We start from the raw sequence: 144,179 nt of genomic DNA, 5'->3' as shown, positions 1-144,179 counted from the left end.
AGAAACAGGATTTGCTGGTAGGACTCTGTAATGTCACAAGAGAATTCCCAATGAAGCTAAATTATACAAGCTATATTACATGTGTTAAAATGAATGTAACTAAAACTTCCCCAAGTGAATATTTTCGAGACCAATCATTATATTAGATGCAATTTAAAAAAATTCCTTTCCTACTTGTCATACAGTACTTATATAGATAAATTATTATTTATCAAATCCCATAAGTAACCCAGGTGAACAGGCAAAAAAACCCCACCTCATTTGCAATTATTACTGCAAACACAATTGCTGAGTTGCACTCCTTATTATCTGCAGAGTCATATTATTAATTATTAATAATTATTTGGATAAGTACCAAATATCCATGATAACTTTGCAAGTTACGAGAGCTTACTGAATTTTAGCATGCTTAATTATGCATTTGAAAATACATACTGAAGTTTGATTGTTATTTGCTATTCATTATTTTTTCCATTAAAAAAAAATCAGTTAATTCCATGGCCTGATCCAAAGCATACTGACGTCTACGAGAAGTCCATTGACTTCTGTGGATTTTTGGATGAGCCCCCCCAGACCTAGAAACGAGGTGATGTGACTTACATGATGCACCATCAACACAAATGAAAAATAGTAAGTAATGAAAGAGAACAGATCGGGAACAAGGTTTGTCATCGAGTAATTCCATTAACCAAAATGTGGGCTAAATTCATAGGGTATTATTTATACTGAATAGTCTGACCATTCTGGCCCTTCTGTAAGTATACTTAGAAAAAAAAATAAGCCAAAAGGCAAAGCCATCTATATATTGTAGGAAGACTTCACTAGAGAAGTGGGGTTAAAGGAGGGATTTGAAAATGACATTAGTAGACTGGAGGAGAGACTGTCTCAATGATAGGTGGCATGGAAGAAGATTGAAAGACAAAAGTGGGAGAAGGAGACCAACGGAGCATTTGTGTGAGTATAAGATACCAGAATGGGTGTGGGATGAAATGAGAGCAGAATGCAGCAATTCCAACAATCTAACTGAAGCTCCTTGAAACTAACACACGGCTCTAAACTCACTGTGAGACATTCTGCACTTAACCTCTCTGTGCCTCAGTGCTCTCCCTGTAAAATATAGATAAAGACGTCCTTTTTCTTGTCTACTTAGACTATTGGGTAGGGTGTGTCTCTTACTATGTATATTTACTGCAACTAGAGAAATGGAGCCCTTATCTCCACTGGGACCTTTAGGTGTTACGGTTAAGTAAATAATCATCACCATAAAGTTGCTACTGAAGGTACATCTACACTGCACACCACTTGCAGAGGCCTATACAGTGTGAGTAGCTACATGTCGCAGTGAAAAACAAATTGTGTCCACACTGAGATGTGTCAGCAGCTCTGGGTCCTGGTTCGATGGGAAGATCAGTCTGCCTCTCAGACTCAGACTCAGTCTCTCTGCTGTGCCCCTTCCCTTGCAAATACCTTCCCAAACAAGAGTGAGGGTTACTCACAGTTCCTTCACTGCAGGCCCACCTCAGTCATCTCTAGGCACAGCAATAGTCTCTTCCCTGGCTCCAGTGAAGCCATTAACCACCTCTGAAATACCCTGCTTGATCAAAGCTCTCAGCAGCAGCTTCTGGCTTCCTAGAAGCAGCTCCTGGTATGGACAGAGTTTCACACCAGCAATCTCACTCCTCTCCCAAAATGGAGCCAACCGCCTCTTCTCCCTGCACTCCCTGGAAGAAGACGTCTCTCAATCTTTCCTCAAGTCATCATGGGAGTTGTGGTCTCTAAGGCTAGCTTGAAGCACACAGGATCTTCCCAACTGGAACACTCACAATACATTTCAGGGGCCCCTCCTTTTGTTGCTAAATGAGAGAATATATTTAGAAACTTCTACATTGTAACTCACTACCTGCCACCTTCAGATATATGGACAGCTTTGAGAAAACAGCAAGCTAAAACTTTTTTTGTCACTTTCTTAAAGATCCTGTTACTAAGAATCACAAAATGTTGCTCATTTCCATTACCTCAGTTAAGGTCTTGCCAAATTGTTTTCTATCTGTAGTTATGGACTATTTGTAGTGTATGTAAAAATAAAAACTTAGGAACCTAAAAAAAGATTAAGGGGCCTGACTTTAGCCTCTATTGTTTAAAAAAAAAATCTTGACCTTAAGGTGTTCATAACCCATGCATAGCTATAACAAGAAAATTGGTTTTTACCTGTTCAAACACCTATCAATAAAAATGCATCAAAACAATCAAAGGGCAGGTGCAATGAAGCATAAAGTACACTTACTACTGATAATGAAAAAGCACTAAACACAGAGTCATGATTTAATATAGGAAGATGATCAATATTTGAAGAAAGGGCCAGACTCTGTAACTCAGAAGTAACCATGCTCAAGTGAAGGGAATTATAATGCTATAAAACAGATATCAATGAGACTGAAATATGGCCCCCAAATTTGTATAGTACAATGAAACTCTTTAAAGTTGACATTCTGGCATCTTTTTTTACTCCCAAGTGACAGTATTTTCACATCTCTTTAACTTGGAAAAGAACATGAGAGGAATATTCTTTATCTCCCTTCTGTTTAGTCTTAAGGCTCATCCTTAAGCTCGTTGCATTCTGGTAAGGAATTTAACTTACAAGTATATCATATAGCCTGACAAGATACGTAACTTATAATAATGCGGAATCCTGACAGATCCATTCCATATATCTTGAACCTAATCATAATATTTGGACATTTAGCAGGATATAAAATTAACAGGAGCAAACTCAATAAGCCAGACTGCCACAAATTACTCAAAATCCCATTTGAGATATTAGATTTTTTATGGAATTACAAAAAGTTAGTGGTTGTGGAGAATGCAATATATGTAAGATATTTGGGTTTTAGTAAAGCATTTGACACTGTATCTCACAAAATCTAAATTAAAAATTAATTAAAATTGGCTTGGACAGTGACGTTGACACATAGTCTCACTATCAATTAATGATTATGAATCCTTAATGTGCCAAATTGTGAGATGGTATCTAGTGGAGATGCTAAAGGAATACATTAGAGCTTGTTTTATTTAACATCTTCAATAATGATTGGAAAAGGGAAGAAATAACATGTTAATGACATGTCATTTATAAGGCAAGGTCCTCAGCTAGTATAAATCTTCACTGACCCACTTATATAAGAGGGGCTATGTCTGTCCATTAACAGCCGGAAAAGACCATTATGATAATCTAGTCTGACCTCCTGTGTAACACAGGCCATAGAATTTCACCCACAGATTCCTGCATTAAGCTCATAACTTCTGATTGAGCTAGAAAATCTCTTTGGAAAGACATTTACGTGATGCTATTCTGGGAGGAAAATAGTAAGGACAGAGAAATCAAACAACTGGAACTAGAGGAATTAGAAATATGGGCAAAAAATAGCAAAATAAGATTAAATTTAGAAAAAATTAAAGTTAATATATCAGGAGAAAAACAATCTGAAACAGACATTGAGCAATATTTTCAAACCTAGTTGTTTAACATTAGTCTCCTAATTCCATTTAGGAGGTGCCTGATTTTCAGAAGTTGTTCCCATTGACTTCATCTAGTTATGTCTCTTTCTGCCTCCCCCTTTCTCCTCCCCTCCCCCCAGGAATTAATATCAATGTTCTATTCAAGAAAATGTCCCTTAGTCTCACCAGATAGCAACATTAGCTCTTCTTCTTCCTGGTTAGAATAGAAATTGCCATAATTAACTTAACTAAAAGAACAATGTTTCTATCTAGAAGACTTCCTTTTATGATCCCTCCCCATATATTTTACCTTTTGGAAACTGAAGCTGTATTATATCTTTTTAGATATCTATATTTATTTGACAACCAATTTGGAATGCAGAAATGTGTCACTATTCTAAGGGTACGTCTTCACTTACATCCGGGTCCGGATGTAAGCAATCGGTTTTCTGAGTTCGATTTATCGCGTCTGGTTAAGACGCGATAAATCAATCCCGGATCGATCCCGGAAGTGCCCCGGATAGATCCCGGAAGTGCTCGCCGTCGACGCTGGTACTCCAGCTCGGCGAGCGGAGTACGCAGCATCGACGGGGGAGCCTTCCTGCCGCGTCTGGACCGCGGTAACTTCGGACTAAGGTACTTCGAATTCAGCTACGTTATTAACATAGCTGAATTTGCGTACCTTAGTCCGAAGTGGGGGGGTTAGTGTAGACCAGGCCTAAGAGTTAAAAAGCAAGTATATTTTATTTTAAGACCAGATCATTCTGTATAGGTAAGAAGAATAAAGATTGATTATTTTGCTAGACTTATGTATTCATGCTGGTTGGAATGTCGGACTTGCTCTAATGTTTGTGTCTGGCCAGTAAAGGGGTTATATATCACTCATAGCTAACAAGATTCTACTTTATCTCAAGCAGAAGAGACTATTTGCCATGCCACATATTAACAATAATGACCAGGATGCCCATTGTTTAAAGGTTTGTAATTAAGACAAAGTGCATACAAATATACTGCAATCAGAACTAATAGCAGGATAAACAACATTCCAAAGGACCGTCTCATTCTCTACAATATATATAGATAGAGATAGAAACAGAGACAGAGATAGAGATAGAGACAGAAATATATATCACCTGGGAAACTATTAAATATATTGTATTATTTAAATTGTACCTACCTGAAACATTGGAAAACTTGGTGCAAGAGAGAACAGACTTCATTTTATTTTTCAATTCTATTTCTAAAATATTATTAATTAATGCACTGAAGGACACCATTAAAAGTCACAGTGTACTCAGGGAAATGCATATCCTTGAAGTCTTCAATGTCCAACAAAGCTATCTTCTTTAGGGCTTTAGACCGCAGGATAATGAACATATTTCCATTGATGCTCAAAAACTTAAAGACAGACTTACTTTGAAATAGAGTCTGCTTATTTATCTTTGACCATTTATATAAACAACAAGAAAAAATTTTCACCTTCAGAAAGATTTTCTTACTCTTAAACTGGAAACTCCTATTCTGCTATTGACAGAAAACAATGGGTTTATATGAAGGCATGCTGCTAAAGCCAGACACTGCTTTGATACCAGCTGAACCCAGAACAAAGAAATTCTGGGAGGAATATTTCCCAGAGAACCCTGGGAATTGTTGGCTGAGAAGCACTGCATGCCAAGAAAGGGGGCAGGGAAATAAAAGAGCTCTCTGCTATGCAGTGAGAGTGCAGTTATGGATGAAGCAATACCTGCAGTGGTTCTTCCCCCGACAGAGCTGGGAAAGGGGCCAGGGTGTGATAGAGGGCTCAGGGGAGAACCTGGGAAGGAACAGACTTGGCATCTCCACAAAAGGAAGGAGACAAAAGATGGGCAGAAGTTTTGGGTCTCTCAATAGGACCCATGGGATGGGGGAAGTCTTTGTGGCATAGGCAGACACAACAAGGTCTGGTTAGGAACTGCAGAAAACAACCTAGAGAGGCTATGAGAAGAAGACTGAGAAAGGGCTGGGGAAGAGTCCTAGACACAGACAGCAGAAATGGATGAAGAAATGATCAGGTCATTGAAACAGAGCTTGCAGAAAACCTAGGCTAAGCATCTGCTTCCCTTTAGGGCCCCAAAGTCAGAACCCTCCAGAAATAGGAAGGGGAGAAGACCCCTTCTCCCAGTCCTCACTAAGGTCAAGTGTCAGAAACCTTAGGACAGGGGTCTCAAAGTTCCGGCCCGTGGGCCATCTGCGGCCCAAAAACCTCCCCACTGCGGCCCACGGAGGAAAGACCCATGCTGCTGGCTCTGTCTGCTGCAGGCGCCACCCCCAGCAGCTCCCATTGGCTGGGGGAGAGGGACAGAGATACCATCACTAGTCGCCAGGCAGAGTCAGCCATGGAGGAAGCATCATTAGTTGCTGGGCAGAGTCAGCCATGGAGGCAGTGTCACTTTTTTCCACAATGAACATAAACAAGTCAAAATACCGAACACAACTATCTGATGCACACCTTGCTGCAATCCTGAACGTTTCAACTGCTCCTTAATGCTGAGAGCTGTGCAGCTCTCCAGTGCTGCCACCTACAGGTGCTCTATCACCACTTCCAAAGGGAATTGAGAAGCAGGGCTGGAATATAGGAATGGAGCCTTCAGCTCTCTGGAGGTGCAAGTGGATTACAATATCAGTACAAACACCATGCGGAGTGAGGCTCCTCAGTGGTTCCCTTAACCTGTTGTGATTTGAACCTACAAAATAACACAAGACAACTTATCTGAGGTCTCCAACACGAACTTCAAACTGTACTCTAAGAACAATGATGGCGGTGTCTGCTTTGCATAATATTACAGCTAATGATACCCATACCTGTGTAATCAAAAATAACATCGCTAAAGCTATGGGGACATCAAAGTGACAGTTTCCAGCATTGAGAAGATGGTCCACTTACAGCTATTGAACATGAATATTGCATCAAACTCTTTATTGGCTCTTACCCTTTACTGGATGTTTCTACCTTTCAGGTACCTGATGTCTTGTTATGCTTAATCTCCATAAAGAAATGTGCAGAGGAGTTGGACATGAAGGACAAATACCACAGCTGTGGGAAAATTTCAATCTTACTTTCCCTATTGAACTGAGAACTGTCACAATAGCCATGTACAGGCCATAGGGTATATAGTGGGATTCATATGAAGCTGCTGCTGCTTAGTGTGTGCTTTGCTGCTGTTACTGGGTTGGTTTGTTCATAGACATGGATAAGATTAAAAAAATCAGAGATGATGGAATGTTGATTTTTTCTTGCATCTGAGAGGAGACAAATTCCACATGGGTACCTGAATGGATTAATTGGGAAGGAAGAAGATCTAACCAGAGGTGCAGTATATATTTGCTTACCAGGATAACTTAGTGATCAAAACTTTGGTATCTGTCTATGAAGGCTCTATCCATGATTGCAACTGAAAAAAGGATTTGCCACACTGGATCAGATCATTTGTCCCTTGAGTTCAGAATATTAGAATAATATGTAAATACCATATTGTCTTTCTTAAAATAACTTGTAAGATTTGATTATCCATGCTTCTCTTTAGAATTCTGTGTCAGTAAAACAGTGGTTAAAGGTGATAAAAGCCTTGTTGGAACCATAGTTTGTTTGGGCTTTTTGTTTAACTCTCTTATTTTACCTCAGAAGGAATGGAGTCTGAGCAGCCCTAATTTAGCCAGCTGGCTAACTTACACTACCATAGCAATTGAGAGGGAAATTGATTCACAGCTGGGCTAAAAACTCAGGCAATAGTTGTAACTGATAGTCCCTTTACAGGGTTAAATGTGCTAATAAAGTTTGACTGCAATATTTAGTAAAGTGCTAAGAGTGTACCGAAGTCCTTCCACAGTGACTCCAGAAAGACTTTGAGGTAGGCTGTTAGAGAATTTAGATGCTACCTAAATATAATCAATGACAAAACTCCCATTGACTGCAGTGGGGACAGGATTTTACCCTGGGACTGGTATAGCCTGAGCAATTCTTCTTGCACACATATATACCTAAAGGCACAATCTAGTTCTCACTGTAAATAACATACATTAATTGTTATTACATCCCAACAGGCTATCTAGAGTGCCTAGAAAATATTATTATTATTAATAATAAATAATAAATATTTGACTATTGTCCTTATGTAATAGCCTCACATTTCCTATGTTTCATTTGCATTTGTGCAAAACTCTGTGGTATTTATTTGAATCAACATTAGCTCATAATAATATTTTTATTATTTTGAAAAAAGGAACATAACTAAAATCATCCCAATCAATATGAAATGTCATGCTGTTTCCTTACAATTTATGTGGTTTCTGAATTTCAAAAGACTTTCTAGATTATAGTAAAAATAGAAATCAATCTATTTGTTTCTTTAGGTAGCATAATTGTTCAGAATATGTTTAGTGTGGTAGATTTAGAGAAAACAGTGAACATAATTACACTGTAGTAGTTCACCTATAAATGATCAAGTGCAGCATACCAGAACATATGAAGCTCCAACTCCAGATAATATTTTATAGAGAAAATAGACTCTGAATTATTTTAATTCTGGGCCAGAACAGGGAGCTGTCAATTATAACTAAAATAATTTAACAAGAATGGTTTGCATAAACTTTGGGAGCAGAGATCAGAGTTCTTCTGAGCTACTAGATTACATGTTATTCTTGTATGTGGGGAAAAAAAATAACTAAACTCAGCTCCATGAATTGTGTTCAGATTAGTATGAAAAGCAAAGTGTTAAATAATCTATTGTCAGACTTGTGATTTATACTAATATCTTTCAAGTTTTTACTATTTGTAGCAAAAATAGCAATGAGGTGGTGACAGTGCTATGTCATGTTCCCTGCTGCGCTGGTTGCATTACCAGTAAGACCGCCATGAATATTCTATTTCTGGAAATGACCTTTCAGTATAATGATGATTTACTGCTGATTATTTTTACAAATTATTGATAATTTAAGTCAAGGCTATTTGCATTACTTCTGCACCTCTCTGAATTACACAAGAAAATTGATTCAAAATAGTTACTGAGATTAAGGACTATTTGTTTTTTTTAAGCATTACGCTATATAAATATTACCATGGTAAATACACAAGTGGAAGTGCACTGGGTCTTTGTGCTGTGCTGTGCTGTGTGTGTGTGTTCCTGAAGGCTACTCACTCTACCATTATATTCACAATCTCTTATATGGGGAGAAAGACATGGAGAAATTTTACCAAACAGTAAGGAAATGATCTTTATCCTTAAGAGGACAGTTGTTCCTTTGCTTTTTTCCCCCTTGTTTGAAGAAGTTAAATTTATAAGAACTATACTTTATTTAAACTCTGTGGGACAGATATCCAACCGGTGAGAGAACTCACAACTTCAGTGGAGTTGTACTTTTCCATGTCAGTTGCAAATTTGGTCCTGAAGCATTTAGAAAGTATTATTTTTGAGGGCATCTGGGGTCTAGTTGATCCCCCCTCACAAGTTAGAGAGCTCTCTGGCCTGCTTTAACTTACATTAGCTGGTAACAACCCTCTGAGGGGTTGTTAAGCAACCAGAAGTAGCCACAGTTTCTCTAGTTCCCTGCTGCCAGTCCCAGCCAGGGACTTCACTGAAGCAGGTAATTGAAAATCCCTCTGGCATGGGAATTACAATCTTCCCTGTTAGGACAGCCTTCTGTTCCTCTTATGCCATAAGACCAGATCCTCAGCTAGCGTAACTTGGTGTTTCCCCCACTGACTTCAGTGATTCCACCAGCTGAACATCTGACCCTAGCAGTGGTACAAAAGTTGCAGAGCAGGGGTCAGGACCTCACTTAGTCTTTTTATTTGAAATGTTCAGCACATAAGAGCTGAAGTATCGACACTGGTGCCCTAGAGGAGAAATATGGCAATTGAGGTTTTGTAGACTTTCTGCAGAACCCCTCAGTGCTGGCCAACAATATTTTGGGGCTGCCACTTTTTTCCATGCCGCCCCCCCCCCCCCCCCCCCCCGAAGATAATGTCAGTCAGGATACTACAGTTATAAATTCTGTTGTCCTAAAAATCACCAACACACTTAATCAAATATCATTGAAGCACTACTATCTTTGTTTACTCTTTGTTCTAATGATTTTAATGTCTTGGCACCTTTATCTGAAGTATTTTTAAGTCTGTCATTTTTTTTAAAGTGCAAATTGCCATTATATGCTATGTGCCAGTTTCATAGAATCATAGAAGACGATTAGGGTTGGAAGAGACCTCAGGAGGTCTTCTATGCTCAAAGCAGGACCAACCCTAACTAAATCATCCCAGCCAGTGCTTGGTCAAGCCTGACCTTAAAAACCTCTATGGAAGGAGATTCCACCACCTCCCTAGGTAACCCATTCCAGTGCTTCACCACCCTCCTAGTGAAATAGTTTTTCATAATATCCAATCTAGACCTCTCCCACTGCAACTTGAGACCATTGCTTCTTGTTCTGTCATCTGCCACAAGTGAGAACAGCCTAGCTCCATCCTCTTTGGAACCCACATTCAGGTAGTTAAAGTCTGCTATCAAATCCCCCCTCACTCTTCCCTTCTGCAGACTAAATAAGCCCAGTTTCCTCAGCTTCTCCTCATAAGTCATGTGCCCCAGCCCCCTGATAATTTTTGTTGCCCTCTGCTGGACTCTCTCCAATTTGTCCACATCCTTTCTGTAGTGGGGGCCCCAAAACTGGATGCAATTCTCCAGATGTGGCCTCACCAATACCGAATAGAGAGGAATAATCACTTCCCTCTATCTGCTGGTAAGGCTCCTCCTAATGCAGTCCAATATGCCGTTAGCCTTCTTGGCAACAAGAGCACACTGTTGACTCATATCTAGCTTCTCATCCACTGTAATCCCCAGGTCCTTTTCTGCAGAACTGCTGCTTAGCCAGTCAGTCCCCAGCCTGTAGCAGTGCATGGGATTCTTCCATCCTTAGTCCAGGACTCTGCACTTGTCCTTGTTGAACCACATCAGATTTCTTTTGGCCCAATCCTCCAATTTGTCTAGGTCACCCTGGACCCTATCCCTACCCTCCAGTGTATCTACCTCTCCCCCCAGCTTAGTGTCATCTGCAAAGTTGCTGAGGGTGCAGTCCATCCCATCATCCAGATCATTAATGAAGATGTTGAACAAAACCAGCCCCAGGACCAACCCCTGGGGCACTCCACTTGATACCAGCTGCCAATTAGACATCGAGCTGTTGATCACTACCCGTTGAGCCCGACAATCTAGCCAGTTTTCTATCCACCTTTATACTCCAATTCATCCGTTCCATACTTTTTTAACTTGCTAGCAAGAATACTGTGGGAGACCATATCAAAAGCTTTGCTAAAGTCAAGATATATCACGTCAAGATATATTACATCCACCGCTTTCTCCATATCCATGTTTCCTCTTTCTTTCTACACCCAAAAATTACATACACAAAGTGTACTCGGATATTTTTCATTATATATCAAGTGTAAGTCACAGCTGGAGGCAGGATACTGGACTTGACAGGCCAGCCATCTGAGCCTGTATGGAAATCTTAGTTTCCTTCGTTTTTTTAAATGGTAAGCAAGTTGTCATTTTAAAAACTGAATCAAAAAATGTCATTTCCCTCAGAGCAAAGTTGAAATGCCTTGATGCAGCTTCAAGCAGGATCTTTGGCATAGGTAACATCAAAAGAGATTTAACATAAAAGCCATAGATCCATTTTTTTTCTTGTTTCCTGTGAATATTGACAGGAGATTTGTCTTCCCTTCTAAGTTGTGAAAAAGAAGGACAGCTACTTATTATAAGAAAAAAAGACTGATGCAACATTTCTCCCTATTTTCTTAAAAGATCACATTACAGCCTGGGGTGGCATTATAATGAGGTAAGTTACAGTCATGGGAATGAAGTCTCATCTCCTACTAGTAAATCTCAGAGGGATAAATCTCTCTCATTCAACACTATTACTCATCATCTACAGTTCTAGAAAGATTTCCAATGTGTCCCACATCAAAACAATTTTTCACTTACTTTAGAAAAAAATTACATCTTGCCCAGTATGGTGTTGCATTCATTACAGGCAAAATTCTTCTTTGGTGCAGAGCAGACACAGAGCTGCCTGTGTACCCCCTGCACACCACAGAAATGGTCTCCTTAGGGGCAGAGACCAGCACAGAAGGCAACATTGGGATTGAGCCCGGGCAGGAAGCATGAAATCCATGTTTACACAGATCCATTGGCACTAACATCTTGAACTGGTGTAGAAAGGCTGCAGCAGCTATTCTATCTGATGAGTAGTGAGCAGGAGATGATTTTACCTCTGTGTCCAGTGTTGGTGATACACATATATGTTATACTTGGACCCAGCGGAGAAGGAGATTTAAACACAACTGTCTGGTGTGGTGACTTTGGTTTCTGTTTTGCAGAACAATAAAACAAAAACAAGGTAGGTGAGTACAGGTGAAGGTGAGTACAGATCACTCAATCCTTTAAAGAGACAGGATATTACATCCCTCCACTCTACTTTAAAATACTTTCCAAACACATATATACACATACATTAGCCATGTAAAAATTAATGTAACACACTATATAAGCTAATTAAAAGTTGCAGGTGGACTACCTGAGATTCTTAAATTGCTAGAGATTATTTTGCCCTGAAATAGCAACTCACTAGATAAACAATTTGTAAGTTTAGGTGCACCACTGGTTTTCACACTCTCTTGGAATAATGAGGTGATGGGGGTACAGCATTGTCCTGAACAACAGGAACAGTTAATGGTAAAGAATCAATTGGATCTGGTACCAAAGTTTCTTCCAACAAGTCATCAGAATTAGGAGTGGTAACTGAAAGAGGTTTGATTGGAGGAACAGAAAGTCCTATTGGAACATCCCCAGACTCTGGTACTTGTTGAGGCTGAAATGGTCCAAATGTCACTTCTGTAAAGTACCGTCAGATACTTTTACCATGGGGGGTCCTGTGCATTTTACAAGTTCTCCAGGTATCTGTTTCACTCCGCCACTGTAGTTGTGAGTCCACACAGTCTCCTAATTGAATAAAATGATGACAAGTCTCATGTCATTAATCAATTAGTATAGTTTGGGATTTATTTCCACATGAGGTAACATCAGAATGTAGCAGGTCCAGACAGGTACACTAACATCACTTTAAAAAAAGGTCACTTCTGGGTAGTAGCATGTCGTGTGTTCCTCTAAACGAGCAAGAAATTGTCCAATTTCTGCTGATCACTCAAAATGGATTTATTGGCTCTTAAGGTATACTTAAGTGTTTGTAAACGCATTCCACTAGTCCATCTGTAGCAGGATGGTATGGAACAAAACTTATGTGTTCAATTTCATTTGAACCTAGGAACCTCTGAAATTCTTCAGAACAGAATTGAAGTCCATTGTCACTGACCAACTGTCAGTAGACCAAATTGGCTAAACAAGGTAAGAAGATGTCCAATGGTCTTAGGAGAAGTAGAAGTCAGTCTGAAAACTTCTGGCCATTTCAAATGGGCGTCAACTATGACCAAAACCATATAACGTTCTAAAGGCCTGGCAAAGTCCACATGACTGTGTGTCAAAGGAGTCTGAGGCCATGTAACAGGGTTCCCACTCACCATTAGTGCACCTCCTTCTGTCTAGGTCTGGGAAAGTAGCTCTCACAGCATCATGTGCCCCATGTTCATTCTGCAATAGTTTCTCTTCTGGTAACTTGGTCTTCTGGCCAGGTCACCATTTAGTCCACCGCTTCCAGGGTTATGAGGTCCAATAGGACTACTGTCCAAATGCCTTCTCTGGACAGTGTCCAGCCTCAGTTCAGGGCACTGTGTCATTATACCAGTGGCTGGCAGGAGAACCCAGGCCTCCCGCTGCACCGGGTTCCAGTCCAGGGACCCCATATCCAGCAATCCAGGTCTTCTTGGTCCCCATCCCAGTTGCTGTTTCCCTGGGCTCCTTCCTATCCAACCTCTCCAGTTTCCCTTCCCTGTTTCTGGGTTTACCAAAGGAGTGTACTCTACTCCCTGTGGACTACTTCACCCTCCCTGCTTCCTGCACTTGTTGGAGAAGCAGATTCTGTGGATTCATTACATGTGGGGGAAGTGATGAAAGAGGCTAGTGAGTGAGCCTTGACTCCAGCCCCCTAACATGCCCAGTGATGTAGTTATGTCAGCATGTTGGTGAGCATGTGCTGTGTGAAGTATAGACCTGTCACATTTTTACTCCATTATAGGAACAGGAAGGAGTCTGTGAGGGAAACTGTGACTCATCAAGTCGCAATCACTCTCCTAGACTACTGCAAGAGCAGGAGCACAACTTGCTGTCACTCACTATGGACTAGATGGCAAGCTGAAGATCTAGCCCTCTATTAGTACCTTTATTTATTCCACTGAGAACATGTGAATTAACAAAATTATAGCATAACCTATTATGAACTTTGTGAACCACATCCCTTTAGATCTTCTACTGCTATTTACCCGTGAGAGAAGAATGCTTTCAACAAGCCAGATAGGGAACTTCAGTAAAACAAACAAATCTTTTCCAGCCATATTCTAGTCTTGTCTGAACTATTTACAGATAGTATTTACATACACAATTTGCAATGATAGGACCCAATTTTGCTCTTGAAATGATTATGACATCACTATGGCTGTTGTTATTGTTCTTTTCCTTCCCCTAATTTCTGTCCATAGCTTATGAACTCCTCAGAATAGGACCATCCTTCTTGAATGTTTGAAAAGTGCCTAACAGATAGCCCTTGATCCAACAGCCATTAAAATTAGTGAATCACTCCCAGTGACTTCAGTGGTCTCTGGGTAAGGTTCTTTGTGAGTACTATTGTAAATCAATAATATTAGTAGCTCTAGGTTTCCTCTCTAGACTCTCTCAGTTCAGCTGCAAGTTTATTAGTCTCTTTCTATTTCTTCAAATAAATATTTCCAAGTTTCAAAGCTCTCTCTGGGCCTTTTCACAATTTAAATCTCTGCTAACTACTGGAACAGAGAAATATCAAGGGAAAATCCACTGCAAAAAAATGAAGATGAACACATTCATTTAAGAAATATAATGAATGGGGTAATTTGTCATATGAACACTCCATCTCTTCACCATTAATGAGACATATTTTTTGACTTAATGCATGAGTAACTTTTGTTCAAGTAAACAAGTCTATTTTTCTCTTGTGTTTTGTATTTGTGTTAACGTGGAGAGATTTTTAAAAATCATTGTGATTTGCTAGTTTTGACTGGTCACAAGTCCTTACTCAGAAAAAGTCCATTGACTTCATAGAGATTAATATCTAATAGCAAAATATATCACAAAATATTAAAGGTTGGATTATGTCTTGCACCGGGGAGATGCAGAATACATTGTCCCAGTAGAATCTCTGGGAGAATAAAGTTGTCCATTGATGCTGGTAGGAGTCTTTCATTTGAAAAACGTTATACCTGCATCAGAGAGACTTTATATGCCAAATGGCCAAAAGCTTCTGACATAAATCACATTGTGTCCATTTTCCCCTCCCCATCAACCAGTCGTCAATTTCACAATTTCATATATATATTTCTGTTAAAAAACAAAGTAATGTACACAATAATTGAGAGATAGCTCCCTGCTCACTTTGTCAGGTGTGTGGGAGCTGATGCACGTTCTATGCACAAGGGGGCAGAGTTAAGGTAGTGTATGCAACCTTAAATTTGGCATTAGCTGATTTTTAAATCTTTCATGTGCAAAGTTAATACTCCTTTAATGTATTTTGTATAGTATAACAATGAACATTGGGATTTATACTTTTCTCTGTGTATGCACATGCAACAATTTCCACTGGCAATAAGAATGTCAATCACGGGGAAAAGAAGTTACCCTAAAAAAATAAAGCAAAACATATTTTGTCTTGTATCATTTGACCATTACAGCACATCTGTTTCTACAGGGAGACAGAATGGGTGGATAGCATATCCTGCTGTACTACACTAAAATATGCAGATGATGGCAGATAAGACATGCCCAGATGTGACAATTATCTTTGTCCATTTCACCTTACCCTGTATGTGACACTGTTAATGAGATTTTTGAAAAAATGATTTAGCTGTATCTGGCCCAATTTTTTTTAAAAATCCCGTTTAAACTTTAAAATGTCCCAGTACAATTTTCATGTGGATCATTCTGATCAGATGTAATGCTTGGGGCAATAGATATTTTAGTGATTGTAACTCTATTTAACAATGAAAAGCATTTTTCCAACGTTTAGTTCAATCTAATCTATCTAGTTTACATGAATACTGAATATACCAGTTGACATTGGGTTTGAGGGTGCAATCCAGATCAGTGAAGGGTTTAGTCACCACCTGTCCTGTAACCCTGGGTGTCTCAAAGGCTTTGCTACTATAACTCCCTGCCTGGCATGTTCACTGTAAGCATGCAGGTCACCCCCTGAATGTCTGTGTATAACTGCAGCCCTGGTCCAGCAACTCTGACCCCAGCAGCCTGTCAGCAATACACCAGTCACACTCTCTGGTCTCTGCAAGTCTTGGTTACTACTTGCAGGCTGATCTCAACATGCTCCCAGTCCCAATTTCCCCCCAAAATCTATACTCTGTAATGTCCAGCCCTCTCCTGGAAAGTTCGGAGAAATAATATTTGTTTGTTCCTCTAAAGTCACAAAAGCACATCAAAGCTTACTTACTTAACTTGGTAAATGCACCCTTCCATTTAAACACAGCACCAAGTTGGTTTATATTAATAGTAAAAGAGGTTTATTAACAAAAGAAGACAGCATTTTAAGTGAATTCAATTATAAGAGATAAAGTTAGAAAAAGTACTAGCAAATAAAAGTGAAAACATGCATCTAAAAGTCTAAAACTTAATTTAGCAAGATACAGGCTTTATTCAATATGGTTTCTGTGATCAATCTTCCTCATTCCCAGCCACATCTGACTTTCTGTCAGTCAGGACCTTCCACAGAAGAACAAGATGCTGGCTTCCCTTGTCTTCCTGTGTGAAAGATCTTGATCTAAGCAGGTTTCTCACCTGTATTTAGTTTCCAGAGACTTCAACCCTCCTTTGGTTGAAGGATCCATCTTTCTCAGCTTGCAAGAGCTCTGTTCCCTTGTGTTTAATGATGGGTGCCGAAGATGGCTTCTGTTTTTGCTCATAAGTTCCAGAGTTCAATAACTTTGTTTAAAAAGGCAGGATGACCTCATGCTGTTCTTCCCATCCTATGGGCTTCCCATTCCGCTGATTCCACCATGCTTAATTTACATAGCAGACACGTGTCACCTGTCTGGGAGGGAACCTGTTTCTCCCTGTTTAGCTACAGACTTTAAAGCATAATATCAGTGAGTATTCATAACTCCTCTTATAGTGTTAATACATATGTTTTACAATGATATTAATCACTAGTATGTCAAGTGTCTTAAGCATGTCAGGCCTGAAAAGGGCCTCTGTGTCACACCAGTCCAGTACAATGCAAATGCTAAAATATCTTTTCCCCTGCTCAGATATGGAGCTGTAAGAGCTACACACATTCCCTAGTGGAGCAGTGTTTTCTGATACTAGTGGCTAAATCCTTTCTGCTGGGATGGGCTACAGTCTGCCTAGCTATCTGACTTTCAGGGAACAGTCACCTTGTTCCACCTGCAGAAGGCTGGCTTTCCACAAGAAGATGGGTAACTGACTCAAGGGGCTGCAAGAGAGAGAGAGAGGAGCCATGTCAGCACAGAGAATCTTCTATCCCCTGCTCATTTGCCCTATTGTAGTTATCTGCCATTTTGCCTCTGAAATGTTAGAGGGAATAGAGTGCAAAAGTGCCCGCAGTTAGTATTGGTCTCCTCCCCCCCCCACCCCCACTCCCACCAATTCTTCTTTTATGTTCTCTCTCCACAACTGTGTCTTTGTAGCCTTGCCATGCCAAAGGGGCTATTACTTTCCATCTTGGTTACCTGGGAGAAATTGCTGAGTCTTAAACTAACTCTGTATATTGTTGTGGGAGCCAGGAATGAAAGGTCCCACCTGTACTTTGAAGGTTATTGGGGCTTGATTCTACTCCCACTGAGATCAATGGAAGTTTAACCATCAACTTAAATGGGAAACAATTATGGGCACTTAGTGGAGATAGCAGGAGGACTTAGGGAAAGGTCTCTGTCCTATCTATGTGTCCCAGAAGCAGAGAGTACAAGAGAAAAACAGCTTTGTGGAGGAGGAAGGACTAACTGTGTTGCATGAGATTAGTCCATTGTATGTTTGTGATTTCTGTATCCACGCCAGTTGAAGGTTACTGTTTTCATGTTGAACTTTTACAAGAGGTTGTTGTTTTTATTATTTATAAGATGCCATAGGTGTTTTACAGATCAAAGAAAAGACAAGTTACTGCCACGAGGAATTTACAGTATCATTCAAACAGAACACAGCAAGTGATGAGAATGAACAAGGGTGGATGATGTGGGCAAAGACAAGGGCTGTGTGCACATACTGCTAATTCCTTTATTATTCACTATGAACTATAATATGATTTGTCTATGTAAAACTTCTGCCAGGTGTTGTCAGCAGCATGCTCTGGCTCTGACCTGGATTTTCTACACAGTTGTGGGCAAGGAGCTCAATCTCCCCACTTTTAGAGGGAGGATAACAGTTACAATTGTCTACCTCACAGGGCTATTGGGAGGATTAACTAATGTCTGTAAAGTGATTGGTAGACTTAAAGGGCATAGGGTAGTAAAACAAGGACCAGGGGTCTCTCTTAAATCTAAAGAACACCACTAGCTTGAGTCCCCTTCTGGAATTTCTGGGATCACTAAATACCTTTGCTGGATGCCCTCAGTAAGAAATGCTTCCCCACCCACAAGCACTGAGTCTGTATGTGAAACAGGAAAATATCCTACAGGCAAATGTCCCTTCACCATGTCACTTCCTCTTCCCAATCCACTAAGTCCCACTCACGGTTTGGAGTCAGTGGGTAGCATAGTCCCAGAGTTCTAAAGGGCATTCAGGCAGGCCTGTCTCCTGTCCTTTGTGAAGTACTGCCTGGTCCTGTCCTGAGGCTCCAGCACTTAACTCATCTATAGTGATTTCTGTGACTGCATGGGAGAGGCTGCATCAGAGCTTATTCAGCTCTCCTGTTGTCCTCTTCAGCAAAGGGCCTTTTCTATGATGCATCCCACCAAGGAATCACCTTGACATCATCTCCCATGAAAGAGCCCTCCTAATAACACAAGCTCCTCAATGGAGGGGAACCAATAGCATATAGGATTCTTTAACACAACCCTTGCCACAAGATGGGAATCCTTTTCTCCTGCTAGTTCAGTTCCACTACCCAACCAATTCTGCATTTGTGTAAAGTTATGGTGGCTCTCAAAGTGTCAGTAGAGGAATTCTGGGTAGAAAGCTCATACAGGTGAAGCTCTCTCTGTAGCCATACTTCCCCCAGTTCATTAACAGATGGGGGTAGAGACCTCCTTCTCCTCTGGAATCTCTGTCTATCTGCTGTTTAGGATAAATAGCTTATGCAGATGAAGTATCTCTGAAGCCATCCTTCTCCCTGTTTGCCAATAGATGGAAGCAGATTGTGCCTTACTTTCTAGAGCTTCAGGCCACAGGGTTTACTTCTATATAATGATGTATCATAGGGTTATATGTTTGTAAAGTTGATATAGTAAGAAATGAGGGAAGAAAACTGACTAAGAAATTAGAAATAGATGCTAGAGTTGGAAAGTTAACTGCAAGAAGGGAATGTTGAGGCCAGATTATGTTGATTTCAATTAACTTGAACCAGGGATGAATTTGACCAAGAAATTTCTGGAAGACCCAAGACTGTAACCCAGATCTAGTGTTTCCACATGTGGTACATGATTTACAAAACCCATCTTTTCTCTCAATGCCACGAACCTAGATCTGTTTGCAAAGCACCCCTGACTCCATCTATACTATGACAACATGATTCTCTTTTTGTAGCTGGAGGCTTCCAATGGGCTGAGCAGAAACACCAATATGTTCATTCTAACCCTCAGAGAACATTACCCCTGTACAAAAGAGATCAATCATTGAGTGCACTAATGATATTTTTTCTAGGTTCTCTTTTTTGTTCCAGGTGTGTACATATTTACCACCCAGTTGGACTGCAGCTATGGGATCCTGTTAAATAGATCCTTTTCCCTGGCTCAGTTTCCAGGTGTGTCCACTACCATCTATTACTTTAATGTATTGTTTATTTAGTGCAATGTTGCATATTGTTGATAAGCCTGAATTTCTTGTTGTTTAATAAATATATTCACCAAAGTGTCATCCTCTGATTCTGTAACAGACCACAATACATTTGACTGACTGTTCTTTTTGAGTAGCATCAATCAGGTTTCTTACTCTGTTTTCAGCGAGCATGCAGTATTTTTGAGTGTGTGTCTCTAGTTGTGGGTTCAAACCATTTTATGTATTTGACACTCAGTATTACATTATGACCAAGAAATTAGAGTCATCATCTACATTCAAATATGTGTTCTCAGTATAGTGGCCCAGAAATATCTATAGGTGATTAAATATTCTCATACTCCATAATTACTATAATCAAAGTCCAGTGGGAAAATGAATTGCAACTGGCTATGAGACGAGAAGTGGGAATAAGCTTGATTTACAATGTTAAAAACACAGACTTCATCACTCCTCAGGGTTTTCTAGAACAAGATTCTGAATGTATTAGCTATCATTGAAACCTTGAGGTTTTATACCCTGAGTTTGCATCTCTTTTTTAAGATTATTCATTTAAAGGACATTTAACAAAGCATTGCTTTCCAAATTGTATCATTACAAATGATTATAATCATAATAATAATTATTATATGTATACTATTATATCAGTACATGCTCAGATCTTCACAATACTGCTCAGAGCTCCTTGCACAGCTGAAGCACTTACAGATTCCACCTGATACCACATGCATCCGAAGAAGTGGGTATTCACCCACGAAAGCTCATGCTCCTATACGTCTGTTAGTCTATAAAGTGCCACAGGACTCTTTGCTGCTTTCACCTGATGCTAGGTGATTCCAGACCTGACAGATAATAGATACAGCTTTCCTATTTTCAGACCTAATCTTTTCAGGATGAAGCAGCATCCCCAGTTACCTCCGTATATTAATCATTTTAATAATATATAGCAAATTGCTGCTATATAATCCATTTTGAAAATACTGTTGGTGGACATTTTAGCCTGCAGTGTCAACTAGGTTTTCTGTGGTATTTGTGTGGGCCTGCCCTAGATACAGCTACACAGGCATGTGCCCCCTGTCTTTCAAAGCCCCAGAAACTGCTCAGTGTAGAGAGCTTGCATAGCTACTATCCACTACTGCTACTGCTCAGCACACTACAACAATACACATTACTGTGGCTCAGTGTTAATATGCTCCTTAAAGGCCCAGCTGAGTGGAGTATGTTTGCGGCTCCCAGCAGCAAACATAATCCTGCCTGGATTACAGGGGAGGGGGTGGATCTCCTTGGTCTGTGGGGAGAGGAGGCTGTGGGAGAATTTGGAGGGAATCACAAAATCAAAACATTAATGTAGAATCCTGATCTCCCTTGTCATTAGGACCAAGCAGCAGGCAGGCAGGACAGACTGCTGCTGGGGGAGTAGTGGGGAGGGGGCGTGGGGAAGAGATACTTGTGCTGTGCAGAGCCAGGAAGTGAGGTGGGGCCTGATGTCAGGGTGTCCCCCATTCCCTGCCAGTGTACCATTTTCCTCTGAACTAGGGTGGGGGGACAGAGGGACACCAGTTGTCTGTGCACCAGCTTCTGCTTCAGGAGTGGTTGCTTCCAGCTGCTGTCTGAACTTAGAGACAGCATGCCGACACATTCAATCTCCCCCAACACACACACACAGTTTCTCTCTCTCTCTCTCTCACGCACACACACACACACACTTCTGTGGGCTTCTTGTGTTAGTGCTCAGCAATGGTCATATTACTGAGTGCTACTTTAAAAAGTGATTCAAAATGTGTTATTTTTTTGGGCACACACAGCGATTATAAGGTTCATAGCATGGTGCAAAAAAACAATGACAGGCTCAGCACACTACAGCAACACGCATTACTGTCACTCAATTTTAGTATGCTCCTTGAAGGCATCCCTCCAGCTGAATAGCCCCCTGTTGGGCTCCTCTTATAGCCTTGTATTCATAATGCACAGCACAATAGTGAACAGATGTGCAGGATCTATGCTTTCTGACAGATGGCTGGGTTGCAGGTTACCAGGGCAGTTGAAAAGTGGCTGGCAATCTAATAGGATGCCCATGGAATGATGGGATTGAGAAACCTTCATCGTGTGATGCTGTATCTGCCCCAGGAGGCATTGCAAACCCTTCCCAAAGCACTCTGCAGCCAGTTGCACAGTGGAATAGCTACCCACAATGCACTGTTTTGGGTCGATGTAAGAGTTGCTATTAAGGATGCATTCCACCGACACAAGGGGCATAGTGTGGACATGCAACAGTGGTTTAATTACAGCAGTGACGGTATGTCAGTGTAACTTGCATCTGTTGCCCAATCTTTAGATTATGTATTAATAATATTGATTGCTTAAGAATCCCCAGTTATCACTTTGAGGGTTGATAGATTCTTGCCCCAAGATTAGGCCCAGTATTGTTCAAATTATTATATAGTTGTGAACCCCGACATGCACAGTTAGAACACACACACACACACAAACACGGAACTCTTTTATAATTTATAGTCACAAACACCCCAACTCAGTAAGATAGATAGAGATACTACAGAATGTACATTTGCACATCCATATACTCACACCATCTCCTGTAGAACAACCTGAAATGTTAGCCATCATCTTCCTCATCACCATCACCTTTCTTAATATCACCAGTGGCCATCATTCTGGCACCTCCCCAGGACTACATCTCTCTCTCCTACTGCCCCAAGGCTGCGATGCCACTTTAATATTATGTTACGCTGACACCGTTATGTTTGATGCATATTCAGTAGAGGATTTTTCCCCTTTTCCTTATTTGTATTTCCTCATCTTTCTAATGTTGGAGTGTCTTTTTTCTATAGGTTAATATATTAATGATTTCAACTTGTTATCATATACATCAATTTGTTACCACGGCCCTTTTGCGGTTAGGTATCATATTTGTTATTTCTGTCCTAACCAGTTATTTTGGTTCTTTCCAAGTTCCAAGTTGTGATGTACTTGTTAAGTTTAAAAGGGTATGAACTTAGGAAAGCCCCTATGCCAACTTGCTTCAACACATTCTTTATGTATCTATGGTAAAGGTCGCAACCATATATGGACTTTATGCTTTACCTCATCAACACTTAGGTAGGTGAAAGGTCTCAAACATATGTATGTTAACTGTGCCCTAGCTCAACATACAGGATATGGCCTGTAGGTCCCTTGAATTACAGCCAAAATATACTCTAATATAAACCTATAAACCTATTATAATAAAACAAATAATCAACCCCATAAGAAAATAAGTAACTTATAAGAAAAGATATATAGGCAAGCAAGCAGGCTAGCCTTAGATGTATTTTATGTACCTGTTATGTACATCAGTTCATTGCCAGGACACTTATGTGGTTGACTCATGTATATATGATCAGAACTTACCCATAAACTCTATTTTCAGCTCCCCAAATACTTTGGGTTTTCCATTGGGCCGTTTATCTACACAAAGTTTATCTGTTTAAAGTTCATAGGCCTCAAGCCTTATCATAGTATCATAGAAGATTAGGGTTGGAAGAGACCTCAGAAGTCATCTAGTCCAAACCCAACTAAATCATCCCAGCCAGAGCTTTGTTAAGCTGGGCCTTAAAAACCTCAAGAAAGGAGATTCCACCATCTCCCTAGCTAACACATTCCAGTTCTTCACCACCCTCCTAGTGAAATAGTTTTTCCTAATATCCAACCTAGACCTCCGCCACTGCAACTTGAGACCATTGCTTCTTGTTCTGTCATCTGCCACCAGTGAGAACAGCCTAGCTCCATCCTCTTTGGAACCCCCCTTCAGGTAGTTGAAGGCTGCTATCAAATCCCCCCTCACTCTTCTCTTCTGCAGACTAAATAACCCCAGTTCTCTCAGCCTCTTCTCTACAGCCCCCTAATCATTTTCATTGCCCTTAACTGGACTCCCTCCAATTTGTCCACATCCTCTCTGTAGTGGGGGCCCCAAAACTGGATGCAGTTCTCCAGATGTGGCCTCACCAGTGCCGAATAGAGGGGAATAATCACTTCCCTTGATCTGCTGGCAATGCTCCTACTAATGCAGCCTAATATGATATTAGCCTTCTTGGCAACAAGGACACACTTCTGACTCATATCCAGCTTCTCATCCACTGTAATCCCCAGGTCCTTTTCTGCAGAACTTCTGCTTAGCCAGTCGGTCCCCAGCCATGTAGCTGTGCATGGAATTCTTCCATCCTAAGTGCAGGACTGTGCACTTATCCTTGTTGAACCTCATCAGATTTCTTTTGGCCCAATCCTCCAATTTGTCTAGGTCACTCTGGACCCTATCCCTACCCTCCAGCGTATCTACCACTCCCCCCAGCTTAGTGTCATCAGTGAACTTGCTGAGGGTGCAATCCATCCCATCATCCAGATCATTAATGAAGATGGTGAACAAAACCGGCCCCAGGACAGACCCCTGGGGCACTCCGCTTGATACTGGCTGCCAACTAGACATGGAGCCATTGATCACTATCCATTGAGCCCGACAATCTAAGCCTTATGCTAACTTGCTGAAGCTAATGTTTTACAGGATACAGGCCTCTAGGTTTCTTGCATTACTGCTGAATATAATGCAAAGATGTGAATATAATAAAGGCAAACTAGCCCATTGGTATACACATTGACAAAACTTTGTGGGATAGAAAACACCTAAAAGCCATTAATAATTCTGAGGAACTCAAAACTTTGATGATAAGGGCTATATAGGTAGACACATAGCTATTAAGGGTGAAACTGCTTGCTCTGATGTAATTATGCCTCCCACAGAATGAACGTCTCTTTTTGCAACAAGGAAAGAAAAGACCCCTCCATATAGACTCAAAAATGAATTTTTGGAGAGAAAGAGAAACATTTCTCAACACCCTGTTTATTTAAAGCAGGAAGCTGTTACTGTTTTTGATATATCAGAAAATGTAGGGATGCTCTCAAAAGGTCCAAACCTTGTGAGGGCTGCTGAGTGTCTTCATTTCCCATTGACTTCAAAGGGAGCTGAAGTCCCTCAGTTTCTTGCTGACTCCCCAGCTTTTAAATGCCTAATCCTAATCTCATTGAAGTCAGTGGGAATTTGCTACTGGCTTCCTGGGGAACAGAACTGGAATCTTCACTTTCATGGAGAGATTTACAAAGTTCTTTAGATGATTTAATTTGCATGCTTGTGACTGGCAAAATTCCCCAACTGCTAGAAAAAATACATCCAAATATTAATCCCCCCACAAGAAGATGACATCATATTAGATTTTTTTACTGCCTATACTGCAATTGCACTTGAATGACAGAATTAATGTCTGATAACATTAAAAGTGTAAACTAAGTTTCTATCAGACACTGGAAAACACTGATTCCAGGAAATAATGAAAACCTCAATGTTCTTGAGTTTTCAAATGCAAATGCTCTTAAAAATACTGTTGCTCAACAAACAATTCAGCCTAAATTATTGTATAATGTACTGTTGTAATAGACAGTGTAAACCCATTCAAGTCAATAGAGTTCTACCAGAAATTAATTTGACCTATTGCCTGCATGGTTCCAATTTTCTAAAATTTGTATTGTTTGACAGTCTTTTCATAACATGACTTCTAACAAGACTGTATTTCTTGCCTTAAGGCTGAAAGTAGGTTGAACAGTTTAATCTTTTGAAGAACACACCTTGTGCAATAGGTGACTGCTCTTTTTTTTTCATGGCACTTCTTTTTTTTAATATTCTTAATTTATACATTTTCTGATAAGCAGGTATTTTTATTAATTAGAAATATTTTGAATACTGTATAATAAAACCTTCCTTACATTTGCTGTATTTGAAATGTTGCTGGAAGTAGCTATTTTAGTCAGTTGAAAGACTCTCATTGACTCCAACAGGCTTTGGATCAGACCCTAGTTGTGTAGGTGTTAGGACCACTGGATCTGAGTAAACAGGGAGATGTTCCCATCCCTGGCCTGTCCTCATTGTGGCCTTCTACACTGTCCTATGCAAATACTGCTGCAGAAATTGTTTACACATGGCATGGTGCGCATAGCACATTGCACCATTGCACAGCTGCTCCACTCATGACCCTTTTGCAGGGGTTCATTCATGCAAAGCAACTGGTGTTGGCTCCCCAAACCACCAATAATTTCATCCATTTAAAATAACATTTGAGGAATAATTCAATGGACAAAATCTTCAAAAATATAGGTCCAACCCATACAAGATTATCATTGGCTTCCATGGGAGCAGGATTCTGCCTTCTAGTTTTATTATTATCACGGAAAAACAAATTCTGTTTTCAAAAAAGTTACATTATTGTAAATTAACCAGGTTAAGAAATGCCACTTTTTAACCCCCTCCAACTCTCCCCCCCTCCTAAATCACTGGAATTGAGTTTTTCCCCAAAGAGACCCTCCAACTCCTCTATGTTTATGCAAATTTTAATAACATTCTGCACTTCTCTAGTATGTCCTAGCTGAGGATCTCAAAGTACTTTACAAGCAGTAATTGAGTCTCACACATACCTTAAAAAAGTAGGGAAGTGTTATTATATCCATTTCTAGATATGGAAACTGAAGAACAGATAGGTTCAGTCATTGCCCAAATTCATACTGTGAGTGAGTGGTTGTGACATTTTGGGGATCATCCAGACCAGTAAGGTGCTCTCTCACCACCTGCCTTATAACTTTGGATGCCTTAATGCGATGCTGCTATGGCCCAGAGCCTTAACACCAGTTGCCAGTCTGCAAGCATAAAGGTCTCACTCTGACTTCCACCAGCCTAGTTATTTCTTTCAAGGTGCCTTTACCATCGTTTCCTTTCCCAAGTCTCCCCAAATCTCTCTACTCTGAGTTCTTAACTACCAGACACTCAAACTTTTCCTCTTTGGTTCATCACCCCAGAAGGAGTGAAACCTGTCCCAGTTATCAGTTCACTTTGGGACACACACTCACAGTTTTCACAGAGACCTATTAGTAAACAACAAACAAATAAACAAGAGGTTTATTTAACATGAAAAACACAGATTCAAAGATGAAATAGTAAGGGAAAGCAAATACACATCAGTTATACAGAAAATAAAAATAAAGCTGCAATCTCAGGTTTTACACTTATACATTCGATAAAAATCCCTTTAGTCACATAAATTACCCATTGCCTTCAGTTTGCCAGTGGGCCATCTGTCATAAAGGGGACAGCACCCCATCTAAATGCTGGCTCTCAGTTTATGGAGACCATTCACTTCAAATCCCTTTCCTTTTAACAAGATTTGCATATTTTTTTTTTCATTTTTGTTTTTCTCTCTCTCGGACTATGGTGATTCATGGTGGGGGAAATTCCATTCTTTCTTAGTTTTCCAAGACTGAGATTTTCTTTTCAGTTTCACGTTTCAGTTGTTTTAATATTTTCCCATTAACTTTAAAAGAACCATCACTTGTCTTTTCCTGGGTTGTACAATGCAAGGTTTTTGGAGCTAGTCTCGTCTGGTTGGGGAGGCAGCAGCCCCTCCCTGCCTGGCTACCTACCTCCCTGTTATGAGGTGGAGCTGAATATTGCAGCACAAATTATGAGCAATTTATATCTACACAAATACATAAATTCATAACCAGTCTGTGTGCCTATCTCATGATGACCAGCAAGTTCCGAACATCACAAGCTTTCATAAAAGACTTTACTTGATACACATTATAGTACAATAACATTGTATACAATCAGTTGATTGACTTATTTATTCATTGGGGTTCAGACTCCCATTCTTCCTGGGGGTGTCTGGACCCTAATTACCACAGTGGTAGATGTAGGTCTAGGACCATCATTCCTGACGCCCAATCCTGAGCTTTATCCACTAGATCATATTCCCATTAAGTACATGGAGACAAATTCAGCAAAGCTTATACAGGAAGCAATAAACTACATTCGCATTTGCTGGCTAACCTCAGTATGTCTGGGAAATGTTCTGACTTCTGCCTCTCATCGGGGCAGCTTTAAATACTATCAAAGCTCCATAGATGTTTCCCCACTGGAAGTCTCTCTTAGGCAAACCAATTCATCAGTACTGGAATGAACCAGCTACCCTAGTTGCAAAACTGCACTACTGGTGGAGAAGAACCGGGAGCTGCTCAATGACACAGGACACAGAGTACTCATCTGAACCCCATGCTAACCCCATTCTATGAGTTGATGCAGAGAGTGGGATGGGTGGGAACATAGTCACTTCATAACCAGGTTCTTTTGCCAGTGTTTCTACCAGCAATAAACTTAAAATATTAGTTTATTAAAAAGATGTGGCTATTGTAATTGTGATAAATGGTTTGAATGAACTAGGGTAACTCTACTTATACTGGGAAAGGATTTTTGTTTCCCATTTCATTTACTAAGCAAGAGATCCTAACACCAAAATAAACTGTGCTTAGGTTAATTAAAGCCCATGATTCAGAGTTATTTAGCTGAAATAAAGTGTATTATCATTACAGGTATAAATGACAGGTCAGTTGTTTGCTTAGAACTACAGTTGCCATTCTGTAGCCTCTGAAAATAGAGAAAGTGGAAAGAAATAATCCTGTACCATTGAGCTCAATCCTGCAATCATTTTCACAGATGTGTGATTTTATTCATGGAAGTAGCCTCATTGAACTCATGTCAGTAAAGCTGAGCACATACCTATATGTTTGTAGGGTTGGACAACTGTTTGTAGGTGCAAATTATTAAAAACATAAAAATTCTCCACTTCTGATGGGTCTTTCCTCTTGATTTCCTCTACCAAATGGATTGTACATAATGATACTAAACACCAATTTACAGAAGGTTAAGAAAGAAGCTCTTGTTTCATTTGTGTGCTCTTTTTGCTTTTTCTAATAGATTCTAGGGGTCATAGGTTCTATGAACGCTTCACCTTTCTTTTGCCCAGCACAGCTATGACCCTGCTCCTGCAAACTTGATTTTAACTTTACTCACTTCAGTAGTCCCACTGACTTCAACTCAGTAAAATGGTGCAAAAGGGAGTAATTTCAACAAGACTACAAATATGAGTGAAGATAAACATGTGCATAAGTGTTTTCAGGATCAAGACCCAAAGGCTTTTTATTTACTAGCTTATAGAACTACTTACCACATGAAAGACACAGCTTGCTTCAGTAAGTTCCTTTTTATGAGCAGGTGAGAAAGTGCCTATCACTCAATGAAACAGTATGTGGAATGTATTAATTTACTGTAATCAAAGTTTTCATTCTTTTAAAACGGAAATAAAAAGTTTTAAACGCAATTTCCTTTTTAAAAAGAAATCTTTGACAAGGGACTTTTGCCTTTTGTGATATTTGTAGTACATGCTGAAATAAAACACATGCCAGAATGCAGTTATTGTGCTGCTGCAATCGACAATGGCACATTAGCTGCCCTAAATGAGAGGCAATATTATTCTGAGGGCTACAATGTATGAGAGGCAATATTTAGATAGATTAGAAACTTCACAATTCATTTAGCTAGCTGATATTTATGGTTAGATTTCACTAATTAGGACAAGGCTAACATTCCCATGACCAGTTTTTTTGTTTACTTACTTTTCTGATCCCTTCCAGTTGCCAGATAAGGGAGAAAGCAAGTAGAAAACATATTATCTGGGACAACCTGCTTTTATGGTTATTGAAAATAAAAATATGTAGCTACATCTGATCTGTGGGGATTTGTTCAAATCCCAAAACAACCACATATTATCAAAATCTGAATCAATGATGGTAAAGGTAGAATGAGTCTGAAATAGGATCCTCCTTTCTTACCCTTATTTTCCTGTCCTAGACATGCATTTCTGGTTTAGCAGGAAGGGAGTCTGAGGTTCAGACTCATCCAAGCCTTTTGTTTTCTAAAGCTGCCTATTAACCTTCCCTTACAGACAGTTCTACAGCTACCTCTAGATTACTAGGGCACTCCAAGGGTCCCAAAGTTTGGAATGTCTATATGGCCATTAAACAACCCTGCAGCCTGAGCCCCAGCAGCCCAAATCAGCTGGCACCAGCCAGCCACAGGGTGTCTAATTGCGTGTAGGCACACCCTCTAATTACAGTCTCTTTTGTGATTCCTGAAAGTATTATCTGGTCCTGAGAGGAGCTGAGTACCCACAACTTAACTGATGCCCCAAACTGTTAAGAGGAGCATAGGGTTTAACCATACTGTTCACATGCAGCTCTTTGAAACTTGATAGATTTGTCTCATGAGATTTAGCTGACAGAGAATGGAAGGGTTAAAATAGGACCAGAGGCAATTATTCTGCTGAGGGAGGAAAGGACACATTCCATGGTTAGATATAAAGTGCAAGAAGTTTTGAACAAGGAGGGAGCCATAATTACTGGAAATAAAACAGATTTGGTGGTCAAGGAGGCACTTTGTGCACATAGTGTTAAGAATTTTCAGTCACCCTGTATAGGCTCCCAAAACTGCTAGGTTTGTAGCCTATAGGTCAGAAGTAAAAAAGTGAAACAAAAGCTGAAATTCAAAGCATAATTTCCTGTGTCTGTTTTCAGGTAAATAGTCAATTTGTGAGGAGCAAAAAAATGAGGGCATGAAGAAAAATGAGGGGGGGTCTTATTGACAAAGTTTCTTTCATTTGTTGTTGTTGTTAAATAATGAACAGAGAGCCTTGATAAACATGCCAAGATTCTTAGAGCCAGAAACATTCTATCAGGTTATTCCATGAGACCTCAGGTGCTCCTAGGCTCTGGGATATGCAATAAGCTCCACCCACTCTCAATTTTCAAATCGCATAATCAGTAACATGGACACGGTCAGTAGAAGTTGAGTATTTGCAGGGAATCAGGCCTCACCTATACAGCTGTTCTACAGTGGGGAATAGCTCTGATTCAGCAGTGGGTGGCTAGAAAATGGAGTAACTGCACTTGTGCTGACCACTACATATAATCCAATTAGCTCAATTGGTGCAATCCTCAGCTTGCCCTGTACTGAGGAATCAGGATGTGTGCAGCATGGGCAGTGAGTATCAAAGGCCAGGGCAGGCTAAGCCTCCCCTGACCCAGGCTGTGACACCGCCTATGTTCCATCCTGCCTCCCCCTCTACCCTGACTGCCAAAATGAGGTATTTTAAGTGAACACGAGGCCTCAGGTGGAGTTGTGTGTTTTTGCAGGGCAAAGAAGAATTTGTCTTTGGAAAACATAAATTGATCTGAAGCTGAATTCAGGTTCTTCTGAGAACTCTAGTCATTTCACCTGTACTTAGATACCAGTAGCATTAACCATCTTACCTTACCCTATGGTAACACCAACAGTACACACTAATGGAAACAAAAAATTAATAATAGTGTAGTTACATAATACATAGGCCAGATCACACTGTAACCTATGTGAATACTGTACACAGTAACAAATCAGCACAGTTGCCAACTTTCACACAGTAAATAAGGACCCCGACTTTCACAATAAGCCAAAAATCAAGCTAATCCCATTTCAAAACAAGGCCAAAAAAAACCAGTCTCTAAGAACCCCGACACTATGTGACTAGAGCCCCCACAGTGTGCAGTCTGGGACTGTGGTGGGCCCACTGTGCATCCCTGACACTCTTCCCCACTTGCCCCTGGCTGTTTGCTCCCCGTTGCCCCTGCTTGCCTGGAGCCAATCAAAAAAAAAAAAAAAACGCAACAAACTGCAAGCCAAAAACTAGCTAACAAGCAACTCATAAGCCAATTAACCCAAAAACAAGCCCAATTCCTGCAGGGTTTTTTATAGGTTTGACATGTCTGCAAATCAGCTAGTAATGAGAGAGTGAAGAGAGTTCACCCTAGTTCTGATCTTTTCCAGCATCATCCAATTCCACATATCTATGCCGCATAAACTCGTCCAATGTTACCCTAAGACTTTCAGGGATGGAAAAATTCTCCCAGTCATCTTGGCTACTCCATGTACACAAAATATCAGTACAAATTATTTAAGCAGGAGTGCTTGCAGACCAGATTTAGCCCTGGCTTCATGAAAAATCTTACTCTGCTGAATAGGATACACATTTCTATTTCTATCTATTTAGGTTTTTATATTGTGCTCATCCCTCTAGTAACTGCTAACAGTTGATCTTGGCTCTGGTGATGCTTTAGTTTCAGCAAGTCATAATTCAGCCTCAGTCACACTGATATTGTAAGGGCTATTCACATGTCTTGTTCACCACCAGTCATATAACTTTCTCAGAGTACTGGATAGTTTCACAGGGGCAGCACCAGTTACCTATATACAAGATAGTAAAAGAGAGCAGTATGTAAAGAATATACACTTGCATACAATGAGTAATTGGGAGATGGTACTGATATTCAAGAAATGGAAAGTTTACTACAGGTATAGTCAGAATAATCATATGCTGCTTCCTGAACCTGGGAACTCTGCAAGGGTAAAGTAGAGTGCAGGAGAGCTCTCCAAGCTCTCATTAAGTGAACACCAAGTGAGACAATTTTGGATTCCTATGCCAGTACCCTATCAAAGAAACTTTTAAATTGTACTGTAGTAACAATGAAATATAATTATTTCTTCCAGCTGATTTGGCTATTGTTTTCAGCTTTGTAAAAAGGCCCACTTAAAGCACCATCCATTTGTGTGTGACTGTGCATGTATATATTTGTGGCTGGGAATTTATTCTGTTAGCACATAAATATAATAAAGTCATATCGCTTGCACCTAAGCAACCCCTAATTTTCTCTGATCAGTTCCTCTTTAGCTGTCAAGATGAAGTCTAATATAGAATTCCCCCTAGGGGCTGGCAGTGGTTCCCAGGGTGTTGGAACATTGGGTAATGAATAGTGTTAGTCACAAATATATGTAAAAAAAATAGGAAAATTTAAAGGAATCTTTGCTCTTGTATGTATCCCTGCTGATGCAGGATTCCAGAATTTAGCTAAACAAGCTTCAGGGTTGTGTAACCCATGAAAGCTGACTGGTGTTTCTTACTCTGTACAACTTCAGTCTATGTAAATAGCCGGTGAAACAGAGTGTCATAGGGAATTGCTAACTTCAGATGCCCCCCAAGACAAGCTAACAAGCAAAAACCCAAGGGCACAAAAACAGATCAGTAAAATAAAACCAATTAGGGAGACCAGACAGCAAATGTGAAAAATTGGGACGGGGGTGAGGGGTAATAGGAACCTATATAAGAAAAAGACCCAAAAATCGGGACTGTCACTATAAATCGGGACATCTGGTCACCCTAAAACCAATGGATGGAGGCAGTGGGATTAATAGCAGAGACTAATCATAGAAGCAGACAGAAGTTTTAGTAGGGTAAAATGTATTAGTTTAAGTTAGTTATTGTGATTTATGCATAAAAATGTTTTAGCTGGAGGTTTAGAATGGATAGGTGCATAGATAAGGTAAATGAATCTGTGCAAAGTTGCGGAAGAGGGTATAAAAGATAGTAATTGACAATAAGAGCATGGAAAAGAACAGGGGAAGAACATAGCAGAGAGCAGAGATTTGAAAAAAAGTAGCCCTGTACCTAGGAGAGGTAACTTGATCAATAACTTTTCTTGCCTTACCTGTTTCAGCATGTATATGCACTTTATAGGTAATAATTGCATTGTTTTGATTTAAAACATACAAAATAAAGGCTACACGAATCTGTTTAAGCCTAAATTGGAGTGGATCTAACAAATTCTCCAAGGGCAGGGGAGAATTGCCAGAGCATATAATGTTCCACACATATCCACTCTCGCTTTCTTAGTGGAACAGAGAAAATAATATTATCCCTATTTTATAGATTGTGCAGTACTGCAAAGAGAGATTAAGGCACAAATCCACAAAGGTATTTAGGAACTGGGTTTCAATGACTTTCCAAAAGTCACACAATAAGTCTGTGGCAGAGTTGAGTTCTCATATAAAGTTTTCATTGAACAATTATAACTACCACATTAATAAAAGTCAACCCTATTCACAGATACTCTGTGAGCAGAAATAAGGGCTTTATATTTGTCAGTTAAATGTTCACTATGCATACAGCAAGCTTTATTAATGCTAGATTCAGACAGTAGGCACAGCATGAGCATCATCATTGCAAGCTGTTCCTCGGATGTGCCTTATCTCACAAATGTCCATCTCCAAGTTGCCTCAGTATTATTTTCCCAATAGAATGGAACATGACAAATAATCTCTATATTATAATGGTTCAGGATAAAAGAATATCGGGAAGCAAAATGAGGAAAGTATAAAACCCCTACCTTTAAATTATGTAAAAAGATGGGCACCCAAAGTTTAGCTGAAAAGTGATAAACAGTGGGAGGTGGCAAAATTTGAAGATGATACAAAACTACTCAAGATAGTTAAGTCCAAAGCAGACTGCGAAGAGCTACAAAGGGATCTCACAAAACTGGGTGACTGGGCAACAAAATGGCAGATTAAATTCAATGTTGATAAATGCAAAGTAATGCACACTGGAAAACATAATCCCAACTATACATATAAAATGATGGGGTCTAAATTAGCTGCTACCACTCAAGAAAGAGATCTTGGAACATTGTGGATGAAAACATCCACTCAATGTGCAGTGGCAGTCAATAAAGCTAACAGAATGTTGGGAATCGTTAAGAAAGGGATAGATAATAAAACAGAAAATATCACATTGCCTCTATATAAATTCATGGTACGCCCACATCTTGAATACTGTGTGTAGATGTGGTTGTCCCATCTCAAAAAAGATATATTGGAATTGGAAAGGTTCAGAAAAGGGCAAGGGCAAGGGCTAGAGGTCTATAAAATCATGACTGGTGTGGAGAAAGTAAATAAGGAAGTGTTATTTACTCCTTCTCATAACACAAGAGCTAGGGGTCACCAAATGAAATTAATAGGCAGCAGGTTTAAAACAAAGAAAAGGAAGTATTTCTTCACACAACGCACAGTCAACCTGTGGAACTCTTTGCCAGAGAATTTTGTGAAGGCAAGTCTATAACAGAGTTCAAAAAAGAACTAGATAAGTTCATGGGGGATAGATCCATCAGTGGCTATTAGGGATGGTGTCCCTAGCCTCTGTTTGCCAGAAGCTGGGAATGGGTGATAGGGGATGGATCACTTGATGATTGCCTGTTCTGTTCATTCCCTCTGGGTCACCTGGCATTGGCCACTGTCGGAAAACAGGATACTGGGCTAGATGGACCTTTGGTCTGATGCAGTTTGGCCATTTTTATGTTCTTATGTACATCTTTTCTGACATTTTAAAAATGCTTTTGGTGGTGAATGTCAATAATAAAGGTAGAGCAGAGAAAAACTGACTTTCTATTGTATGGAAAATTCCGGTATTTCAACACTTATTTTTGTCCCAAAATGGAATGAAAAGCTGAAATTTTCCATGGAACAGAAATTCTAAGTGTCATAATTAAATGTTTCAATAGAAACTAAACATTTTGACCTTCCCAAGATTGAATGGTTCATTTAGGTTTGTTGAAATAAGAACATATAACAAACATACTGGGTCAGAACCTAGTCCATCTAGCCCAGTATCCAGGTGCTTCAGACATGAAATGAAATGACATGAAATGCTTCATTCTGAGTCATTTCAAAATTCAATTGCAGTATCCTATTGCCTTATTGGAATTGTAGTTCAGGAACTTGTTACCCTAATGGACCTGGCTCCCTGGGCAGGCTAAATCTCCCATAATGCACCACCCAGCTCCATTAGAGGAAATCAGTGCATTGGTTTAGGGAAGGTATAGTCTTCAAGAAGAGCACAGAAGAGAATCAGGGCTGGAATATAAGGCACTACACTATAGGGAAAAGCAGCTTAATGTTTTGCTGAACTCATTTCAAATGAAATGTTTCAGGTCAGTTAAAAAAAATCAGAATAATCTGACTTGGGTTGAACTGACCTGAAAGGAAATCTTTCATTTTGATTGTTATGATGGAAAATCAAAAATTTTGTGTAAAATCCAAATGTAGAACAATTATGATTTTGTAGAAACTGCACTTTGTATTGGAAAACTCCTGATCGGCTCTAATTAAGAGCTCATCTAAATACCTTATGTGGTGATAAGGATGTGAGATAAGGGCAAACTTTGCATTTCCTGGTTCTTGTTAACTTGTGTCTCAACAGTGGTTTTATTCAGAATAGTTTTGTATTTAATGATATATAATCTGATTCTCTGCAATGGCAGCCCCTATTGTTTGACTATTGTACAAGTGGTAGTTATGTGCAAATAGCAGATAATAACATTGGATAAAACAGGCAGGTAGTGTTTTCTTGCTTTGAATCTTTAATGCTGGCTCTTTTTGAGGAAAAAAATCAACCAAGCATTTTAACTGTTTATCTAGTATATGAGAACAAGTTAGAAACAAGCAACAGAGGGTCCTGTGGCACCTTTAAGACTAACAGAAGTATTGGGAGCATAAGCTTTCGTGGGTAAGAACCTCACTTCTTCAGATGCAAGTCAGACTTGCAGAAGAAGTGAGGTTCTTACCCACGAAAGCTTATGCTCCCAATACTTCTGTTAGTCTTAAAGGTGCCACAGGACCCTCTGTTGCTTTTTACAGATTCAGACTGACACGGCTACCCCTCTAAAGTTAGAAACAGATAGTTGTACTGTATGAAATAATCTGGAACATCTGCCATCAGAATAAGTAAATTGACATTCCAGTTCATGTAGCTCAATGCCACATACTACTATCTATTCATTTGGCTACCAATTCAGAAAAACACCTAAGCATGTGCTTAAGTCCATCTCTAGCCAGGATATCACATAAGCAAATGCTTAAGGGTTGTCACGAATGCAGATATATTCCTGAATTGGTACTTTGGTTGGTATTCTGTGAAAGATGATAATGCTTGAAGGGCCTGATCCGAAGAGGATTGATTCCAATGAGAGTCCTTTCATTGATGTCACTGGGCTTTGAATTAGATCTTTGGAGAAGGTTTCAGTCAGAAGTTTGAATTACAATAATTGAACCAAGATAAAACTGAAGGAAAAAATAATTTTTAGCCATTTGATAGAATGAGATTAAACCTGTAACATCCCTAGTTGACATGTCTTGAAAAATGCTTGCAAAAATGGAAGGAGGAAATAGTTTATTTGTCAGAGTTTCAGCTTATCTGCTTAGATAATTGTATGGCCCTCATCACATGAGTACCTAAGCCCCTATGAAATTTTACACCAAAGAGTTCTAAGGAAGCCATATATACATAGCCAGTTGTTTATGCTTAGGGAAAATCTCCGTAAATTGTGCCTGGGAGTTTAAATAGACTTTGGGACAGACTTTTAAATACACTATGGCCCCTTTCTACTACTCTGGCAATGCAAAGAGGACTTGAAGTGGGCAGAAATTGTCTCCTTAACTCTCCTTGAATATTCATTTGAATTTGAAAATAAATCTCAACTCAGCCGCATTTGTGAACCTTTCAGATTTGCTTTTCACACACCTCCAAATAGCTGACCTTTACTGGCATGAATAGGTACAAAGCGCAAGGGTTCAGTTCAAATGCTTGAATACTCACAAAAATCATTCAATGCAGAGACCATAAGAAATACCATGAGACCTATGTCACTAAGCAAAAGAGTACACACTTCAAAAGTGCTCATATCAGATATTAACAATGCACTCTTCATACAGAAAACAAATTCACAAAGAAATTACAAATGTCCAGTATCGAATACATTTATGAACTTAGTAAACCACCCTGAACATTCTGCAAACAGAAAGTGTCAAACGGGACTAATAAATTATTCTGTGAATTGTTTGCTCAGCTCATAAGGATGGACTGTGACTGTGGCATTCTACAGCTGCCAAAAAAGGAAATAGGCTTTCCTAAGGAAAAAGGGATTTGCTTTCATGACTGAAGAGGCTTCGCCATCAGTTTCATGGTGATTTGCTCTCTTTTTTCTTTTTAATTAAATCATCTTATCCACACTTTTGATGAAATATTCTTTTGAGAAGGATTTTGATACTTTGCCAGATGTAGCCTATATAAAGATCTTCACTGATAACAGTAACACCAACCATTTAGTTACTTAGCAACACAGATTTATGTTCTTACTAATCATCCTGGAGCACTTTTAACTGCTTGTGAAACACATAGCACAGTGATAAAAAGTCAGTGATCTTTAAACATTTTTGACTATTATTCACTACTGCAAGAGGATTAACATCTGTTATTAAATTTAATTGATTAAACATCCTGTTGTAAAATTATCCACATATTTCAAAAATTAATTAATTTGAGCAGCCTCTGTAACAATTCACAAGTGCTGTGTTGTATGTTCAATTTCCTTTTCTTTCTGTTTCAAAATGGGAAAGGGTCCAACACAGGCTTTACTGCATGTTCAATAAAAGGATAAATAATGATATTCGGGATCCTAGAAAGAACAGGCCACAGGCCATCTTCTTGCTCCTAAGACAACCAATCTCATTAACTGTCATACAGAACTTTGTTTTCAGTTTTTTTAATACAGTATTTCTCTTTCTTGTTGTATAATGAAAAAGATTCCATTTTCTGTTTAAACTGTTTCCATTATTTTCCCTACAAATATTTAAAAATCAGCTAGCATCATATGATCTGAAATTAAAATGGTTGGATGAAGGGATGGAGCTGTGGTCCAAATTTATGTCTCAGTTTAGCTACCACTAGTATATGGTCCATACCCACATCTGCCCAGTTCCTGCTACTTGTATGTACATCTTCTAAAGTTCTTTTCCATTTGCACTAAATTGTGAGATGATCAGTTTGGTTCTCTACTCTGTGATCTGGTGACCTCCAAGTTATCTTATGAATAGTGTGGTAAGGGAAGATAGTTTGTCCATTCAGATTCATAGATTCCAAGGCCAGAAGAAGCCATTGTGGTAATGTAGTCTGACCTCCTGCATAGCACAGGGCATAAATAATGCTTAGAGCATATCTTTTAGAAAAACATCCAGTCTTGATTTTAAAATTATCAGTGATGAAGAATCCACCATGACACTTGTTAAATTGTTCCAATGGTTAATTACTCTTACAGTTAACAATTTACATCTTAATTTTACAGTCTTAATTTGTCTAGCTTCAACTTCCAGCATTTGGATTGTGTTATATTTTTCTGCTAGATTGAAGAGTCCATTATTAGATATTTGTTCCCCATGCTGGTACTTACAGATTGTAGTGAAGTCATCCCTTAACCTTCTATTAGTTAGGTTATATAGTTTGAGCCCCTGAAGTTTATCACTATAAAGCATATTTGCTAATCCTTTAATTATTCTTATGGCTCTTCTCTGAACCTTCTCCAATTTAACAACATCCTTCTTGAATTGTGGGCACCAAAATTGTGTACAATATGTCAGCAACAGTCAAAACAGTGCCAAATATAGAGGTAAAATAATCGGTGTACTCCTACTTGTGATTCCCCTGTTTATGCCTCCCAGGACTGGATTAATCCTTTTGGCTACAGCATCACACTGGAACCTCATGTTCAGCTGATTATCCACCATGACCCCCAAGTCTTTTTAAGAGTTGCTACTTCCCAGAATAGAGTCCCCCATCCTGTAAGTATAGCCTACGTTCTTTGTTCTCAGATGTATACATTTACATTTAGCCATATTAAAATGCATTTTGTTTGCTTGGGGTAAGTTTACCAAATGATCTAGATCAATCTGAATCAGTGACCTATTCTCTTCATTATTTACTACTCCCCTAATTTGTATGCCATCCACAAACTTTATCAGTGATGATTTTATGTTTTCTTCCAGGTCATTGATAAAAATGTTAAAATAGTGTAGGGTTAAGAACCAATCCCTGTGGTACCTCACTGGAAACAGACTGACTCGATGACGTTTCCCCATTTACAGTTACATTTTGAGATCTTTCTGTTAGGTAATTTTTTCATCCATTTAATGAGTGCCATATTAATTTTTTATCTAGTTTTTTAATCAAAATATCATGCAGTACCAAGTCAAATGTCTTATAAAAGTGTAAATATAATCCTTCAACACTATTACCTTTATCAAGCAAATTTGTAATCTCATCATAAAAAGATATCAAGTTAGTTTGACAGGATCTATTTTACATAAACCCATGTTGATTTGCATTAATTACATTATCCTCCTTTAGTTCTTTGTTAATCAAGTCCCATATCAGCCAATCCATTATTTTGCCTGGGATCTATGTGAGGCTGACAGGCCTATAAGTAGAATAATCCTGTTCACCATTTTTTTAAAAATTAGCACAACATTAGCTTTCTTCCAGACTTCTGGAACTTGCTTAGTGTTCCGAGATTCATTGAAAATCAAGGTCTTCAGACAGCTCTTTTAAAACTATTTCATGTAAATTATCTGGACCTGCTGATTTTAAAATGTCTACTTTTAGTAGCTTCTGTTTAACATCCTCCAGAGATACTAGTGGACTGGAAAGAGTATTATCACCATATGATGAGACTACATCATCAGTTTTTCCCCAAATATAGAACAAATATTTATTGAACTCTTCTGCCTTTTCTGCATCATTATTAATAATTATTAATATTATTAGCCATTGCCATCTAACAATAGACCAAACCATTGTCAGGATTCTTTTTGTACTTAACATATTTTTAAAAATTCCTTATGGTCTGTTGACTATAGATGTCTCCTTGTGTCCCTTGGCTTCCCTTATCAATTTTCTACAATCCTAACTTCTGATTTATATTCATTACTATCAACTCCCCCTTGCTTCCATTTGTTGTATACATTTTTAAAAAACATTTTTTACAGCTGCCCTCACTTCCCCTGTAAACGAGGTTATTTTTTTAATCAGTGTGGCCTTCTTCCTCAATTGTGGGATTGTGTCTTTTTGGTCATCTGGTAAGGTATTCTTAAGTGATTCCCAATTATCATTTACATTTTCTGATTAAATTCTTCCTCCCAGCTGATTTGTCTCATAATTGTTTTCAGCTTTTTTTTCTTTTTCTTTTTCTTTTTTTTGCCATTGGCCTTATTAAAGCTTTAAATATATACATTACTGGTCTAGATTTTATTCTGCTTGCACATTACAAATATGATCAAGTCATGATCAATTGTACCTAAGCGACCATTAACTTTTAGTTCTGTCACCAGTTCCTCTTTATCTGTTAGAAAAAATATCTAATATAGAATTCCCCATGTTTGCTGCAACACTTTTTGAGTTAGGTTATCATCTATAATTAGGAATTCCAATGATGTTTTAGTACTGACACCATGAAACCTCCAGCATATGTCACTCAACCTGAAGTTCCCCATGGTCACACAGGTTTTTTTCCCCTATATATCATAGATAGGTGTGTAAGGAGGAGGTCACCCTGTTCTCTAGAGTGATTTGGTGGTCTGTAGTAGACATCAACTAATACCCCTGTTAGAACATTGATCCATAAGCATTCAAGATCATTTTATTCTGAGTTATCAGTGACTCAGAAACAGGTAATGCTATTTTTGACTTAGAGTGCCACTTACCCTCCCCTTTTGCCCACTCAGTCATTCATAAATAAGTTATAACTATTTCTTTTAACATTCCGATGGCACAAATCATCCCACCAGGTTTCAGTAATACCAACTACGTCAAATTTATGCTCATAAATGAGCAATTCCAATTCCTCTTGTTTGTTACCCAGGGTCCTAGGTATAGGTAATTCAGTAATTTCTTCTCTTCATGTTGCTTCGTTTCTTGATTTATTTTGTTTTCAACATCTCAATTTGGTGTAATTGAGTGCTCATATCTTCCTTCTTTTTGCCTTCCCCTTTTGCTATTAGTTAAATCCCCTTTCTCACTACGTGAGCCAGCCTGTCCCCAAGCAGATTGGTCCATCTTCTGCTGAGGTGGAAACCATCCAAACTATACAGACACCTCTCCCCATAGAAGGTGGAGTAATGTACCACAAAACTAAAGCCCTCCACCCTACAACACTTATGTATCCAGTGATTCACTTTCAGAATCTTCTACTTTATGTGCTCATGGAAAGGATCTTGGAGAAGATTGCTTCAACATTCTTCATCTTCAGCATGCTTCTAATTTCCCTGAAGGCCAACTACTAACTGTGGGTATGTTGACAGAACAGTTAGCCCTGGTCTACACTACAGGGTTAGGTCAAATTTAGCCGTGTTAGGTTGATTTAAAAATGACCACGTCCACACAACCAACCCCGTTCCGGCGACCTAAAGGGCTCTTAAAATTGACTTCTGTACTCCTCCCTGGCGAGGGGAGTAGCGCTAAAATTGTCCCTGCTGGGTCAAATTTGGGGTAGTGCGGACGAAAATTGATGGTATTGGCCTCCGGGAGCTATCCCAGAGTGCTCCATTGTGACCGCTCTGGACAGCACTTTGAACTCCGATGCACTAGCAAGATACACAGGAAAAGCCCTGGGAACTTTTGAATTTCATTTCCTGTTTGGTCAGCGTGGCGAGCTCAGCAGCACAGGTGACCATGCAGTCCCCCTAGAATTGCAAATGAGCTCCAGCATGGACCAAAAGGGAGACACTGGATCTGATTGCTGTATGGGGAGAAGAATCTGTGCAGGCAGAACTCCGATCCAAAAGAAGAAATGCAAATATAATTGCCAAAATCTCACAGGGCATGTTGGACAGAGGCTACACCAGGGACACAGCAGTGCCACGTGAAAGTTAAGGAGCTCAGGCAAGCCTACCAAAAGACAAATGAGCCAAATGGTCGCTCCCAGTCAGAGCCTCACACATGCCACTTCTATGAACAGCTGCATGGCATTCTAGGTGGGGACCCTACCACTATCCCACCACTGTCCGTGGACACCTGCAAGGGGGGAGTCTCAAAGAACACGGAGGAGGATTTTGTGGATAAGGAAGAGGAGGAGGAGGAGAATGTGCAGCAGGCAAGCGGTGAATCTGTTCTCCCCAGCAGCCAGGAACTTTTCATCACCCTGGAGCCAATACCCTCCCAAGGCGGGATCCCCGACCCTGAAGCCAGAGAAGGCACCTCTGGTGACTGCACATTTGTGACTACAGTACCAGGTTTAAAAGCAATAGTGTTCATGGTCACCTGGTTGAAATAGGGGAATTTTTGTAAGGGAACTGTAAAAGGACCCCGTTCATGCTGGGCTGTTTGCATTTGGCTAAAAGGGATCGTCCCGGAGAATAGCCATGTGGCAGGGGGATGAGGGAAGGGATCATCCCAGAGAATAGCCATGCGATGGGATGGGGGTAGGTGTGTGTTGAACATCTACCCGAATACTGCAGCCCCTCCTTTTAAATGTGAAACCCAACCCATTGCTTGCTCTGGGAAAGGGGGGCGCTGCAGTTTGAAAACATTCCCACATGTTATGAAGGTGTAAGAAGCCAACCCAATTTTACCCTCCCTTTTTATCTCCCCGCAGGTGCAAATGTTTCTACGCTCCTCCTATCATCTCCATCTCTGCGGTTATCACAGATTAAAAGGTGAAAAAACCACACTTGCGATGACATGTTTTCTGAGCTGATGCAGTCCTCCCACACTGATAGGGCACAGCTCAATGCATGGAGGCATTCAGTGGCAGAGGCCAGGAAAGAATTGAGTGAGCACGAAGAGTGGAGGCAGGACGCAATGCTGAGGCTAATGGGGGAGCAAACGGATATGCTGAAGCATCTGTTGGGGGAGCAAATGGACATGATGAAGCATGTGTTGGAGCTGCAGGAAAGCCAACAAGAGCACAGACCACCACTGCATCCACTGTATAACCACCAACCCTCCTCCCCATGTTCCCTGGCCTCCTCACCCAGACGCCCAAGAACGTGGGGGGGAGGCTCCAGGCACCCAGCCACTCCACTCCAGAGGATGGCCCAAGCAACAGAAGGCTGTCATTCAAGCAGTTTGATTTGCAGTGTGGCTACAATAAACAACGTGGCCTTGTCTTTCCCTCCTCCCCCACTCCACCCGGTCTACCTTGTCCGTTATCTAATTTTTTTTTAATTATTAAAGAAAGAATGCATGGTTTCAAAACAATAGCTACTTTATTTTGAATTGGGGAGGGTGGTTGGCTTACAGGGAATTAAAATCAACAAAGGGGATGGGTTTGCATCAAGGAGAAACACACACAATTGTCACACCGAAGCCTGGCCACTCATGAAACTGGTTTTCAAAGCCTCTCTGATGTGCAGTACAGCTAGCTGTGCTCTTCTAATCGCCCTGGTGTCTGGCTGCTCATAATCAGATGTCAGGCAATTTGCCTCAACCTCCCACCCCGCCATAAACGTCTCCTACTTACTCTCACAGATATTATGGAGCACACAACAAGCAGCAATAACAATGGGAATGTTGGTTGCGCTGAGGTCTAACCGAGTCAGTAAACAGCGCCAGCGCACTTTTAAACTTCCAAATGGCTTCTCTAAGGCCCGATTGTGATAACTTTACTCATGCTGCATAATACCTTACTCTGGGGAGCTGCAAAGTGAGACCTATGTTCCAATCCAGGGGATGGGTGGGGGGTGTCCAGGAATTGTAGCTGGCCATTTTCCTCTACCAGTTACATGCATGGGTCAGCATGAAGCTGCACAAAGTACAGTGCCACAGTTTGAGCATCCATTGGAACTATAAGTCTCTACCACTCCAGATGGCCTTTTTACGTGTGTAGTGAGGCAGAGAGAAGTGGGGAAAAGAAGTGGGCAAAGCTTGGACAGGCATTACATTTTGCTTCTGGAACTGGAAAATCATCTTCCAGGTCTGAATGTCCCTGAACTCAAGGAATGTTTGGATCCAAGGTTCTCTTTTAGGCCTTCTTTTACATGTGTGTGTGTATTGTTGTTCTATCTTGTAATTTTCTGTTTTAACTTACATTTTAATATTATTTAAAAGTAGTGAAGATTTTCAAATCTCCTGTCCATCATAAATAATACTGAATACAATAAAATTGCAGAGATCTTGTAATGTTTTAATTTAAAATATCTCAGGATAATTAATTGGGGATCAAAGGAAGTAATAATAATGGATCACCTATTGTAGGTTTGGTTATAAAGTTAATCCTGAACTTTTATTACTTAATCATCAGTTTCTCTCTTTCACATAATTTAGGGCTATATAAAAATGACAACTGAACTATGTTGCTTCCCTCTCGAAGCGAGGCATCAAGAAGCTGGGAGGTTGTGTGGCCATTCCGCAGTCCATTCCACAGAAGCCGGGAGTGGGTATGTGTACACAGGCAGGTGGAATGAAGCAGATCTGACCATAGATCTTTGAACTGCATAGATTTAATGATCACAAGTCCTGGATGCGGTTGCTATTATAGGCTATTGGCTGTCACATAGGATGCAAAGTGACTAGTTTGGATTGGGCACAGAGGATTGCATTCCCACCCCAACAAAACCTGCATACCTATTTTTTAAAATTTTAATCAGCAAGGCATTGTCTACACTGCAAAGAAATACCTGCAGCACCAAATCTCAGAGTCAGGTCAATTAGCTTGGGCTCAAGGGGTTTGGGCTGCAGGGCTAAAAATAGAAGTGTAGATATTCCCATTTGGGCTGAAGCCCAGGCTCTGAGACCCTTGCCAATTGCCGGGTTTCAAAGCCCAGGGCCAGCCGGAGTGGGAATGTTCACAATGCTATATTTAGCCCCGCAGCCCAAAACTTGCAAGCCCAAATCAATTGACCTGGGCTCTGAGACTTGGCGCCACAAGTTTTTCTTTACAGTGTAGATATATCCTAAGGCACTTCAGCCCTTAGGCTTATCAGTCTTGCATCTTGATAGAGGTGAATAAATTTGTAGAGGAAAATACCAATATTGTATTACCTTGTTTCAAGAGTCCAGAAACTATTCATTCTTCTCCCTTTAAACAGCTTAAGGATAGTTTCCTAAATAAGGCCCGATTGTGATACCTTTACTCATGCTGCATAGTACCTTACTTTGAGACTGGTCCCATTAAAACCAATCAATGAAACCACAGTCTAGCCCAGGGATCGGCAACCTTTGGCATGTGGCTCGCCAGGGTAAGCACCCTAGTGGTCCGGGCTGGTTTGTTTACCTGCCGCGTCCACAGGTTCGGCTGATCGCGGCTCCCGCTGGCCGCCGTTCACCGCTCCAGGCCAATGGGGGTGGCAGGAAGCGGCAGACAGCACATCCCTCGTCCCACGCCACTTCCTGGAGCCCCCATTGGCCTGGAGCGGTGAACTGCGACCAGTGGGAGCCGTGATCACCCGAACCTGCAGGCACGGCAGGTAAACAAACCGGCCCAGCCTGGCGGGCCGCATGCCAAAGGTTGCCGATCCCTGGTCTAGCCCTAAATAACTCCTGCTTACAGACAATTAGCAATCTGTCTCATGCAGGGTGATCACTGTTATATAATTGTGTATTTTCTATGCTGAAATTGTTTGAAACTTACTGTAGGCTTTTTCATATATACTTAAGATATAAGCAACATTCAAATAGGTCTCTTTAGCAATAGAAAGATGGCAAAAGCCGAGCATTCATTAGATTATAGAAGGACACTGGGAGTTTGGTGGTGGGATATGCTGAAAAGTTCCACATAATTATATGATGTTTCTTTATTTAATTGCTGTGATTATACACTCTGTTAGATTGCTATATTATTGTGAGTAAATTAGGTGTCCCTTACTTATTTTTAGCAGTATGTATGAAATGTTTTGTTCTTTCTTCATGTAGCAAGTTCCACTGTAATTGAAGTTTCCAAATTTAAATTTATCTGAAGCAGAATGGAAGAGCTGAATTGGTTCAGTTACAGGAAGAAACAACCTGACACTCCCTGGGGATATACATGCATATGAGCTTCTGGTTGGGTCAAAATACCAGGAGAAGCACTATTTGTGCATTTTTCTCACCCTATAATAAATAGGAATAGGTAGCTGTTATATGTCATTTTTCATCAGTAGATCACAAAGTTATTTAACAAAGAGGTAGGTCAATATCATTATTCTTATCTTACAGATGGGTAAACTGAGGCACAAAGAGGGCTATGACTTGCCCAAACTTTCCAGCAGATCAGTGTTAGAGATGAAAATTGAACTCTAGTCCCCAGTGTCCTAGGCTATATTGTCTCCCTAGAACCAGGAGGCTTGAAATGTCATGGGAAAAGCTTGTTCCTATGAGAATTTGAGCCCCTTGCTCAATTCAATGAACTAGATTTTTAAAGATATTTTGGCACTTAACAGAAAAGATAGGCCCCTAGTGAGTTTTTCAAAAGTGTCTGGGAGCCTAACTTCCACTGAAACCAAAGGAAGATAGGTTCCTAGGCATTTTTGAAAATCCCACTAGACACTTATCTGAATCTTACAGTGCCTAAATACCTTTAAAAATCTAAACCCAAAAGCCTAATCCTGCTGAGCACCTCCATGATAAGCTCCTTCAACTCTCATTGCTGTAATGTTGCTAAGCCCCAGCTGCACTACAATTGCATGTCATGAGCCAGCCCAGCTAGGACCAGCTACTGACCTGCTCCCTGACTAACTTTGCTGCTAGGCAACCAATGAGCCCAATGCACTGCCTTGGAACTGACAGAGTGGCCACAGCCCCTGATTGGCTGCTAGTTTAGCAGTCCTGCTTAGAAGCCTGACCCTCACAGCAGATCAGTGGCTGCTGGATGCATACCACACACACAGCTGTACTTGCCTGGTTTCCAATTGTTGTTCAAGCTCTTGTTCCAACTCTGTTCCTGCTTTTGTTAACTAACATACACTGGCTAGTGTTTGTTTGTGTATATAATATACTGATAATAACTACCTGCAATATACATGTAAGGAGACCCTCTCCCCGACATCTAGTGATGAACTGGTGGGGGGGAGACTTCAGAAACTGACCTTGTTTGCATAAACATACCTACTCTGCCTAGGAGCGCAGCATGATGAAGCTAATTTGTTCTAATGATCACTTTTGGCTGGTGTTGGATTGCAAGTCACTTTGGTGTAAGGGTGATGAAAGGTTGTTGTCCTTGTTGTGTGAATGGGGCAGTAGAACTCTGCTTGGCATGCTCTAATTGAGGACAGTCACCCTCAACTGAACTGAACTTGCTAAGCAGGGGTTAGGAGTGCTGTAGTGGGGTGGTTACCCTGCTCCGGTCATGAAGGGCTTAAAACAGTCCTGGGAGAGGGCTGTGGCAGGGAAAGCAGCGAATAGGCTGATTGGGGAAGCAGCCATAGCTGGGCTCTGCCCCAATCAGGCCAAAGCTGTCTCTATATAAGAGGCTGGGAGCCAGGAGCTCAGCAGTCTCTCTTTAGCTGTAGAGGGAGACGGACCTGGCTGTAGGGACCTGAGTGGAGCAGTGCTGGGGCAAGGCAGAGGAGCTGGGGAAACTCCAGCCTGGAAAGCCCCAGGCTGTGGCCTAGCAGAAGGCCAATGGGTATGGGGGGGTTGCAGAGGGCAGTCCATGGGTAGGTAGAGGCAGCAGGTCCAAACCCCCCTTGCCTATGATGAGTGGCTTTTATACTGCAGTCTGCCCCAGTGAGCAGGGGCTAGTTGGTGACTGGCAGTAGCCCACGACTGAGGCAAGGTGGGGATAGAGGGTTGGGGATTCCCTGGGGAGGGGAGACCCTGAGAGTGAGAGGTTTCTTCCAGGGGGCAGCACCCCAGATAATGGGACACGGGGGCCAAGCGGCAGCGGGACACTGGCCTGCAGAAGGCGCTCCAGAGGCTGGATGAGCTAATTCCCAGAGACAACCAGCAGGAGGCACCGCAGGGGTGAGTCCCGCATCGCTACAGGTGCCAAATCCCTGTGGAGAGGAGAGTGGGTGGGGACAGGTACTTGTACCTGGTGGTGTGGTCTCTGCCTAAAGAGTCCTGGACACCATTTGACCCTTCCCTGCTCCACTGTTTAATGACAGAGCTGATTAGACTCAACTGGGAATCTTGTTTTGTTATGGATCACTGAGCTGAAATAACTGATAACCAGGTTTAAGTACCAATCCAGGTTTAAGTGCTGTGGGGCAGTGTCTCCTGGGAAAGGGACTGACCAGTCTGCCCTAATAGTGAAACGCTCACACTAACTGTTGAAATCACTGAGAGCTCTGTTAAGTTGGAGGACCTCAAGACGTCACAGATGTTAGTACAGCACTTTGGGATGAAAGGCACTATTATAAATGTAAGGTCATATCAATCACAAGGAGCAATGGCTGTCAGGAACTGAAATGCAAAAGACAAATAGCAACACTCAAGTCCTGCAAGATTTAAAAAATGGGAGGAGAGAAAGCAAATGAAGTGAACTAGAAGAAACAGTATGGTACTATATCAGTTATATGTGATTCAGTTAATATTCCATAAGCATGGAGTGATTAAGTGGGCTTGGATGTTTTCCTAAGTTATTCATTTGACCCTATTAAACAATAATCCATTGAGCCAGCCAAGGTCTGTCCAATGACAGATTATTACTGGCTTGGCATTTTGGGGTTTTGTCTATCATGAAAATTTGAAGATGGAACAGAATCCAGAGCATTTTTAATGAATAAGAAATGAATAAAGTTCTTGATATTCCAGTGCCATACAAGTTCTGTAGTCAATATTACATACCAAAAACTACATAAAAAAAGTAAAGTTTGTGAAGTCAAGCATCTACAAGTAGGGAAATGGAAGAAGTAAAGTTGCCCGGGAATCCTGGAAGCCAGACCACAGCTGGACATTCCACCAGGTGGCAAGGTGGGGACCCAGCTAGACAACACATTGGGAAACACGTTGGCAGATAGGAGGGCCACCAAGTCAGGCAGCTGCAAACCATGTGTGCAGCTGGGGAGCCAGGCAGCTGTGGAGCCGGGAAGCTGCAAGCTGGACAGCTTGGGAGCCAGCTGCCCAGGTAGCCAGAGCAGCCTGCCCATCACATGAGCAGCTGGGAAGGCAGCAAGCCAGCATCCAGGAAGCCAGGCAGCCAGGGGATCCTGCCCACCTGCCCTGTAGGCATCTGGAGAGCCAGTAAGCTAGGCAGTCTGAGGAGACAGGCAGCCCCTCACATCCCTGAGGGTCAAATGGGGAGGTGGAATGTTGGCAAACTGAGCAGCCTGGGGAGTCGAGCATCCAGGCAGCCTGTAAGACTGAGAACCTGGGCAGCTAGAAAGCCAGCAAGCCAGGCAGGTTGGTGAGCTGTCACCCCAGGGCAGCAGGCAACACACCTGCCAGAAATCTAGCAAGATGGATAGCCAGCGGGTGCCAGCAAGACAGGCATCCCAAAGAGCAGGGCAACCTATCCATTCATCAGGCAGGCAGACAGGAAGCTGGCCCAGCAAGGCAGCCTGACAGACTGGTTTCCATCAAAAGTTTTAATGTAATTGGCATGTTCACACAGAACATTTTGATCCCATTGAATCAGCATTTTTCCAACAGAAAATGATTCTGCCAGAAAATGTTCAACCAGCTCTAGTTTTATCCTGTTTATTCTGTCCTCATTGTTTGATATTTGACCCTGTCCCTTATTTACTGCACACTATTCAAACTCTGTTCTGAATGCAGAATTATTAATTTTTTACCTCCTGGGCTTTTCTATGGCGCTCATCCTGTTGCTCTGAGTGCTTAAGAAATATTTAATGAATTTATCTTCACAACACTCTTGTGAAGCTGGTTGTATATTTTACAGACACAGAACTGAGGCACAAAGAATTTAATTTTCAAAGCTTCCACTAATTTTTGGTAACTAACTTGAAACATCCAGGGCCTAATTTTTTTATATATATAAATTAATACTTATACCACTTTTCAAAGCACAGCTCTCATTGACTTTAGTTGCAGCTCAGCTCTGTTGCAAATCAGACCTGAGGTGTCTCAAGTTGGGTACAAAGGTGTTATGCTCATACAAAGCACACGGGATCTTTATAGAGGAAGGCAAATACGCAACATTTATTGAAAATACAACAGTTAGCATACGCTTTTCAGTCACACACAAAAACACACACACACAGAGTCCTGCCAGTGATGTTTATAGTTACCAATCTGTTGTAGCTCTGTAATGGCCAGTTAGATTGAGCAGGAGTGTGGAGCTGGGCTCTTGTTGGTCGTGATCTGATGCTCTGAGGCTTTGTAGGACTGAACCCAGAGTTCCATGGCAAGACACCCCAGCTTTATAGGTGTAAATTCCCATTTGAGTCCATGCATTTTGCAATGTCATCCTGTAATCATTAGTCCTTAAGTGGTGTTATCATTCGATGGTTATTGTCGTTATCTCCTATTTGTTGTCTTGCCTTCGGGGGTGCCTGCCTCACCTCTGAGGTCGTCAGTGCTGCTGCTGCTAACATGTTTAGTACAGGATACAATAGATGTTTTCTAATTGTCTCCTGGTCTTTCCAAGTCTCACTTTTTCTTGACCATCTGGACATTTGTGATGGCTTTGACACCTTATCTTTTCCTGATGCATGTATTTCTCATTCACCCAAACAATCTCTTACAGAAACCTTCAAAGGTATACAGACAGCAGTATTGTATATTTAGCAGAATACACTGTAAATCAACCCTTGCTAAATCTTATAACTAAAACAATTCACACTGGGGCTTCAGGCCCTCAACATTCCTCTAATCTCCTTAACATAGATTCAATACAAGATCCTTTCTCTTACTTACTAAAACCTTAAAACAAAGAAATGTATATTTAACTAGAGTGCCTAATTTGTAATACATATAGGAAACCATAGTAGACATTATAACTTATCCTAAAACAAAAAGGTGACCATAATCAGTCATAAGGATTGTTCTGGTCTGTCATTCCGTTCTGCTATTCAAAAAGGGTGGCTGACAGGATGAAATCAAATCATACATTAATTCTTATGGGACATTATAAAATCCTGCTCCTACAAAGGAAATGAGAAACACACAGTTAGTGGCCACCTATGAAAAGTATCATTTTAATGAATTTCAGCATCACACAGGAACTCTGTGGCAGAGGCAGGGATAGAATCCACTTCTCCAGAGCAGCATTCAACTAACTAAACCATAAGACCTTTCTTGCTTGTCCTGCAACCCCCTGCCTTTTTCACCACCCACCTTACAAAATCTGCAACAATGAGATAGAGCCCTACAGGTAGCAGCCTCATTAACTGCACAGCCCTAATTTATTTCCTGAGCACCATCCATCCTGTGTACTGATGAGAACCATCTATCCAAAGTAGTCATACAATGATGGTTGCATGTGCTTAAATTTACTACCATGAGAAATTTTCCACACATGTGAAAGTCTTTGCAGGAATGAAGTCTGATTGAGACAGTGATCCTGCAAAAGTAGGAAGCGATCATGTAATTAAAGACTATATCATGATGAGAGCTGGTCAGGAATTTCACAGGGTTTTTTTGGGTCAGAAAATGATGATTCATCAAAACAACAACTTTTTTGTGGAAAAGGGTTGTTTTAGATTAATTTCCTATAATGGATAAAATTTTCAGTGTTTCTGTTCAAAATGACTCTTAACATTTAAATGTATATAGAAAAGTAAAGAAATAAATCAAAACACAACAATTTTAATTATTAAAACAAGGTTTGATTGACCTGATCTGAAATTTTGAGAGTTTTCAGTTTATAATTTATTTTTGAGATTGAGTTTTCATCCCCATTTGGGATGTGAAAAAAATTGAAAATCTTTAAAATTCTCACAGGATAAGGTCCATTTCCTGCCCAACTCCTAGTCATACTGCATACCTCAAACGGGAGCCAAATCATAGTGGCACGGGCAACCTTAATTCTGGCATTTCTTAACTTTTGTGTGCTTGACTTTGTGTGTCTGTGTGTGTGTGTGTAATTTCAACGACTTTTAAAAAAATATATACTGGAAAAACAGAAGTTGCATCCTGTGGAACCATACTGCCTGGATTGACATGGCTCATCTGTAGGATTAGAACATTCACATCCACAGACCTCTGCTACAGAGTAGCTGATACGAATAGTAGGTTATCATGCTCTGTGTGAGCTATCCGCCAGAAGGAGATGAAGCACACATTTTGCAGTGGTTTTACAGCTATTTACAGCAAAGGAATGCAGAAACTCAGGAATCCTGTGCTATACAAGCTATAGAGACTATTCTGCCTCTGCCCTGCACCAAGCTGAGTCCTTCTGCCCATGGCCCTTCAGCCTGTCCTTGTTTCAGTCTCTGTAACTTCTGAGTTCCTCATGCCAATGCCTGTCCCTACTACTACAACTCAACGTTCCAGCCCTAGTCCCTGTGTCCTCGCTGCCACTCTCCATTGCTGGCTCCTCATCCCATTCTCCATCCCCAGGCATGGCACATCCTTCCTCAGCTCACCTGCAAAACCCTTACTCAGTTTATATTAGGGCTTGTCTACACTACAATTTATGTCGGCATAATTTACATTGCTCAGGGGTGTGAGTAAGCCACCTCCCTGAGTGATGTAAGTTATACCAACCTAAGTGTCAGTGTGGACAGCAACATAGCTACCGCCTCTTGGGGAGGTGATTTTATTATGCCAATGGGAAAGCGTCTTCACCAGATGCACTACAGCATCACAGTGGTAGCTCTTCTAGTGTAGACTAACCCTTAAAGAACTACTTCTGTGGTGCTGCCTACAGTGAATCAAACTGACGTGTATATAAATTGCCTATTGTTGCCATTCCTCTAAACTCTGTCTAGGTATCAATTTGTCCTTAGATTGAGAGCTCATTCAGAGAAGGGACTGCTCCTTCTTGAATGACTGGAACGGGTATTACCATAAACAAATATTTTCAAGAGCTGAATGCTCTTAAATCGTATTGAAGTTGAAGGCATTCAGCACTTCCTAGAAGGTGTTCAGACCCTAGCAGAATCCATCTCTTTTATTTTTAAGGAGTATCTCAGAAGTGGATTATATCAGAAGACCTCTGCTGTCATTTGCCATGGAAATAATCTGTTGCCTCCTTAGTTTTCTGTTGGAAAAAGTCATTGTTTCTCCTAGAAAAAGTTTTCTTTAAAGAAAAGATCACTTTTAAAATGTAACGTTTTAATTAAAGCTTTTTTTATTGTGCTATTAGATACTGTACCACCTAAAATCCTTTTTCATATCACATTAAGTGTTCATTACAATACATAAAATCAATTTAAAAATGAAGACTCTGATCCTGCAAAGACTTGTGTGTGTTTAACGTCACACTTTGTGAGTAGTTCCACTTAACGTCAATGGAACTAGTCTCCATGTATAAAGTTAAGCATGTATGTATATCAGTCTTGTAGAACTGGAGATATAGTTTTTTGTTTTTTGTTTGTTTTTAAGAGGCTTTGACTCTCCAGGATCCTGAAGCCTCTCTATTGTTAGGATTCTACTGGCTTTAGCTCAATCCATTCTCAATTTTGTCGTGAACTGCTTGAAACTGACATAGCTTGAGGTGCAGAAATATTCATAAAAGCCAGCAGTTCTACAAAAAAGCATTTTGTTTTTCTCTCAGCTCACTTTGAAGATGTTGCATCAAATCTGCCCTCATTTACAGTGATTTAAACCTAAATTAACTTAATTGAAGACATTGGAGCTACTCTGGATTTTCAAGATGGTGATGAAGGGCAGAATTTGGCCCTCTGTTTTATTAGTCTAATCAAATTGATTCCTCTGTGCACTGTAACCAAAATAAACATGTCAGAAACTATCAACATATTCTCTGTGTTTTTCATACCTATATTTACTGCAGTGCAATTTAACTGCTTTTTAAGCATACACAAAAATATTGCTGTCATTTTCTGAATGTCAGTTAATAAAAATCATTCTTGAGAAGTGCCTGCATTTCTTCAAGCACAAATTCAAAATGCCTGTTCTCAAATGACTGTTGTGCTTGAGTAGTTACGGGGATCAGAAAACCTCATTTCTGTGATAAACCAAAATCACGTTTTTCTGTTAGAGCATGACTCTGATTTCATAGAAGGCATTAGACTAGGAGACAACTCATCTTGCTAGAAGAAGGAGAATAGCAGACATTCTAAAAGAAAAAAGACTATTGATTTGTTTTCCAGTAGTTTTATACATAATTGATATGGGGCACCAGAAATCAGCCATCATTAGACAGTTATATACAAATATACTTGTCTTGAAGAGCTCAATGGGAATTTACATTAAAGTAACAGGTGAATACAAATAATTACACACAATTTACATGTTTTTTGTTACTTTAACTTTTTGTCAGATTATCATAACAAAATAATGATTCAAGATGTCTTCCACTCTATCATTTCAAACTATGAATATTTCTATGTTTGTGTTCATAAAAGACAAGAGAAACAGATTCCACAATCCCTTCTTCAAAAATAGGAGTTAACACCCAAAGCTTCTTCAGGTCAGAACTCCCTGAATTGCTGGCAAAGAGTGGGTTTACTAATAAACTAACTGGGACATAGATTCTGATACACTTAGTCCAGTTTAAGTCAGTGGCATCTTTTGTGGAGTAAGATATTACTCCAGAATCTGGATGTGATGCTGGTTGACTAAATATGACTATATCATCGATATTACCACTGTTATACAATTGCGACAAATTTTGTACAAAATAGATCATGTAAGGTGTCAATGGAAACAATGATTTTTTAAGTATGATTATCTTGTTTATATGCATGTATCTTTTTTGTATCTGAAGTTATAAATATTGACTATGTACTGGCATCATACATATGTGTTATATTCCTGGGTAACCCCCACCAGGTAAAATGTATATGAAGGCCAGGCACCGTTGGACACTTAGTTCTCACAATGGGCCAGAGAAGAAACTCATTCCTCCCAGATAGCTCTTCCAGTGGACACCTCAGCAAGAATATGGGCAATGTCTGCCCCTGTGAGTCATCAAAGCACGTAAGGCATATGATATGCTCATGTGACCCCGGACTCCATCTTAGGCTAGTAACTTTCCACAAACAGAGACAGCAAATTTCCAGGCACATGGCAAAGGATATAAAAGACCACCGAGATATCTTCATTTAGCCTCTTTCCTGCCCTGATTCTCTGGACTGTGGATTTACAACTAGAAAGAGCATTTTGAACTATGGACAGAGGACCTTCCAATCTTTTGTAAGTTAAAAGAGAGCCTTTACAAGCCAGCAGTCTATTGCATCACTGCTACAAACCTGATATAAGGCCTTTGCAATTATTTCTATATATATGATCTCTTAACCATTATTAGAGGGGTAGCCGTGTTAGTCTGGATCTGTAAAAGCAGCAAAGAGTCCTGTGGCACCTTATAGACTAACAGACTTATTGGAGCATGAGCTTTCGTGGGTGAATACGTCCGATGAAGTGGGTATTTACTCATGAAAGCTCATGCTAGGACACTTTGTGATACCTTTGAAAATGAAGCTCGCTAGAATGGAGTCTTGGAAGATGCAGAAATGGATATAATTAAATTTCAGTGTAGTCAGCCCAAGGCTTTATTGGTCCCAGCATGAAATAAGTTGTGTGAGAGCCTCTAAAGACTTCCACAAACAGCTTAGTGTGTGAAAGAACATACACTGGCAACTAGAGAAGGGAAGCTCAGAGTATTTCAGGCCTGATCTAGTGACCATTGAAATGAATAGAAAGTCTCCCATTGGATTAAATAGGAGACAATGAGGACATTTACCAGAGTGATATTGCCTTAAAAATTGATTAGTGCATTCGTTTAAGGAGATGCTTTAGGTCATCAATCAATTTGTCAAGATGTGTGGGACGGGTTAATCTGAGCCAATAAGTGGTGGTAAGAAGTGGTCAAAGAGGGAAGTGCTGATAGTGTACAGCAGGGGTAGGCAACCTATGGCACGGTGCCAAAGGTGGCACACGAGCTGATTTTCAGCAGCACTCACACTGCCTAGGTCCTGGCCACCGATTCGGGGAGCTCTGCATTTTAATTTAATTTTAAATGAAGCTTCTTAAACATTTTAAAAAACGTATTTACTTTACATACAACAATAGTTTAGTTATATATTATAGACTTATAGAAAGACCTTCTAAAAACGTTAAAATGTGTTACTGGCATGCAAAACCTTAAATCAGAGTGAATAAATGAAGACTCGGCACACCACTTCCGAAAGGTTGCCGACCCCTGGTATATAGCCTACCACATATTCAAGGCTTGTGCAACCACACGTTTGCAAATAACTAGGATCATCCCTGAATTTCAAATGCTTTTGACAATTATGGGTTCAAAATATAGCTAGAGAACTGAAGACTACATGATAAAAATCAAATATGACATCATTTGATTAAACATAAAAAGATGTTTACTGTAAACATCAGCCAACAGTATAAATACATAAACTTAGATAATGCCATGTTAGTGATTTAAATCTTGGGAGACATGAAGATAAATGACCTCCAAAGTCAAAGCTATACAAAGAAGAGAACATTTCAACTGGAAAAGGTAAAGAATTGCCCCGAGGAGACCTCTCAATCAAGATCTAAGTGGGAATTCAAAAGAAACAATGACACTGCAATAAGTTGCTGAATTGGCCTTGTCAACACTGGCTCTCCACTTGTAAGGTAACTCCCTTCCTTTCTCTTCATGTTCCAGTATATTTATGCCTATATCTGTAATTTTCACTCCATGCATCTGAAGAAGTGGGGTTTTTACCGACAAAAGCTTATGCCCAAATAAAACTGTTAGTCTTTAAGGTGCCACCGGACTCCTCATTGTTTTTGCAATAAGTTGGTAAAAGTCCAGAACATGAAGACCTGGTGAAGAGTGGGAATCTGGGGGGAAGGTGGACAATCATAGTGAGTACAAAGGCGAGACAAGAGGGAATATAGAGGGGAAATCTAATGAATATCTTAGATATCTGTATACTAATGCAAGAAGTATGGTGAATAAATAGGAAGAACTAGAGATAGTAGTGAATAATCATAATTATGACATAATTGGTAACACAGAGACTGGGTGGGATAATTCACATGATTGGAATATTAGTATAGAGGTGTCCAACTTGTTCAGGAAGGACAGGCAGGGAAAAATGGAGGAAGTGTTGACTTGCATATCAAATATGTACACATTTGTGCTGAGGTTGAGATAGAAGTGGGCGGCAGACGGGTAAAAAAATCCCAAAGGTGATGTCATGCTAGGGGTTTACTGTAGACCACCTAGCCAGGAAGAAGAGGTGGAAAAGGCTTTTTTTTTAAACAGCTAACAAAATTATCCAAAGCATAGGACTTGGTGGTGATGGGGGAAATTCAACTACCCATAAAAAATGAGGAGTCCTTGTGGCACCTTAGAGACTAACAAATTTATTTGGGCATAAGCTTTCATGGGCTAGAACCTGATGAACAAGCCCCTGATGGCATGGCTGATGTGATTAGGTCCTATGATGATGTCACTTGAATAGATATGTGGGCAGAGTTGGCATTTGTTGCAAGGATAGGTTCCTGGGTCAGTGTTTTTGTTCAGGGGCTCGTTCACCTGCACATCTACCAATGTGATATATGCCATCATGTGCCAGCAATGTCCCTTTGCCATGTATATTGGCTAAACTGGACAGTCTCTACGCAAAAGAATTAATGGACACAAATCTGACATCAGGAATCATAACATTCAAAAACCAGTAGCAGAACATTTTAACCTATCTGGTCATTCAATGACAGACCTGCGGGTGGCAATTTTGCAACAAAAAAGCTTCAAAAACAGACTCCAACGAGAAACTGCTGAGCTTGAATTGATATGCAAATTAGATACAATCAATTTAGGCTTAAATAGAGACTGGGAATGGCTGAGCCATTACACACATTGAATCTATCTCTCCATGTAAGTACTCTCACACTTCTTATCAAACTGTCTGTATTGGGCTATCTTGATTATCACTTCAAAAGCTTTTTTTCTCTTACTTAATTGGCCTCTCAGAGTTGGTAAGACAACTCCCACCTGTTCATGCTCTCTGTATGTGTGTATATATATCTCCTCAATATATGTTCCATTCTATGCATCCGAAGAAGTGGGCTGTAGCCCACGAAAGCTTATGCTCAAATAAATTTTAGTCTCTAAGGTGCCACAAGTGCTCCTGTTCTTTTTGCAGATACAGACTAACATGGCTGCTACTCTGAAATTAGTCTCTAAGGTGCCACAAGGACTCCTCGCTGTTTTTGCTAATACAGACTAACACGGCTACCACTCTGAAACCTGTCAACTACCCAGACATCTGTTGGAAAATAATACAATAGGCACAAATTATCCAACAAGTTATTGGAATGCATTGGAAACCATTTTTTTTTTTTATTTCAGAAGGTGGAGAAAGCTACTAGGGGACAGTTTATTTTAGATTTGATTCTAACAAATGGGGAGAAACTGGTGGGAATTTGAAGCTGGAAGGCAGGTTGTGTGAAAGTGATCATGAAATGAGGAGTTTATGATTCTAAAGAATGGTAGAAGGGAAAACAGCAGAACAGCAGACAATGGATTTCAAGAAGGCAGACTTTAGCGAACGCAGAGAATTAGTAGGGGAAAAAAGAGTTCAGGAGAGTGAGTTCAGGAGAGTTGGCAGTTTTTCAAAGAAATATCATTAAGGGCATAAAAAGAAATTATACCATTATGTCAGAAAGATAGGCAATATGAAAAGAGGACAGGAGAGACCCCAGAGGACAGGAAAAGGACAAATATGATGCCTATCTATAAAAAGGGGAATAAGGAGAACCCAGGGAACTGTAGACCAGTCAGCTTAACTTTAGTACCCAGCTTGTCCCTAGCTTAACCAGGAGATCTTCAATGACCTGAAACTCAAAAAAAGAATTATACAAAAAGAGGAAACTAAGTTAAATTATAAAGAATAAATATAGGAAAATACCATAAGCATGTAGGGACAAAATTAGAAAGCCAAGGCACAAAACAAGATTAAACTAGTTAGAGACATAAAGGACAACAAGACAACATTTTACAAATACATGATAAGCAAGAACATGACCAAGGACAGAGTAGGTCCATTACTCAATGAAGCAGGAAACCCCATAGCAGAAACTGAAGAAATGACAGAAGTGTCAAATGCCTTTTTTGTTTCAGTTTCCCGCCCCCCCAAATTAACAGTGATTGGATGACTAACATAGTGAACATCAGTGTAAATGGGGTAGGATTTGAAGTTAAAATTAGGAAAGAACAAGCTAAGAATTACTTAGACAAGTTAGATGTCTTCAAGTCAGCAGGGCCTGACAAAATACAGCGTAGAATACTTAAGAAACTGGCTGAAGAGATCTCTGAGCCATTAGCTATTATCTTTGAGAACTCGTGAAGGACAGGAGAGATCCCAGAGGACAGGAAAAGAGCAAATATAATATCTATCTATAAAAGGGGAAGAAGGACAACCCAGGGAATTGTAGACCCGTCAGCTTAATTTCACTACCCAGAAAGATAATGCAGGAAACAATGAAACAACCATTTTGTAAGCACCTAGAAGATAAGGTGGTAAGTAACAGTCGACATGGATTTGTTAAGAACAAATCATGTCAAACCAACCTAATATCCTTCCTTGACAGGGCAACAAGTCTTGTGAATAGGAGGAAAGTATTAGATGTGATATATCTTGACTTTAGTAAGGCTTTTGATACTTCGCATAACCTTCTCATAAGCAAACTAGGGAATTATAGCATAAGCGAATCTACTATAAATTGGGTGGAACAACTGATTGGAAAATTATACCTAGAGTATAGTTATCAGTGATTTATGGTCAAGCTGGAATGGCATATAGAGTGGGGTCCCACAGGGATCTGTCCTGGGTCTAGTTCTATTCAAAAATCTTCATAAATGATTTGGATAATGGCATAGAGAGTACACTTATAAAGTTTTTGGACAATACCAAGCTGGGAGGGGTTGCAAGTGTTTTGGAGGACAGTATTAGAACTCAAAATAGTCTTGAGAAACTGGAGAAATGTTCTGAGAGAAACATGATGAAATTCAATAAGGACAAATGCAAAGTACTGCACTTAGGAAGAACAAATATCAACTGGGAAATGACTGCCTAGGAAGGAGTACTGCAGAAAAGGATCTGGAGGTTATAGTGGATCACAAACTAAATGTGTGTCAACAAAGTGATATTGTAGCAAAAATAGCAAACATCATTCTGGGATGATTATTAGCACCAGAGGTGAAAGTAAGCCGGTACGGTCCAGTACGGCGTACCGGCAAGAGCTGGTACGCTGTGCGAGACTGGACCGGCTTCTCCGGCGGTGATTTAAAGGGCCCAGGGTTCCAGTCACTGCGGGGAGCTCCAGGCCCTTAAAATCACCGCCGGAGCTCCGGCAGCCGGGCTCAGGTGGAGATTTATAGGTCCTGGAGCTCCAGCTCCTGCGGGGAAACCTGGGCTCCTTAAAGCGCCGCCCAAGCCCCGCTGCCGGAGCTCCGGCAGTGCTTTAAAGGGCCCGGGTTCCTCGCAGCGGCTGGAGCCCTGGGCCCTTTAAAATATGGCCAGAGCCCTGCCGCCGCTACCCCAGCCCTAGCCCTAGCCCTGCCTCCCAGGGGTAGTGGCAGCAGGGCTCCCGCGGTGATTTAAAGGGCCCGGAGCTCCATGGCAGCCAGAGCCCCAGTCCCTTTAATTCGCCCCTGAGCTCCCAGCCGTCTCTGCAGCTGGTAGCTCTGGGGTAATTTAAAGGCCCTGGGACTCCCAGCCACAGATGGAGCCCCAGGGCCTTTAAATCTTGAAAGGCCCCGCCTCTTCTGGTTGAGGCCACAACCCGTTCAGGACTCCGGCATGTACCAGTAAGTCCTTTAAGTTACTTTCAGCCCTGATTAGCACGAGTGTTGTAAGCATGACACAATAAGTGATTCTTTCACTCTACTCAGCACTGGTAAAGCCTCAACTGGAATACTGTGTCCAATTTTGGGCACCACACTTCAGGAAAGATGTGGACTAATTGGAAAAATTCCAGACCTAAGAAAACATGACCTATGACAGAAGATTGAAAAAAACTGGGTTTGTTTAGTCTGGAGAAGAGAAGACTGAGTCTTCAAGTACATAAAAGGCAATGTAACAGAGTCCTTGGTGGTCACTCCCCCTGCGGGGTGGCGGAACCTGATCATACCCAGTTAGATACTCTGGGTGGTCACAACCCAGGCTCCACATTCCCACTATTTGCAGGGGGTGGGATTTGACCCTTTTTGGACCTCCTTAAGTCTCAGCAGCTGGAGGATCAAAATGAAAGCCAGAACCACCCACACATTCAGGGATATTCTTTCCCTGTGGGCCCAGCAAAGGGGACGTAGGTAGCAAGTCTATGGTGCTGCCAATGATCCACTTCCAGTGCAGTGGGTTTAGGGACATCACTCTGGCTGGGTCTCTGAGACAGGCTCAGCCTGTCTCTTACCCTGGGAATTCACTGTACTCTCCTCAAGGTTGGAGTGAAGGTTTTCTGCCTAGCAGTTCCCTCCACAGCTTCAGGAGTTACTCCAAAGTGGACTGCTTAAGGCAATCCCACTCCTCCTCCTGCCCTCCCTCCCCCAATGATTGCATCTTCCTCCCTTTTAAATGCCTCCACCCTATCATGCATGATTGACAGTGCCAGAGGGGTGGGGCTAGCCCTGCACCCCATCACAGGTTGTAATAAAGCGGAGAGTGATAAATTGTTCTCCTTATCCACTAAGGACAAGACAAGAGGTAATGGGCTTAAATTGTAGCAAAGGAAATTTAGGTTAGATATTAGGGAAAACTTCCTAACTGGAAGGGTAGTTTAGAAATGGAACAAATTATTTAGGGGGATTGTGGAATCTCCGTCACTGGAGGTTTTTAAGAACAGTTCAGGGGACTGGACTAGATGACCTATTGAGGTCCTTTCCAGTCCTACTTTTCTATGATTCTGTGAAATACAAATCCCTATGAAAATTAATTAAGGTGATTACTGATGTAAAAGGTATTTGACTAATGATTGTATTATAAATGGTCTACTTTCCAATAGCATAAGATAATCCTGTAGGCACATTTTTTCACAAGCTCAAGGTGCTCAGTGGAAGACCAGAGGAAGAGGAGCAACAGCAAAGGTAACTTTAGCCTTTCTTATGTTCCCCTGATCATGGTGCCAGCCTTGCTCTGGACCAGTCCCTAGAATATAAGTAAAATCTGCTCTAATTTGCATCCATCTGCCTGCACCCCTAAGGAGCAGTACCAGCACCCGGGGATTACTGGGGCATAGAATCACTTTAACAACACTCTTTTACGTTCAGGAATGCCCCCTATTATGGGGGCTGAACCCGAGCAAGCCCTCTGTTACAAAATTCCAAGACCAGGCAGCTTTCTGGGTGCTTTGTACTGCCAGAGAAAACTGGGATGAAAAAAAGAGAGAGAGAGATCACAGTGTGATGCGTTGGGTCACAGAAACCCCCTTGGGACTGCCAACTGATGTGCTGAGACTACCTCTGAGCCCATTTTCCCTGTCACCTTGGGACTTCAGAACCTTGCCCAGTTTGAGCCAGACATGCTAGCCTGCTACCCAGGTCTGAACCATGTCCCACAAAAGCTGCAGGCTTAACTGAAAACACTTAAGAAGTGTTCCTGGCTCCAACACTCAGATGCTCAGCTTCCAATGGGGACCAAACCCCAAATAAATCCGTTTGACCCTGTATAAAGCTTATACCGGGTAAATGCATAAATTGTTCACCCTCTATGACACTGATAAAGAGATATGCACAGCTATTTGCCTCCCCCCCCAGGTATTAATACATACTCTGGGTTAATTAATAAGTAAAATGTGATTTTATTAAATACAAAAAGTAGGATTTAAGTGATTCCAAGTAATAACAGATAGAACAAAGTGAATTACCAAGCAAAATAAAATAAAACATACAAGTCTAAACCTAATACAGTAAGAAAGTGATTACAGATGAAACCTCACCCTCAGAGATGTTTCAGTAAGCTTCTTTTACAGACTAGCCTCCTTCTAGTCTGGGTCCAGCAATCACTCACACCCCTGTGGTTACTGTCCTTTGTTCCTTTCAAGTATCCTTTGGGGGTGGAGAGGCTATCTCTTGAGCCAGCTGAAGGCAAAATGGAGGGGTCTCCCAGGGGTTTAAATAGATGTTCTCTTGTGGGTGGACACCCCTCCCTCCCCTTGTGTAGAATCCAGCTACAAAATGGAGTTTTGGAGTCACATGGGCAAGTCACATGTCCATGCATGACTCAGAACTTACAGGTAGTAGCCATTGTTCACATGCTACCTTGAACATCCTCAGGTAGACTTCTTATGTGGATTGGAGTCTTCCAAGATCCATTGTCAATTAAGTATTTCTTGATTGAGCACTTAACTTGCAAATTCCTTTCTAAAAAAGCTAAACAAATGCCTTACTAAGGCTACTTAAAATCAAAGAAGTACACAGCCAATATTCATAACTTCGAAAAATGATACATGCATACAAATAGGATGAATATATTCAGTAGATCATAACCTTTGCATAGATATGTTACATGGAATATGTAGCATAAAACATATTCCAGTTATGTCATATTTACATTCATATGCATATTTCCATAAAGCATTATGGAGCAACATCACACACAGTAAAAGGTGAATGAAAAGACACAAAAAAGAATTATATATATATATATATATATATTTATTTATTTCTTAACAAAAATTGATTAGATGATATCTCTGGGGTCATGCAATTTTCAGGAAATAATATAGTACAAGATAAAACCATTGTCTGATGCTAAAACAGTTTAAGGCTTGTTATATAACGGAAAACAAAATGAAACTGAGAAAGTTTCTAGTCAGTAATATGTATTACAAAATGTGTACAAAAGTTTGTATTTACTCAGTAGCACAAATATTAAGTTAATGATGTTAATGTTTTAAAAACAAACAATTCTTCCAGTTTACATTGTATCTCAATGAACAGTACTGAATGGCAAAATTTACGCAAAACCACAAAAGACACCATATGACTGTATATCTCCATCTAACACCATGGTGAGAGAAAGAACTGGAATTCAATTAGATGCCTTCTGAAGCACTCTCCAATGATAAATCAAGCATTTCTTATTAATTCATAGTCAGCAGCATAATACAGTTAGAAAAAAGTTTTATGCATGACTTGAATGAGCAAAGGGCAATCCTAGCTACCTGTGGAAAGGGTTTCCTGAAGATTTTCCTTGTCACTACACGTTGCGAGCAAGGTCCAAGGCCCACAGTGGAAGCGTTCACAGGAGAACTATTGCCAGAACTGATTTCCAGGCTTGATTACCTACTAATCATCCAGACTGTGCATAAAACCTTCTTCTAGAGACCAGAAAAACTGACTTCATGCAATTTCCCAAAGCCTCCCCACTCCACAGAGAAAATCATAACAATAAATGCAGCCTTATTTCCTGATGAGTCCCTCCTAATGAGTGAGGAGTCCCTTCCTGAGGTTGGTGAGTGTACAGCAAGGAGCTTCTCCTCTTTCTGAGCACCTGAGATGCCATGGTAAAGAGCCCAGCAAGTACTCCTAACTGATCCACTCAGAGCAAGAGCAGCAGCTTGAATAATCAGGCAGAGAAAACACCAACATGGAGTGCAAAATAAAAAACAGGGAGAAGCAAAGAGCTTGTGTCCTACCACAGCAAAGAATGTTGATTGAGCAGCTTCAAGGGAAGTATGGTCCTGTACCTGGTACACTAGATAATGGAATTGCTTAAACTTCACGGCAAGCCACCACATGGTGCTATTGCAGATAGTCTTATTTATTAATCAATTATTATTGTTATTCATAGTCTATTCATTATAGTCTGATTAGTTCGGTTTTTCTGAATGTTAAACAACTAGCTCCTGCAAGAAAACAATACAATTAGATGTGGTGCAACTCATCTTTGATACTGAGAAATACAGTCTGCTCTGCCTAAATCTCTCTCTGATTAAGAATGATTCTTAGGGGTAGCTGCTGCCTAAAGTTATAGCTACATAAGCGAGCACAAACTAAATCATTACAGGTAAGTGAGGGAGCATGGGCCTGATGAGCTATTTATGAGCATGAAGGGAAGGTTTGGGCTGCATATTTGTTTTGTACCCCAGTCACTCAGCTATAAGGTTGATTTTTTCATAATTCCTATTATATTATGCAAATCACTGTTCCCCTTGAAAAAATTTTCTGCTAAAGAATGTTAATTTCTATTCAGTTAGCTAAACTGTGTGTTTTATATGAGTCCATATGCTTCTGCTAATGTACTCTTCCAAAAACCACTTGTATAGTTTAGCACTCTGAAAATAAATATAATCATTTCCAACATTCATTTTCAGTGTAATTAGTTGCCTGAAGGCATCGGTAGATAAGTTTTCAGTGGAAGAAATGTAAAAATGGATAGCCATGCTGGTTCTCAAGGAAATATTCTCTCTACGTGTGACATGTCTGGATAGCTCTTTAGGAAAAATCCTTGCTGGAACCAGTCTTGATCGGTAAATGTTCCTCATTTATTAAACTAACAAACCAATGAAGAAAGTAATTCACATCATAAACTCATAATTTGGATTGTAAATTCTTCAGACAGGAACACCGGGATTAATTCTGATCTCTTTTACACAGGCTTTACAGTCATGTAACTCCATTATATTTACTCTGGATTTACACCTCTGCAAGAGCGGAGAATCAGATAAATTGTCTTTTATCTTTAAAATTCCACATATTTATGCAGCTGTATAAATAAACTAAAACAATCATCACCATAATAAAATCAGGAGGATGTATCTAGCAGTTTTTGTCAGGGTATGTGTGAGGGGCAAATTATAGTCAGAATATAGTTCTGAGCGTAGCTCCTCCTACAGTCATAATTACTTTCTCCCCCACGTTTTGTAGAACTTTTTCACTCCTCGTTTCACCAATTGATTCACTCACTTTAAGGGGAAAAAACACCACATTATATGTAGGGACGCATAGCTCCCGAATCGCCAGCCCACAGATGCGGCACACTGTGTCTGTGGCAACGAGGCAGGAGTGACCTTCACCCCAGCGTCTGTGATTAGGAAACTTACTGGCTGACTTGATCATCACCCTCGCAGCTTGCTTTCACGTGCACACGATATGGGTTTGTTATCTTATGTTGTTGTACACTGTACACTCCTTTTATGCGCAAGAATTTAACCACTTAGAAGTGTTGTAAGGAGGGAAGCAGGAAGAATAAAAACCCCAGGAAAGATTTCCTGGGAGGCTTTGAGGCTTTTTGGCTTTTCGGCTACCACAGACCAGGCGTTCTGTTTCCTTTCCTTTCTCGTCACCACAGTTATAATATCAGCATGAGTGCTATTCTGCAGAGCTTTCCCTAGCAAATTTATCATGAATGCACAATACCTTTCAAATGTACGAAAAACGTGCAATCCCTTTTAAAAATGCATAGGCGTGCCTGATCTCAGTTACAGCCTTGTAAAATCCAAAATAACTGCACCGAAATTAATGGAGATTCACACTGGTGTAAGTAAGTCAGAACAGAATCTGGCCTGTTGGCCACTGCTTTATTGCAAAGTAGTGCACAACCCTGTATACATTTTAAAAAAAGAAATACAGAGAGAGAGAGTGGCTAGTCAATTCATAAACAGCTATGTCTTTATTAATTTGATTTATTTTACTAAATAAAACAGCACCCATCCAGCATTCTGGGCACCCCACAAAATCTTTTAAAGATACACTTATCAATAACCAGATTCATAAGTTACCCTGATCAAATTTTTCAAAACACCCAATGACAATATAAATGTAAAATTAATCAACCTCTTTATATTGAATGAATTGCTTTTTTAAACTTTTTTATATATATTATACACTATTTTTGTATTCCTGAAAGAGGGGAAGAGAGAGCATAATGTACATATAAATGGACAAAAGCAAGGTAAAGAGCATCGCTAGCAAATACAGATGGAGTCAATTGCTTTCAGTAAAATTGGAAATCTAGACACTTTCAAGAATCGTTATTTGAATATTTTTCACTACTAGCTTCCATCCCAATTAATTTCTCTAATAACTCATTTTGCAGAGAGAAATCAAATAATTTTGGTTATACAAAGGAAGGTAATAATTAGAGTAAAAATATATATATGCCTCTCTGTGAAGTCAGGAACAATAAGTTACTTTCTCTGTGATACTTTGCTAAATCTATAATGATAATGAATGAATCTTTTTACGGTGGCATAGATGTATATGGTGCTTTGTAAATATACAAGACCTTTGCCAAGAGGAGTTTAGGTTCTATTATAGCTAGATGACATTAATTAAGACAGCAAAGCACAGGAAGAGGGAGTCTAGTGGGGTGACAAAACTGCGGAATTTGAGGAAGTGCAATTGGACAAGGAGTTGCAATGGTGAGAACCTGAGCAGGATAAAACAGTCAGCACATTTTCAGTAAATTCTGATAGAAGGTAGTAAAAGTGCTCGATTTTAGTCAATGATGTACAGTGTACATCTACTTCATATGTATTAGAATATGTGAAAAGGAGAGGAAAGATATTTCAGGCAGGTATGATATTTTCATGGTATCAAGCAGAAAAACCTGCTACTAACAGCTGAATAATTGTGTCATTTAAGCATTTTGTATCTATCTTTAGAATACTTTAAATTTTCAAAGTATGAGGGGTCATGCTGTGAGCAACCAAATCAGGTTCCCAGCAGGAATATCATTTTTATTCGACAAGCACATATCAGTCAACTAATGGGAATCTTGTAGGTATGCCAGTCTCCTATGTAACACTTCATAGAGCAGTCAACAACTGAATTGATTTTCTTAGCTTCCTCATTACCTTGGATTTCTGACAAGCCAACTGTAGTGAAAAATATTCAAATAACAATTCTTGAAAATGTCTAGATTTCCAATTTTACTGAAAGCAATTGACTCCATCTGTATTTGCTAGCGATGCTCTTTACCTTGCTTTTGCCCATTTTTCTACAGCCAATAATCTTTCTTGATACAAATTTCAATGAGTGGATGCTGGCAACTGTAGAGCTATTTTGTCCCAAAGAGACTGCTGGTTGAAAGGACATAGTGGATTATAGTGGAACCAGCCTGTTTTTGTGTATAGTTAAATTACTCAATTTTCATTGCATTGTATGGAAACACATGATATTTTAGGGTAGGAAGATGCAAGGGTATACACTAAGGTTTGAGGTCTCCCTAAGGTCAGTTATGAACTTGGATTTTTCATCTCTCTCTCACACCACACTCATTACCAGGTATTTGAGTGCCTGCATAGCACAAGAGCTATCACATGGGTTTCATGCTGCCAACAAGTTACTGAAGAACCTGGCTGGGTGCCTCCAAGTAATAAAAGACTGAGCTAGTCTAGTCTCCTCATTATTTCCTCTCTGGATGTTTCTGAGATGTTAATGGGTCTGATCTCTTTTTAGATTAGGACAGCAAGTTTCATATATCTGAGCATCTTCTTTAGAATATACTATAATTGAACACATTCTTCTCTTGGGGTGCTCTGATTTCATGTCAGTAGCAGACAATGAGATCATCCTTTGTGGGCACTCTCTTGCTTCAAAAAATCATCAGCAAATAACTACCTCTGTTAAGAAACTACTTTTGTAAGTTCACTGAGTGATCACTTAAGGCAAGTTTCCCTTCATAACTAGTTAACAGATAACCCTTTTTGTCTTGCCAGGCTCCAAGACTTGTGGGCCACAAATACGTGCAGAGGGAATACAGGCTTTAAACCACAAGCAGGGATGAGGGGACAGTTTCGGGAAGTATAGATTCTCCTCCTCTGCTGAAAGCAGAAGGGACCTCCCTTCTCCCTGGCTCGGGTTAGTAGAGGTCTGCACAGCTCCTGCTCCTCCTTTACTGATTTGATGAGAGCTCCCCTTCCTGGTGCAATCTTGATTGACTACTCACCACAAAAATCCTATCCAAAAGGATCATCTTTATTTGGTAGGTTTCATCGTCTTGTGGCAGATGTCTCCTCCCTTTAGGAAGGACCTCTTGGTGTCTCCCTGACACTGGAACTCTGGATCTCCACCTGTTCAGTCATGTCTATCGCATTGGATATATAGCACCCTTTTTCTGTGTGGTGACTGCAACCCATCTGAGTATCTCAGAGCAATGGTTCAGCTTCTCATCACTGTGCCACATGCCTTGCTGTTCCCAATATAAGAATATACCTAAGTGACAAGTATTCTTTTATCACCCTCAGCTACCCACAAATACACAGTGTCCATGAATAAGTCTAAATAAGCTTCAGAGTCTCAGCCGTGTTAGTTTGTATCCGCAAAAAGAACAGGAGTACTTGTGGCATCTTAGAGACTAACAAATTTATTTGAGCATAAGCCTTTCGTGGGCTACAGCCCACTTCATCGGATGTATGGAATGGAACACACAGAAAGAAGATATTTATACATCCCACCTTTTCATGTTCTCTGTATGTATAAATATCTTCTTTCTGTGTGTTCTAAATAAGCTGATATTCAAACTCTTACCTAAGAAACTGAAAAACCTAGATCAGAAATACACATCTTTTGAGCAGCTTCAAATTATGTATGTGCAATTGGCTTGTAGGTGTTGTCAGCACTAACATTTGCTCTCCTTTGTTAGGCTAGTTTGAGGGAGATGATTTGTTGCCTCGTAAAACCTCAGCATAAACATATGGGGGTGGTTTTATGCATTATAGGAAATGGTTCCATTATGGCAAGAGGTTTTATGAATATTAGGCACCAAATATCTAAGCTGAACATTCGTGGGGCTGGTGGCCCACTAGAAGAGAAACTGCATTTGTAGTATCTGTGGATCACACTTATTTCCATAAATGCTGCTGCTTTTTATTTGCTTTGCAAAAGCATATTGAACTAATAATATTGGAGAGGCAACTGTAAAGGATAAACCTGTAAAATACACTAGCTGTGAGCTTGGCAAACAAAAATGTATTACTTGAAGCAGCAAGTTCTGTCTCATGTTTAATGTTTTGTTGCACTGCAGCTATGCTCTTCTAATAGCTTTAGTTCTTTACTTAGTATTTATATTTCTTTAGCATGGAAATTTATTTAAAAATTTGTAAATGTTGCATTAGAACACCAACAATAAATTAAACAAATCTAATCCTCTATTATAGGGTCTTGAATTTTTTTCATAATGTCGACTAATATTCCCTCTTTTATATAGTCACTTTATCCCCCCGCCCCCGGTAGTGCTGGAACAATAATTATAGCAGGGGTGCCGAAGGCGAAAACCAAGTATTTGGATTGTTATTACTATTTCAAGCCAGGGGATTATTACTATTTCAAGCCCCAGCACCCTAGTTCCAGCACCGATGCCCTCCCCCCAGATACTGACAAATGCTTTGGACCAAATTTGAACTTTTTTTTTTTCATTTCAGAAGTTTACTTATATCAAGCAAAGATTTACAGTTGTATAGACTTGCAGTAAATTTTTCAAAAATGTCTATGTGACTTAGGAGCCTAAATCTCATCGAATCATAGGGTACGTCTATACTTACCTGCTGGTTCGGCGGCAAGTAATCAAACTTCTGGGTTCGATTTATCGCGTCTTGTCTGGACGCGATAAATCGAACCCAGAAGTGCTCGCCATCGACTCCAGTACTCCTGCTCGGCGAGAGGAGTACGCGGAGTCGACGGGGGAGCCTGCCTGCCGCGTCTGGACCGCGGTAAGTTCGAACTAAGGTACGTCGACTTCAGCTACGTTATTCACGTAGCTGAAGTTGCGTATCTTAGTTCGAACTGGGGGGTTAGTGTAGACAAGCCCTATAGACTTCAAGATCAGAAGGGACCGTTATGATCGTTTAGTCTGACCTCCTGCACAACACAGGCCACAGAATCTCACTCACCACTCCTGTATCAAACCCCTAACCTATGTCTGAGCTATTGAAGTCCTCACATCATGGTTTAAAGACTTCAAGGTGCAGAAAATTCTCCAGCAAGTGACCCAGGCCCCACGCCGCAGAGGAAGGCGAACCCCCACCCCAGGGCCTCTGCCAATCTGCCCTGGAGGAAAATTCCTTCCTGACCCCAAATATGGCGATCAGCTAAACTCTGAGGCAAGACTTACCAGCCAGACACCCAGGAAAGAATTCTCTGTAGTAACTCAGATCCCACCCCATCTAACATCCCATCACAGACCATTGGGCATATTTACCGCTAATAGTCAAAGATCAATTAATTGCCAAAATTAGGCTATCCCATCATACCGTCCCCTCCATAAACTTATCAAGCTTAGGGTACGTCTATACTTACCCGCTGGTTCGGCGGCAAGCAATCGATCTTCTGGGATCGATTTATCGCGTCTTGTCTAGACGTCGGTAATCCTGCTCCGCGAGAGGAGTAGGCGGAGTCGACGGGGGAGCCTGCCTGCCGCATGTGGAACCGCGGTAAGTACCTTTAAGTTCGAACTAAGATACTTCGACTTCAGCTACGTTATTCACGTAGCTGAAGTTGCGTATCTTAGTTCGAACTGGGGGCTTAGTGTGGACCAGCCCTCAGTCTTGAAGCCAGATATGTCTTTTGCCCCCACTGCTCCCTTTGGAAGGCTGTTCCAGAACTTCACTCCTCTGATGATTAGAAACGTTTGTCTAATTTCAAGTCTAAACTTCCTGATGGCCAGTTTATATCCATTTGTTCTTGTGTCCACATTGGTACTGAGCTTAAATAATTCCTCTCCCTCCCTGGTATTTATCCCTCTAATATATTTATAGAGAGCAATCATATCTCCCCTCAGCCTTCTTTTGGTTAGGCTAAACAAGCTGAGCTCTTTGAGTCTCCTTTCAGAAGACAGGTTTTCCATTCCTCAGATCATCCTACTAGCCCTTCTCTGTACCTGTTCCAGTTTGAATTCATCCTTCTTAAACACAGGAGACCAGAACTGCACACAGTATTCCAGATGAGGTCTCAACAGTGCCCTGTATAACGGTACTAACACCTCCTTATCTCAACTGGAAATACTTCGCCTGATGCATCCCAAGACCGCATTAGCTTTTTTCACGGCCATATCACATTGGTGGATCATCGTCATCCTGTGATCAACCAATACTCCTAGGTCCTTCTCCTCCTCTCTTACTTCCAACTGATGCGTCCCCATCTTATAACAAAAATTCTTGTTATTAATCCCTAAATGCATGACCTTGCACTTTTCACTATTAAATTTCATCCTATTACTATTACTCCAGTTTACCTTGTGCCAAGGTCAGTAATAAAAAGATTAAATAAGATTGGTCCCAAAACCGATCCCTGAGGAACTCCACTAGTAACCTTCCTTCAGCCTCATAGTTCACCTTTCAGTATGACCCATTGTAGTCTCCCCTTTAACCTCTTCCTTATCCACCTTTTAGTTTTCATATTGATCGCCATCTTTTCCAATTTAGCTAATAATTCCCCATGTGGAACTATATCAAATGCCTTACTGTCTCTTTTCAAAAGGGACTCTGAAATCAATTCATTGCTTTTGAAAATGGTACCTTTTTTTTCAACCTGCCTTTCCTGTATGTTTGTATATTGTATGTTTATGAAAAAATTCTTTATGCAAAAATAAAAAATCAGGACAATTACGGTATACTTGGAGTAATAGTAAATAAGGATTAAATTCTATTGATCAGCTACATGGGTGTAAATTAGCAGAATTTAGCCTAGCAATCCTGGGGCAAATTAGAAAGTGAACTGTGGTCTTTAACATTAAATTAGATGGTGCCTTTCCTGAATCTACTTCATTGGAAACAAATACTTAACAAACAAACAAACAAACATCACACTGCCTTTGCTACTGGATAGTGGGCAGAGATCTGGATGTTAATTAGCAATAACATGCAGAGCACAAGGTCTGATTCCAGCCAACAACTACATATACTACAAGTATCAGAGGAGTAGCCGTCTTAGTCTGGATCTGTAAAAAGCAACAAAGAGTCCTGTGGCACCTTATAGACTAACAGATGTATTGGAGCATAAGCTTTCGTGGGAGAATATCCACTTCGTCAGACGCATGCAATGGAAATTTCCAGAGGCAGGTATAAATATGCAAGCAAGAATCAGTCTAGAGATAATGAGGTTAGTTCAATCAGGGAGGATGAGGCCCTCTTCTAGCAGTTGAGGTGTGAACACCAAGGAAGGAGAAACTGCTTTTGTAGTTGGCTAGCCATTCACAGTCTTTGTTTAATCCTGAGAGGATGGTGTCAAATTTGGAAATGAACTGAAGCTCAGCAGTTTCTTTTTGAAGTTTTTTTGCTGTAGGATGGCTACCTTTAAATCTGCTGTTGTGTGTCCAAGGAGGTTGAAGTGTTCTCCTACAGGCTTTTGTATATTTCCATTCCTAATATCTGAAATATCTTCAGTTCATTTGCAAATTTGACACCATCAGCTCAGGATTAAACAAAGACTGTGGAGCAGTTTCTCCTCCCTTGGTGTTCACACCTCAACAAGTTCTCTGAGTTTATTAAAATCTGCTTTTTTAAAGTCCGCTGTCCTTATACTGCTGCGCTCACTCCTTCCATTCCTTAGAATCATGATGCCTGTCATTTCAGGATCACTTTCACCCAAGTTACCTTCCACTTTCAGATTTGCAGCCAATTCCTTTCTGTTAGACTCAAATCTAAAATGGCTGTCTCCCTAGTGACTTCCTTCACTTCCTGAAACAAGAAGTTATTCCCAACACATTCTAAGAACTTATTGGACATTTTGTGATTTGCCATATTATTTTTTCCAACATATATCTAGGAAATTAAAGTCCCCCATTACTACCAGCTCTTGTTTATTATTACTTTTAATATTTTATATCATATTTAATATTTCAGAATGAAATAATCAAAATGTCAAAATTTCCCATCGAACAGAAATTCTATTGCCCAACCAGCTGTAATTATTCATAATATTTGAGATCTTAAGTATTTTCTCAAGTTGAGATTTTCAAAGAGACCTAAGGACACCCCAGGTAAGTATTAATGGGAGTTGAGCACCCAAGGTAATTTTCAAAAGTGCCTATGGGACAGATTGTTAAAAATATTTAAATGCATAAAGATTCAGCTAGGCACCTACTGGGATTTTCAAAAGTACCTATGTGTCTAATTCCTATTGAAATCACTGGGGGATTAGACATCTAGGTATTTTTGAAATCCCACACCTTTGAAAATCTGGTCCTAAGAGACTTCCCAATGCCAAAGTTGTATGTGGCAGAGCAAGAATTGTACCCTGGTCTCTTCACCACAAGCCCTGCAGTCCTCCCTCTGATGGCCAATTTCTCTGAACTAAATTCAATGGTGAGATAAAAAATGATCGAAAGTGGTCATAAAATTGGTGTAAGTGGCAAAGAAGTGCATAACTTCCAACAAAGTGGCATTCAGTGGGTGTGCATGATGAGTGTAATTTACACCAAGTGTATGTCTACATAGCACAATGAACCCAGACTCTGCCTCAGGTTAAACCCTAAGCCCCCATCTCATCCACACAAAAACTAGTCTACTTCAGGCCAGGTACCCTTCTTGACTTGGGCCCATAGACGCTGCCAGAGGGGTCAGTCAGAGCTGAGTCCTGCTGTGACACAGGTCAGGGCCCAGCCATTTTGGAGTGTGAATGCAGTTGGGAGTGGAGAGTCTGCCAGCACTATTCCACAATCTCCAGAGGTGGTTCTTCACAGCCCTTCAATTCCAAAGTTTGCCACTCACCTCCCAGGAACTGGAAACCATATCCTGGTTCAAATGCAGCTGCTCAGCATTTAATCCTACCTTTCCACATGGACTGCTCAACTGGAAACAATACAGTCAATACTGACATGTATTAACTATGGCCCACAATATGATGAAGACCTGCATCAAGCACACGGCTAACTGGCCAGACGAACACAGCTGGAGTCTAATTAACTTCTGGTGTGAGATGAGCAAGATGTTCAACTTCAGCAAGAGAAAGAAAAATGATCATGTACTCAAGATTACCCGAGAGGCTGGCAGGCATTGGTGACTGACTGGCAGCAGAACAATGCACAGAGTGGATCAGCTAAAAGTTGTACCAAGGATCAAGCCAGATTCAGTAACTGGAGTCAAAGGAGCAGGAACCAGGCAAAGAGGCAGAAACTTGGTCTTTGGGGTCCAGTCAGCTGCAAGCCTAGCAACTAGTTGCTCAGACAAAGGTGTGGCATGAACAGAAAGCTTTATGCTAGGAGGTGACCAATCAGCATTGGTTGCTAGTCAGCTGATACTGCTGAGTCTGTGGGTGTAGCCTCTGTTTGCAGGGTATTATCTGTGGTTTCCCTATCTTGCCTTGCAGTGCAGTGATACAAAGAATAAAGCTCCTGTTTGGCAACCCTCCTGGCCTAGATTTGAGACCTGCAGTACTTGATATCTGTCCAGGTGCAGTGCACATGTGAGGTGTATACATACTCAAAACCACCTTCACCAAACAAGGACCTTCCACCAGAGAAGTAGATTGTGTTGTGAAATGGGCCACCCAAATACCCTAAGAAAATCTGCTTTAGTACAGAAATAAACCTCCCTCTGACTGCACATCCCTGGTTGTCACCTACCACCCCCTACTGGAACCTCTAAGGGGGTATCATCAAACAACTATGACCCATATTTAATGGGTCTTCCCTCTTCTGGTCTTCAAACAACTCCTCCAAGCTCATCATCAGAAGCAATCTCCCAACAGACCAGGACACACCAACTCAGAGCAGCACCAGACCCTGCCTGACCTCAACTGCTACAATGATCAACACACCTGTCAAGATCCATGGGCGCTACACATGCCTATCACAACACGTTGTGTCCTTTATCCAGTGACACAATAGCAATTATGTGGGTGAAACCAATCACTACATTCTTGAATGAACTCACAGAAGAAAATTAGAAAAGACAAAAACACAGTATTACGTGTGGTTGAGCACTTTTCACACAGTGATCACTCTATATCTGATCTATCAGCCCTCATCCTCAAAGGAAACCTGCATAAAAAAAAAAAAGATGAGCCTGGGAGCTTAAATTCATAACTTTGCTAGACATTAAAAAAATCATGGACTGAATAGAAACACTGACTTATTATAACAATCTATAAGGTTTCCCCCGGTCCTTGCAGATATTGTGCAGAACACAGCAAGCCACAAATAATGCAGACTGCATCAATGCCACTGGCATCCAAATGGTTTTGAAGACAGCAGCAATGGGATTTCAATCTGCCAAATAGACCCTCCACCACTCTCCTATAGCTATAGAATGTGTAGTTGAACTTTTGCCAGGTCCTCTAAAATCAGTGTACGGTTTCATAAACCATGGCAACAAATGGTAAGCAGGATCCTCTAGAATAACACTGCGACAGTGACTCCATTTATAACAATGTCATTCAGTGGGAATAATGTGCCAGTTGTCCATGAAGGTAAAGTCCTGACCTTCCATTATGCACCCTGCCAGTGCATCTTTCATTAGGGTCCATGTATCTACTCCTATGGTCCACCAGGCCTGCATAATGATGGAGTAGTATCCTTTGTTGTTTATGTACTCAGGTGCTCCTAGTGGTGGGCAAAGTATAGGCACATGAGTCCCATAAAAGGCCCTAATGCAGTTTGGAAAGTCAGCAATTATCTCAGAAACATTTGTAATCCCCACCATCTTTAAGTACACCACAGTGCTCATTGCCACAGCAACCCCACAGTTGATTTGCCACCTCCAAACTAGTTGGCCACAGACCTGTAGTCTGGGGTAGCCAGCTACCAGATAACTATAGCGACCCACTTCTGCACCACCATGGCCACTCTCATATGGGTGTCCTGGTGCTAGAGGGTAAGGGCAAGCTGATCACAAACCTCCAGGAATGTATGCTTCTTCATGGGAAAGTTCTGGACTCATTGTTGGTCATCCCAGGTCCACATGACGATGTGATCCCTCCAGTCTGTGCTTGTGGCCCTGCTCCTGTAGCACTAGTCCACATTGTGGGATTTGTGGCTAAAGCAACAACAGGCAGGAGCAGCATCAGCTGGGTCACAGCTTGCATGTCAGTATCCTCCTCCAAGAGGTACCTTCAGCAGTTCAAACACTGCGGCTGAGACGTCCGCCATTATCTCACAGATGCTACACCTGTGTTCTGAAATAGGACAGAGCATGAGGAAAAGAAGTTCTTCCACCAGGGCAGGATCCATGTTGGCGCTGGCTGCTGAGAATTGCTTGGCTAGATGTGTTCGCAGGCTAAAGCCACCCAAAACACTTGTGGTCAACTCCCACCAGACAAATTCTCCCACAACCCAGTATGAAAAAAAAACCCAGAGTGGCTTCAGCTGGGAAGGGCACTAGGAAACCTGAGATACAACAGTATATGTCCACAGAAGATGCAGTTCTGGCTCAGCTTCTGGTCTGCATACTGCATGATGCACATGCCAGCACAGTTTTGAAGCCCAGATTTCCATTGCAGTGTGGGCCTAGAAATACGAGTCTGCAGACACAGTTTAGTATGCTGTGTAGAAATACCCCAAGGGAGCAGAATAGATTGTAGCAGGCCTGTGTGGTGAATATAATAGCTGAGGCCCAAGCCCTGGCCCCACCCATGCTCCCTCCTCTCCCCCAAGCCGGCAGGAGCTCAGCTCAGGTCAGAGGCCAATGGCCCGTCGCTGGGGCCAGCCGTTGGCCTGGCACTGGGGCCAATGCTGAGGCCAGCCAGCGGCCTGGTGCTGTGTCCGGTGTTGCAGGCAGCCCAGCGGCCCAGCACTGGGGCAGGTGCTGAGGGCGGCTGGTGGCCTGGTGCTGAGAACGACACTGAAGGCAACCGGCGGCCCGGCCCTGGGGCTAGTGCTGAGGGCGGCCAGCAGCCCAGAGCGGCTCGGCCAGGGCTCCTCCAGCTGCGGGGGTGTGTGCGGTTGGGGCTCTGGTGGCTTCTTTCCCCCAACCTTTATTTCCTGCTTTTTCCTTCTCCTCCCCCACCTCAACAAGGACCCAATCCAGTACACACTCAAGCAGATTTTAAGCACATGAGTAGTTTTACTGAACTGATTCCCTTATTCACTGGGCTTACTCCAGGGGTGAAAGTAACTTAAAGGATTTACTGGTTCAGCGGAGTCCTGAGCTGGGGGTGGGGCCTCAACTGGGAGGGGCACAGCCTCAACCAGAAGAGGTGGGGCTTTTAAATCAAGGTTTAAAGGGCCCGGGGCTCCCTTGGGGTAGCAGCGGCCAGGACCCCCAGGCCCTTTAAATCACCACCAGAGCCCTGGCTGCCGCTGCTACCCTGGGGGCTCCGGCAGCAGGGCTCGGGCGGTGATTTAAAGGGCCTAGATCTCCGACCATAGCAGGGAGCCCCCGGCCCTTTAAGTCACAGCTGGAGCCCCGCTGCCGGAGCCCTGGGGTAGCGGTGGCGGCCGAGGACTCTGGCGATGATTTAAAGGGCCTGGGGCAGGAGCGGTGGCTGGAGCCCCAGACCCTTTAAATTGCCATCTGAGCCCCACTGCTGGAACCCTGGGGTAGCAGCGGTGGGGTTCTGGCGGTGATTTAAAGGGCCAGGGGCTCCCAGCCGCCGCTACTGCAGTGGAGCCCCAGGCCCTTTAAATCGCCGCCCGAACCCCAGGGCTCCTGGCCGCCTCCACTACCCAGAGACTCTGGCAGTTGGGCTCTGCCGGAAATTTAAAGGGCCCGGGGCTCCGGACGCTGCTGGGAGCCCCAGGCCCTTTAAATCGCGGGCCTGGAGAAGCCGGTACAGTACGGTACTCCAGTTCTTGCCAGTATGCTGGACCGGACCGGACCAGCTTACTTTCACTTCTGGTTTACTCAGGTACTTAGCTGAATTGTATGAATGTATGAACAAGTATTCCTATTTATTTACTCTGCCCAAATATACGGAGCCAAATTTTTGTTTGTGTAAATTGATGCAGCTTTATTCACTTTAATGGAGCCGCATCAGTTTACATCAGTGAACAATTTGGCCCACATTATTTCATTAAATCAGCTCTGTTTCTCTCTACTCCTAGATTTCCTCTTCCTAATTATCCCTTATTAGTGTGTAGATCAGAATATATGGACATAGGATTTTTTTTTAAAGAATCAGAATGTATTTGGAATAATTGAACAGTGAAAAGAATCAGTAAAAGTTACTATATAATACATTGTGCTGGAAAAGGCAGTGAAAAGAGTCAGAGGTTCAGAGCTAATTTGTTTTATATAATCTCCACTCCTTGGGAAAAGCTTTGGGTGAAATCATTCTGGGGCAGAGTCAGTAGCTTAACATGTCTGTTAATTGAGGATCATTAAGTAACCTAAATCTCAGAGTGTCACAAATCTCCTGTGGATAACTGACTTTATTTTCAAAAACTATGTACTTTATAACTGAATGCTAATGGAAGAAAGATCAATAAAAGAACCACCATAAACTAGCCTTTCAAGCAATTCTTTGAAGTTTGTTTTTTAAACAACTGAGATCTCCATGTGATATTGAATAACCTTGAAGTTGATACTTTTACTAAGAATAACAGAATTATACACATCATTGTGACCGTTAGTGAAAATTATAATTATAGTAAAGAGAGAAGAGGGCTAACTCTGAAATGATGAAATTTATAAGCATTATAGCTATTGACACATTTCAGTATATTATGAAGTGATTTTGCTATGTATCTTAGTGTTTTATACTGTTGGCCATCTCTGTAGTACATGACTGCCTACAAATTATACTAATTTACTACAAAATATATCTTTTAATTTACAGGATATATGTATTTTCAATATATTTTGTATTCGTTTTAGACCAGTGTTTCTTAGTCTTTTCAGGTTAGCGATTCCTGATTTGAAGTCAATTTTTCCCAACCTTAAATTTACTATAAAAGTAAAAGTGAAAAATATCACTGATAACAATGCTAAGCCTATATAATTTTTGTGTGTGTTTTGAGAGGCTGACAGAATACTTGACCTTGAAAAGTAAGGGCATGTGGGGAGAGGGAGCAGAAGAATTTATTTGCTTTAGAGTGTAACATGATTTTCAATGCCTCACAACCTCCTGATTGTCTTTCATGACCTCTCTGGGGGTCATGTCCCACTGGCTGAGTAAAGTGTAGTGCAATCTACAACTGTTTCCTACATTATATATTCATGCAATTTTTTTCCAAAATTAAAGCCCAGATGTAATATGTTTAGACCTCAGTAAAACATTTTGATATTGTTCCTCATGACATCTCACCTGAAAAATTAATTCAAATTGATTTGGATATGAGCAATGTTACAGGGACAGAAAATTTACTTACGTACCATAAACAAAGCACACTGCTACATGGGCATTCAGTGGGCCTGATTCTCCTTTCACTTACACCAGTTTTACTTCAGTGCAATTCTAGTGACTTCAATAGAGTTTCTTCTCATTTACACCAGTGTAAATTAGAGGTCAGCTGGGCTCAGTGTGGCCTAATCATCCTCAGGAATAGCCCTGATTTGGCAACCAATGGCCAGCAGTTGGTATAGCTGTGTAAGTGAGGCCATACAGGGTTTGCACTGTCTGAGATGAAATCAAGGTTTATTCCTGCTTGAACCCTCTGGAAATTAGTGCAGTTACGCCACATAAGACTGGAGTTACATGGTAGTGAATCAGGCCCATGACTGCCATTGGGAGGCAAACTGCATCTTTGCTGGATTTATATTTGAATGATTTGCTGCAGTTATTCTGGTTCATAAATTCTCTTTTTTCCAGTTTATTTCCAGCCAGGCTCAATTCTTTATCTGATCTCATATATATTCAGCTTATTTTTCCCTCTTGTGAACAGCTGGGACATTATGTTTAAATTCATGCTTCAGTTCCATTCAGTGTTTGAGCAAGAATCCATCATATTTACAGGCTAACACTTCTGTAGAGGGTACACAAATGTCTCTTATTAACAGTACTTTATTGCAGTTTTCATTCCTTAGTCCTCTTAAAGATGTAGATAGTAAATGTTAGGTAGGTGTAATGATAGACCAGATAAGCTATACAATCGTTCACATAACACTGCCATTACACTATCTCTAATATTAATTATGTGAGCTGCATATGTACAGAATTTGGTCCAATAGAAGATATTACCTCACCCACCTCTCTCTCTAATCTCCTGGGACCAACACAGTTACAACACTACAAACTGTATATGAAATATCTTCTTACATTTATTACATACAGATACTAATATGTCTACCAGTGAAAGAAACTGGCCATGCCTATGCGGAACACTCTTGACTTCGCGCCCCCCCCCCCCCCCCCCGCAACACTTTCGCCCCCCAACAAGCTTTCGCACCAGGAAGACAAACCTCAGGATGAGCAAAATCAGATCTAAGTTCCCAAATTCAATGATCTCTCTCCTCATTCACAAAGCTGTACACAAGGCCTATACCTCAAAATACTAATGGACTTAGACATGATGTAATCCGCAAAACAAGGTAAAGAAAAAGATTCAGGAGAGCCTGACTCCCACCGCATAAAGCAGATAAAGCTGTCTGGCTTTACAGGCAGAAAATACCATTTTTTGAGAGCTTTTATGAGAACTGATTAATTTTATCCTGAAAAAAAAAAATCCTTATATGCTAGTGTGTGCATCAGCTTGTAGAGAAAGGAAGGTCAAAGCTGCAGCTATGGAGTGCATTATAAGTCTTCATGCCCATTAATTTACCCCAAGAAAAAAAAATCAGTTGACACCTCAATACCTGGCATTTGTTTTCCTTGAAATTCCTCCTCCACCTCAGGACCACAGGGTTGCCCATTCCCCTATCAGTCAGACTCAACTACCTCCCACCCTGCACACTCCCCCCACCCCCCCATGATGAGGTTGGTGGGACATTCCACGCAGAATGCACACAGCATCATATAAATCCTGTTAGTGAAGACTCTTTAAAAACAACAAAAACAAACAGAGAAAACCAAATCAAAATATTCATGAGGACAAGAAAAAGTCCCCAGTGCACCAAAATCTTTTAGAGCCATATCTTACTGTTCACTCATAGTCAATTTCCTTATAACTAGGAACTCAGCATGAAAGACATGGATCTGGCCTCATCACCCAAATCCAAAAGACAACATTAATTATTCTTTGGATCCACATTCAGAGCTCCCTGAAACAGTTATTTTTAAGTGTTGTCACAGATTGATGGTACTATAATTTTAGAGTAGCAGGAGAAAGAAATTCTTTGACTGTATTTTTCCTAGAGTCCCCCCTAAATACATCTTAATGATGACTAGTCAATAATTCAGAAAAAAAAACAAGATTCTTATAACTGAAAACTACACATAAATATCTACTGAAGGAACAGGCTAACTGAGAAATCTGTGAACCTAATTATAAATGTAAGTCTGGGTAAAATATTTCTTTGCTGCTCAAGAAAACTATATTACTTCTCAACTGCTATACACTTTTTCAAATTATAACTCACTCCACTCATCAGTTCTGAACCTTTCGATTCTACCAATTTTGCAAGGAATTCTTGAAAGGTGATTTCCACTAGAAAACAATGTTTCTGTTAAAAAGATATTTCCTTCTTAAAAAGACAGTTGGGATTTTAAGGCTCCAGAACTGTTATATGTTTTTTCCCAATTTAAAAAGTTTTCCTTTTTTCCATTATGTACTGAACCATATCACCTAGTTAAAAACAAATGTCTTCCCCCATTTAGTCATTTTAGTTACTATTCAGTAATGTACTTTAACTTTGCTTTCTTTGTATTTGTTACACAGGTAGAGTTAGCCTTTTCCGTTGATTCTTATGTGGTTAGACCAGATATATCTATTGCATATTATATTGTTCAGCTTTGACAAGTCAAGAGGCTATATTAAATTATTTTGATGGCCTATCATTCTTTTCCAGTAACACTGCCATGCTTTCTATGAATGTTGCCTGCTTTGCTGTGGGTACTGATATATTTCCTTCCCCTACAGTGTGAATGAGGATCTATGAATAACATGGTTTTCATCTTTATAATGATGGTCTGCAAAAGCAGATTTTACAAACCCTACACTTCTAAATTCTGCCAGATCATTGTACTCTCCTCATATGGCCTCTTGCATAGGGCAACCGAAAATTTTGCTTAAGAAAAAGTAACTTGAAATGAAGATTATTTCCCCTTAGTGAAAAAGGTATAGGCATTCATAGATCTGCTCATCAGGGTACAACAGAGGAAAAAACCTCCTGAAAGAAGGTACATTCAGGTGTGAAGTCCTATCTTTAATAACAAAAGATTTTTGCAGGATTTAGGTTATGAAAACATTGGTAAATACATTACAGCAATAGATGTATTAATGCATAATGCAGTTAGTGATCCACATATATCCTATATGTAACTCCATAAAAAACAGTGGAGTTTTTCCTGGAGTGGCCTGGTCTATTCTTTCCAACTTACTACTAACCAATGGGCAGACAGTGACTAATCAAAGAGTATAAATCACAGATTAATACAACACCATACAGAAAACAGGAAGGAAGGCTATATGGTAGCAAAGCTATTCTAGAGAAATCCCTTTGCAGCTCAATTCACTCCTAACTAACTCTCAGAATCTAATTTTTTTATATACCATAGTTGTTTTCAAAGAGACAAAAATCCCTTTTCCCCACCAGCTAGTTACTTGTGGAATTTCCTTTACAGTATCTCAGTTTACAGGAAACTTAAGTCATTAATATTACACAAAACATCTGTGACAACAGGGAATTCCTGATGAGTTGAACCCCTTTCTCACTGGTTCATTATTTTATCAATCACAGAACACATTTGCTAATAAGTATCCCTAATCAATCACAAATGGCTCCTCCCTGGACAGGAGTCAAAGTCAAAGATTACACACATTCCATCATTTATTACATACATTCCATCATTTCGTCACCCACCAAGGTACTACCTAAATAAAGAACACTTTAGATTTATGGGTATAAAACATTAGCACTTGGGTTTTACAGAAAGGGTTCTGGGAAATTTATATGCAAAGCATTGTGGGAATTTTAGTCTCTGCTAACATATTTATAGGCTATAAATCTTCATTGTTCACGCATAAGCTAACCATTAACTGATGATGGATAGGAAGAAACTGGCCCAGTGGACAAATTAGTCCACAGTTATTGAAAAAAATATTAACAAATCAGAGGGCGATTAGAAATTTAAACTTCCACCTAATGTAACTATGTCTGTTCTCATTCTCCAAATAAATAACTGAACTTCCTGCAATTTGTGAATATCTGGTAATGAGTTGCCCATAGCTGAATGCAGTATATCAGGTGCAGCTGCTGCACCTGGGAAAGAGATTACCACCTTGCTATATAGCATAATGCCTCTCTGTATGTGGTTCAAAAATGCACTGGTGTTTTTAATCTGCCATATTTCACACATCTAGCTTGTTGTCTTCCATCTTCGCTATGTCTCTCCCAGAATTACTGCTTTCTAGGTTTTTCCTTTCCACTGAATATCTCTGATTAGGATTATTTTTCACCAGATGCATTAGTTTGTATTTTTTCCCAACCTCCATTCTTAACTGAGCTGACCTTTTCCTGTTCCAAGAACTGATCACTGCGAATGTTTTACTTTGGATATCATTGCAGCAGATTCGCCTTCTAACCCTTCCTCAGAATAGAAAGTTAAACTGTCCCATTTTCTCTTTAAGTTCTTTTAACCAAGTGGCTTGTTTAATTCCTGTAAATGGGGATTTGTTTCCTTGAGTGGAGTGACATTAAATCTTTTTACCAAGGTTTGTAGTTTAGGCCCTGACTGAACTCTCCAGGTCCTTGAGGATTAAAAGCCTGGAGAGCTTAGATCCGTAAGTAGCTGAGACTGCTGTCTGCTTGTTTAGTTTAAAATCAGAATATTTGTTCACTGTTCCTGTTTATAAACCCTTGTATATTCCTGTATCTAAGCATAAGATGCTTCATGTGGTGACCTTCAGGATGAAATTCTATTGTCTTCCTCTGACCTGATCTGGTGAGAATCTCAGCTTTCATTTACATATGAAGTAAGTTCCTAGCCCTTGGAAAACCGACACTGTTATCCAAGATTTGAAACCAAAAGGCAAATAAAAGAACCCAAAATGCATTCAAAAATCTCATGATTTTTTGTTTGGCTTGACTCAGGATATTTAATACTAGGTGTTGGCAATACTGCTACCATTCTCTATACCAAAGAGGCAGGCTAGCTCCTGACCAGTGTTTCTGATAACTCTCTGATTTTTTGTCTCAGAGATATTGTAAACTGATCCTTCTTTTACTTAATCTTTTTCTTATTTATATAATTTACTGCTGTTATCTTGAATTATTGTACACACAAGCTTAATCCAAGTGATAAAACTGATTAAATTTGACAGCTATTGTGATGGGGGCACTTAGCACTACCTAGCCCCTGGGTGTTGTACTACAGTCTTTTTTTGAACCTCTCTCCCTCCCCTCCCCTCCCCCCCCCCAGGCTGCTGGCCGACTGGGTCTTCCGTGTCTTGGAACATTGGCCAAGTCACAATGTCCAAATGAACCACTTCCATGGTATTAAAGACTCCAATAAATGAACAGTCTCTTTGCCCTGGCTAGGTCTTCTGCCCTGGCTCTGGGACCTTTGAATTTAGCCCTTTGTTCTGGCTTTTAAATAAGCCTGGACCCTTCCTTGGGGTTTATATTACTGTGGGTGGTAGGGGAACCTGGGCTTGCCCACTATTCTGGGTTCCAACCTAAGGATCCTATTAACAGCAGCTATGCACTGCTCAGTTTCAGTTCATTGCTGCTTTTTCCCTGGGCCTCTTCCCACCTGGCCCCTTTATATTCACCCTTAGCTCAGGGTTAAGGTTCTTAGGTCTCCTCTCTCCCTGCAAATCCAGCTTAAGCAAATGCAGCCAGAACCCTCAAGCTCTTGTGCCCAGAGAGGCATACCCTTCCTCACCCCTCTGGTCCCAGCCAGGAACTGACCTACTAAAACCAGGCATCTCCTTTTATCTGGGCCTGCTGGGCTGTGATTAGCTGTCACTAGCCCTTGGGGGACTAGATATCTCTGGCTTCCAAGATGGCTGCCCCAGTGAGGCATCACTAGGTAAGTCTGGGGGACCCACCTTTGCTGCTCTTTTCTTCCTACCTTGCTGCTTCCTGGGGCAGGCTGTAGTAGAGCAGCGGCGCCTCCAGCAGCATCCACAAAAACCTGATACACCCTTGCACAGCTATCCAGAATGCAGAAGTGGAATATCAACATGAACTTAATTGTATTTATTCCCACAGTTATTCAAATATGAAATTCCTTTATCATAAAAGAAATTTCATTACTCTGAGCCACAGTTATGAACATTTCAAGAAGGACACTATTAAAAGCTAGATTACAGGAAAATAGAATACCCATGGTTGTGTTTTCTAAATAAAGAAATTGCAAACTATAATTTTCTCAGGCATTTCACCAATTATTTTTGTGTTTTTCTAGTTATGTTTATTGCATCATTGCCATTATAACTGGATAAATTTTTACAACAGAATCAGAAACCATGCAACACACTGCTGGTTTCATATCACATACAAACTCTAATGTAGGATTATGTACCTTTGCAAACTATTCATTAAATACAAATCTTTAAGAAAACCACTGGATATGTGTGATGCTCTGTACCTCGAGGGAACACCCTACTTCCCCATGTTCATTTTTATAAAATAATTGTGTGGTATCCAATGCAAAATTTGTCATGTTGTGTGTCTTTGGAAGGCTTATGATGCACTGAGCATGGTTGTTATAGTGATGTTATACTAATTGTTACAATAATGTTATAGTCATGTTATAGGTTATCATTTCATGTCTATAGTTATGAGACTGAAAATGTATCCTCATGGCTTAAAGCAAGCCCAGGCAAAAACTCTCCAAGAACAGAGAGGCAGTTCACACCTCATCAGGGCATGTATGGGACAAACCCAGTCCAGCCATACAGGAACAAAGGACGCTGGCCTAGTCAACAACAACAGGATCTGTTAGACTCTGAGTGAGTCACCCCCCTTCCTTTGGTCAGTTTGGGACTGCAATGAGGTAATGCTCACCTCGTTCTGAAGGGGGGTAGGAAGCAAAGAGGGAAGAAAGGACATGATAAAAGGGAGAGACATTTGCCATGCTCTTCCTCTCTCTTCTACCTACATCTACACACACAACACCAAGTGACTGAAGCGCCGATCAAAGGGGAGAGCCTGACCGAAGAGCAACCCGCCAGCCTGTGGTGAGAAGTATCTAAGGGACAAGAAGTATCTTTGTAAGGGCATTGAAAGTATTAATATCAGCTTAGAATGCTTTTTGCTTTTATTTCATTTGACCAAATCTGACTTTTTATGTTTTGACTTATAATCACTTAAAATCTATCTTTATAGTTAATACATTTGTTTTTTTATTCTACCTGAAGCAGTGCGTTTGGTTTGAAGTGTGTCAGAGACTCCCCTTGGAATAACAAGCCTGGTACATATCAATTTTTTTGTTAAATTGATGAACTCATATAAGCTTGCAGTGTCCAGGGGGCATAACTGGGCACTGCAAGATGGAGGTTCCTAGGGTTGTGTCTGGGACCGGAGATATTAGCTAGTGTCATTCGGTTACACAATCCAAGGAGCAGTTTGAGGCTGTGCATGAACAGCCCAGGAGTGGGGGTTCTCACAGCAGAGCAGAGTAAGGCTGGCTCCCAGAGTCCAGGATTGGAGTGACCTAGCAGATCACAGGTCCAGATAACACCAGAGGGGAACGTCACAATATTTATCTCAAAATCATGCAAAATTCATTTTCACTTTGGCATAGAAGTGAAACTTGGCAGGCTGGTCTGGACTTCATTGTCAATTTGTGTTCACTTTAATGTGAAATTCAGAAGCAAGAACAAAGGAAATGCTTGCATGAAACCACTCACAGCAAAATTGGTAGGTTTTGTTCAACTGTGTTTACCATACGTGACAAACAGCACTGCAATATGACCACAGCTTTCTACCTATGAAGTCCCACTTTACAACATGGCATATTGGATTCTGGAAATAGAATTTTTTTCATTGTTGTTACTTACAATTTATTTTATTAGGAAATAAATGAAGCTGTGCAAAATTAAACATGGTTAGTTATACTGGGAGTAAACCAGGAGTAGCCCCATTGACGGCAATTAATTTTCACCAGTGCAAATCCAGTATAAATATCAGACCTGAACTACAGAACTCATCCTTCAGTATGAAATTTTCCTTTGTGCCAGCACAAAATCTATGCACCATTTAAGTCCTGAGTAAGAGCTTAATTGGGGCTTAAGTTGTGCATAGAGGAGGTAGATGTGTGTCAGGGGAGCACATGGGTCTGCAATAGTGCGGGAAGGTGGATTCTGTCTGGAGGCACCTCTTCAGCTTGCCGAGTTGGGGACACCATCACCCTACAAGCCTTCAGTTATGCCCCTTCTACAGCAGGGTTGCCTGCATTTCATAGATTTCCACTTCCATAAGGGATCATTGTGATCACAGAGTCTGACCTCCTGTATAACACAGGCAATAGAACTTCCCCAAAATAACTCCTGATTGGAACCATGGTGCTCATAGTGCAGATGCCAGTCCCATCCATTGGCTCACCACTTCTGCCCTCTGAGTGCTTATTTGATGCTGAGTGTGTGCAGAACATCTCTGCTACAGGAGGCCATGTGTATATAGGTCTCCATACTTGGGGCAAGTTAGGATAGGCACTGGTGGCATCGCTGTGATATGCTCTGCATTATTGCAGATCCCATCCAGATGGGAGCACTACCTCTTGGACCAATGGCAGGATTAAGCCTTGGTGAACATAACGGAAAATAAGAATTGACCTCCAAACCACAGCAAATCTCCAGTGTGGGAATGAGAGATCCCGGGGTACGGCATCACAGACTATAAAGGCACAGAATGAATCCCTTTCTATACTATGGACAGGAAAGTCCCGTGTAAATGTTAGAAACCTCTTGTCATTAAAATTGTAAAACATGAAATTGTTTTTAAACTAAAAACATTTTAAAGCTCACGTGAAGAGATACCAGATACAACTGTAACATTATTGATAGAGACATTGTAAAAAATATTTCAGGCTGCTTTCAATATGAAAGAATCTGTCATTCATGGTAATGCAATAATAGACTCCCTGACTCACTCCATTTGCTTCAAAGCAGATAGAGCTTCATATCATACATGCTCCTAATAGTTGATTAGTCAAATTCCCAGAAGAATATGAAGAACAGGAGGTGCTCTGAACAATGTAAGATTTGTATCTGTATGATTAGCATCAATATTTTTGTTTGTCAATACTCACCATCTGTTTTATAAGCAATTTTATATATGCAGTCCGAACACAATGGTGGTGTTGTTGGTGGGGAATTATCAGTTAACATGAGCCACTGGAGAATATTATTTTTGGCAAGAGGATGGTTAGGCAGGATCGTGGTGGATATGTTCTTTTCCTTTCCAGCCCTCAGTTGTCAGGGTGGGTGAGCATGGTAAAAAAGATAGTAGGAAACTTGTGACTTATGAAGATGAAAGCCTTTTTCAGTGTAGTCTCATGATGCTTTCCCAGTTTTTTTTAACAACATAAATTCTATCATAACCACAATGGTTGATGTGTGTACTGCTGTGCTTCTGACAGTAGTGTAGTCATGATCCACTCAAACTTATTACTAACATCATTTATAGTCCATGCATGAAATATACAGACAGAGCAAAGGGATTAAAAAAATCCAAGGAGCTGTCCCAAGGAGCTTACCAAGAAATAAGATGAGTCATAAAAATGAGGCTAGATAGGGAACAGAAGTTCAGGTAAAGGAGGGTGTGTTAGCTGCACAAAATTCCCTGTTACTCACACACTCTAGGGACACCCACCTTTACTCAGTTCCTGGGGCTCAAGGCGTAACCCTCTTAATTTAGGCACCCACCCTTACCCCATTCCTAGGGCTCAGGCGTATCCCTGTTAATTAAGGCACTCACCCATACCCTTCCATGGGCTCAGGGCATAACTGTACACTCTGTGGGTTTGTGGGGTCTTTTACCAGTGAAAGAGCCTTACACAGTAATATCCTATTTAACCTCTATTTATTAACAATCACCAAAACAAAATGCACACGCTAAGCATACAATACTCACCACTCCCAATAAGGCAGATGAACTTTTCTTGATGGCCAGTCAGGATCAGGTCATCTGGGGAACTCCAGCTTCTGCACGGGTCATTAACAGAGTATTGGGGTCTGGCAGCTCTGATCTTGGGGCTGTGTCATGGAGTTGGTTCCAAAGAACTTCCTTTTGGACCCCAGTTTATATAGTAAAACTTGAGTCTTGCTTAGCTGTACCTTAACCAATCATTTTACTAAACTATTACTATACAATTTTCTAACCAATCCTAACATATTGTAAAACAATCCTTTAATCAATTATACCCCACCACCTTAACTGATTTACAGCTTACAAAATTAGTTAAGCAACAGACAGAAACAATCAAATAACCAGACAGAGACCATACAGATAAACAATAGAGAAGTAGGGACCATAAAGGCAAAACAATAGAAGTATAGATTTTACAATCATAACTGTTGATAAGTGATTTCTTGCCAGACAGAATGATATCAAACAAAGTTGTCTTTAGCCATCTGAAGATCTATTTCTTTATCGGGTGATGGTGGGTACTATTAGGACAGGATCACCTTCTTAACAACTCAATATTACATTGTTTTAGGGTAATTTAGATGGAATGTGAGGATGTGACTTTCTGCTTCTCAGCTCATGGCTGCTGCTCTCCTCTAGGTGCAGACAAAGGCCTCAGACCTTACAATATGGCTACAGGAAAAGGCCTTAATTCGTACAGGTGAAGGAATTACTGAAGAAAAGGAGGATAGGATGCAATACCTGAAGAGGTGTCTTTTAAGATGGGATTTGAAGAAGGAAGGGACACTGTCTGGCACCTGATGAGAACTGATGGGAGACTGTTCCAAAGATGGGAGACAATTATGGCATTACATCAAGTAGGTGAAAGAGATGAATGGAGCAGTAAGGCAAAAGGGTTAGGAAAAGAATAGGCAGAAAGTGCAAATAAGAGCAAAGATGTAGGTGAAGGCAAAATTACGTAGGTGCTTGTCAGTGAGATGAGACAACTATAAAACTCACATTATGATTACAGAGAAAACAACTGATAATCATTTTATCCAGTAAACTTGAACAATGAAAACTTTAGAGGAAATTGCAATCAGCTCACCAATTCTCTGCGTGAAATTCACCCCATGCAGAGGGTCACTGCAAGGGTTATTCACCACTTAAGTCTCATTTTGAGGGTGTAAGTAGGATAATAGTGGTGCACAGATATGGCATTGCCCTTCTGCGTAGGAGTGGATTTTCCTTCTGAATAGCAAATGAAGCTGCCTTCTATCCTTCTACCTTCTAGTTCAGTAAATTATTCACTGCAAATTTGCTAAGCACTATTCTTACTATTACTGCTGCTGTTAAAAATTCTAATAATCCAAACTGTATCCTGTATAACTTGGCCACAGAAATGGTCCCTGCTGGAACATTCTACTAACAGACTATTTTGCCTACTCTTCTTCCCCACACCCAATATTGCTCTTTTAACCTAAACTCTTACATTTTGTGTTATTTAGTAATAATATAATGTTAGGTTTAGACTTTACTTATCCAGTTAGTAAAAAAGGAGAAAGGGATATTGTGATATTCCCCTGGTGTTATCTGGAATGCTGATCTGCTAGGTCACTCCAATACTCGACTCTGGGAGCCAGCCTTACCCTGCTCTGCTGTGAGAACCCCCACTCCCGGGCTGTTCCCACACAGACTCTAGCATGTAAACTGCTCCCAGCTACGTGAGTGGGCACTCCTGGCCAGCTGCTGCTTGGATTGTGCAACCAAATGACACTAGCCAATATCTCCGATCCCAAACACAACCCTAGGAACCTCCGTCTTGCAGTGTCCAGTTATGCCTGCTGAACACTGCATGCTTATATGAGTTTGTCAATTTAACAAAAAAATTGATATGTACCAGGCTTGTTATCCCAAGGGGAGTCTCTGACATGCTTCAAACCAACTGTACTGCTTTAGATAGAATAAACAAATGTATTAACTACAAAAGATAGATTTTAAGTGATTATAAGTCAAAGCACAACAAGTCAGATTTGGTCAAATGAAATAAAAGCAAAACACATTCTAAGATGATCTTAACACTTTCAGTGCCCTTACAAACTTAGATGCTTCTCACCACAGGCTGCCTGGTTGCCCTTCAGCCAGGCTCTCCAGCACTTCAGTTGCTTGGTGACGGTGTCTGTAGAGGGAAGTGGATGAGAGAGAGCATGGCAAACATCTCTCCCTTTAATCATGTTCGCTCTTTCCTCTTGGCTTTGCCCCCTCCCTTCAGAGTGAGGTGAGCATTACCTCATCATAGTCCCAAACTGCCCAAAGGAAGGGGGATGACTCACTCAGAGTCTAACAGATCCTTTTGTTATTGACTAGGCCAGCGTCCTTTGTTCCTGTGAGACTGGGCTGGGTTTGTCCCATACATGCCCTGATGAGGTGTGAACTGCCCCTCTGCTCCTGGAGATTTTTGCCTGGGCTTGTTTTAAACCATGAGGACACATTTTCAGCCTCATAACTATATACATGAAATTACAACCTATAACATTAGTATAACAAAATTCTCAGTGCATCATGAGCCTTCCAAAGACACCTGACATGACAAACGTTGCATTGGATACCACACAATCATATTATAAGGATTAACGGGGGGGGGGGGGGGAGAGGGGCCAGGGTGTTCCTCTGAGGTCGACTGTCACAGATATTAATATTATTTTTAAATGTACAGGGATCTAAACCCATTGCCATCTGTAAAAAAGTGAATGTTTTCTATTAGTCTACAATCTGTTATCCAAATATCAAGAATGTTCTGGTATTAAATCAGCCACAAGAGTGAGACAGTACTTTCCACAAATATAACAATTTGGCAAAGAAAAATTAATTTTGAAAAAATAATAAATTGTATAAAGTGAACCTGATCACACTGAAATTAATGTTAGTTTTGCTACTGACTCCAGTGGGGCCAGGATATCACCCATAGAATTTAAGCAAAGTGCAGAGGTTAGCTCATTTAATATTAAACTATATATGCATACAAATTTAATTGAAAATTAAATTTAATTCATAGTATAGTATGTTTCACTGCTTATATAACAGATATTATTATACTGTACTAGATTTGATCAAATTGTCTACCATGTTGTTCTCCATAACTACCTCATCTATTAACAATAATTTCCTTTTTTAAATGTTTATTGTCATATTTTTAATAACACAAGCGTGTATAGGTAGTCAGTACATAGCTACCAAGAGCATCATGATAATCAAAACCTGACATATTTGAGTACTGCATATCAGTAACAACCATACTGAAGTATCAGGAGGTAGCCGTGTTAGTCTGTATCTACAAAAACAACAAGGAGTCTGGTGGCACCTTAAAGACTAACAGATTTATTTGGGCATAAGCTTTCGTGAGTAAAAACCTCACTTCTTCGGATGCATAGAGTGAAAGTTACAGATGCAGGCATTATATACTGACACATGGAGAGCAGGGAGTTACTTCGCAAGTGGAGAACCAGTGTTGACAGGGCCAATTCAATCAGGGTGGATGTAGTCCCCTCCCAATAACAGATGAGGAGGTGTCAATTCCAGGAGAGGAAAAGCTGCTTTTGTAATGAGCCAGCCACTCCCAGTCCCTATTCAAGCCCAGATTAATAGTGTTGAATTTGCAAATGAATTGTAGTTCTGCTGTTTCTCTTTGCAGTCTGTTTCTGAACCATACTGAAGTGAATATGAAACAAAGACAACCTTTAGCCAGTTCCAGAAAGAACTGCATGTAAAAGTAAAACCAAGATCTAGAGTCAGGGCCCAACATTTGGGCATTTGACAATATTCATGCATTGGTTATGAGTGCAGTTCAGTGTGTTTAACCCCTACATTCAGTCAGGATGTGAAAATAGATTGTTATTAGCATTCAGATAATATATGTTACTCAGCTGAGGGTCAAGGCAAACAGCAATGATAAGGACACTTTTAGGGTTACACTTATTCCATAGCGTATTTTGCAGTAAATTACTTAGAGTAGATATCACTGGCCATCAGGTAAAAACCAAACAGTTAAATGCACATGTCAACAGGTCAAACAGTGTTAACTGAAGGATTCTTTGCTGTTGCTTTTTTTATTATTTCTCTGCCTTCCCAACTTGTAGGAGCTTACAGACATCAGAGTATTGATCCAGAACCATTTGGAGTCAATGAAAGACTCCCATTGACTTCAATAAGCTTTGGATCAGGACCTTTCAATTTCACTGTTAGGAGCGTGCAGCCTCTATCTCATCTTCCTGCTGCTTTGGAACAATCACCTAGGCCAGCTGTCAGTCAACACAAAGCAACAAAACCACGGAAAAGGCCAAATGCATCAGGGCAGTTCATGACTCCCATCAAACAATCCACCAAAAAGAAAGATTCAGAAGATTCTGAGGGCCCAATTCTCCATTTCACAATGGCCTCTTATGCTGCTTTAGAAGTAAAAAAGGGGCGGGAATCCTAATGAATCTGGACACCATAGATTTTCCCCAGCATGAGGAAATCCACATGTGATATAGATCTGGCGTAATGGCAATACTCTTTGCAACTGGAATCATGTCTGTATAGCCCAGATACTCCTAGCTATCAGAACAGCCCCTTTTGGCCATAAGCAGCTGTTATGTGGATTAGAATACCCTTGAGATGGCTTTAATTCATTCTGGAAGCTGGCTCAAGAATAGGGGATGTGCAAAGATGGCTATAGACACATTCCTGTACTAGACATAGCTACACCAGAAGAGAGAATTGAGCTCTGCCAGTTTAAATATTTACTGGTGTCACTATTGGGAAAGTCAGTTCTTCCCTTCTTTTAATTTCAAAATAATGAAATGATGAGAATGTGTTTCTGTGTCTAACATGGGAAGGAAAACAGATATTAATTGAATTTTTAATAAAAAACACAGCCACCATGAGATTCAATACCTCAGACTTCATATATCTATGTCAGTCACCTTATCCTTTGGGTATACCAGTAACAAGCTATTCAGGTGTTCAATAAGCCATCAAAGAACATGCATAAGAGTAATAAAAACAGGCTAAAATTGACAAAGGAAAAATAATTAAAATTGTTATATAAGACACAGTTCAAATAACATGTATCTTCTGCTTTTTATCAAGATATATGCCACATGCTCTGTCATGAAAATCTGTCTTAACCTTATATAGGCCATATTCAGCCCCTGGCCACACATGCACAACTTACAAATTCATCAAACTCATTGAACTCTCATTGAACTAGAGTTGTGCACATGTAACCAACGGCAGAATTTGGTTGCTAGGAGGAGAATACTGTAACAGACATCATCCTAAACATCAAGGGGCTCTGTGCCTCAATATTATGATGATGCTCTAACAATGGGAAGAAGGCGAGTCAGACTAGATACAGTCATTGGAACCACAAAGGTGAAGCTTGAGCAGCTTGTGATGTCATCAGAAAACAAATACATGTACAACCTTCAGTGTTTCTGCAGTTTCTAGCTATGAAAGAGAGAAGTTTTAATAATAGACATGTATACAAGTATATGTCACACACAGTAGTTACACTTAAAGTCCCAGACCCTCAACTGCAGGGACTCAGTGTAGTTAAGGAAGGGTTGTGGAAGTGGCCATTGCACTCCTCTGATCTAGAGGCTGCTCAGTTTTAGCCTGAACCCCCCTGGTGTAACTTAGAGCAGCCTGAAAACTACCATAATTTACGCTGGCTGCCAGCAGCCTCAAAGGGCTAATTGAGCAGCTTAGGGCATAAGGAAACCTTAGCCATGCTCGCTTTCCCCAGCTGTGTCCCCTCCCCTGACTACAGCAAGGGAGATGAACTAAGAGTTGATCCTCCTGCAGCCTGCTACACAAACTATAGGGATTCTATGCCCTGGTGCTGTGGAGTAATGCAGTCAAACTGCAGCACAGAACCTGCATCATTCCATCTTGAAAGACAGTGTCAGTTATGGCCATAGTCCCTGTGCTTACAAAGGGAATGCCACTCTAAGGGTACGTCTACACTACGAGATTAATTCGAATTTAGATAATTCGAATTTGGGAAACAGATTGTATAAATTCGATTGTGCGCGGCCACACTAAGCACATTAATTCGGTTTTTAACCACATTAATTCGGTGGTGTGCGGCCACACAACCCCATTAATTTTAACCACATTAATTCGGTGGTGTGCGGCCACACTACCCCTAATTCGAATTAACAAAATCGATTTTGGTGCTACTCCGCTCGTCGGGGTGGAGTACAGAAATCGATTTTAAGTGCCCTTTAATTCGAAGTAACTGGCTCCGTTGTGTGGACGGGTTAAGGATTAATTCGGATTAACGCAGCTAAATCCGAATTAAAGTCGTAGTGTAGACCAGGCCTAAAGGTGGAATTAACTTTGTGTCACCACTCTATGTGAAATTGATACCCTTATCATAAATTGTATCTATTATATATTTCTGACCATCTCACCTGCTCACTGCTCCCAAATATCTATTCCCTCCGATCACCCCTAATATTCCAACCCTCTGAGCAGATTCAAACGCCCATTATCATTTAAATACAACCTGTTATAATTTCTCCTAGTTTTCAATATCTGGAATTTGCCCCTAAAATAACAATGATCCGAGTCCCAGAACAGGTCAAATTACATCCTGAATGAGTGACAAAATTTTGGTTTGATAGCTTGTAACCTTGCAGGGCTAGCAATGGGAGTTTTATACCATTTGAAAAGTGTGGCCCATGCTCTGCAATGGAACACATCACATGTATTTCTAGCCCTGACAACAGCACATTGTTACATATGCAAATTCTATCTTAGAGCATTTTTAGAAGTGTTTTAAATGTTTTTGTTTTAATTATTTTTCCATCTTAGCCCTGTATAGTTGGACCGATGATGACAATCTATATAATTCACCGATGGAGGGATCCAATAATAGTCTCAATGAACATTTTTAGGACTCTCCAATGCATTTTTGAAATGTCTTTTCTATTAAATATGTGCCATTTACAGAATACCACTAAAGGATTTATTAGCATTTAAACAACCTGAAGAGATGAAGGAAATATTGGCCCCTTTCACTGTGGAGATTTGCCTGCTTTTGTTTTTTAAATAAAGTTTGCAACTTGGAGTTGTTGTTGATTGCTCAGATGTTCCTGTGAAAGTGGGTGTGGAGTTTTCCCATTGGGAGAGAAGGTGGAGTTTAATGTTCTTGGAGAGATCTTTTTTCTGTTGCTATTGTGTTCATTTAGTTCAGTAAATTATGTGGATTTGTTACTATTTGTGTGCCTGTATGTTTTTGACTGGGACATTTTATGCATAAATACATTTTCCAGATCAGTTATTAACGGCAACTCACTTCTAGAAATAACTGTGCATCTATCGTGTAATATATTTTATAGGCTTCAATATGATTACATAATGAAAAAATGTGTTTAAGTTTCTTTCACTGCATGAAAGGTTACACCAGTTTTCTTTTACATAGATTTAAAACTCATAAATCTCCTTCTCCTTTGTGTGTAATTGGATACTCTGTAGTTAAAACCTCACAAAATGCCTCTGAATCCTGATTATTGGAACTCCCACTATCAGAACCTGTCTTTCTAACAAACTGTTTGAATGTATCCCTGTTCTATTGGCTTATTAACTATTCGCTCCCATTCATCCCAATGGATTTGGTGTTACCCATGTGGTTTGAATAATCAGGATTCTACAGCTCTAGTATAATGAAATTGGACTTCTAGGTCTGTTCTGATGTGAAACACAAAGCAAAAGTTCCCAGTTAAAAACACATTCTATTAAAAGATAAATGCACTGTGTATCATTTCAATCTATCATGAAAGGATTAATACAAAACCCTTCATAATAAACCTGCAGTAAATCCTAAACTTATAACAATATTTACAAAGCAAACAAAAATATATAACTCATGCTAATTACTAGGCCCAGTGGCTGAAAAAATATTAGTATAGGATAGATTTTGCCTGTTAACATGGCTTGTACACTCTTTGAGTAGTATAAAATATCTGCAAATTTTAACTACAGTAAGTGCTCGAATTTCATTATTTGCTACACTACCAAGGAAAAAGAGCACGTACTACCTTTAAAACGTTATCTGATGTATAGAAGAAACTTTTTTTTAAAAAAGAACAGACAACTACATGTCTTAATTGTTATCAGTATGTTAGATAATACAATTCCACACTGAAAACATTAGTTCAAATACTCAGCACTCATATATAAAGTCATTGGAAAGCTGAGTTAATTTAAGGCTATCATAGAACCACAGATGGAAAAGACCTAGTTCAAAACAAAGCCATCTAGTCCATGTCCCTGCAAAGTGCAGTATTGTTCCCTACAGTACTATTTCTGGGATTTTGTCCGGTCTAATTTTTTGAGTCCTAAATGATACAGATTCTACCATTTCTCTCCAGAGACGATTACCACCACTTCTGAAAAGAAAGATGCCAGAGAACCAGGCGAAAGAGAGTAAGAAATAGAGAAATAAAAAGCCTACAGTTATTTTATGGTAAATCAAAGTAAGGTCTAATAAAAGCCTTGACAATATCTTTTTAAGTAGGAGATTTTAAGATTCAGCAGCCTCCTATTTCCATGCATGTCATAAGCTGTACAAAAACCCAAAGGAAATAAACTGTGCTAGCCTCCCACTCACTCACTGCTAAGTATAAGATATAAAACTTATAAAAGTAGTTAGAATGTTGCAGAAAAGCCGGTAACTTAATTAGCTGCAGTTCCCAAAGCAAAGAATATTTTTTAAATCATTTTTTTAGGGGAGGAGCACAGAGGGAGGCTCTACTTTCATTTATTCATTCCAGACACATTTCCATGTCAACTTAAATGTAATATCATGTTACAAAACAGCAGCATTTATAGCAATGTTGGCCCCACTGATGTCAATGGCAAAACTCCCATTGACTTCAGTGAGAGCAGGATTGAACGTCAAGTTAAGTCTTGCAAACAGTGTTCTTGAGCAAGTAACTCTGATTTCCTCAATGTTCTCTATAGGATTCCTTTTCACATTTCTTTGGGAACACAGAGGGAGTAATTCTTACCCGCCCCTAAGCACGCGGTCTGCAGTTGCTCCAGGCCATTGTCAGGAGCATTCACTGGTTTCTTGTTCCCTCCCTGTCAGTGCAATTGTGACAGCTGCCATTTTGGCCAACACACCAGAGATTGAACTGGGAACCTCCAACTCTCAAGATGCTTAAGCTAAAGAACCAAGATTCTCTAGCTTGTGCTGTAACAAACTATTATTATCTGTAGATTGGGTGCAGAGAGGGATCTGTAATACACATTCACCAGTAGGTTACACCCAGACACAAAGGTCAGGGATCATCTGGCCCTATATCCACTGGCAATATTTTCACAGAAAAAATGTAACACTACACTAATTGGTCTTCATAAAAGTTATCTTGTTCTCCCTTATCTATAAATATTAAATAAAGAGTAAAGAATGATGCACTATGTATTGCTGCTGCTATGAAAATACAAGGAATTTAAATATTTAATTGAATAAAGGTTTAAGTAAAAGCTAGCTAAGCCCTTCCATGAAATCCCATAGAATCTAGTTTATCCTTGTAACTTTTAGAGCATATGAAAGTTGGTAGAATTACCAATATATTTATTATACACATATTTAAAATTAAGAGGGTTTTGCTGTGACCAGTTAGCAGATTTTAAACACAGGCTAAAATTGGTTCTCCAGGTCACTGATATAAATCTGGAAGCTGGATTTTTCACATGCATCATTATTATTACTTTTTATTTTACAGCATCCAGGAGTATGCTAGGTAGAGTTAGTTGAAAAATTGTCGAAAACAATTCTAATGAAATGAAAACGGTTTTGTTTGTTTGAAATTTTTGCTGAATGTTTCGGTTTTTCAACTAAATGTAACCCCGCAAAAGTTTGTCCCCTCGCCCTGCTCCCCACCCTTTCTCAATCCACTGGAAAATGAGAAATAGAAGGGAGAGGAGTGGGGAAACCAAAACATTTTAAATTTTCCAATTTTGATTAAAAATCTAGAAAATGTCAACCAAAATTAAAATTTTCCACACAAAATAAGTTTAGTTTCAAAGGCCATTTTATGTCAAAATAAAAAGTTTTCAGTTAAAAAAATATTCTAGTAGCTCTAATGGTAGATGCCTCACAGTGCAGATACAGAGCACATGGGCCCTGCTCCAGAGAGTTTACACTTTAATATCACAAATGACGCAACAAGGAGGCAAAACAGTTGGGTGGGGACAGGATATATAACTTATACAAAATTATCTTGATCTGCATTTTGTTATTAAGCTAACATTTTTTTAGCAATGTATTGGCACGACTCCTATTTTTTCCCCCTCAGCATTCTGCACATTTGGAGGCAGATGAGGATGGGCAGGCTGTGGTCACTAAAGAGAAGGGGACAAGAAGAAATTCCACATAGCTAGGAGTTTTTAATCATAGAAACTGGAAGATCTCTCAAGATCCAGTTTGTCCAAGAGTATGGACAGACATATGGGACACACTTGAGGATGGCAGCTCAGACCAACCTGAAAAAAAAAAAATCAAGCTTACCCACAAAGAGTTCTTCAACTGTCCAAGGCAGACAGATGATCCTTGGTTGGATTCAGTACTGAGAAGAATCAAAAGAACAGTCTGCAAGGGACAGGCAGACAACAAGACCATGTTCTGCTTTCTCCTGTATAGGAGATATTACTCTAAGGCCTGGTCTACACCAGTGGGGAGGAGGGGAGGGCAATTGATTTAAGTTACGCAACTTCAGCTACGTGAATAGCTGAATAACGTAGCTGAAGTCGACGTACTTAGACCTACTCACCGCGGTGTCTTCACTGCGGTGAGTCGACTGCTGCCACTCCCCTGTCGACTCTGCCTGTGCCTCTCACAGCGGTGGCGTACAGGAGTCGACAGGAGAGCGCTCGGGGGTCGATTTATTGCGTCTAGACTAGACACGATAAATCGACCCCCGCTGGCTCAATCGCTGCAGGTAGTGTAGACATACCCTAAGATTGGAAAGGTTTCTGAAATCAACAGGTGATGAATCCACTGGTAACAGTTCCTTTCTGCACTAAGGACACTGCATTGTGGACTACCTTACAGATAGAGGATGACTTCAGGGAACTTGGAAGTGTGATGCAAAAAAAAGAATGTCTAAATAATATTCTCTGTGATGCTTCTGGCCCCACAAGTGAAGGAAGGCAGAAGATTCTGGAAGTGAAGCACTTTCTAGGTAAGTGAGAAGGGCTGGGGGTGGGGGTTGGTTTTCTGGAACATTGATCTATCTTCTATGGGGAAAATGGATTGTATAGTTTGTATGGCCTCCACCTCAGAAGTCACTGATAACTCAGAAGAAAATTATCTTGAATGCATGTGTATCAACATTCCAGCAGAGAGAGTACAAGATGGTGTATTAGTTGGTGTCTGCTACAGACAAATCACACTAGGGAACTAGAACTAGGTGGCTTCTTGCACACCTATCTATAATATGTAGGGAGGAAAAGCTTCATGATCTTGGAGGACTTCAATTTGAGTCACATATGCTGGAGTTTTCATGCAGTCACTATTAAAACATACTTGGGATTTCTAAATAATATAGATCGGGGTAGGCAACCTATGGTACGCGTGCCGAAGGCGGCATGCAAGCTGATTTTCAGTGGCACTCACACTGCCCGGGTCCTGGCCGCCGGTCCGGGGAGCTCTTCATTTTAATTTAATTTTAAATAAAGCTTCTTAAACATTTTAAAAACCTTATTTGCTTTACATACAACAATAGTTTAGTTATATATTATAGACTTATAAAAAGAGACCTTCTAAAAATGTTAAACTGTATTACTGGCATGCAAAACCTTAAATTCGAGTGACTAAATGAAGACTCGGCACACTACTTCTGAAAGGTTGCCGACCCCTGATATAGATGATAACTACCTACCTCAAAAAACGTTCTATATTAGACCTCACCTTGACAGAAAAAGAGGAACGATCACAGAAATTAAAATGAAAGGTAGCTCAGCAACAAGTGAGCATTATTTGATAATAAAGTCCAGACCACTCATGTGGTGCTTTAAAATGGCCAATTTCACAAAGATTAAAACAATTAGAAGCCAAATCAATTAGGAGGAAGCATTTAATCAGAAAAAAATGAATGATAGTTGATTAAGAACACTTTACTAAAGGCCTCAAAAGACACAATCCCACAATTGAGGGAAAAGATTGTATTGGTTAAGAAAAGAATTTTAAATTATCTGACTTAAAAGGGAAGTGAAGGCTGCTATAAAAATAATATAGTAGACGTGGAAGAAATGGGAAATTGATTGTAATGAATAGAAATCAGAAGCTAGGAACTGTAGAAAATTGATAAGAGAAGCAAAGGGACACAAGGAGAAATCTATGGACAGTAGTTGAGGAAAATAAGGAGTTTTTAAAGTTTATTAGGAACAAATGTAATCCTAACAATGGTATTATAATAATGCAGAAAAGGCAGAAGTGTTCAATAAATATTTCTGTCCTGTATTTGTAAAAAAAGATAAAGAAAAGGTTAAGGGGTGACTTGATTACAGTCTATACATACCTATGTGAACAGATATTCACTAATAGGCTCTTCAGTCTAACAGAGCAGGGTATAATATCATCCAACAACTGGAAGCTGAAGCTAGACAAATTCAGACTGGAAATAAGGCATAACTTTTTCACAGTGAGGGTAAATGACCATTGGAACAATTTACCAAGGGTTGTGGTGGATTCTTCATCCCTAACAATTTTTAAATCAAGATTGGATGTTTTTCTAAAAAAATATGCTGTAGGAATTATTTTGGTGAAGTTCTATGGTCTGTGTTATACAGGAGGCCAAACTAGATGATCACAATGGTCCCTTTCTGACCTTAGAATCTATGAAGTTTCCTGCACGTTTAATATATATGAAAGGTTTAAATTATTTTTACCACTGTGCATTATTGTAACTTTCATGTGTAGTTAAATTTAATCTGCCCTTATGCAGTTTAATCCCCTGCTGCAAACAGTTTAATGCCACCAGCAAACCTCACCAACCACTGTCCACTTCCTCCTCCAGATCATTAATACATATAGATATCTTAAATGTCTAACTTTTTTTTTTTTTTTTTGCAGATCTCAAACTAGTTGGAGGAAAAGGGACACCATCCAGTCAGAGACATGCTGCAATTCAGTTTCTGAAATAGAATACATTTAGATAAATCATAAGTATGTAATAGCATTGAGTCTGATTATGAAAAAAGCCCTCTCTCTATCATAGTCATCATCTAAATCTGGCATTGTGTATAAGAGAAAGCTACTGATGTCTCTAACTGTGCTTGAAAATCTAGGATTGTATAACTATTATATTTTTCTGAAACCTATTGGTTGAAAGGTTACTGTAATTCTATAAAATGCAGAAAGTGATCAGGAACATTATTATTGGCATTTTAATAATGTTTTATTGAAAGAGAAAATCTTATACACAACAGGACCAATGTCCTGCTTTACTTATTGTTCTAGGCATTACTCATTATGTTGTTCAAATTCAAAGAAACACAGACAAGTCCTATTTATCTTAATAATAAAGCTGTCCCTTAGATAGTTATAAACTACTCTGAATAGAATCTGCACAAGGTCAGAGAAGAACAGAATGGGTAAAAAACAAAAGGAGTTAGAATGAACTGGGAGTGGATTCCCAGGTGGCATTTTTCCTTTGGGTCTTTGTCCACCGTGCAGTAAACTGTAAGAACCTGTTACTCAGCCTGACAAACACCTTTGAGCTCCATTGATTATTTTTTGTTGTTTCTCCTGTCTCTCTGTACCATATATAATCTGATAGCAACAAGAAATGGTTGAGTTTAGGAACAAACTATTACTCAAGTCACTTTCCAGTTTTTAGATTGTTTGACTTACTAGTTCACATAAATGACACATGATAATTCAAATGAACCTCACAGCAAAATGGTAGATGATGCTGATCTGCCAGTAACACTTTCTCTTGCCTCTGTCTCTTTTTTCCTGGAGAATGCATAGACAGTGTAGGTAAATGTTTTGTCACAAACTTTGTCTTGTTCTCTTGGTTTGGGTGAGAGTGTGTAACTTGCCAGGAATCCTTTGTAAATCCCTCACAACACAAAAAGAAAACGTCTATTGAAGAGAATTCATTTCTATGTATGGGCTGATGTATTCCCTGTCATGTTAGTCATTTCTCAGTCTGAGCTTAATGGTGTTCTCAGGCTGATATATTACTCATTACTAAGACATTAGCTTTCAATCAAGAAACTATTTAAAAATACAATATTAATTCCAGTGAGGTATTAGGTGAATTAATTAATCATTCAACCTGCTCATTTACTAGACTAATTAAGGGTCTCTTTCTGAATACTGCCCAAATGTTACAAATATAGGCACCATGAGGTAATTAAAGCAAAAAGCTATCGTGCAAATATATCTATTTATCTTAGATACTTATCTGCCCCCCCATTACCATAATATCTGAGCACCTCAGCGTCTTCAATTTATTTGTCCCCACAACAGCCCTGTGAGGTAAGGAAGTACTATTAATCCCCATTTTACAGATGGAGAGGCACACAGAGGCTAAGGGTGGAATCCATGAAGGGACTTAGGAGTTGCAATGCTGAGTGTCACAGCACCTAAATTTTAGGTACCTAGACAATCATAGGAATGACACTGATCCACAGACAACTGAGTTAGGTGCTTAGGCTCCCTATACAATGCATAGAGAGAGCGAAGCACCTTAGATTGCGCTCCACAATAGTCGTTACACTTGGCAGGAGAAGGGTGCCACCTAAGCTACCCAAAGGGAGATGCTGACCAGAACAGTGTGTGTTAAGCCCCACCCCTTTTTCAGAGATAGGTGCCTAAGTCTAGGCTGCACAGAGGTACCTGCCTCTGCTAGTGATCCATGAACTGAGGGAAGATAGGTGCTTGGCTTAGCAGAGGATGCCTACCCAATTGGGCCTGCCCCTGTGTTTCCTGGTTTGTGAATCGCTCTGAGGCTTAGGCAGGAGATAGGTGTCTGGATGCCTACCATGAGGCAGTAGTTCACATGCTCAGGCAGGAGATAGGCACCTAAGAGCCTATAGTGAGGCTGCAGTATGCATTCCCAGAGGAAAAAACTTAGGCACCAAGTGAATTTTGCTTCCTACAGGGTTAGGCAGCAGACAAACAGAAGGTTTGTAGATCAGAGAGGTGCCTAAAAATGGGACTTAGGTGTTGGGTCTAGTGGCCAGGTCAGGGAATGGGAGCAAGAGTCAGAGCCAGAGTCAACTGCCAAATACAAGAGCCAGGTATAGAGCGAGAATCAGGATCAGGAACCGAAGCTGAGGATTGTAGCCAGCATCAGATACCAAATCCCAGAGCCTAGGCAGAGTCAGAAATCAGAGTCAGGGGTCAGAACCAGGACTGTAGCTGGTGGTCAGGAGTAAGGTGAAAAGGCAGGAACTGGAAAGAGGCAGGGATCAGGCATGGAGCAGGAGCATGGTGGGAGCTAGGAGTGAGGAGCAGGTCAGGAGCGGAGCAGGGATTAGAAACAGAGTTGGATATGGATTGCAGTAGGCAGACAACAGCAGGAAGTCTGCTCAGTTGCTCAGATAACCACCCATGTCACTTCCTGGCTTCAGTAGTGGATGTGATAAGCTGGCCACAGGCTTTGGGTGCTCTGATACAACTTCCTATAGGGCCTGAAGTTCCAGGTTTAGCAAGATGCTGCTTCACCCATCTCCCTCAGTTACGATGAGGGGGTGTCAGAGATCCAGGGCCCCAGAGCTGTACCCTTGGATCTTTAAATTAATGGTTATATAAGAAACACGTGGCTGAGCAAGGAAGTGAATCTTTGTTTCTTGAGTTATAGGCTAGCATCTGAATCGGTGGATTATCCTACACCCCAAACATATAGCTTCTGTTTCAGAGAGCTTCGGGGTTAATATTTGGTAACTTGAATAATCTCAATGCCTGAGGTTCAATTGTGAGAAACTAAAGAAAGGGAGTAATAATGATGCCCTCCATTGTTTGCTCAAAGGGTGACCCTATAGCTTTTGGGCCTCCAGCCATCACCTCTTTCTGGGCAGGGACCTACATTCCTTTCCCTCCTGATAATGAATTTAGGCTGCAGCCCACTTGTATTTCACTGTAATTATCCCAGCAGGTCTGACCTATCTCAGCACCTATAGTTTCAGTCTCTCCAGGGATGACAGCGGTTTACCAGTGACTAGAGAGCATTCACAGAATACAGTACATTTATTACAGGACAAAAGTGTTAGAGAAAACACACAATAAAAGTTCTAAACACATATTTAAATTTACCAGAAGTCCTTCATCTTTCCTATGGAGACCTAGGCAGGTTCCAATTGTTTGAAACCTCTGAGTACCGTTTTGCCCCCTTCGTTAAAAGCTGATCAGGTGAATTTGTTGGTTCAAAATGAGAGTCCCTGAGTCCATTGAAACTCAGCCTCTCTTTATTTTCCAGGCCTCCTAAAACAGGTAAAACTAATCACCACCTCTTTCCCCAGAGGGTGAAGCATCAAAGGCTGGGTATCTGTATAACCCGCACTGGGATTTTGCATTAATAGCCCCCCTAGTGATTCCAGATTGCACAAGAAACCCACCCACCAAGCTGGGAACACACAAATACATACAACACTTAGTAATACAAAGGACTATGAATATTCCATGGGCCCATATCATTGGGCACATCTCAGCATAATGGTTTTTGAAGTTTTCATGATTCCGAGGTATAGCTCTCAAAAATGCAGATAACATTTACAAAGATGATACAATAGCCTCAAGATAGACTTGTGCTAGTCATATCTGTCATGCTGTGCACATGTCTAGATGCTATTAGTGATTAGTAGTGTTGGTTTTCTTTTACTTGTATTGCAGTAGTACCTAAAAGCCCCCCCATCAGAATTGAGCCCCCATAAGCTGGTCACAGTACAAATACGCAGGTGGACATATGACCAGACACAAAGAGCTTTGTTATGATTCACAGCATACAAAGAAACGATGAAAACTCGTTGCAAAGTAACAATGCTTTATTTCTGAGAACGCAGAACAATAATACCAGAATCTAAAAGCAGAGCAAAACAAAGCAGGCTGATCCATAAAAACAGAGAGGCACAACTCCATGCTCCTTACTGTAGGCTGTCTGTTTGCAAATGGGCTCTGCTGGTATGTGTTGCTACAGAGCCCTCTAGCCTGCAAGCAAGACCCAGAACACTCACCACCACCACTCTTAAATCAATAGCTCACAACTCCAATACAGTCCTCGCTGCACCACAAGCTAAATTGTAATGTCAGATAAGATGCCATAATAGTAGATGGAAGAGGGGAGAGAGAATGAGAGTAGCAGCTCTAAGAACACACTTACACAGTCTAGCTCTGGGCCAGATGCTGCCCTGCCCTGCATTTCAATGGGGCTACTCGGAGTAAGGAGCTGCTCAGTGTGAATCAGAGTGGAAGAGTCTGGCCCCACGTGCACAACCTGTTTGCACATAAAATAACAATGTTATATCAAGTACCCACCATGGAGCTGGGAGGTAAAGATGAAGTTGCCTACAATATCCCCCTGTGAGTGAAGAACAGAGAGATCTCAGCATGCTGCTTCCTATTCTTGCCCGTCTCTGCGATGAACCAGCAGCATCTCATGACTGACAATACCAAATGTCCATGACTAGGAGGAACTAATCTATCATAGTTTACCTTCCCTCACTTTCCATATCCTCTCCCGCAGCCAATTGGTCAATCTTCTTTCCTGTGACCTCAGAAACACCTATTGATCTACTGTTCACCTCTCCCAAATTCCCTTCCTAGATGCTAATTAAAACCAGGAGGGATCATCAAAAGCATTATTGCCTTCTGAGGAGATTGGAGAAAGGACAGAGGTGTCCATGGGGCTTGTTGAAAGTTCATTGTAAAAGAGAGTACTGGTGCTGCGAGAGTATAGGGCTAGGTCATTTCTTAACCAGTTTATGCATTCTTGATATGTGCTGGATTGGTTTAATAGTTTGGAATGAAAGAAATGTCAATGATCTCACGCTTCTGCTCCAGGGACCCTAAAAGCTGCTGTTTTTATATTCTCTGCCACTAATTTCATTCAGACTCTCACATGGCGGGATCTGAGGCACACTAGGGATCATCACACTGAGGCCATCATGATATGCAAAATGCTAAGAGAAGGAAAATCTATTTCAATTAGAGATGAGCCAGCTGGCAATTTAATGCCTGTTTACTGTAGGTATCCCCAGAACACCTGCCCTACTCATAGTTACTGTGAACAGCTGTGTTTTCATGTTTATCAGCATTCTCCCTGCCTCTTGTACTTGGGAATCTCCAGCGCTTACCTGATTATATTACAACTAGCCCATGTTAATGAAGTCCAACTTCATCAATGTTACACAAAGAATTCATATTTCACAGGTTTATTAAGAACACAAACATTTATACAAAAACGTACATTATGGGAATATATTGTGAAAACTAAAAAACTTGACAATGGCTAGGCTGTTGGTATGTTGAAACCACTGCTTGTCATGCTGATCACTATTGTGTCATTGTTCCTTATACTCCCCAATCTGTCTGTATTCATTCTTTGTCTCTTGTCTTATATTTAGATTGTAAGATATTTGGGGGAGAGACCATCTTTTTTGTTCTGCATTTGTACAGAGCCTAGCACAATGGGGTCCTGGTCGGTGACTAGGTGTTGTGGTAATACAAATAATTAATAATAATTGTATAATACTGGCCTTAATATTTATGAGATATTATACCAGCTTCTTGAAGTCTTCATTGTTAAGGTTATTATGCAATATGTGGACATTAGTGACTAGGGTAATTAATATTTTGTTCCCTTGATTTATATCACAAACATTTACTGTGGAGAGGCAGTAAGGTTGCAGCTAGCTTCCTTTACAAAGCCCTCTTTTTGCCTCTTGATGATGGTGGCTTAGAAAATTGATAACCTGAAAATGTCTACCTTTAGCTTGAAGGCAAAGGAAATTGTTTATGAAAAGTTTGAGGGAAATTTGTCAGACTGATTTTGATTTAAGAACAATTATTTTCTTTTGAAATATATGTTTTTGCCTCCTTTTAGCTCAAGAACATGTTGTTACTCCTTAAAATTTCCACATCGGATAGTTTCATTTCTCTTGAAATAATTCTTACCCCAGATATAACTGAAGATGTAATTAAGCAGTGTGTGTGTGTGTGTGTGTGTGTGTGTGTGTGTGTGTGTGTGTGTGTGTGTGAGAGTGAGTGAGAGAGAGAGAGTGCACAAAATTGCCCTTGATTCGCTTGTTGCAGGTCGGATAGAACATAACTAAGGGTACTTTTATAGTTGGAAGGTAACAGATCACCATATGTAGCTCAAATGAATATGTAGCTCATGAGAATGACCATATTGGTCAGACCAGTAGCCCATTATCCTGTCTTCTGACAGTGAACTGTGCCAGATGCTTCAGAGAAAGTGAACAGAATAGAACAATTATTGAGTGATCCATTCCTGGTCATCCAGTCCCAACTTCTGTCCAGAGGAAGCTTAGGGACATCTGGAGCATTGGGTTGTGCCCCTGACCATCTGGCTAATAGCCACTGATGGATCTATCCTCCATTAACGTACCTAAGTGATCAAGTGATAGAGGTCTCTGATTTTTAAGATATGGGACCACAATTATAGTCCTGGCTCTGCAAGTGCATGAGATTTATTATGTGATAAGCCATTGCATAGTTAAGGTTGCAACCATGGTCCCATTATAAGACTGATTGTGATTACTCTGTAACTCCAAATAAAGAGAGAGGAATCCTCCTGCTTTGACATTTTTGGGGGTTTGGGGATAAATGTGTTCTGAAAATTTAGAGTAAAATGACTAAGTATTTTTAAGATTACAAGAATTTACAATGGCTCCTTTCTTACGTTTTTATAGTGTCTCATTTATTTCTGTTCCTCAACACTCCCAAAGAAATCACACTACAAAAACCGAAACAGACAGATTTTTATATTGATTCCATCAAGAAGCAGTTTTCCAGGATAAGTATAATAAAATATTTAAGAAATTGCTGCTTACGTGAAAACTGGACCCTATTTCTCTACTAGCACAGCTGATGGAGAATAAAATGTGGTGCTAGAATATTTTAATTGTCAACTTATGAACCATCCAGGGCTTTTCAGAATTGAAAGGACACTCTAGAGAGCCCCACCATTCTCCCATCTAAAGCTTTGCCTCTAGCTCATCCCCTGAAGCCGGCAGCAGCTGCTGTTGTTTCTACAGCAGCCACAAACTAGATACCTCTCTTCCCCTGTTCAGTCTCCCTGGAGCATCCCACAATGTGGTCCCACCACTCACTTATTAATAATTATGACAGTACCAACAGTGTGCTTAGTGTTATAAACAAAAAATAAAGACCAAGCCTGCACCAAAGAATTTGCAGTCAAAAAGAAAGACACAAAAGACAGGTTGCATTGCGTAACCCAGAATAAGTTATATGATGGAGTGTTTGTTTATTTTTAATGTTACTTACTGCATTGTAATACAGTGGTTCAATCACAACTACTGCACCTATTGGGAATCCAGGGATGGGCAGGCACAAGCGTGTCCACAGCTAAAGGCCCCTCCCCTCAGCCAAAGGGAAGTCAGTGGCAAGGCTTCCCTCACCTCCTGGAGTATGCACCGGGGGCATGTAAGGGATGCAGAGCCGCATGTGTTGGTCATAGTCCAGGAGGTCTCTGATCCTGTCGGTACCTGCCAGGACCAACATCCAGTGCACCGAGGGAGACTTCGCCACCTGCACACCAAGTTGGGTGTTGTGTAGCAGGGGTTCTGTGAGGAGATCTTCCCCCTCATCAGCTGCCACAGACCTGATGGCCAAGACCAGCTTCCGGATCCAGAGGAGGTCCTAGTAGAAGACCAGAAGCTCGGAGAAGTCTCACAGAAGACCCCCTCAGATGAAGATAAAAGAGCTGCCAGTCATATCAGAGCCCTTGGAGGTGGCAGAGAAAGACATGCGTCAGCACGCTCCATGACAGACTACCTGCACTGTAAAGGAGTCTCTGCAGAGCCTGGAGACAGAAGACATGGACCTGACTGTGGAGGCAGAGCAGGCCTTGTCCCCACCTCCTCCAAGGGAGACGCAAACCCCCCCAAAGAGACCCAGTGCAGCCCCGGCCAAAAGAACTCCAGAGTTAGCCTCTGGAGGTGGGCCAGGGTTTCCAGGCCTGGGCTCAGGGTTTTGGGATGGTGCCAGAGCATGGGCAGGACCAGCTGCTTAAGCACCAGTGCCCTACCCCACAGAGAAAGGCACTGGAGCAGTCCCATTCATCTCCACAGCCACTCAGCTGGCCTGCCCTCCAAGTCATGCCAGTTCTCTAGAGGGGAGAGATGGGTGGTGGAAAGGTATATGCCCAGATAGAGCAGCAGACCCATGCTCCACCTGCTGGTCTGGAGCATAAGTGAGGAAGGAGATCGCCTGCCACCTGTCCCTGACCACCCAAAACTCTGGCTCATGGAGCAACAACTCCATCAACCTCTTGCAGAGGAGAGGGAGGAAGGGCTTGATGACCAGAGTGTACAGTTGGCCTGACAGTGAGCAGCCTTGATGCACTCCTAAACCAAAGATGATGGGTTCATTCAGGGTCCAGTTGAGCTTAACTAAACACTCCATAGAAGCGTACAGCACCTGGAGAAAGTCCACAAAGTGGGTCCCAAAGCCAAATGCCTGCAACATGCTCAGGAGAGACCCATGGTCCACCCTGTCGAACACATTCTCCTGGTCCAGGGACAGGAGGACGAACCTCAGACCATCCCTACACCCGAGCTGAAGGAGGTCCCAGACCAGATAAAGATTATCAAAGATGGTACAGCCTGGGACGGTGCAGGTCTGGTCGGGATGGACCATGTCCGCTAGCACGGACCCCAGTGGCAGCGAGATTGCCTTTGCTATGACTTTGTAGTCTGTGCTAAGGAGCAACCACTGCAGCATAGACTAGTTCAAAGAAGCAGTTTTATTTGTACGTGTATAGAGAAATAAACTACATTAAGGAGTATTAAATAAGGTCTACAGTATCATTTTCTGTTGTGTCAAGTCTCTTGCATTCATGCTTCAGATACTTATGATAATGGTCACATGGAAGTGTCTATGTGAACTACACTATATGAACCATATTTTTGGACTCCATTTGGTAAAATCAGATGCATGTGTTTAACTATATTAATTTGAAACAAGATATGTTATTTTTTTCTTGTTGGAAAAGAAAAAAGATAATTACTAATCACTGCCATAATTAATAGCCATTGATGTCATTTTTTACTTTTTTCCTAAATGGAAATTGTTCTTATAAAAATTGTTCATGAAACAAAGAACATCAGAATAAGTGGCACTATGCAGCCAAAATATTAACATATTGCCTGGGAAACTCATATTGTAGGGCAGGTAAACTAAAATCCCAGGTTTAGGACAGAATTTAATTAACCATTCCAGCAGGCACTTCAGTGATTAGAATCTGTCTGAAATGGGACTCAATCAACATCTGTGTGTTTCAAATGTCAGCAGAATTAATTCCAATGACATGTATTGGTGTTTTCATTCTCACGATCCCTGTCTTGCCATTTTATTTCAGACAAGAAGTAAAATATTGGGATTCAGTCTCCGTCACATTCTTGTACACTTTCTGCACTCATTTATGCTGGTGCAATATCCTGAGTTACACAGGAGTCACTGAGGGTAGCAATGGACTGTAATAAAGAATAATGCTGGTATAGGGTGGAACTACAACTTAAAGCCTATCTGATCCTTCCCCCTTCCCTGCTTCTCTGAAAGATATTTGCTGAAATACCTAGAAAATCATGCTCATTTTCACTTTGTCACTGCAGAACTGTTTTACATATTTTTAATAAACATTATTCATTCCACTTATAAAAAATCTTCCAGGCCAAAAGATCAAAAAGCACTTTGCAAATATTTAATTATGTATCTCACTGCCCCATAGTCTAAAGAAAATATTATCATTTTCATTTTACAAATGGGAAACTGGAACACAAAGAGGTTAAGGGCGTGGAGTGCTTTTTAAGGCAATGGGCATTTTGTCACTGACTTCAAGGAAGCCAAGTTTTGTCCCTAGATATCTTCGCCACAGACACCCAGAGTCTATGGCAGGACCAAGAAAAAGGATGAATATCTTCTGATGCTTATTTCCTATGTTTTATCCGCTTGCCCATCATTTCCTCTGCAGTCAGAGGAATCGCTCTATGTATTGTACATGAAACTGCTGAATAATCAGAGCACAGAAGAATAAATCCTGACGTGATTTACCCTGGTGTAAATGAGATCAGAATTTGGCCCAGATTAAAGTTCTCTTAAAGTATATGGATATATTTCTGTCCCATTTTCACAGGCATGCAGCGTGTTCAACTTTTAAATTTATTAATTATATGTTAGAATGTTTGTGAACAAAAGCTAAATATTTTGTGAAAATTGACACTCTTGTAAGCCTTTTTAAAGAGGCTTGAATATGGGTCTGTTGACTGAATCTTGTGGAATGCTGATAAAGAAACATCCTCTTCTGTTCACTGCCATGTTAACTTTTGCTGCTTATTGATTAAGAAGTCATGATGTTACTTTAGAAACTCATTTTATCTGTAACCTCCTGTCACTGAAACTCAGTCTTTCTATCTGCTAAGGATATGTCAGGAATCAGGATCTGTAGCAGAGCTAAGCCTCATCAATACAGCTGGCCTGCAGCAGGCTACATGATTGGCCAGGCCACCTGATTGGCTACAGGGACCAGTAGGCCTGCTCTTAAACCAGCATCAGTGTCTTGCTGCCTTGCTCATGCTCACCACTGTGCCTACCCCTCTCCATCCCCATTCCTTGAACCCCTTTTGCCTACTACTCTGTTCGCTCCAGTTCCTGAGCTCCGGCTAGACCTGTGGCTTTGGCTTCTGACTACTGACTTCAGCTTGACCCTTGGTTCTAGCATTCAGTTCCTGCCCTCTGGTTTGACCCTTGGCTCTGATTTCTGATTGCCAACTCTGGCTCTGACTCTAGTCCTTGATTTCTGATGCCTGTTCCAAACACTAGACAAGACTGCCCTCATCCCAATTGGCTGACAGGGGATGAGTTTGTTACCTAAATTATTTAGTCAATGTTATCTTTTTTAAGTGAACCATTTCCCCACCATCCTCTATACTGAAATACATTAAAAACTGTGTAAGCTTTTGTGCTTGGTACACACAGGGAGGAGATAGTATTTTGCTGAGGGTTGTGAAAATAAGCAACTGATATAATTGTTGCTAGAAACTAGATACAAAAACAACCTTAGTAGGAAGTACAGACTGCATGGGAAGGGAAATATTCAAGTAAGAATGATGCAAACTAATCTGGGGGATTTTGTGCCCATGGTAACAACCTAAGGTGTGTACATATACTCCTCAGCAGTGAGTTATATTTCCAGAACAGTCCATGCTGCTGGTCATATATATTCCCAGACTGATGGAGTGGGAAAGTATTTAACCCTTATCTTTCTGTATTTGTGCTGACTGATCTTTGACTAATACTCATGGGTTAATAAACTTGGTTAACTGTGATTATTTGACATGATATTGATTAAAGGACCAAACTTTTAACCAAGTCTATATCCTAAAATATGAAATTCTAGGACAAGTGTTTCTAGTTAAAATGGGCTGTTACATTGCTTCATTCGTTCTGCGGAAGAAGAGCAAGAACTGACAGGGATTTGAAGAGGATTTCAATGCATACAGTCTCTTCTGTGAGCAAGAGTCAGGCTAGCTGTAACCCTAATAACGCGAGATTTGTAGAAGCGAGGATTGTGTGAGGCGAGTGGGAAAGAACTGTGTGAGAAGTTGTTGCGACCTTGTGTAGATAAATATGGAATTTAGACTAGAGTCTAAATAGATGTGAAAAATAAGATATCAGGATGACCTATGTATAAACAAAATGCAGCTGTTGCTCATTATTGTATGTAACAAAAGGTATAAATGCTTGCTGTAATTGTTTACCTAGAGAGAGACCTGCCTAGGAGGGGGAAACCCTGTGTCCTAGTGCACTCTCTCCCTCTATGCAATTGCTTGAGGATAAAGTATCTGACTTTGCTGAATGCAACCAAAGAGAGTAAGAACTCTGTTTTTCTCTGACAAACTCAAATTTTAAAAATAAATTCTCAAATTTTATTTCTACTAGAAAAACCATCACAATTTTTACTGATCTCTTATAATAACAGAAAAATTGAGAAAATAGCTGATAATTGAAAATTAATTTTTCATTAGAGCACTTCTGCTGTCAATCTTTTATTAATTAGTGTCAGACCAATAAAACTGGTGGTTGATGGCAGTATGCTTAATTTGTCTAATTTGAATCCCATTTTGCATATTCAGAGAACAATGAGCTTAGCCAGTAAAATCTGGAGAAGGGAATTGGGACATTATTCTAAAGAAATTTATACAATAAAAATGGAGTTCTGTGATTACATGGCATGGATTCAAGACAAACAATCCATGAGGCACCAGATTTTCTAAGATATGTAAGTGCTAAAGCTTTTAAAGATCCCACTAGGCACCTTTTGCAACTTTAGGTACCTAAATATATTTGAAAATCTAGCCCCAACGCCTATTAGAGTTTACAAATCTGGCAAGTACTTAGGCAAAAATCCCATTCATTTTACGAGGCCCTTTATAAGCCATTTCCTAAACCCCTTAATTATTATCCTCACTACCAGCCCAATAGACAGTTAGGAATTATTCTAAGAAAATAATAGTCACCTCCAGTGGAAAATAAGAAGACCGTGGACAGATAAGAAAAGCAGCTGTAAAAAGCTGAGTTTAGTAACTACTTCAAAATTACTCAAACTAATTTTTTTGCAGTAATCAAATTTAAAAAAAAAAAAAAAATCTTTCTTCTGGACCAAATTTTGTCCTCAGTGCAGAGCCCACGTTGGCCAGGCTAGTTGCTCCATGGATGTTGGGCGGGAGTGAGGAATTGAAAGGTAATTGTTGTCTGCATCTATAAAGCAAAACTGGAAGCACACTGGAGCCAGTAATGCTGTCCCACATGTGTTTGCACCCTTCCTGACACTCATGGTGAGAATAGTGTATGTTGATATACATAATAGTAGCTCCCACTCTCCCATTCCCACTCACACCTTAGGTTGGTCCCACCATTCCCCTGTTCAGTGCATGCAGAGAGAGCTTTCCTATACAATAAAAAGAACAGGAGTACTTGTGGCACCTTAGAGACTAACAAATTTATTAGAGCATAAGCTTTCGTGGGCTACAACCCACTTCTTCGGATGCATATAGAGTGAAACATATATTGAGGAGATATATATGTTTCACTCTATATGCATCCGAAGAAGTGGGTTGTAGCCCACGAAAGCTTATGCTCTAATAAATTTGTTAGTCTCTAAGGTGCCACAAGTACTCCTGGTTTTTTTGCGGATACAGACTAACACGGCTGCTACTCTTATTCCTATACAATAGACACTCTTCCCTCACCACACACTGATGGTGGGATGAAACACCAGTAGGGAGGGTGAACAGAATTTATCCCTCTGTGATTATCTCATTCTGAACCTTTATTTCTAGTATAACAACTTTGTTACAACCCTGTCTTGTGGGTGGTCACCCATCTACTGTATTGGACGCTAGTCTACTGTATATGGACCTAGTTAAGTTTACACTCAAAATAAAGGCTGAAATACTACATAGTTTTCACAAAAATCAGACTGGAGACACAGATATAACCCCCAAACTTCCACAACACAGTCCATTAAAGATACATTTGCTTGGGAAGTAGGTCCTTTTCAAAGCCACTCAACTTCTATTGACTGCAGACAGCTCATCGGATAGCAATAGAACAAGTATTAAAAATTGCCCTATAATTCCCTTGCTACAGCACAAACTGCCAGCATTGCTTTATTCCACTAAATCCTTTGTTCCCTTTCTGCTTCCAGAATTGCAGTATGAATACAATGCAATGCATAATCTACTTAAAATGAACTGCTTTTCTTGACCTGGAACATGCATTTTTCATCTTGTTTCAGTACCATCCTACATTATTAAATTTTGGACATCTTTTTCTTATCAAGATAGCAAAATAGCTAGAATATCTTCAACTAGAATCACAACTGAGCAGATTTCTGTAAAAGAACATTTTCCTTTCTTGGAAAATAGTTTTCTATCTGACAAAATAGAAAGAACAAATCCTGTGTTATGTGAAGTGGAAGAAAACAAATTACAAAACAAACTGAATCTATTTTACCACTGAGCAATCAGAAAGTCCATAAGGTAAAACATTTCTCACTCTGAAATAATAATGGGAAGTATAATTGATAATAGAATTTTAATGGCAATTGACATTTCTCAGCATCTCGCTGGTGGCAGCAATTTGCTAAAAACCCTGACATAATTTGTGACACTAGTACAGTGGGAGTTTCAGCTGGAAAGACTAAACCATGTTCCAACCCGCTGTAACCCTGATTTAACAATTGGAAAAAATGCCACTGTTTAATATTTAAACAAAATGTTTAATTTTTAAACACTAAAGGTATTTTTATGATCATTAAACCAGCAATGGATCCGAATGGAGACTCTTTTGTATACTGTATGACTTTCATCCTGGCCATGTCTTCAATTAGATGTGGGTTAAATGGAGGTGTTTTGACAAAAAACTCAGTCGTTATGTTTTGGTTTTGCAAGCCAAAAACCAAAAGCGACACTGATTCTGGTTCCAATTCGGTATTTATGGCCTACTTAAAGTAGCAAAAGATCAAAATCCTTCTATACTGATGTTATGTGGAATAGCACTTAACATAAGGGTTTGTAGGTACAGAGTTTTGAATAAGGAAGAGTGTAGATTCAAAAGTGTGAATTAGCTGCTGTCAGGAAAAAAGAAGGAAACATTTGGAGAAGTGCTTGCCAAGATGCTTTTGAGCAACAGGGGTCCACAATGAGGTAGAGGCCCAGAGAGCAGCAGGAGGGGCATCAGCAATCTTTAGCTTACTCATCCCCATTAGGCCTAAGAACTCCACTTTCAGGAGTTTATTTCCTAGCTACAAAAGCTGCAGCCACTGCTCCCACACAGAAGGCTGAATAAACAGGATGGATAACAAATTTTGTATCCCACTTAATGTTCCATGCCCTGAAAAGACCTGAAATGGACCTGCTTTCATTGTTAAAAATCCCAGTACACAGGGAAGGAACAATAGGAGAAACAGTGATACATCAACATCGTAAACTGAAACACAGGTAAGCCAGCCTGCTCGTCTCTTGATTTCCACCACCACAACCACCTCTCAAACATACCCAGCTGTTGAAGTACATTATTGTGGTAACATAATGAGAAGACTAATTAATATCATGAAATAATTCAAAAGAAAATAATGGTCCATTCCCCTCCCTTCCATTCACCCATTCAAAAATAGATTGTACATGTTTGAAAAGCAATTGGATATACATCAAACACAATGTGAGTGACAGTGAAGAATGTCAACTGAGTAACTGGCGCTGAAGCTGGAGGACATACCAATAGCTTCTCTTTCTGGCCCCGTAGTGAGGACAGACTATGCTGGCCACTTCATATGTATGCAAGGGGGAAGACCACAGAGAAATTCCCATAGAAAGAGTAAAGATCCCAGGTAGTAACCAGACCCCAAGTCTTTAAAGGTATTGTGGGAGGTTAAAGCATTTATTTTGTCTAGCAGTTGAAGCTCTGGGGGTCCTTTGTATTGCAACGCAGCTGCACAAAAGAAGTGATACTTACAAGTGCACTAACAGGCAAAGTGTTATTTGAAATTGCATAGGGGTAAGTAGGCAAACATGAAGGAACTGATGAGCATTTTCCACCCAATACTTTTGAAAAGCACCACTAAGTTTCCATAAACTTTTCAAACTTTGAATTTCCTTGCATACAATCATGGACATAAGGCCCTGTCTCCCATTGACTTCAATGGTGTAGGATCAGGCCATAAAAGAACCGGACTTGTTCACTAGTGAATGCCCTTGATCTACATTATGTATATCTATTTTGAATATTTTCCATACATTGTTTAATTATTTCCAAATCATCCTATCACTCTGTTACTGGAATAATAAACCAGTTATATACATCAAAAATGCAAATAAGTAGTAATTATATTTATATTCTGTTTATATGTTGTCCTGAGAAAGAAGGGGAAGGAGCTGTAGGTCTGTGAAACATATTCTTTTTAGAACTGGCAAATATAATTATACTAGAATTTGGAAGCTGCTCTGATTATCAGCCTGTCATCTATTGCAGGGGATGTAGTGGTGGAACTATCTGAATCTGTAACTGTTTTGCTCTGGAGCACCTCAGACTCTGGTGGGGCTCCCTCTATGCTGTCACATGGCAGGAGGTCAATTGGGAGTGGGTAAGTGGTAGGTCAGGTGCAGTCAACCATTATGTTGAGCATGTGTCACAGAAGCTTCTGCAACCTCAAGGGTGTAGCAGTCAATGGGTATTCCTCTCCCACTGCCTCCATGATCTCGAAAATCCAACCCCCATGCCATGAAACTGTACTAAGCTTTATGTTGGCACAGTCCTGTGTCCACACAGAGTTCTTCAGTGCTAGAATGGGGCATTATCAGCTTCAAAGGCTAGGTATGTTATTTGAAGTACCTATTTAAATTTGAGTTTTGACTGAATCAGAAATGCAGAAAACACAGACTTTAGACTCAGATAGCATTTCAGACCTTGATCAGCTTGTAACAAGAGAGTGACTTGAGTCGGTCTGGGAAAGGGAAACATGACAAATGAGAAAGTGGTGGATGTTTTGTATTGTTCAAGAATTCATTGTCCCAAATTTACTCAAGTTCTGTGACTCATTCATGATTGAAGAATTTTATCTACATAAATACCCAAATCTTATCGATTTTAGCAAAGCTCACTGAGTAATGAAATATTTAAAGCTTGCACAAAGAGGGTAGTTATAACTGCTGCCTTTAAACAATGCAACATACAAAAAAAAAATCACATTATAAAGAATATATTTATATATTTTGTCTCAAAAGAAATAGTCATTTTTAGCTAGATTATACATCGCATTAGGACATAAAGTGAGTATGAGTACATTATTACCATGCAGTTTATTAGGTGCAATCAACTGTACAAGCAGAAGGGACATCCTGACGAGAAGTCAGAAGTCTTGAGAAATTACTATCATTGTGCCTGTAACTGAGGTCATGCCTCCAGAGAGGCTTGGATTAATGATCTGTCACTTCCTGCAAAAAACACATTTCAAACCCCATGAACCCTCTACGACTGCATGAAAATTACATTAAATAGGGACTGCATTTAATGTTTGTTGGCATTATGGCTAAAAATACCAATGGGTTTGTTAAAAAAGCTGCCACTGAAATATTGACCTTTTTATGTAAAATATATAGCCCCTGTTAAACGGCTAATTTACTTTTGTCCAGAAAGTAAATATCAGTAGTAATATAAACTAACAAAAGCAATTATAAAGATGTTTCTTGATGAGAGATTTGCTTGTAAAGTCATTATACAGCCAAAGCTGTTACAATCCTCATTCAGCACTCAATCCAGCACACCATAAAGCCACACTGGTACTTTTTTCCATAGACTTCCCTGGGTTGTGAATTGGGCCCCAGACCTGCCAAGAGATGTCCAAAATCCTCTTTGTAAACCACTTGCAAATTTAACACCATTAATCTGGGCTTGAATAGGGACAGGGAGTGGCTGGCTCATTGCAAAAGCAGCTTTGCCTCTCCTGGAATTGACACCTCCTCATCTATTATTGGGAGTGGACTACATCCACCCTGATCAAATTGGCCCTTTCAACACTGGTTCTCCACTTGTGAGGTAACTCCCTTCTCTTCATGTGTCATTATATAATGCCTGCATCTGTAACTTTCACTTCATGCATCTGAAGAAGTGAGGTTTTTTACCCACAAAAGCTTATGCCCAAATAAATCTGTTAGTCTTTAAGGTACCACCCAACTCCTTGTTGTTTTTGTGGATACAGACTAACACAGCTAACCCTGATACTTAGGACCAGGAATGTGATATGTCACTGATAGGAGAACTTTGGGTAGAGACAACAAGGAGATGAGAACAGTAATGGCAGTGGAATCTGTTATGACTGATGACTAGGTTTGGAAGGATTAGATTTTTATCGGTAAATGTCAGCAAACATCAATTTCCCCGTAAACACACAATCCAACAAAAACATTTGAATTAATAATAGTCAAAATTTATAGATAGGCAAAGTAAGAAAAATACTGCTTGAGAATTTATTAGAGTTTGATTTAAGGATATTTACTTGGTATATTTTGACTTGTGATGTTGACAATTTGTGTTTTAATGGTTATAAAACTTTAACTTTTTGAATCTCACAATCTACTGTCTTTATTATCTAATCCCTGCAATACTCTAATCCTCTCATAATTTCACGCAATTGTGAAAAAATTAAAGTAAAAATCTTTAAAAATGCTTAAAATAAATATTAATATTAGCTGTCCAAATTTTAAAAAATTGAATTCTGCCAAACCTACTCACAACTCACCCCCTCCGTACCGTAAAGCACAATATCGTGATTATGCATATGAAGCTTAAATAGTCATTTATGCTTCATATTACTAGCCAAAATGTCATGTCTTGCACCCTTAATTTAATGATCCCCACTGCATACATTCCTAGCTGTAATCTAGCCAAAAAACAGTATTCTCCACCAAAAATACTTTTAGCCTGCTAATGACAATAAAAAACGGTCTTACATAACAGGTAAATAGTCTATATATTTAGCACCTTGGATGCCTTTCACTCATACTTCCTTGTCAGTTTGCAGCAATATTCCCTGCTGCACTGAAATGTGCTCAGAATAAACTGTAGTGGAACAGCAGTTTAGATGTTTTTTTGAGTAGTTCGGGATTTTGTTGATGATGCTATACTCTCCTTTCTCTCCCCGCTCTGAGACTCTGATACAATTGTCAGCCTAGCTTCAGTTGCCAGCCTTTCTTTCTGCATGGGATTATGTTCTGAATGGGCCAACCCTGTAGTGAGGTCATAAAAGTATGGTAAATTGTGACAAGAGGCACACCATAGTGATTTTTAATATCATTAAGATAAGTTGGTATTCTGCAATAACAGACCAATTAAGGGATAAATCAGCTATAAAACCTGGGTTTGGCTGGTAAGCCAAGTGGAAAAATAGGTCTGACTGGCTAGGTATAGTCTCCAATTAATCTAGAAGTAGTAATCAGTACAATAGCAGCACACAGCAATTGTGACAGGCAAGCAACAAACCAAAAGCAACCAAGGGTATGTCTACACTACGAGAGTAGTTCGATTTTACTTAAATCGAATATGTGGAATCGATATTGCGAAGTCGAACGTGTGTGTCCACACTAAGGACAGTAATTCGACTTTGTGAGTCCACACTAACGGGGCAAGCGTCGACATTGGAAGCGGTGCACTGTGGGCAGCTATCCCACAGTTCCCGCAGTCCCCGCTGCCCATTGGAATTATGGGTCGAGCCGCCAATGCCTTCTGGGTAAAAAAATGTGTCGAGGGTGCTTTTGGGTCACTGTCGTCATCCGTCCGTCACTACCGCCATCCCTCCCTCCCTGAAAGCGCCGGCGGGAAATCAGTTCGCGCACTTTTCTGGTCAGTGACAGCGCGGACGCCACAGCACTGTGATCATGGATCACGCTGCGACCATCGCTGCAGTTGTGGCCGTTCTCAACACCTCACAGCTTATCATACACCTTTCCCTGAGGCAGATGCAGAGAAATCGGGCGAGGAGGCTATGGCACCGCCGTGAGGGCCTGAAGTCGGAGAGTAGCACAGAGCTGTCAGAAACCACGAGACCCAGCGCCCAGGACATCACGGTGGCAATGGGTCATGTGGATATTGTGGAACGGCGATTCTGGGCCCGGGAAACAAGCACGGACTGGTGGGACCGGATAGTGCTGCAGGTCTGGGACGAATCCCAGTGGCTGCGAAACTTTCGCATGCGGAAGGGGACTTTCCTCGAACTTTGTGAGTTGCTGTCCCCTGCCCTGAAGCGCAAGGACACCCGGATGCGAGCAGCCCTGACTGTCCAGAAGCGAGTGGCCATAGCTCTCTGGAAGCTTGCAACGCCAGACAGCTACCGGTCAGTCGCGAACCACTTTGGTGTGGGCAAATCTACCGTGGGGGTTGTTGTCATGCAAGTAGCCAACGCAATCGTTAAGGTACTGCTCTCAAAGGGAGTGACCCTGGGAAACGTGGAGGTCATCATAGATGGCTTCGCTGCGATGGGATTCCCAAACTGCGGTGGGGCTATAGATGGGACTCACATCCCTATCCTGGGACCGGACCACCAGGCCAGCCAGTACATTAACAGAAAGGGCTACTTTTCAATGGTGCTGCAAGCACTGGTGGACCATAGGGGACGTTTTACCAACATCAACATCGGATGGCCGGGCAAGGTTCATGACGCTCGCGTGTTCAGGAACTCTGGTCTGTTTAGACGGCTGCAGGAAGGTATTTACTTCCCGGACCACAAAATAACTCTTGGGGATGTGGAGATGCCTACAGTGATCCTCGGGGACCCAGCCTACCTGCTAATGCCCTGGCTCATGAAGCCTTATACTGGCGCCCTGGACACAGAAAAAGAACTGTTCAACTACCGTCTGAGCAAGTGCAGAATGGTGGTGGAGTGTGCTTTTGGCCGTCTCAAAGGGAGATGGAGAAGCTTACTGACTCGCTGTGATCTCAGCGAAACCAATATCCCCATTGTTATAGCAGCTTGCTGTGTGCTCCACAATCTCTGTGAGAGCAAGGGGGAGACCTTTATGGCGGGGTGGGAGGTTGAGGCAAATAGCCTCGCTGCTGATTACGCCCAGCCAGACAGCCGGGCGATTAGAAGATCCCAGCGGGACGCGCTGTGCATCCGGGAGGCTTTGAAAGCAAGGTTCCAGACTGAGCAGGGTAACCAGTGACTGTTAAGTTTGTGGACACAGAAGCTGAACCTCCAGTTACATATCCCCTTCACCCCCTTCCCAAAAAATAAAATCAGTTCTATTTTGTCAATGAACACCGTTGTCTTTATTACTGTTTTCGCGGGAATGTTTTAAACCGGGGGCGCAGACTGTGGCGGGGGGCGGGTTTAGTGTTCTGATGCAAATGATGCTTCTAAACTCCAGGAATGACAGTCTCCGCAGTGGTGGACTGGTTGTTTCAACGGAGCCTGCCAGCTCTCCTGGGTGGAACTGCGTGTATGTGTCAGCTATGTGAGTTTCTGCCTGGGGGAGGAGGGTTACAGATCCCCTGCTGCGTGGCTCTGTGATCCAGGATAAGGACCGCAGCATAAGATCTGTAACTGCCCTCCCCCGCCACAAAGTCACAGAGCAACCCCCCCCTCCCCCCCAGGACATGAAAACCACCTCCCAGACTGACCAGGGTCACTAGTGACTGCACTGTGTATGTGTCCTGATGCTGGACCTGACCCCGCCTCTGTACCCTGCTAAAGGTGACTGTCCTGTCCAATTACCAAGCCCCTTCCCCCCCTTCAGACAGACTCTCCTCCAAAAGAAAGTCATGGAAACAGTAATTAACAGAAACGAATATTTTATTATGAACCACACATGAAACGTGGGGGGTGAAACTTGCACGGGGACTTCTGTGAGGTGGGTAGGAAAGGACTTTTCAAATTTGGGGGAATGAGAGCCTTCTAGTGCTAGAGCAGTCTGCAGGGGTTGACTGAAAGTTTTAACGGCCCTTGCCGCCCCTCCTTCTTTGTACTTTGGGTGAGGGGGGTGTGGGACTTGGTGGCGGGGGAGGGCGGTTAGAGATAGACTGCAGCGGGGCTCTGTCCTCCTGCCTCCGGTCTTGCAGAACATCCACAAGGCACCGGAGCGTGTCCGTTTGCTCCCTCATTAGTCCAAGCAGCTTTTAAGTAGCCTGCTGGTCCTCCTGACGCCACCTCTCCTCCCGTTCCATGACTGCTCGGTGCATTTGTGACAAGTTCTCCCTCCACTGTGTCTGCTGGGCTGCCTGGGCTCGGGAGCAGTCCATTAGTTCTGAGAACATGTCTTCACGCGTCTTCTTCTTCCTCCGCCTAATCTGCGCTAGCCTCTGGGAGTGTGCTGACAGGCTGGGTTGGGAGACAGTCGCAGATGTGTCTGTGGGAATGGGAAAAAGGGAGTGAATTCCTGAGACAGATAAATGAAGTTGTGTACAAAGAACCTAGTCTTTCTCTGTGAACAAGACCATGCACTCCACCTCTCACATGCGCACTCAGGACAAGGTCGAATTTTCGGCCCTCGCCTTCAGTGCCTGGGGTCTTGCAGTGGTCTTTGCAGTAGTCTTGCAGTGATCTGAGAAGCGTGGCAGGACACCTGAACTTCTGTAGCAGGCAATCATGGTAAGCCCTAGACTTGTGGCTGCTTAAAACTTTAATAGGAGCACTGGCCTCCTGTCACATTGAAAGCAATGCCAGTCTCAATGCCAGCAATCAGGCAAGCATGAACTCTGCCCCTGTCCCATCCCCTCGCAGCTGTCCCAGGGAAAGATCCCTGTATGCTGCCCCTCTCCCTCCACCGCGTGGCTGTAAAGCAGTCCCAATACTAACATTCCCCTCCCTAATTCAAAGCAGGGCATCATGAGCGACATCACCCTCATGAGGATCTCGGACAGCAAGAAGGAACGCATGCTGAGGGAAAGCATGCAAAAAACCAGGGCCGTATGCCGCTATGCTCTGCCGTGCGATGATCCCTGAATACTTGATTGTGTCGTGGCGGGGCAACGTGTGCTACCACGGAGGGCCCAATAAGATCGCCCTACCCAGGAACCTGATGAACAGGCTGGAACTGTACCTCCATGAGACCTACGAGGAGTTCTCCTATGAGGATTTCGCGTCTATCCCCGGCCATATTGACCGGATTTTCGCGTAGGTGCACTGGGACTAAAGAGTGGAGCGTCTTGGGCTGCATAATCATGAATAACCGGACATTGTAAAAAAAATTTTAAATAGTTGGGACTAAATAGTGAAGAGCCCAAGGCAGAGAAATCATGACAAACCCTTTGTTGATATTGTAAATATTCCAGTTTTGTTGCAGATAAATGTTTACATGTTTAAAGCACTTTAGGAAATAAGCCATTGTTAATATTGTAAATAATTCAGTTCTGTTAAAAATAAATGTTTAGATGTTTAAAGCACTTACTGCTTGATCCTTCCCCTGATTCTGTGTCCGGGGTAAGGGATGGGGACGGTTGGTAGGGGATCTCGGTAAGGGTGATGAAGAGCTCCTGGCTGTCGGGGAAATCAGCGGTGCCAGCGTTGTCGACTGCATCGTCCTCCTCATCTCCTTCTTCATCTTCCCCGTCCGCTAACATGTCCGACGAGGAACCGGCCGCGGACAATATCCCATCCTCAGAGTCCACGGTCACTGGTGGGGTAGTGGTGGCGGCCGCACCTAGGATGGAATGCAGTGCCTCGTAGAAACGAGATGTGTGGGGCTGGGATCCGGAGCGTCCGTTTGCCTCTTTGGTTTTTTGGTAGCCTTGTCTCAGCTCCTTGATTTTCACGCGGCACTGCGTTGCATCCCGGCTGTAGCCTCTCTCTGCCATGGTTTTAGAGATCTTCTCTTAGATCTTAGCATTCCTTCTTTTGGAGCGCAGCTCTGAAAGCACGGACTCATCGCCCCACACAGCGATGAGATCCAAGACTTCCCGATCAGTCCATGCTGGGGCCCTCTTTCTATTAGATTGCACGGCCATCTCTGCTGGAGAGCTCTGCATCGTTGCCACTGCTGCTGAGCTCGCCACGATGTCCAAACAGGAACTGAGATTCAAACTGCCCAGACAGGAAAAGGAATTCAAATTTTCCCAGGGCTTTTCCTGTGTGGCTGGTCAGAGCATCCGAGCTCGGACTGCTGTCCAGAGCGTCAACAGAGTGGTGCACTGTGGGATAGCTCCCGGAGCTATTAGCATCGATTTCCATCCACACCTAGCCTAATTCGACATGGCCATTTCGAATTTAGCGCTACTCCTCTCGTTGGGGAGGAGTACAGAAGTCGAATTTAAGAGAGCTCTATGTCGAACTAAATAGCTTCGTGGTGTGGACGGGTGCAGGGTTAATTCGATGTAACGGCGCTAAATTCGACAAAAAAGCCTAGTGTAGACCAGGCCCAAGAAAAAAAAAAAAAAAAGCAACCCTCACATTTACTCAGACCACCAGTGAAATCATCCAGAGGAGTGCGCATATAAGATAGTAAGCTATAAATGGCATAAACATATATTTTATATTATATTGTCAACATTAAAAGTATATTTTAATAGTATAATGGTAAAATTGGGGCCTTTTTATAACACTTAAAATAGAATACATTATATCATCATTATATTTTTTCATATATTTAGAGGTATAGCTTGTATTTTATAAAATACAAGATGAACTATGTGTGTGTATTTGGGTATACACATGCACATTTTGATTTTTACTATATATATATATGGATGTCAAGGCTACATAAATAACATATATATTATATAGTAAACTCATGGGATCATAAAGATGTGTTATCCGGCACTTTATCAACTAGAAATTTCTATTAACCGGCATAACCAATGCAAATCTTCAATCGAGTAACCGGGACCAGTATACTGCCCAGGAGGTTATGCAATTGCACATTCTGGACTCTACTATTATGCAAAAAAGGCAGAAGACAAGTAAGCAAGCTGATATCAGGGATTTATTCAAAAAAGCAGCTTCCAGGGTGTATCATAGGGTCATTACAGATTCAGCCCAATCTCCTACACCTTCTACATCTACAATAATAATTGATGTTGATAATGATGACCCTGAGACACTGCAAGCTCCTGAAGTGCCTTCTGAATAATCAAAAAAGATTAAATTATGTTCCGTATAGTTTTAGTGTTAAGTGTATTTTTAGTGATCTGGGTGTAAGCCGTGCACTGCCCATAGCGATACTGTATGTAGTGTCATAAGATAACCTACTGTATAGAAAACTTTACCTGTATACACCTAAGTGCTTCAAGAAACCAACCACTCTGCAGTGCAGTACTACTACTGGATTGGTGAGTACCTGTATAGTATTTTATACTTTATTCATTTTATTGTATTCTAATGCTTTGAAAATCGGTATTTCATTAGTAAGTATAACTCTTAGTTAACTGGAATTTTTGATGAACCAGCACCCCCATTTCCCCAACATGCTGGATAACAAAGCTTTTAGTGTATTATAAATCATGTACATATTTAACACTCTCTCGCAGGAATATATGGCATCTGCAGATCCAGTCAACATTCTATAGATGCAAGCTTATTTTGTTGCTCTTTTGGCCTGGAGGTTGACAGTCAATGTTCAGTCACTGGTTTGATTACGTTAATCATGGTTTCACAGTTAATAGGGTGGGCCACATGAAGGTTGTCCTCTTCCATCCTATATTTAACACTATGATACTATCCATCCATCCCTGATATAATCTAGATACAATAAGACAGATAGATGGGCAACACACTGTCAGCAAATTCAAGTAAAGGAAAACAAGCAGTAACATATTATAGTATCAGTATATGGTTAATATATACAAATCATACATTTATAATACACAGTATCATTTATTTAATTATGAAAAGGTACCATTTTCCTGATACATGCAATATTTCCAAAACTACATTTTCCCTTCAAGCAGGCATTCCAATTTACACTAGAAATTAAGTGAGCCTCTCATGATGGCACCAGTGATGAGTGCTTGTGATGGGTAAGACCTGGTATATTATTCCCTCCATTTAAGATGTTTTTAGCAGCTTAAATATGAATACTTGTTTCTTTATATAGGACTTCTCATCCATGGATCTTAAAGTGTGTACACCAGATCATGAATGCATTAGTGATATTTTTTCTTGAATTTTTTTCCCCGCACCGCATCCCATCCCCACTTTTTTGTAGCCACCCTCTCTTTTCCAGTTATAAAACCTCCTGCAGCCTTGGGACATCCACATGACATACAAGCTCTTGCCTTCTCTTTAATAGCACTGTCCAATCCAGGCCACCAAAAATAGCTTCGTGAAATTTCCTTCATGCACACTATTCCACAGTGACCGGAATGGAGCTGTTCTAACATCTGTGATCTCAGTGGTGGTGGGATAATCACAAGTCTCCCCCACAACAAACAACCAGATTGGATTGATAACTCCGTCCTCCTGGATATGTAGGTAGCAAGGTCGGGTGAGACCAGAGAGGTTCGTCGAGATGTTCCATGCATCACCAGGTCCATAACTTGGGACAATACTGGGTCAACTCGAGTTGCCTTCTTTACCCGAGTAGCGGTGATGGGTGTATTCTGTACCTGTTCAAAGTAAAAGATTTCCTTCTGAGCAATATCTCAACAGTTGACTGGCAAAGGCAGCCTTGAGAGACCATCCGCATTGCCGTGTAGAGTGGATTTCCGATATTTGATTTCATATGTGTGCGCGGAAAGCAACAATGCCCACCGTTGCATACGACTAGCAGCTAATGGAGAAATGCCTGTGTGGGGTCCAAAAATTTAAGTCAGGGGGTCGATGGTCTGTGAGAAGAGTAAACTTCTGTCCGAACAGGTACTGATGAAACTTCCGAATTCCAAAAACGATTCCCAAAGCCTCACGTTCGATTTGGGCATAGTTAGTTTCTGCTTTGCTTAGAGTGCGTGAAGCAAAAGCAATAGGTCTCTCTTCTCCCGAAGGCATAATGTGTGACATGACTGCTCCCACTCCATAAGGGGATGCCTCGCAGGCCAACTGTAGGGGGTAAGGATGGATCAAAATGCATCAGAACTTCAGAATTTAGCAATGCATCCTTAGCTTTGTTAAATGCAACATCACAGGCTTCAGTCCACTTCCAGGCCTTGTTCTGCCCAAGGAGTTCGTGAAGTGGTTTTAGCAACGTGGCTAACTGTGAGATGATGAACTTTCCATAGTAGTTCAATAATCCTAGAAATGAGCAAAGCTGGCTAACATTTTGAGGAGGGGAGCCGCCACAATAGCCTTAACTTTGGCAGGGGCCTTACGAAGACCTGTAGCATCAATGATGTGTCCCAAATATTCAACAGAGGGCTGGAAGAATTCACACTTGTCTTTGCGGACTCGCAGTCCATACTCTTCCAGTCTTTGTAGGGTAGCCTCTAAATTCTTTAGGTGATCTTCCTCATTCCTTCCAGTGACCAGGATGTCATCCAGATAGCACTGGACTCCTGGCAAGCCACACAAGATCTGGTCCATAGCCCTCTGGAACAGGGCAGGAGCAGATGTTATTCCGAAGGGTAGGCGACAGTATCGATAAAGCCCCTTATGCGTCACAATAGTCATCAGCTCTTGGGACTTTTCATCAACATGCATCTGTAAATACACTTGACTCAGATCAATCTTACTGAACTTTTGTCCCCCAGCCAGGCCTGCGAAGAGGTCATTGATGCGGGGCAGCGGGTATTGCTCTGCACACAACACTGGATTGACAGTGACTTTAAAATCACCACAGATCCGGAGGGAGCCATCTTTCTTCACGATTGGAACAATAGGAGTTGCCCATGGGCTATGGGTAACTGGTATTAGGACTCCATTTGTGACCATGTGCTCCAGGTCCGCTTCAACCTTCGACCTGATGGCATGAGGCACAGTTCTGGCTTTCAGATATTTTGGTTGACTGTCAGGTTTAGTGTTCAATGTCACAGTGATTCCCTTCCTACTTCCCAGATCCTCTCCAAAAACAGCAGCATGCTTCCTTAGTATAGTGGTCAGACCGGTTTCTTCTTTAGTCACTTGGTGCACTTCTGCTCAATTCAGCTGGATCTTCCTAAGCCAAGACCTACCCATTAAGGCTGGGTAATTACCTCTCACCACAAACAGTGGCAATTTAGCAGCTTGTCCATTGAGCTCCACCTTAACATCAGTAATGCCCAACATGGGCACAGCTTCTCCCGTATGTCTTCAGCACTGTTTTTGTTGCTTTAAGCAGAAGATGCTGTAGCTTTTCTTTATACACAGTCTCTGAGACCAGCGAAACGGCTGCACTGGTGTCCAGTTCCATGCGTATAGGTTTGCCGTCCAACAACGGGGTTACCCAGTATTCATGTGAGCCCACTGCCAAAGACAAAACGTGGAGTGGCTCTTCTTCTTGTGAGGAGGTATCTCCTTGGTCATCCTGGGTCTGCTCTAGGGTATGCAGATTTCCCTTTTTGGTCGGCCAGACCACAGGCCTCCTTTTCTTTTGTTTACAGGCACACGCAATGTGTCCCTTTTTGCCACAGTGTCAACACACCAGGTCCTTACACCAGCATTCTGATGCATGGTGACCCAGCTTACCACAGCGGTAACATTCCTGACTCCCCACAGTTTTGTGGGTAGGTTCTTGTGACACCTTATGCACCCTAGGGGATGCACCGATGGATTATGCCTCCTTTGTAGCCAGTTCCATGGAGACAGCAATATCAACGGCCTTCTGTAAGGTAAGCTGAGCCTCTGTCAATAGGCGCTTCCATATAGCTTCACTGTACAGGCCACACACTAACCTGTCACATAGGGCATCATTTAACATCTCCTTAAATTCACAGTGTTCTGCAAGCTCTCAAAGTTGCTACAAATTGTACAACTGTTTCGTCTTCTTTCTGGTCTCTTTTGTGGAACCTATATCTTTCAGCAATTACCAGTGGTTTTGGAGAAAAATGGGACCCCAGGATTTCCACAATGTCACTGTAAGATTTAGTCTCTGGCTTAACAGGGTGTAGTAAGCTGTGTAGCAGGGAATAGGTCTTAGAATATTGGCACCTTCTTCTCTTCTGTAATGTCATTTGCAATAACAAAAAGCTCAAAACACTCAGTATATACATGCCATTGCACTATAGTCTCCTCGAAAGGTTCCAGTGGCCCTGTAAGTGTAGCCATGATTTTAGTTTCAGTTTGCACAGTCAGTGCAAACAAGCCAGTTCTGACCCCCTTCCAGCAGCAAAAAAAGGTTTGGGGTTTTTTTTGTACCTTAACTTCTACTTCCTTCTGTTGCTGGGGCAGCACAGAGATCCCAGCCTTGTCACCACGTTGTTATATCCTTGGAGTCAACTGTTTTAGGAAGAAATCACTGGAGACACAGACAGCTGTAAACCTTGAAGCAGCCATTTATTGATATACTCAGAACTAACCAACAGCCAGCCAAAACTGGCTGGGCTATCCCCTAATAATCTAACTCAGTTGCCATAGCAACACAAGATTCTATTACCACGACAACCAAATGCACAACACTTCCTGGCTAGGTATGCTCGTCCACCCTTACTTTTGTTTATGGGCTCACTCTTCATGGCAAGCTAAAGGGATGCATCTAGAGTCAACAGTGCTAAATGCAAAATTAGAGTTTATTCACATGTCAGGGGCCATTTAACTTTTTTTCTTTCACAGACAGAATTGAAATGTTGGAACAAGAAGTTTCCTGGCCAACTGAGAAGGACATTTATGTGAGTTGCTACTACAGCAGGCAGTAAGAGTATGATTGGAAAACTCACCAATCTGTCTGGGAGCAGCATACTGTAAAAGTGCTAATAAAGATTTTTTCTATTTATTTGTGTCTGTGAGAGAGATTGTTCTAACCTACTGTGTCTCTAGAGAATCAGGCAAGAGAGATACAAACAAACTTGAAAAATAACGTTGCTACATGAATGGCAGAAAATTCATGGACTTTGAAAGTCATGTTTGTCTGGGTTTGTTAGCTAGGAGTGAGAAAATTACAACTGATCCAATTACTAACTGGTGTGAATGTGGTTTACTCAAAATATAAAGTGGAAACTTGATACCCTTTGCAAAGAGGTGTTTAGGGCATAAACTGAAAAGTACAGGTTTCAATACCAAAATGTGCAGTAGCTATTTAACAAGCTACAACGCATTATTGAGAGGGGAACAATCTTGAGGAAAAATATTGGGGGGGGAAAATACAATTGAATGCAAAGAGAACTAATTTACACCGAGAACCTGGAAATCCATACTAAATACCCTGGGAAGCTAGCAGCCAGAGAGTAAAAGCAAAGGTGATAACAGGAGGATAAAGGAAATGAGGACAACATTTTTAACTGAATAGCCTAAACTGGTGGTGATGTTAATGGGTGTTTTTCAGGATCTAGCTTACTGAGCCAGATTCAGGCCTGGAGTAAGTGGCTGCCACCAAAAAAGGAGGTTTAGCAAAAATTTGTTGTTCAGCTACATTCATGATACAGACACAACATGATTAGACATTCTAACTACAGCCTTCATCAGTCTCCTAGCTGCAGTTGCTCCCATTCCTCTTTGGTATGCGTGCCACCATTAGGGTTACCATACGTCTGGATTTTCCCGGACATGTCCAGCTTTTTGGGACTCAAATCCCCGTCCGGGGGGAAATCCCAAAAACCAGAACATGTCCGGGAAAATCCGGCACCACTGGGTGCTGGGCCAGGGGCTGGCCCGGGGCCGGGGGCCGTCGGTGCTGGGCCGGGGGCCGGGGCCGCGGCCGCGCTGGGCCACCGGCTGGGGCCGGGCCAGGGGTCGGCAGTGCTGGGCCGGGGGACGGCGGTGCTGGCCTGGGGCTGATCGGCCGGGGGCTGGCCCGGGGCCGGCACCCCAGGGCCCGAGCCGAGCCAGGCTGGAGACGCTGGGGCCGGGGCCGGCCGCCGGAGGGGGCCAGACTGGGCCGCGCCTCCTCCCCCCACCCCCTCCCCACAGCTTACCTGCTGCCTGCTTCAGGCTTCCCGCGAATCAAATGTTCGCGAGAAGCAGGGGAGGGAGCGGAGTTGGGGCGGGGGCGTGGGTGGGGCTGGGGGCGGGGCCGGGGCCCCGTGGAGTGTCCTCTTTTTGGACACTCAAAATATGGTAACCCTAGCCACCATGCCTTTCTGTCCCTTTGCTTCTCCTGGCAGTTATCCTGATGTTGACTCTCCTTCGAGATACTAATCCTACAAACCATCTGAGAAATCCTTTACTTCTCTTTCGGACTGCTCTTCTGGGCATCTGACTCCCACTTCATGGGCACCCAAATAGCTATTTGTTTCTGAGTTATCTTTTGTGTAGCCAATGATCTTAGTTTATTATCCATTTATTGTGTGATGTTATGATTAATGAATATGTTATCTCATATATATTCATTGTATGTTAATTAGAATGAGTTTGTAGGATTATAAAAATATATGATTGATGGGTATTTAGAGGAAACAAGTATTGGGCATGAGTAAGACAAGCTGAAATGTAAGAACCTGTAGGTTGAGGCCTGCAAGATTTTAGCTTAGCTATTTTAGGCCTTGGAGACAAGAAATGATGACATAAGTGACCAGAAAATAACTCAATGCCCTAAGATTATGGGAAAAGAGGTACCAACTGGTAAGATTATGAAAAATTACCCAGAAGATTAATATTAGATCATAAAAATACTGTAAAGGCGCATCTGTCTCCAACATGTGTCTTAACCACAGGGTACAGGTTGTGCATCAATATTAATGAGAATAAAGGGAACTTACATAGCCTATAGAAAATTGGAATCCCTTAAGTTTCCTGGGGACACAGACCAATAAGAGAAAAGAGGGTTGACACTTTTATGGACATGCGACAAATGTAGGTATAGACAGAATCACATTATAAAAGGGGATGCCCAGAATGGGAAAATTGAGCTCCCTATAGGAGACTCCAGCAGGAACCATCCCTCAGCTGATGATCAAGCCATGAGAGACTCATAAGACCCTAGCACTGTTGTTAAGGATGTGAGTATAACTATATTTGTAACTTGTGCATAGGTCCGTATAGAATTTCTATATGCTTGGGTAATCATAACTTTCATTGTAATTTTAATAAAACTTGTAAAACAGTCTGGACCTTGTACTTGTGAAGGTCTTTGTGGTCACTACCTTTGGTTTTATGTGCTCCTAGAGACTCTAACTCTAAAGCAAGTACAAGAGGCGACTTTCATTCTGTTAAGCTTGAAACTGTAGCCACAGAGCCGAACCCAGGGTGGTGTAATACCACATTACAAAATTCACCTTATATAAACTAAAAGGCTACATTTGAAATAATATTGACCTTAATAGCTGCTTTAAATAAGCCAGCTGTGCTTTCTTTAACAAGACCAACATCATTCAAGAGGATTTATAGATTTTAAAGCCAGAAGGGACCATTAGATCACCTAGTCTAATCTCCTGTATAACATAACACTCTCACATCTTCCAGTACTCATGAGCCTAATGACTTGTGTCTGGCTAAAGGATATCCTTCAGAAAGACATTCAGTCTTGATCTGAAGACATTACAAGGTGGAGAATCCACCACTTCTCTTAATAGTTTGTTCTAATCAACTTTACCGTTAAAAACATGGGTCTTATTTCTAATTTGAATCTGTCTGACTTATATAAGGATATATGTATAGACTTTAAAAAAGATAGACCTGCATTTTAGGTCCTGTGTTTTTCCTTCAATTAGCTGATATGAGTAAGACCACTTAATTACATACACTTTAAGGCAAGCTACCTAATGCTTGCTACTCTTTTTTAAGTTATCTATAAGGCCCTACTTAATTTGTGATATTGCAGAAATTGAAGATCCTGCAATATTAGGCTTACACCACAATTTTGGCAGCCGAGTAGCTGATTGTGGGAGCCCCAGCCACCAGCTGCCCGGGACACCCACCATCCGCCCCACACATTAATGACTGTAATGTAGTTGCAGCAAAATGTCTGATTATCAAAAACTTAGCAGGAATGGCATAATGCTTGAGGGTTTACATTGTTTCCACAATTTTTTTTAAAGAAATAGGTCTTCTCTTGCTTTTACTACAATTCATAAAGGCTAGTTATTACTTTTCCACGATTTTTCATGTCTTGTTCACAACTCAGACATAATTATTTGACAATCATCCCACGATTCAAATAGGGCCTTAGTTATGCACTACAAAGAAAAGCCAGAACCAAGGTTTTGACAGGAAATGAAGTAAGTTTGATTTTAAAATATTTTGTCTTAAAGGGGGTTTATAATTTTAAGCCTGCACATAAATACACTCAGTAATTTGAGTGATTTGGCATCTTATTTTTTTTTTCTTCCCAATCCCCTCCCACCTCCCAAATGTACCGCCATCCACCTTTAAGATACAATAGAACCAGCTGTCTTGCTCATGGTTGGATCCACCACTAGGTCATTAAAAAAGATTTCTAGCTGTGCAATTGTTCAGATTATTCATGTGTTTTATCTGTTCCTAACTAACATTGAATCAGATCTAAAAGACTATTGCATATTTTGCTAAAAGAAAACATCTTTACGTTGTGGTTACTTTCTTTCAAATTGTTCGATTAACATTTGTCATGACACCAAAGGCATAGAATAATGGATTTAGCTGTAAATCGGGCCCATAATAATTTAATGCATAAACAAAACATTTTTTTAATTCTACATATATTTCATTACTTTTTTTCCCCTCAACTATTTCTTTTCATTTGGTTCAGATTGTGATGGTGCTAACCAGCTCTGTAATGCTAACAGGCCAGTCCAGGTCAGCTCAGGTCAGAGTCTCAGAACAATTCACTTGGACATGAATCTCAAAGAACTGTTACCTGTACCAATTCACTCAAATGTTAGAATAGTTCAAAGTAATGTAGTGATATTGTTCTCCTTATTTGTTTGCTATGGTTGATATCCTTGTATTTAGTTAGCATTAGATCAAAAGAATGAAGATGAGGAGGTGTTTGATGTGTAAACTGCATGAAAACTAATCAAGGATTGTTTCTGGCTCTCCCATTGTTCAAATCATTGTCTGTAACTAAATGCCATATGTATAAATTGCCCATCAAATGGCATCTGAGCTTTGGAACTGTAAATGAAGAAGCATGTTAACTTCGAAGCATGGGTCACTGTGTTCAACAATGGAAAATCCACAATCTTTGTCTGTGTTTAGTCACAGAGGGAGGGCTCATGCTGTGGTGGGAACACTTACTAGCTTGCCTTTCAGGAAAAGCAGTTATAAAAAGAAACCCTGGTAGCGATCTGGTATTTCTGGAGGGATGGATTCTGACGGGGAATTCTGAGCGATTGGACAGAGGTACCCAAAGCCCCTTTGGGTAACCCTGAGAGAAAACTAGCAGATACTATGTCTCTGCTATCATTTGGACTACAAACTTGGACTCACCTGTAATGTATTTTACCTGCTTTAACCTCGCAATAACTCAATTATTTTTATTAGCTAATAAATCTTTAGTTAATTTATTAGAGAAATTGGCTACAGCATTGTATTTGGTGTGAGATCAAGAATATTGATCCAAGCTGGGGTAAGTAATTGTCCCTTTGGGGTCAGGAGTGACCTAATGGGTAGTGATTTTTGGTTTTAAGAACCTTTCATCACTTAGTCCAATTTGTCTGGGTGACAAGATGTACTGGAGAGCCTGAGCGAGACGGTCTGTGACTCCATGGTAAGACTAATATAGTAATCCAGCAGTGCACAGCTGTTACTGGCTTGGTGAAAGGTTCAGGAAAGGAAGTTCTATGAGGCACTGACTGATATTAAGCCTCCAAATGTCTGCCTGCCTCCTACCTGCCCATGGGTAGGAATATCTGGTTTTGATAGTAGAGGGGGGGAAAAAAAACCCTTTCTACTATACCCCTAGCTTATGAATATCCCAAAGAGTAATTTCAGCGCAGACTCTAGGGTTTAAGGTTTCTACTCACCACTATTGATCTCAGCCAGAGATTAGGCTGTTCAATGATTTAAGAACGATCAGGAAATACATATATTAATACAGTTGATTTTAGAAGTGTAGGTGGATGAAGAAAACAAATAGGAAAGTGAGCACCCTGCAGGAGACTTACCCAGTATTTAGAAACTGCTTTTACCATGCCTCTAAATTAAATTGTATAGGGAAAGGGATGGAGCAAGTCAGAGAGATGGGGGAGAGAGAGAAGGGTTACCTCGTCAAATATTTAACACAATTTTTCAGTGTTTTGATTTAATCTTTTTCTGTCACATACTGAGCAAGATGCTTTAGGAGAGAGAGAGAGAGAGAGAGAGATGAATAAAGTGAAGATTAATATTTTAAGAAAACATGCTTTCTTTAATATTTTCAAACAGATTGATCTTCAGACAGAAGATCAAGTGATTTGATATGATTGAGAAATGTGCACTGGAAGTTTGTATTTGGTGATCTGCCTTGGACAGCTATCAGAAAATTGTTTCAATCTAGTCCCCATCACAGCTGCTGTCAAAACTCCCATTGACAAGATGGGTGTAAGACTGGGCCCTTACAAAGGAAGTGGGAAATATTTAGACATTCAAAACTATATCATTACGTTTTTTTTTAGAGTCACACCTTAACATGATGTTCCAGACTTGAGTTAGATTAAAGCACTTCATTCCTCAGGAAACTAAACTGTGTACCACAGGCAGTGAACAAAAGAGACCAAGCAAGGACCAGCCCAGGGCTTCTCAGGAGCTGAGGCCACTAGAACAAAAAGGGAAAATGGTGGCCAGGGGGTTGCAAACAGATGCTATGTTTGCCAGCACTAAATGAAGTGATGTAGGACTTGTGGGGTCCTATGCAGAGGCTTTGAAACAAATGGGAGATTCATAGAGTTTAAGCTTAGAAGGGCCCATTAGATCATCTAGTCTGACTTCCTGTATATCACATGCCATCACATTTCACCCAAATACCCCTATGTTGAGCCCTATGACTTCAGTTAAACTAAAGCTTTTCTGTTCTCAAGAGACTAAACTGTTACATGCCACAGGCAGAGAACAAGATGTAACCAAGGCTCCACCAGTGCTTGAGGCCCTTGCCATGGCAGGGAAATGATTAGGTGAGACATGACCAGGAAATTCTAGACGATGATCCGCCCCTCATGCTGCAGATGAAGGCAACCCTCACTCCAGTATCCCAGCCAATCTGACCTGGGGGGAAATTCCTTCCCAACTCCAAATCGGGCACTTAGTTATATCCTGAGCATGTGAGTAGGACACATCAGCCAGGCAGCTAAAACGGAGGTGGTAAATAATTCTTTGAGCATTGGTCCATTACAGCTAGTAGCCCAGCTCCAGCAGTGGCCAATCCCTAATGCTTCAGAGCAAAATAACAATAAAAATCCCCAAGAACACATGTAATCAATTGTGCATCAGGGAAAAAACAAAATTGCTGAGCCGTGCAGGCAACCAGCCATCCTAAAGCATGAGATTCCCCATTCATTCATCCCCATCATGATATGGGAATGATTGACAATGTCATATGGAAACCTCCTGTAGATTTTGGGGGGCAATACTGCAGCAGTTCTACAGAGTGTAAAATCCTGATCTAGAGAAGACACCATGAGGGCACAGTCTGGTTCTTAATTATTATGGCATTCAAAAACCAGTTGGAGAACACTTCAATCTCCCTGGCCACTCGATTACAGACCTAAAAGTCGCAATATTACAACAAAAAAAACTTCAAAAACAGACTCCAATGAGAGACTGCTGAATTGGAATTAATTTGCGAATTGGACACCATTAAATTAGGCTTGAACAAAGACTGGGAGTGGATGGGCCATTACACAAAGTAAAACTATTTCCCCATGCTTATTTCCCCCCCGCCCCACACACACACCCTGTTCCTCATATCTCCTTGTCAGTTGCTGGAAATGGGCCATTTTCATTACCACTACAAACAGTTTTTTTTTCTCTCCTGCTGATAAAAGCTCAACTTAACTGATCACTCTCCTTATAGTGTGTATAGTAACACCAATTGTTTCATGTTCTCTGTGTGTATATATCTTCCTACTGTATTTTCCACTACGTGCATCCAATGTAGTAGGCTGTAGCCCACGAAAGCTTATGCTCAAATAAATTTGTTAGTCTCTAAGGTGCCACAAGTACTCCTGTTCTACTAACACGGCTGCTACTCTGAAACATTCCATTAATAGCAACAGAGGGTCCTGTGGCACCTTTAAGACTAACAGAAGTATTGGGAGCATAAGCTTTCGTGGGTAAGAACCTCACTTCTTCTATTAATAGTTACTCTTTGTTTGCAGTTGTATCACTTGTAGTTCCACCAAGCCTGCATTTCTCCAGCTTACTTATCAGAATTTCATGTGGGACTGTGTCAAAAGCCTTGCTGAAGTCCTGGTAGTTTATGTCCACCACATTCCCCCATGCTCCAAACAAGTTACCCGATCAAAGAAGGAAATCAAATTGGTTTGGCATGATTTCTTCTTAATAGATCCATGTTGGGTGCTAGTGATTGCCCCTTCATCCTCCCAGTATTTTCAAATTGAATGTTTTATATATTGCTCTAGTACATAATACAGTTTTTCACACTGCTATAGAAAATAAGCACCTCACACCATTTGGCCAACAGAAAACATTTCTTTCCTACCATCTGAATGTCTGGCACAATTCCATGTGCAGATATGCTTCAGTTATATTCAGAATCAAACTGTTTCCAGTTGTAAGGGATTTACTGAGAGTCTCTGAGATAATGTCTTGTGCTTCCAGCAGCACTCCTTTATCAGCTTACATTTCCAGCCGTTTTAAGTAGCAGTAAATAAAACAAGACAATAAGCTCCAATGCAGATACTATGGCTGAAGAAAGGCTAGAAAATAAAAAGGGTAAATTGCATGAAGAGCTTTATGGACAAAAAAGCCCAGTTTAGGGTGACCAGATGTCCCAATTTTATAGGGACAGTCCCAATATTCAGGGCTTTTTCTTATATAGGTGCCTACTACCCCCCACCTCCTGTCCCGATTTTTCACACTTTCTATCTGGTCACCCTCGCCCAGTTTCTCTCTACTGTATATTAAAAATAGGAAGTCCTAGTTCATTGGATTTACAAAATTGTAAATGAGTAGAATTTTCTCCAGTGCTTTTAAAATATTACCTGATGCAGCTAAGGAGATGTTGGCAATGAAATATGGAGCATTTCACTCTGGGTCACTGGATCAAGTGCAGATCAAACTTAGAAGTCGACACCACCAAGTGTTAGTATCTGACAGATATGTGATCTGCATGAAATGAGTCAGCGGCCTTAGTCCAATCCTAGAGCAGTGGTGCTTAACCAGGGGTCCGGGACCCCCTGGGAGGTCGCAAACAGGATTCAGGGGGTCTGCCAAGCATGGCCGGCATTAGACTCGCTAGGTCCAGGGCAGAAAGCCAAAGCCCCACTGTGCAGAACTTTGGCCCAGGGCCCTGAGCCCCACCATCCAGGACTGAAGCCAAAGCCTGAGCCACTTAGCTTCATGGTGCCCCCTGCAGTGAGGCAATTGCCCTCCTTGCTACCCCCAACACTGGCCCTGGCTTTTATATGCAGAAAAACAGTTGTGCCACAGCTGGACCATGGAGTTTTTATAGCATGTTGGGGGCTTGGGGTGAGGGGGGGGAGTCAGAAAGAAAAAGGTTGAGAACCCCTGTCCTAGAGGACATCTGACTATGTAACAAAAACCTGTCATTACCAATGAAACTCTTATTGGCATACGCAGCAAACACCAATGTCTGAGGTACTGTGTAGAATGAACAACCTTCTTATCTCTAGCCACGGTCTGTCCAACAAGGTTGAGAAATGTTGGTGTAGCAGAGGAGAAACTGACACTGCTGCTATAGTGCTCATGCTGTACTGTACCAGTTCTCGGACTAAGGGATTTTGTTTCCATGGGTCTCATTCTGGGTCCTTGCTCAAGAATGCATTCTTTTTTTAAAAGAGTCCTCTGACCCTACACCAAAGTTGGCTCTTAGGTTGCTTCTTCTATCATGTTAACATTTAAATGAGGATTTGGAATTAACACCACTCTGGATTCTATTAAAAGAGGAACAAGAGTTTATACAAATAAATATAGATGTGGCAATTTTATCCTGAAAAACTGAGGGTCTGAGTGCAGGGAAATTAACACATACTTATATGTCAACTAACAGAGCATTGCAGAATGTTAGTGAGGTCTTAGGGAGAAATTAATCTCTATGCATAAAGGCGAACACAAAGCTCATGTCCCACATAAGTTTTCAAAATAGGGCCTAAGTGGTCTTTGTACTAGGGCAAGTTTCGCCCTTCCTGCATAAGAAATCTGAACTGGACAATGAAGATGGAAACTTTAATGACAAGTTATTTTACATTGGTCCCCCCTCCTTCATGGCAGTGTGTATTTTCCTGTGAAAGTAGCAATAGACACCTATATTTATTCAATAGCTGCCCAAACAGCAGCTCAAACTTTTAGGCACTGAAACAAGCCTTTCATAGTCAGGAATTGATGACTCCTTTAATATATTGCATGTTTGTTCATGTTTAAAAGTCTCCCTCTTTAGTGAAGTAATGAAAAAAAAAAAATCAAACTTTCTAACTTGTAAAAGTCAAAATAAATAATAAAAATAGTGAGCGACTAGGCTAATACATGTACCCGTGTAAAGTTCACAAGCTTACTGATGTTACTGTGGCAAGAGAAAGTTTTCTGCAAGAATGGTTTTTCATCAAACGAGACAGCAGTGCTTTAGTTTACAATTTGGAGGTTATCTTCACAATGAAAAAGACACCAGTGTCACACATTTTCTCTTCCTTAACACGAAGATTTTAGATTCTTTGGAAAGCAGCAACGTTCCAGAAATGTATCAAATTAGAGAATCTAAAATTGTTTTTTTCCCCCCAGCTTGTTTCCACTCTCTCACTCATAAGTCAAAATACTTACCCAACCCTTATAAACATAGGCGCCGACTCCGAGGGTGCTCCGGGGCTCAAGCACCCATGGAAAAAAAAATAGTGGGTGCTCAGCATGCAGGAGTCAGAGCTTGAGTGTGGAATGTGATGAGTTCTGTGCTGCTAACATCTTCTGCCCTTGGAGCAGGGAGTTTGTTTATAAACAGAGGCAAGGTGATTAAGATAAGAAAAGGCTTGTCATTAAATTAAAATAAGGATCATTAGATTTTAATGCTTTCAATTCCCAGGCATTTCAGTCAAAAGATTGGAAACAAAGGATAGGAATAAATGGTCCATTTTCAGAATAGAGAGAAGTAAATAGAGGTGTCCCCCTCTCCCCTCCGAGGGGCTTGTACTGGTCTGGGATCAGTGCTGTTAGACATATTCATAAATGATCTGCAAAAAGGGGTAAACAGTGAGGTTGCAAAGTTTGCAGATGATACAAAATTATTCAAGATAGTTAAGTCCAAAACAGACTGCAAAGAGTTACAAAGGGATCTCAGAAAACTTGGTGATTTGGCAACAAAATGGCAGATGAAATTCAATGTTAAATGCAAAGTCATGCACATGGCAAAATATAATCCCAACAATACATACAAAATGATGGTGCCTAAATCAAGAAAGATCTTGGAGTCATTTGCAGTACTGTGGAAGCACTGTGTTTCCAGAGTACTGCAAATTCATAAGAATCCTTCTCACTGTGCCTGTATCATCCTGAACTGTGGAATGCTTATTCTCCTGCTTCAGATGGCTTAAACATTATCTCCAGTCATCAATGGGACAGACGCAACTGAATAATGTAGCAGTCCTTAACATGCATCAAAATAATACCAGGGAACCTAGATGCAAATAAGATTGTTGACAGTTTCATCCAGAAAGCTACAGTGAGACATAATGTCTTTAAACTGGGATGTTAGTGAAGACCGCTTATAGGTGATTGCAATGATCTTAATATACTGTAATTCATGATAATGTAATTATGTAGTTCATAACAATTGAATCATTATTACAATAGTAAAGATACCAATGATAAACACATTCAATAACTAGAATATGAAAGAACTGTATAAATATGCTGAAAATAGCCTCTCCCAAAAACTGGCAGAGTGCCCCCCCAATCACATATACCTCTTCAAAAGCACCCACCAGCAAAAACAAAAGTTAGCACCTATGCTTATAAACACTCTTTGGAGTCAGAGATTACTCTGCTGCTAAGAGAGA

The sequence above is a fragment of the Terrapene carolina genome, unplaced genomic scaffold (assembly GCF_002925995.2).
Source record: "Terrapene carolina triunguis isolate 2854851 unplaced genomic scaffold, T_m_triunguis-2.0 Scaffold42, whole genome shotgun sequence".
Classification (NCBI taxonomy): Eukaryota; Metazoa; Chordata; order Testudines; family Emydidae; genus Terrapene; species Terrapene triunguis.
This window is presented reverse-complemented; position numbering follows the sequence as displayed.